General features: G+C 52.8%; 3 protein-coding genes across 3 annotated transcripts; 2 read left to right on the forward strand and 1 right to left on the reverse strand.

The window, feature by feature from the left end:
* Positions 1–54699: 54699 nt before the first annotated feature.
* On the forward strand, positions 54700–56253 carry ALDH1B1 (aldehyde dehydrogenase 1 family member B1). Its single transcript, XM_075558985.1, has one exon. The coding sequence runs from the start codon at positions 54700–54702 to the stop codon at positions 56251–56253; it is 1554 nt and encodes a 517-aa protein (XP_075415100.1).
* Positions 56254–68278: 12025 nt separating this feature from the next.
* IGFBPL1 (insulin like growth factor binding protein like 1) lies at positions 68279–78944 on the reverse strand. Its single transcript, XM_075559505.1, has 4 exons — positions 78503–78944; positions 70996–71105; positions 70003–70119; positions 68279–68389 (listed from the first exon to the last, which is right to left on the reverse strand). Exons 1-4 carry the CDS (start codon positions 78942–78944, stop codon positions 68279–68281), a joined length of 780 nt encoding a protein of 259 aa, XP_075415620.1.
* Positions 78945–85402: 6458 nt separating this feature from the next.
* LOC142458482 (stimulated by retinoic acid gene 6 protein-like) lies at positions 85403–117534 on the forward strand. The gene is made up of 18 exons (XM_075559506.1): positions 85403–85422; positions 94093–94168; positions 95470–95570; positions 96807–96937; positions 97953–98073; positions 99710–99755; positions 100140–100268; positions 101652–101722; positions 107083–107194; positions 108212–108365; positions 109359–109434; positions 110775–110856; positions 111279–111327; positions 111828–111945; positions 113578–113697; positions 115080–115243; positions 116578–116724; positions 117389–117534. Exons 1-18 carry the CDS (start codon positions 85403–85405, stop codon positions 117532–117534), a joined length of 1863 nt encoding a protein of 620 aa, XP_075415621.1.
* The last annotated feature ends 5663 nt before the right edge of the window (positions 117535–123197 follow it).

The raw sequence follows: 123197 nt of genomic DNA on the forward strand, positions 1-123197 counted from the left end.
AAGGGCACCTGATTCACGGAGGAAGGAGCTGCTGCCTGCCTGCCCCTTCACCAGCTCCATGATGGCACGTTAAATAGCAGATTGGTCTGTTGTGACCAATTTTCAAAAGTAGATATCCAGGCCTTTCTTACTCCTCCATCTTAGCTTGGAAATGCCATTGAAATCTGCCGAGCATTATGGGAACTTCCACAAATAGCTGCATGAGGCCCATCGGCTGGGAATTGAATCCAGGGTTCCCCCCAGGGAAGGCGTGCAATCCGCCACGGAACCCCCACTGCAGCAGCCCCACTCTATCGATGGGAAAACTGAGGTTCTGGGAGCTAAGTGCCGTGCCTAAGGTCACCCAGCTGGTGAGTGAGAAAGAGGGACCCACACGTCTCCGATTTCTGCATCGTTCTCCGTGTGGTTCTCAACATGGTCTTCCAATAAGCTCCTGGGTTCCTGCTGGGATATCCCATGGTCCCCCTCCAGGATAAAGTCTGGGCTGCTCTGCCTGGCACCCAAGGCCCCATCCCTCTCCCCTTGAACACCTGGAGTCATAGACCTCCTCAGGTCAAGCTGCCCAGGGAAACGGAGGTTGTTCTGTTGAGAGGCATCAGGTGCTTGACAACACCTCCCTGTGTGTTAGTCCCTCTCCATCCACCTGGGACTCCTGCTCCTCCAGTCTCAGGGCAGAAAGGTGCTTAGGGGAAGACGAACCCTGTCCTCGGGCCACCCTTTCCGGCTCCCTTCCCTGCAGCTCCCAATAGCTAGCTCCCTGCATCCTGTGTGGACCAGTGTGGCAATTTTGTTACACTGCCTACAAGCTCTGACCCTCCCCTCAAGGACTTCCTGGGTACCTCCATGCTCAGAGCCCAGGCCTGGTCTCAGACACCAGGCTAAGTGGGAGCTAGTCCAGAGTTGACTGGCCCAGCCTCCACATTCCTGTCTTCCAGGTTGGATGCCTGTCTGTCAGCCATATCCTTGGTAATGGAGTCTTAACTAGGGTCACTTTCCCTGCCCGCAGGTCCCCTAAAGATAAGGTGACCAGACCAGACGTCCCGCTTTTGGCGGGACAGTCCTGATTTTTTAACAATTTTTCCCGCGTCCCACAGCGTTTTTTAAAAAGTCCCGATTTTTGGAAAGAATGCACTAGGGTCTACGGTTTTGGGCTGCCATGTGGCTATTTCGCCAGGATATGAGTTTTACCAATGGTGTCCCGCTTTATCAATGTTAAAAATCTGGTCATTCTGCCTAAAGAGGAAGGGACATTTGGCTGACGGATGTGATTGAGTTGGTAGCTGTGATGGTTAAGCTGTGTCAACGTGGCTGCGCCAGGATTCTCAGTGGTTGGGCAGAGGCAACGGAGTCATCCCCACGCTGTGACCTAACGCAATGTAATCAATTCCGGAACTTCGTGACGAAGTCTCTGTGAGACGCTCGACCAGAGCAGCCAGTCAACTGAAAGGGAGTTTCCTGGCGGCTGCGAGCGGCTTCTGATCTCTGTGGATCCTGTGGAAACGCTTACTAGATTTTTCTTTCATTGTCTGGGTCTGGAGACTGCTTGTGGCTTGTTGATCTCTGTGGCCGTGGGTCAAGGGGCTGCTGTAGTGCCCCCCAATCCTGGGCAGAAGCGGCAGCCTGCCACCCCTGGGTCCATGTGCCCCTACAGCCTGCTCTCTGAACTGCCACTCCTGAGTTCTCAGTCCCTGCGGCTACTTGGGTCCAAGCGAGCCCCCCAGGGTCCATCCTCGGCTTACTCAATGCACCAGCTTACTCAATGTCATGCCGAAATACAGTGGGAGAAACCCGGAATCATGGGTCACGGTGGATTTGAAGTGCTGCTGTTTGCCAGGAACGCACAACGTGCTTTACTGGTCTTCTCCTCTAGTCTCCCCAAACCACCCAATTTCACTGAGGACAGAGAGTCCAGACGAAAACCACGTTCTGCCCAGCCCCTCACAGAGATCGTCCTATTCGCCATCCCCCACCCCAAGGACACAGCACGTCGGAGGGCCTGGGTGCTTAGCTACTCACAGGGAGGTCAGAAGTTCAAGTCCACCCTGCAGGACCTCAGGGGAAAGACCTGGAGATTTATCTCAACAACAACAACAACAATCACTGACTGAAAATCCCGGGAAGCACAGTTCTGCTTGGACACACGTCGGGCCGTCGTGAAACAGGATGGGCTCAGTGACCAGGGGTTTGGGTCTTGTGACACGGCCCTCAAAGCCGGGGGAGATGTTCTGTGCCACGCGGGGGTGGCCGTGAGTTGAAAGGGACTCGAAGGCACCAGGTTTGGTCGAGGGCTTTTACAGACCTCTTTCCCGTCTGTCATTCTTGCTCATCCCGACAACACTACCACGGGCCGAATGCTCCCTGCCCTTTTAGTCACAGGGGAACTCTGGGATTCCTGCCTGGCTCAAAGTCCAATACCAAGTCAGTGAGTGTATGCATCATTGATTGAATTTATAACACATGACCACAAGCTTGGTGGCTCCCACCAGCACACACGTACTGTCTCACAGTTTCTGGGGTTCCGGGGTCCAAGTGTCCTTAGCCAAGTCTTCTGCTTCGCCATCTCTCACGGGTGACCTTCGCTGCATCAGCCAGGGATCCATCTGGAGGCTCAACTGGGGAAGGTCCACTTGGCCTCTCACTCCCGTGGCTGTGAGCAGGACTCAGTCCTTTGTGGGTTCCGAGATTGAGGGCCTCAGCTCCTCACTGGAACTTGACCAGAGACCCTTGGGTCCTTGTCACATGGACCCTCCACCCGAGCATCCCCCTTTATCAAAGTGGACATGCTGAGAAGGCGATAGAGACAGACGGCTAGTAAGAGGAAATCACAGTCTTTGTAACCTGATTATAGCCCCTTGCTGTGTTCTGTCCATTGGAAGTATGTCGCTAGGTCTGGTTCCCACTCCAGGGAAGGAGACTACACAGGACACCAGTCCTCGGAGACGGGGATCATATGGGAGGCCTGCTTGTAAGTCTGCTGTCTGCAGTAGGAAGCTCTGGGCTGGTGCCTGGTGTGCACAGCTCAGCATCTGGGCCCTTCCTCCCGGGCCTGGCCTATGGTAGCCCACTGACATGGCCACCTTCCTCTCAGGGTCAGGCTGCACATGAACCACGCGGCTCCATGCCTGGAAGAGAGGCAACGGCACTCTAGTGACGGCGTTGCCCCAGGGAAGCCGTGCTCCTCTCTGGGCGGTATGCTTCTTCTTTTACTGCCTCTCCTGCCTTTAAATCAAAGCGCCTCTCGCTCGTGAGCTCCTGCCCGGGCAGGCCGGGGATTTACGAGTGGGTGATGTGGAAATGTAATCTAAGGAGTCAAGACCCAGACAGTAATATACACCAAGAGGAGCTGGCGAGGCGGGCGGCCAGGCCCCATGACCTCTCAGGCCCCACGACCTCGTGGCCTCTGCTTGATGAAACTCTCCATCATCCTCGCTGCCGCTGCTCCTGCTGCTGCTGCAGTCTCCACCGCAGAGAGGACTGGCCGCTGCTGCTGCCAGCGCCTGCCCTCCAGAACTGCTTCCACCAGTCCTCCCTGCGGCCTCCCTACTCCCTTCCCCATCCTCCCAGCCGCCCAAAGGACCCCTCTCCCCAGGCCCTTGCTCAGGCTGTTCCTTGTCACTAGTTGCCCTTCCCCTCCCCTGCAAAGGCCTGTGCCCGAACTCCCATATCTGGCCATTTCTCCAAAAGCTGGGTGCCCTGTCTCCCTCCTTCAGCACCCCCCAGCTCATCCTCTGGCCCTTTCTGCTGGCCATAGGGGCTTGAAGATCCAAGCGCGCGCTGTCCACGCCACTGCCGGCCACCCACTCTGTTAGACTGAAAGCACTTTCAGGGTACAGGCTGGATCCCAAATGTGGGAGGTGATCACAATATGAGGATGATGGGATGAATTGGCAGGGGCAGAAGTGCCCCTAGCAGAGGAGAGACTGGGCACTCTCCTTTCACTCGTTGTCCAGGCGGTCAAGGGCTGCCTTTGCCTGCTCTCGTTCCTTCTGCTGGGTCTGCCTGGGGACAGCAGACCTGCCACACACAGTGTGCTCCTCTCACATCCTCTGGGTGCCAAGCAGACAGTGGGCGAACGCAGAGCACGAGGGACCCCCAAGTCCTGCCCAGGGGAACCTCAACACAAAGGGACACACACAATCCGCACCCCTGTCTCTGCTCCAACTGCCACCTCCTGTCAGCCCATCAAGTCTCCTCTTTGCCTCACGACCCTCCGACCAGAGATGTCAGGTCACTACCCAGCTGGATCTTTCTCTGTGGCTCCTGACAGACAGACAGACAGACAGACAGGGCACAGAGCTCAGCCCCTCAGCCTGGCATTCAATGCCTGGTTCTGAGGGCTTCTCTGTGCTCAGCCCACTTATCTCCGCCCAACCCCCACCCTCCTTTCATGATCGGTTTATTGTGGTGGAAACATCCCTAACAAAGCACCTCCAGTCAGTGATGTCTGCAGGAACAACCTAACAACCACTCTCCCCAGCAGGACCGGAGGCACTTTACCTGAAGCAGGTAGAGACACCCCCCTTACAAAAGGCAGTTGGCTTGCGCTTCACAGGATGCAGCCTCTGTGCGAGGTGAGTGCGTCACTGGTCACACTGCTCAGAGCAGACAGGTAGGGTGTCTGCAGATGTTACCTGACGGGGCCAGATAATGCTGGGCGCCTTCTCTGATTTGCCAGTGAGCGATGAAAGCCCGGGCCCTGCTGTCAGTTAGTCAACAAAGACATCCGGAGACTGGCTCAGGACAGACGGCCCTTCGGCCCTTCGTGTGCTGTTTGCTTGCTCCTGGTCAGCAGTCGCTTCCCAGACTCCCGAACTTGTAACTCCCAAAGCCTACCGTACATATAAGATAGATACAGTCTGTGTGTTGGGGCGCATTCAAACAGGACGTCACCGAGTCTGCACGCACGGCCGGGAGTCGACCCGCCCAATAAAACTGCTCGCTCTTTCTCTGACTTGGAGCGAGCACGTTGGCTGTGAAGCTCTAAAATAAAACCCCTGCCTTTTTGATGACCCCAGTCTTCTCCAAAGAAACGACCCCCTCCTTTCACACTGAGCAGATCCAGCCACGCCCCTCCCTCCCAGCCCAGGAACCACCCCTGATACGCCTGGATTCCTACTAACTGCATTTGCTATTTCACATCGGTGAGATCATACAGCACTTGACCCTGAGCGACTGGCTTATGCTCAGGGCGCGGGTTCCAAGGTCTCAGGCCGCAGGCTGAGCTGATTTCAGGGGCTCCTCCTGGTACTTCTGTGATCCTTCCCCTGGGAAGGCTCTTCCTCCGCCTGGGCCCATCGAACCCGTGCCTACGAACAGGCTAGCTCAAAGGCCAGGAATCCTCTCCGGAGGAGGGAGTGAACTCTGACCTCTCAGGGCACCCCCTGGGGCTCAGCTTAATCCAGTCCCCAAAGGGTTTGCATAAAAGGTATGAAAGGTGTCCTCTTCAATCTCAAGTATCCCAATTGAGAGCTCCTGGGGTTCAGAGCCTGCCTTACTCCCCCTCTCTTCTAACACCCCCCACCCCCGCCCCCCATGCTGCCTTCTCCGGAGACAAAGACAAAGGCGGCCCTTGGGGGAGGGGAGCCTTCTTGAAATCTCGGAGGCGCCTGACAGCTCAAGTCCCACTGAGAAGAAAGGGGGCCCAGAAGGCTGTGCTTCCAGGGAGGGGTTCTCACCAGAAGGCTCTGGGCTGGGCCCGAGCCAGGGAGCGCTGCAGGAGCCCAGGGGGGCTGGGGGGTGTAGGGGTGTGGGGGTGTGGAGAAGACTTGGCAGTGCTGGGGGGTTGCAATTGGCTCTGACTATAGTCCCCTGATGTCTTTGTTCAGAAGGTCCTGGGGGCTCTGTTCCTCATCGGCACCGGAGGTGGAGCAGGAGGAGGGGAAGGCCATGCAGGCAGACAGGACACTAGTCTCAAAGGGCAGCCTGGGAGGATCCCTGGTGAACGGGCTTCCTCTGGTTGCTGAGGGTCCTGCAGTCCCTGGGATCGAGTCCTGCTGATACTGCTCCTCCTCTGTGGACTCTGAGTCTGCTCCTCGCCCTCTGAGCCCACTCCCTACCCTCACCCGCCTTCCAGCATCACCCTCACCTCAGATGCCAGGGCAAGGTTAGAAAGTCACACACACACACACACCCCTTCCTCAGCACCCTCATCCCATCCTGTTGTCCAAGCAGAGCCATGTCCTTCTGTCCTCACCTTCCCTAACTTCGCTGACTCAAAAGCGCCTGGTAGGCACCACCCTGCCATCCTCCCCAGCGGGAACAGGCGACCGCCCAGGGGGACTGAGGCTGCTCAGTGAAGAGGAGCCGGCTGCTTGTGAGGCACCACAATACTCGCCAGGGCCATGCCAGTCACCGGGCATGGCCTCCTCCCACAACTTCTAGGAGGTCTAGGCTACCATCATCCACTTGGCAGAAGGGGAAACTGAGGCCCAGGAGGGCTCGCCGGGTCCTTTGTCTGATCTCTTTGTTAGGTATCTGTGGTGGGACACCCCAGACCTTGCTTCACAACGCTTGAAGAATTCACATGGCAGACGCATGTTTGTTATCCAAGTGACGTTTATGAGAAAAAGGGAAGTTTCAGGTGTTCCCGTCACAAAAGGTACACGCTGGGACGTGAACAAGGCTTCCAGGGAGTTCGAGATGGAATACGAAAAGCCACATGGAATGAATGAATCAGGAACAGGCTCTCAAAACCCCTTTTGGAGAACCAGAAAATCCCAGAGGCCAAAAGAGGTGCAGGGCTGCAATCCAGGCCTTTGTCCCTGCCCATCAGCCTCACTGGCTGGGGAGGGGTAGTTGAGGGCATTGGTCAACCTTATTTGGTGCGTTTCAGAACACAGGTGTAATGCCATGTGCTTAGATGGGGCTAGTTTCAGTTTCACCTGCTCTTAGGTCAGTGGGTCTCAATCTTCCTAATGCTGTGACCCTTTAATACAATTCCTCATGTTGTGGTGACCCCCAACCATAAAATGATTTTCGTTGCTACTTGATAGCTGTAATTTTGCTACTGTTATAAATCTGAGATGCAGGATGTATTTTCATTATTACAAATTAAACATAATTAAAGCATAGTGATTAATCACAAAACAATAATTATATATTGTGAAATATTTATTTCTAATGACAAATAAATGAAATTTTGCCTTGAAGCATAGGTAAATCTTCACCGCTGGGGTACTCCTATGTGGGTGTATCTACATGTGGGCGGACCCGCTTGGAGACAGAGGAGCCATGTCTCAGTTCCTAAGTCTTAGGACCTAAGACCACTGGAAACATGTGTTTTCCGATGGTCTTAGGCAACCCCTGTGAAAGGGTCTTTCGATCCCCAAAGGGGTCGAGACACACCCGTTGAGAACCACTGTCTTAGGTGGTGCTAGGCTTCGTACACTTATTTTGGATTTTTCCATCGGTGTCTAATGGGTCCCTGATTTCCCTGCAGCCCCTTTATTGGGGCCCTATGTAGGCAATTGGGGAGACAAGGCCCCTTAGCCCCTATTCTGGCTAGCTGGCATCTTCTGAGTTGAAGGGGCTTTCCCCTGGAAGGCTTTCTGGGTCTCATACTGTTAGGCAGCCAGGACAGGGAAAGGGGTTGACCCTCCCATGCCTGCTCAGGCCGTAGAGTAGGTTAGAAGGGAATTAGGCATTGGGCACCCATGAAGACCCCGGAACTGGGTGTGCTCTAACTCAGGCCCCCAATCCAGGTGGGCAGTAGATACACCTGGGCAGCCCAAACTAGACCCTGGTGGGCTTAATTCAGCCAATGGGGTTGACCAATACCTTCAACCACACCTCCCCAGCCAAAGGTTTGAAATATTCTAGCAGCAGAAAGGCCGGCCTCTTTTTTTTTCTAATCATTTTATTGGGGGCTCATACAACTCTTATCACACTCCATCCATCCATCCATTGTGTCAAGCACATTTGTGTATTTGTTGCCATCATCATTCTCAAAACATTTGCTTTCTACTTAAGCCCTTGGTATCAACTCTTCATTTTTTTATCCTCCCTCCCTCCCTCACCCTTAATATTTTATACATTGTTATTATTATTTTCATGTCTTATACTGACTGATATCTCCCTTCACCCACTTTTCTGTTGTCTGTCCCCCAGGTAGGGGATTATATGTAGATCATTGTGATCCGTTCCCCTTCCCCCCTCCCCTCCCCTTTGCCTTATCCTCCTGGTATCCCTACTCTCATTGTTCTCCTGAGGGGTTTATCTGTCCTGGATTCCCTGTGTTTCCAGCTCTGATCTGTACCAGTGTACATCCTCTGGTCTAGCCAGATTTGTAAGGTAGAATTGGGATCATAATAGTGGGTGGGGGGGCAGAAAGCATTAAAGAACTAGAGGAAAGTTGTATGTTTCATCAGTGATATACTGCACCCTGACTGGCTCATCTTCTCCCTGTGACCCTTCTGTAAAGGGATGTCCAGTGTCCTACAGATGGGCTTTGAGTCTCCACTCTGCACTCCCCTCATTCACAATGATAGGATTTTTTATTCTTCGATGCCTGATACCTGATCCTATAGGCACCTCGTGATCACACAGGCTGGTGTGCTTCTTCCATATGGGCTTTGTTGCTTTTCAGCTAGATGTCTGCTTGTTTATCTTCAAGCCTTTAAGACCCCAGAGGCTATATATTTTGATAGCCGGGCACCATCAGTTTTCTTCATCACATTTGTTTATGTGCCTGCTTTGTCTTCAGTAATCGTGTCCGGAAGGTGAGCATCAGGGAATGCCAGTTTAATAGAACAGTGTTCTTGCATTGAGGGAGTATTGAGTAGAGGCCCACTGGCCATCTGCTACCTTAATTCTACACCTATAAATATATGCACATAGACCTATTTGCCTATCGGCATATATACATATATTTACATATGTACATGCCTGTATTCAGACCTCTATAAATGCCCTTTGCCTCCTAGTTCCTTCCTCTAGTTCCTTTTACTTTCCTCTTGTCCCACTATCATGTTCAGCGTTCATTTGAGTTTCAGTAATTCCTCTTGGTTACATTGCCCTTGATGAGGCCCTACCAGGTCTCTTACATCCTCCTGGCCATTGATTTTGAATCACTTGTTGTTCCCTTGCCCCTGGGATTGTTAATACCCACTTCCTTTCCCCTGCCTGCCCAATCTCCCATGTCCCCCCATTGTTTTCTCCTCCAGATTGTTTATCCCACCTATCTTATCTAGATAGACTTGCAGAGATAATAATATGCACAAAAGCAAGATAGAGCAAAACAAAGCAACAAAAGAAAACAAAACAACAAGAACAAAGCCAACAACAGAAAATAGAAAAGCCTGTAAATAAAGTCTGTTTGTTGAGAGTGTTCCTTTAGGAGTGTTTTCTGGTTGAGTCTGATGGGGTGCCACGCCCTGGCCCCAAAGTCTAATTTTGGTACTCCCTCGGGACTTTCTTGCTCTGCTCCCCTTGTTGTTCAGTTGCATGCCTTTAGTATTTCATCTCAGTGTGGTTGGGGTCAGATCGGGCACAATTCCCGCACCGTGTCTCCAGTGTTGTCCCCTGTAGGGCTATGGGTCAGTGAGGGATGTCGTGTCTCACAGTGGGGCCGGCTATATGATCTTCTCTGTGCATTGGCTGCTCTGAGCAGGGGTATTGTACTGAAGGCTTGGTGGGCCAGGATGTGCTTCACTCTCTCCTCTTCCCCCTTCATTTGCTCCCGTGTGCTCTGATCAGACATGTCCCTGTCCCTGAGCAGTAGCTTCAGTGCTGTCCTCTGAAGTGAATTCTTCTGTGGGGAGGGGAGGCTGACCACGTAGTTGGGATTGGGGTCAGCCCCTCAGACCTCTCCACTGGTTCCCTGCTTCATGCTGGTGTGTTGCCTTCACATCTTGGAGCATTCCTGTTCCCAGTCAGTGGCAGGTCAGAGAGGACTCTCTCTCTCTTCTCTCTTGGACCCTTCACCAGCACCCGCCCCTCCGCTCATGCGTGCTGCACTCTCTCTGGCCTCAGTTCCCCCGTGTGGGTGTGCTGTCCCACAGGTTGCTCATATCCAGTTGTGGGCCCCAGCATGGCTTCCACCGTTTGGCACACCTCCCTGAAATAACATGTACTCTTTGTAAAGCCTGGAACTTCTCTAGCCCTTAATAAAACTCACTTGGATCATAAACCAGATTTTGGTGAGTTCTTTCTCCCACGAAGCCAAGAACTGAGATACTATCCACTACCCTCTTCTCATTGCATTAAAATTACAGGCAACAGCTGAGTTGGAGATCAATGACATTGTGGGGTCCTGTGATGGACTCGACCCTGTGATGGGCTGTGGTCCTGTGATGGGCTGTGGGGTCCTGTGACGGACTCTTGACCCTGTGATGGACTACCACCCAGCAGTAAAGAGGTTTGAACAATCAGCATATGCAATAATCGGAATGAATCTCCAGGTTGGGGTGGCAGTAGAGGACCATTCCAAAATGTTCCATACGGCATGATTCTACTTATATAACATGTTTGGAAGGACCACCACTTGGAAATTAGTGGTTTCCAGGGGAGGTGGTTGTAGTATGGCAAGGCTGTAGTTCATATAGGGAGGCTCCTGACTCACTTGGCCTCCTGACTGTGGGGGTGCTGGTGCTCAAAGGTTTTGTCTCCAGCTGTCAACAGTTGGCATCAAGTCCATTCACACTCAAGGAATCCCGCCCGGGTCCCCCGTGTAGAACTGACTGTACACCCACGGTTTCCACGGCTGACTGCTTAGAAAGACATCGCCAGGGTTTCTTCTGAGCTACCTCTGCCTGGGTTCAGCCTTCTTTGGGTTCACAAATGAGTGTGTGTGTGTGTGTGTGTGTGTGTGTGTGTGTGTGTGTGTGTGTGTTAGTCTGAGTAGAAATAGAGAAATCCATTCATAGACATTCATGTCTGTCTTTCTAAGAAAGAGCTTGGTATACAAGAGCAGGTGCCTAGTGCCCTGTGTCTTGTCAGTAGAGGGTCTCCAAGGGAGTCAGCCGAAAAAGAGAGAGAGTGTCTCCCGCCTCCAAGGATGGAATACCGGAGTTCCCAGAATCCTCAGGAGAAGGTCTTGCCCACACAGAGGCCCCATTGGCTATGACCTGATTGACAGCCTAGACTCCACCCCTTCACTCTGAATCCTCTCAAGTCCCACAGTGACACCAGATTATGTAGCGACCACAGTGTGTTGATCATGTACACCTCCCCGGGCTTCACACAGGGGCACTGGTGGCGCTGGGGGTTGGGTGTGGCTGCTACTACAGGTCCGTTCAAACACGCCGGCCGCTCCCACAGACATTTACCATCTCGGGTCCCACGTGCGGGTTGACGCAGGTTGGGATCAACTCGATGGCAGTGGGATTGGTCGGTTTGGACTCAACCCGCCAGGGTGACAAAATGGCATGGACTGAGTAAGCACACCACACGGACAAGCCAAACCAAGGAGTTCCAAGGAAGACTGACGGACTGACGGATGGACGGATGGGTGGTACCCATGTGATTTCCCAGTTGTGAGATTATACAACCATGTTTCAACATGCCGGCATCGGGGAGAAGTGGGCCAGGCACAGGATTCTCTCTGTATTCATTTCTTCCAACAGCATGTAAACCCCTAATTACCTCGAGGAAAATTTCCATGGAAAAAAGCGCCTGCCCGAGGGAATGGCAGAAACGAGTGTGGGTGTCGTCTCGGCTCCTGAGACCCGGAGTTTCTCCATCCTGCCAATGAGGGTGGGGGCCCACCAGCCGCGTTCAACGAGGTTGCCCTACCCTCCTGGCTATGAGTGGTGGAACCGAAGGGGACATCCATTAAGCTGAGCCTGGCTGAGCCTACTCCTCAGTTCTCAGGAGGGGTGGGGGCGGGGTGGGATTGAGAGTGACCTGAGAGAGTGACCCTTGGGAGACAGAACCCACAAATTCAGGCACTTTGGGTCTCTGTGTTCCACCGCGTCGCTGGGAGAAGGGGACATACATTAGCATGTTGAGAAGTCAGACCTTCGTATCTACTCTGAGTGCCTCAGAAGAAAGGCCAGGCAATCTACTAAAAAAAAATCAGTGGCTGAAAACCCCACAGAGCACAATTACACACACACACACAAACACACACACACACACACACACACACACACACCATGCACAGAGTCGCCAAGACTAGGCATCGGCCGACAGCAGCTGTCTGTGCAACAATAGCTGGAGAGAGAGCCGTGTCCCGGCCGGTTTCCACATGCTGGGTCTGGGCCTTGCAGGAGTAGAACCCTTGGCTCTCGTGAGACTCCCACACCCTTGTACCTCGTTCCCTCCCTCCCTTCCCCAAATCTCCAGCTGCCTGATGCCCCAAACCAGTTGCCGACCCAAGGCGACCCCATGTGGGCAGAGTAGGGCCGCTTCTGGGCCTCATCCTGGGCACCTCAGGAGGCCGGTCGAGTGCTCTTGCCTCCACGGTGTCTCTGGGTAGATTTGAACCCCCGCCCTTTCAGTCAGCAGCCAAGTGCCACTCAGGGACTCTTCTGGAGCAAGAGGATTTCCTTGAGATATGAGACTGCCTGGCCGCCTCAAGAGTCCCCGTCTCAGAAGCACCAAGCCAGGCCTGCCTGAGTTGGAACTGGTGCGCTGACAGTGGGTTGGCGTGCTATTTCTTGTTCTAAATCACTGCAAAGAGGGCTCCAGGAGTCAGCCTCATGGCCCGCACCTCCTCTGTCTGGGGCTGTACACGATGGTGATGGGCACTCGAACCTCCCTGGGGTTCAGGGCAGGGAACACGGAGTCCCACTTAGTAGAATTATTTCACTCTCACCTTTACACTCCCTCCTATCTCTTACCCTCTCTGGGCAGACAAGGGCTGTACAAGGCAGGAGCAGCGGCCCAGAACTCTCTGCTCAGCGGTCCTTAGCTGGGTCCCACACCCCATGCCGCATGGGCACTGCGCTGGTGCAGCCACGTTCGGGAGAAGCCATCTGGAGGATCCTGAGTCCGGTGGCAGAGGATGGGCTGAGGGGTGGTGGGAGCCCTGGGGGCGTTGTCTCAGCTCAGAGAAAAGCAGAAGAGCCCAGTGCGCTGCCCCAGGCAACCAGCAAACAATTTGCAAGATGGAATTCAACAAGCAATGCCAACAAGATCATAATGGCCATCTTTACGGGAGAATGCAGAGGCCCCAGCCCAGGTTTTCATTACCGAGTGTACAAATGTGATCGGCTCCATGTAGCCAGCCTACTGCTCCGGGCGGCAGCTGTTGGCGAGTGCATGGTAATTTGATGTAAATTACCCCCGAATATGGTAATTTCCTTCTCTGCCAAGGGGAGTTGAAGTCACAAACCTGGAGAGGTTGGCAGCAGATGTGTTCCTGCTTCTCAAGACGCTGCTGTTATTGAGGAAGAAGGGAGCAGACCAGAGACAATGAATCCTCCTGACTGCTGCCTGCTGCCTGCTGCTTGGGCCTGGACAGCCACGGACCCTCAAGCCAGCCTGTTTCCTCATCTGTAAAATCAGCATGTCTTCGCAGGGCCATCTTGAGTATTAAAAACTCATATTCACTGCCATCGAGTCAATTCCAACTCATAGTGGCCCCACAGGGCAGAATAAAGCTGCCTATGTGGGTGTCTGAGAGTGTGACACTTGAAGGGATTAGATAGCCTCATCTCTTCCCCCAAGGAACAGCTGGGAGCTTTGAACTGCTGACCTTGCAGTTTGCAGCCCAACATATAACCCACTACACCAGGAGCCTGGAAAGTATTGGAGAAGATGAATCCAGGGAGCGCCCAGCCCCAGGCCTTTACTTGTATTATTTTCTCAGACCTGGGGCTGGGAAGTCAGTGCCCAGGACCACACCCTAGTCCTCACTAGCGATTCCTCCTAGAGAGAGATCCGGAACAAAGTGATTAAAGCAAAAAGAGAAAGAAACACCCAACGTCAGACAGGATGGATCCAGGGTTAACACGTTTACCATCCAGAGCTCACGGGGGTGGGGGGGGGCACGTCAATACCGTGATATGTAAATGAGCACCGAGGGCAAATAGACATTCAGGCCCAAGAAAACAAATCATAATCAAGCGCCAGGAAAGATGTGTCTTCCTGTGTCCCCCCCACTCCCACCCCCCACCCCCCCACCCCGTCTTTAATCTTTAGTGAAAGACGGCAAATTAAAGCAAGCCCAAGGTGGCTTTGTTCCAACAGGAGGCAGGGAGAGTTTCTAGTGAAAGTGAGACCCTCAGGCCCAGAGCTGGCAGCCGGAGCGGGCCTGGACATCCTGTAAGCCATCCATCGGTGTGCACCCAGAGTCACATAAAGATAAATGATCCAGCAATCCCTCCGATGGAGTTCCTCCTGCAGAAGTCTTGGAATAGAAGGCGAAGCCAAATGGACGCCGGTGCTGAGATGAAGAGACAGCGCGGGGAGTACAAGGGTGGGTGCCCGGCACAGGGGTGGGGTGGGGGCAATCCACATGAAACACTCGGGAACTCTCCTAAAAGGGTCCTGATGTTTGAAGAGGGGGTATCCCATCTGGAATGATGTTCACGGTATGTTTTAATAACAATAATAAAAGAACACAGTGCTGTTTGCAGAGTGATGGAAACTCCATGCACCCATAGACCGGCATCAGGCATCAGATAAGGGGAGTGCAGGGCGTATGGGACGGAGGGACACTCTCTCCCGGGACACGTTTTGCATCATCCAGAGCAAAAGCAGCAGCGTGGGGTTCTGACAGGTGCTGAAAAGGGGTGGGGGACGCTCATTCAGGGAGCAAGCCCACAGCAGCTCAGCTCAGAACCTTCTGTGCTTAGCACCTGCTGTGACCTGGGGGCTGGCTTCAGCGGTAGTGAGCTCCCTGGGGCTGGAGGAGGTCAAGCAAAGGCTGGAGTGGAGTCCAACACTTGCCGGGCAACTGGGTTGGACGTCACTTAGGATCTTCCATGATACTCATCACAGTCCATCTGACTAACTCTTTCCCAGAGAGAGCCAGGGTACACCGGTTTATTCATTTGAAGGGAAGCAGGAGAGAGCGCAGCGGGAGGGGTGGTCAGAAGGGAAAGAGAGGGGCTGGGGGACAAGGAAGGAGAGGGATGGAGGGAGGGAGAGAGGTGGGGAGGGAGGCAGTGGTAGGATTCAAATCATTTAGCACGCGGTTCGCTGCTCTAACGACTGTTTTAAGTATTTAAAAAGCCAATATACTAAAAGGTAGTTTATTATTTCATACTGTTCATACTTAACTAAGAACAAGAGAAGTACACTTTAAGAAACCGAGTAAGGAATGCAAATCTGTGATTTCCACATTAGAGAGCCCTGATGACAAACATCCTGTCAACAACCGAACTCAGCAGAAAAATAGGGATCGGTTCTACAGAACCTGCGAGGACCTGCTGAAGGCCGCCACTGGAGGGAGGGGCCAGGCCTGTCACATGCTCAACGGGGGACCTAATCCCTCTGTAAACACTGTCAGGAACTTGTCTTCCTCATTGAAAAGCCCATGGGGGCTGGTTAATCCAGTCCACGTCCATGAGATGGAAACCCAGGGGAGCGGGTGTTGATACTGGAACTCACAGAGCCGGCTGAGGCCACAGAGGGGGATGTATTGACTCCAGCCTCCACGGTCACACGGTCGTCATCTTTCTGCTGATCCACTGCACACGGCCAGAAGCAAGAGGCCGGCGGACACCACGGGCTGCAGGATCTGCTTGGCGAAAGGGCCGCTCCCATTACTGTGATCACTGTCTCCCGGGAAATGGAAGCGCTTGGTCTCGAAAACAAAGCCCAGATAAAAACATGCGTGCCGAGAGCACGCCCTCACGTGGGGCTTGCTGGCTGCTGTTTGCTCTCTTTTCTAGCCGCCTCCCCTGACCCCCACTCCTGCCCGCCCCTGTTTGATGACTGCACAAAGAAATCGTTACCCAGCCAAAGAGGGGCCTGTTGGGAGTCCCGGGGTGAGGCTGTGTGCTCGATCAATTCTGTCTCCTGCTTGTGACATTTAACCCTCCAGTAAAAGGTCAATGGCATTCTCTTTGTCTCTGCTCTTAGCAAAGAGTCCCCCATCACTGTGCGAAGTAATTATTGAGGCCAAAATGTGCTGCAGCTGCCGGCCTCGATTGTGGTCCCTCCGACTGGCCATCCCTCACCGGATCTCATGACACTGGTGCCTCCCATTTCCTTACCTCCAACTTTACCTTTTCCGATCCATTCGCCTGACTAGAATCTTCTTCCCAGTGTATAGCTCAGATCATGTCTCCCACTGACAGACTCCGTATGCCGCCAGCCCTGCTGCATCAAACTGCACATCATCCGTCTCCATCCATGAATGGTCCAGTGTTCCCTCCACCACCACCTGCTCATCACCACCATCCTGCATCCTTACCACTGTGCGAAGCCTTCCCTGAGGGGACCCAGTGAACCCCTTTCACAGAGCACAGGGAGCGAAGTAAGGAGGGAGGGGTGGGGAAGGAAAGGACAGTATAGACACACCTCACACCCCAGCCACTGACTTACTAAGAGAGAGTGACTTAACTGGGAGCTGAGTCCAAGAGCCGGACTCAAACCAGAACGCTTTGGTAAACACACGTTCATTTGCTGTGCAGTATAATCATCTGGCTTGAAAGGCTTTTTTTAAGTTGTAGAATACTAGATCCACTGCATTCGATAACACTGCATAATTTATAAAACTCTTCATGTAAGCAGTATTTTGTTTAATCCTCATCGCCACTCCGAAAAAAACTCACTCACTGGCACCGAGTTGATGCCGACTACTGCGACCCTGTAGGACAGGGCAGAACCGCCCCTGTGAATTTCCAAGACCGTACCGTAACTCTTCAGGAGTAGAAAGCCACGAAGCTGCTGGTGGTTTTGAACTACTGACCTTGCAGTTAGCAGCCCAGTGCAGAACCACGACACCACCAGGGCTCCTCCATATCATTAGCCCCATTCTCAGACGGGAGCGGATGCAGTCAAGGTGACTCAGAGACAGAAAGTAACTGAATTCAAGGATCCAAGGAAGCCTGAGTTACCTGAGCACTTCTCTAAGTCTGGGCGAGCAGCTTCTATCTTTCAGAAGAGGAAACTGAGGCACAGAGGGCTGAGGAACATACTCAGGTCACAAAGCAACACCGCACCATTTGGTCGGAACACTCTTGTTGCTAGGTGCCGTAACTCAGCTTCAACTCACAGCGACCCTCGACTCCACACAATGATGTCTTTCCGAGTCCTGTGCCACCCCCACAATTGTCATGTCTGAGCCTATTGTTGCAGCCACCGTGTCAGTCCATCGTGTGAGGGGCTCCCTCTCCTTCACCATGCTTCCTGTCCTTCTGCAGGCACTGGTCCCTCCTAATAACGTGCCCGAAGAGCGTGAGGTGACGTTTCACTGTCCTCTCTTCTAGAAGAAGCCCAGCTGCACCTCTTCCAAGACAGAGGAAGCCGTTCTTCTGGAAACCCATGGTGCATGAACTATTACTTACGAACACCACCATTCAAAGGCAGCGGCTCCTCTCCAGTCTTCCTGGTCATTGTCCAGCTCCTCCATAGAGAAGAGGCGGTGGAAAAGTCCAAGACTTGGGTCAGGGTCACCTTCGTTCTCAAAATGACATTTTTGCTCCTTAACACTTTAAAGCAGTCTTTTGTAGCAATCTACCCCGAACACTAAATATCGCTTGGTTTCTTGGCTGCTGCTGGCAGCGAAGCCAAGTAAAATGAACCCCTTGCCCACTCCAGCAGTGCTTCCTAGCCCAGGGGACTTCCAAAAGTCCGTGGGAAAACTCCCTTCTCTCTGGATCCGTGTTTCCCTTGGAGCCTCGCTCAGTCCAGGCAAACCCATCGGCTCGGTGTCCACAGCCTTTCCTCCGACATCCCCGCTGCCTTCCTGAAGCAGCCAGAAAGAAGCCTTTGACCTTGGTGGTCATGCTTCACCAGGTTCCTGGAGCAGGGGTCACACGTGCTTGTTCAGCCAGTGATGGAGAGCAGGCATTTAACCAGCCAACAGCTGTCTCGTGCACTGAGTGACCCAATTGTCCCTGAGAAATGTGTGTCCCTTGGGTGCAACTCCCAGTGTGTTTTGCTAGGTGACAGCAAATCGGAAGTCCCTGGCCACCTCCTGAGCCTGTTGGCGTGTCCTTAATGGCCATCAAGTGGGCTCTGACTCGTGGGGACAAGACGCACAGCCATGCAACACTGCCCTGTCCTGTGCCTTCACGCTCACGCTGCTATGTTTGCACCCCTTGCTGTAGCCACTGTGGAAGGCTGGGGTGCCTTCCAGCCGGGGTGGGGGGGCTCTCATCTTCCAGCGATTCAGCAGCTCATCTTCTGTTATGATCCAGAGGGCTTCCACGGCTGACTTTTGGGAGCGCGTCACCTGCCCTCAGCATGGCAGCTCTGTGGCAACCTGCCTGGCACAGGTGACCCTGCTGGGATGTGAACGATCAGTGGCAGAGCTTCCAGCATCCGAGCAACAGACGAGCCACCCCCACATGACTGACAGACGGGTGTTGGGACTCTGATGGCAGAGTCTTAAACCACAGAGCTGCCATGCCATTGGGGTTCTGGGGGAGCTTCGGGCTTGCCCAAAGCAGGCCGAGGAGCAGGGGGACGCACGGCCCTCAGTTGTGTTCCACACACAAGCTGCTTTGACGTCCTGGGCCACAGAGCAAGAAGGCGCCTTCAGCTTTGTCCGTAGCGCCGGGGTTCTCACGTGAGCGAGACTTGGCCCCATCCCCAGGGGCTCACCGTCTAGCGATAAACACGCTTGTCAAGGACATTCTTGTCCGATTCCAGCCGTGGTCACACCACGTGAAGGGACTGTGGCCCAGAGACAAGGGGGGCCTTAGCCGCCTTTCAAGAACGAGATTTACTAGTTTGTTCTCCAGCCAGAAACCTCACAATGGCATTTTATTTTTTTACAGGAGGCTGAGGGGTTGAGATTTCCGTTTTCCCCAAGGCAAGCTGTACAAACGCGCCCTTGACAAGATAGTAAAACATCTGTGTTTACAAGTGAGATAAGGAGGAATCTGGCAACCGGGGCCTCTGCGGCTGCCTCAGGAAGATGTTGCCTTAAAAGACACAGTCTGAGGCGGGCTGACTGGGCACCCCAGGGTGCTCCTCTCCTCTGCTCACCGAGTCCTCTCCTGTCCCCTCTGGTGGTGGATGCTGGCTGACGCTGGCTCGGGCCAGGCCTGGAGGGGGCTGTTTGGTGAATGTATTTAATCTCATCTCCCCCCGTTTCTGCCCAACACTCAGAACCTTCCTTCACGCTGCTGTTCCCGTTTCCCAGAAGGTCATGTTGTGAGGTGGCCGCCGAGCCCAGTCCAGCTCTCAGTGACCCGATGACTGTGCAGGCTCGGCATTAGGAAGGTGCTTTTAAGAGAAAACCCAAAAAGGGGACAAAGAAAAGCTGCTCATAAGGGCTCAAGTAGAAAAATGATGTTTTGAAAATGACGATGGCAGCATATGTACAATTTTGCTTGATATAAGTGATTTAGATACTATCTGTTATCATTGTTATCATATCTGTTAGAGCCCCCAATAATATGATTTAAATTTTCAAAACCAAACTCACTGCTTTTGAGTGGATTCTGACTCTCGGTGACCCTACTGGACATGGTAGAACTGCCCCTGTGGGTTTCTGAGGCTGTCACTCTGTAAGGGAGTAGGAAGCCTCATCTTGCTCCCAAGGAGCAGCGAGCGGTTTCGAACTGCAGCCCACCACATAACGCACTACGGCACCAGGGCTCCTAAGAAGGCCACGGTAACAAGCTCCTTGCCCCGACTTTCTCGCCCTTCAGTACAGCTCACCTGTTCAGCCTCCCACCTCCCCCACACTCACACATTCCCGCTGAACCCAGGTGAGAGCTGCAGGTGTTTCTCATGTGCCTTCTTCTCTACATCTTCCTCGTGCTGGTCTCTCTGCCTGGACTTATCTTCCCCTCCTGTTAGGCCCCTTCTCTTCGCTGCAAGTCCAATGCTTCCTTGGAGATGAGAACCCACCACGTGTCTACTACTCACCACCAAGTCGAAGCCGACTCTTAGCAACTATAGAGCAGAATGGACCCCATAGGTTTCCTCGCCTCTTATCTATGTAGCAGCAGATCGCCGGGCTTCCGTTCCCTCATAGCCATTAGTAGGTTTGAACTGCAGACCTTGGGGTTGGCAGTCCAGTGCTTAACCATGATGCCACCAGGGTTCCTGGCATTTATCATAACATATGAAGGGACTTCAAAATATTCACATAAAAATGTAATCAAAAGATAATGGAACTTTTCCATGAACTTTTTGAAGCCCCCTCATACTAGGCAGGCAGTTCCCCCATCTACTCAAAGCATCTGAGTTATGATGAATGACATCTTATCCCTAGATGTTATGGGAAAAAGAGGGGGTGGGGGTGGAATGCATTCAGAAGATTAAAAAAGGTTAAAAAAATAGCTGAGTTAGGTGAGCATGCGTCCAAGCATTTGATGAAGACAATGTGATGGAGAGGCCGGTGGGGAACAGCCACATGGCAGGAAGGCTGAGCACAGCATTGCTTATGGATCATACGGAGCCACGCATAGCGCTCGAAAAAGATCAAGACCTGCTGGATTTAAAGGGGAAAGAAATGTTGAAAAAGAAGGGGAAAAAAATGAGGAAGGGGAAGGGGGCACTTACAGGGAGAGGATTGGCTGAACTTTTCTTCTATCTTAAATTAGGGGCTTCAGTTACTTGAGAATATGGCCTAGCCAAAGTCAGCAGGCCAATCTGGGCAGCAGCGAGGTTTGACCGTGAAATATGTCAAGACCAAGAAAGCAGGACCATATCCCTCCATTGAGGTCAATACACTTCTGAAGATGGTCTTTCCATCTCGCTAACCCTTCCCCCAAAGGATCCTTAGCCTCGGGTTGAGGCAACCACAGGTTGCCTGTATGGATAGTTTGTGTATCTGTTTGCTCTATGGGGAAAGCTGTTAGGGCCCTGGGGCCAGAGGCGGCATTGGGCGCGTGGGCTCAGTAGGTGCTGCGGAGCAGCTTGGTCAGTGCCATTCCACTCTTTAAGCTGAGGGGCTACTTTAATTCTGCTGGAACCCAGATTTCTGGGCCCATGGGGTTGGAGTACCCACCCAGGTCATTTGCCCTTAGGTGTCCTTTCAGACCATGACCTTTGAAGGAACTAGTTTACCTGGAGTAAACTAGGGGTGGTGCAGTGGATGTACATCGGGTTATATCGGGTTATAACTGCAAGGTTTGCAGTTCAAAACCTCCAGCCGCTCCAAGGGAGAAAGATGAGGCTTTCTCCTCCTGTAAAGAGATACTGTCTCCGAAACCCACAGGGGCAGTTCTACCCTGTCCTGTGGGGTCTCCAGGAGTCGGGATGGACCTGCTGCCAGTGAGTCTGCTTTGGGTTTGGATTCCCTAGAGTGAGGTCACACAGTAGCCTAGTGAGCAGTGAGCATGGGCCCTTTACTTTGGACAGCCAATTTCAAGACTGGGTCGGATTGGAAGCTGAATTCCAGAGTACATTTGGTATGTCCTTAATGACCAGTGTCATTTTACAGCTGTATTGGAGCTTAGAGTCTAAAGTGCTTGGTTTAGGAAAAATGACTGCCTTTGGAGCCGGACACCAATGCCTACTCCATTTGAGTTCTTCCTGAGCGTTAACCTGCAGTGTGTCCATCCATAGTCCCCACCTGGGCAAGTCTGGGGACAAGCAGCAGCTGTGCCCTCAAGCTTACACCGAGGACCCGGGAGGGAACTTGCCCGCATGCGTCTTCAATGCTTTACTAAAAAGAGACACCTACTGAAAAGTTGGGATCCTGGTGGCTTGGACTCAGGGCATCATGGCCAGCAGTCATACCCCAGCCACCTCGCATCCAGTTAGTCGAAGCCCCAGAACCAGAACCACTCCTGTAAGCACTTCAATCTCCGTCACCTACACATCCCTGTTGTTCATGGTCCTTTCTCCGTTTCTACAGTCCTGTCTGGGACAGTGATGAATTGACCTGCCACCCACCTGGATCTCATGATGCGTTCCTGGGTCCTCATAATCTATAATTAGCCCCAAGGCCATGAAGTCATGAGGACCAACCTCATACCAATGGTTTCCCTCATCCGATGATTGACATTGTCCTGTTCTACTTGTAACGAAAGAGTCTCAACAGAATGTTAGGAGTGGGGGCCTTTTCCCCCTAAACCTTAACCAGCCTGCCCTGGAACCCTGTACATGCACCGAGAAATCAGCATGAAGGGCATGTACAACGACCTTCAGACGGTACCTCCAGCTGAGGAATCTGCCTTCGCTACCCCACCTCTTCGGAGCAGCTTCCTGTGGGTAGAGGCTGCCCGACTGGAATAGAATGTATTCACAATAAATTCGCCTCTGTTTCCCTGAGAATTTTGTTTCCCCCGAAGCTGGAAAGGCTAGAAAGCTCACGATGCCCTCCAGGTTCCCGTGCAGACAGGCTTCTGTCCGTGTGAGATGTGCTCCTGTGAGGCTTGGAGCCCAGCACTGGGCCCGGGTCCTGCGTCCTCCTTGGGCTGAGCCTGCTGGTGAGAAAGACCAAGAAATCAAGAAGCTTCTCCGTGGTGCCTTACCCTTGCCCACGCTCCCCACCTCTGGGCTTTGCAAGGCTGTCACAGTGGCAGATGGCCTGAGTGTGCTCTGTGCACGTGCCAGGCCAGAAGGTAATGAACAAGGAGAGAGTTGGAAGAGCGTATCCGGCAACACACTATCTGTTAAGTAACCCAGGAGGGGTGAGGTCTGTTTGTTTGCTCTTCCTGAGAAGAAACCCGCTGGATCAACTCTATGGCAGAAGCTCAAGCAACAACTTGTCTGTGTTCCAAATGATGTTCCTCCTCCCCAAGGTCAGCTGGCACCACACAAAGACAATGCTCGACATCGTGTTTTGGTGAGTCATGACCAGGGTCTTAAAAGGTCTTGAGTGGCCATCAAAGGTGCAACAAACCACTGGTCTCTCCCCATCGGAGGAATGAAGAGTGAGAAAAGTGAAGGCCCATGGAAGCGATTAGTCCAGTGGAAGAATGGGCCACAGAAACGGCAGTTTACATGATCCTGAAACCAGAAGAACTAGATGGTGCCCGACCACCAGGGCCGACTCTTCTTGACGGGATCACATCAGAAGATCCTAGAGAGAGTGGGAGGAAAAGGTGGAACAAACTCTAAGTACTAATCAACCACAACAAAAAACTAACCCCACAGCTATCTAGTGGATTCTGAGTCACAGCACCCTTACGGGACAGAGTAGAACTGCCCCTATGGGTTCGGAGACTGTAATTCTTTCCTGGAGCAGAAACCCCCATCTTTCTCCTGAAGAGGGGCTGGTGGTTTTGAACTGCTGACCTTGTGCCTAGCCGCCCAACACGTAACCACTGTGCCATATGCTTGCTGGTCAGAGGGAGCCTGGTTGAACCACCAAGACTAGGAAATAGTCCTTAGTCGCCTCCACGGTTCAATTTTCACCCCAACAACAGGTCTATACGGGGGACAAGCACACTAGGGTGGTATTCACACTTCAGAATAACCCCCCATTTGAGATGAAAGGGCAGCCATTCCAAGGAGCCAGTGCAGGAAGGTGAGGAAAGAAAGGGATGGAAACAGGAACCACAGTGTCACATGGTGGGATGTACGGTGCCACATGGCGGGATTGCAGTGAGCGACGCGAAGCAACGTGTGCATGAACTGCGGGACAGAACTCTGTTCTGCTCGTCACCCAATTCACCATCAAAAGTGAAAACAAAATCAAACCTGCCAAATGATGTTCGTCCTTCCAGGGAGACCTTCCTTGGAGTTAAATCCTAACATCACTTATCCGCCTCTAGGTGAGCACCTGCACTCCTGGGTCCTCAGTTTCCCCATCTGTCAAACAGGGCTGATGAGCCTGCCCACCCACTCCTTTGGAGGTCCTGGATCTGGGTGTGCTTGGTAGACTGGAAATCCCCCCGGAAGGTTCTCTCTCTCATCCTCACCAGCAGACAATCCGGGGTACACAGCAGCAGTTCCATCCCCCTGGACAAAGGATACACCCCAGCAGTGCTCAGGGAGCAAAACTCCTCACCCCACAAAGTCTGACTTGGGGCACCCAGGAGCAACCCCACCAAAAGAATTGGCGGTCGACCCCTCCCCAGGCGTGGAGGCCCAGGGGCTGGTGGAGGCAGATCAGGTCCCCACAGGAATGCACCCAGGAGCCAGAGAAGAAGAGGGCTGGTAGGCAGGGAGCAGAGTCAGGGCCAGGGCCAGGGGTTCTAGCCACAGAAGAGGAAGCCAGAGACCCCCTTACAGTCCTCTAGTGGCACTCTGTGACACAGTGAGATAAGATGAGAGGGGCCAGGAGCTTAAGACCTCTGGAATCTAGACCCCCTCTGACATGGGGTCACCTTGTCCTCCAGGACAGGCCTCCTTCCCTCTCGGGGCCTGCTCCCCCCACTTGTAAAACAGAAATTAGATGGTCTCCAAGTTCCCCCTCCATGGCGCCCTGGTGTCATAATAGGTCACATGTTGGACTGGGAATGACAGGGTTATCCATTCGAGCCCACTACTCGTGTCGCAGAAGAACGCTGCTGCTCCCTGCTCCCACAAAGATGTACAAGCTCAGAAACCCAACAAGGCAGTTCTGCCCTGTTCTGTGCAGCCTTCGTTACTTAGCCCTTTGCAGCCCCCCTCCAGCCCTGAAATCCCGTGGTTCCGGGGGGGGGGGGGAACTGCCCCTGTGTGGTCACCTGCTGCTGCAAAGTCCTCTTTCCTGGGAAGCCTGCTCAACAGACCTTCCGAAGGGACTCTCTAGATAGATCCAGTGTGTTCTCCCGCCAGGGCCAAGGGCTCCAGGCGGGCTCCCTCTTGGAGCCCTTTCTCATCAGGCCTGAGAAACCTCCCGCCAGGCTCTGGAGGAAGTTTCTCTGGCTTTCCACAGCCATCCCTCCATTTCCAAATCAGCTCCTCCAGGGGTGTCTCTCCCCACCCACCCCAAGGCTAGCACTTATGCTAGGGTCGCAGATGCCCAGCGGACACGTAGTAAATATGGGTGTCGCTGAATCAAATCGAATTGAATCGAGTCTTCACTGGAGCCCAGCTGACATGGTGAATGATGGACAGGTGATCTCCCGTGGCGTGGGCGCTCACGGGCTCCGCCATGGCTCCTGGGGAGGCCGGCAGACAGACAAAGTGCTTCCATCTCAGCGGGAGGCACCAGGTCAGACTCTTAGGAGGAATGAATAATATCCAAGGAATTCCGCCGGAACAGTGGGGGGGGATAAAGGTTCTTCCAAAAAGGCCTAATAGCGAATTTTCTGGATTTTCCAGCTAATTTGAAGGTATCTACTTGGAACATTTTCTTGTCAGGAAAGATTTTAAAATACATTCATTCCGTGTGACATGATAATTGGGCCAGGCTGGCTGATGAATGCCTTTTATCTGTTCCGAGTTATTGTTCTCGGGATCGCGCTGCGGGGCTGGAGCCGGCTCTTGGTGAACCGCACAAACACGGGTGCTAGTGAAGAATTCCTGGCCTGGGATGCAGCCTAAATGTCAGCGGAGGAAGGAACTTTGGAGATTAGATAAGGCAACTTCCTCGCTGTGTCCCTGGGGGACAGAGCCCAGCGGAGGGACAGGGACTGTCCTGCATCCCACAACACGGGGGTGGCCGAGACGGGACACTGCCTGGGTGTCCTGACTCTTGTTTCCTAAGACTGCCGTGGAGAAAGGTCTGGGACCTGATGGCCTTTGTCCCTCGAAGCCTCTCCTGCCCCCACTGGGTCCTCTCCTGGCTCAGACGGCACTCACCTACCTCACCCAAGGCCTGAGCTGCCAGCAATTGGGTTGGGGGGGGGGGGGCAGGAGGAGGGGAGGCATTTCTAACAATTGGCTTTTCTCAGCTAAACAATGTCATTCACCAATCAGCCATTTATTTTTACAAGCCCTTTCTTCTCTCTCTCCTGCTTTTAGGTTTCCTTTATTTTGCTGCCTTTGGCTTATCAAAGGCAAGTCCCCAGGCCTGGCCATCTGTAATTGGGGACCCAGGCACCCACCTTCCTGCTTCACGATCCTCTCTGAGCAAGAAGGACTGGCTTGGATTTATTTTTCACCTTGCTTGATCTTGATTTTTGGACAGAAATGTCTTCTTTTTTTTGCTTCCTGCTTTTAAGCTCAGCTCTCCTTTGGGGATCTCTGAGCTCTAAGTCCTCACTGCTCCCCTGCCCCACAAACAAAACAAAACCCACGCCCATCAAGCCTATTCTGACTGGCAGTCCCCGTCCGTCCGCAGGCTTCCCACAGCTGTCAATCCTGGCCGAGTTTAAACCGCTCACCTTGCTGTTGGCTGCCGAGCGCTTAATGCCTGTACCACCAGCACTCCTCGGGCTAGCTACACACACTGGCATTTTTCTCTGTGAAGACAGCACTTCCTTTCATTAACATTTAAGGAATCGTCCATTGGAATTACAAAGTTGACATTTTCATTGTTTTCTTTAGAAAACACCTCCATGTTAATCGTCTGTGGAGGGACTTCGTTTTCCACAAAAATGAGATAACCAAGGGCCAGGCGCAGTGGATCTGTGTGTGCACATATGTGGGTGTTTGCTTGCGCATGTACATCTGTGCTTGGGGGCTTGTGTTTGTGTGTCTAAATGTATATCTGACATGGTACCTGTAGCTGTGTTTGTCCAGGTGCCATTGGCTTTATGTATGTCTCGGTTGGTGTGTGTGTGTGTGTGTGTGGATAAATCTGTGCAGATCTAGAGGTGTGCATCTGTCTGTGGCTACAAGGAATGTGGATACGTTCATTGTGTGTCTGTGTTTCATAGCTATTTTAATGTTCCTGAGCCTATGTTTACATGCACATGCGCTGGTGTGGACATGCATGCAGCTATCTGTGTGTATCGTAATCTAGACGTTTGTGTGTATCCAGTGTCTGAATATAGGCACATGTGTGTGGGTATGTCTTTGTCCATGTTTCTCTACTTCAGAATTGGCCGGTGAGGATGCTCAGATTTCGGTCTAGTGCCTCCTATATACATGCACACAGCATCCTCTAGTGGACTTAAGGGGAAATTACTCCAAGACAAAAAGCTAAACAAAAAGGTCTGAATCACCTCCTATTCAACACCCGTTGGCCACCACTCAGAGGGTGGAGTTTCCAGGATGATCCCTGAGAGGGCAGGGTACGTGCTGTTATTATAAATGAGACCTAACAAAGTTGAACGATATGCCTAAAGCCACACAGTGGAGAAGTAGTGGAAGATAGAGTTGTTCAAGGTCAACACCAGGCTCATCCTCATTGAAGGACATTACATGGGCCAAACCCTCTTTGTGCACATGGGAACTGACACCCACAGGCAGGACATTCAGCAATAATTTGACCTAAATCAATGCAAGCTAGAGCTTGCTCACTCGCTGCGGTGGCCTCAATTCTGGTTCATGGGGGCCCTATAGGGCAGAGTAGAACTGCCCTGTGGGTTTCTGAGACTATAACTCTTTATGAGAGTAGAAAGCCACATTTTTCTCCCAAGGAGCTGGCTGGTGGTTTTGAACAGCTGACCTTGAGATTCCAAGATGTCTAGGAAGTAGCCCGACCACTGATTTATAGGCTACACAGAATCTTTATGGGGTCAAACTGCAAGGTCTTTTCTCCTGCGGGGACTGGCTGGTGACTTCAAACCTCTCAGGCCCCCTTTGAGTTAGTGACTCAACCATTGCTCCTTAACCAACAGCTTCATCAGAGCCCCTTCTACGGGATGGCAGTGGTCTTTATTGGTCTGCTTTTACCAACAGGGAGATGTCGGCCAGACACAATTAGTGGACAGCTTATCCACGGCTCTCCTTTCTTTCTGGCAGAGTTGGAATAGAATTGATATTAATTCTTCCCTAAACGCTGGGCAGGGAATTTCCCAGGAAAGCCAGCTCAGTCTGGAGTTTCCTGGGCTGGAAGGCTTTCAATTTGCTCCACAGATATAAGGCTAGTCTTTCAGGGATTTCTCTTGAGTGCAGCCTGTGCAGTTTTTATGTGTCCTCCAAGGAATAGTTCGTTCCATCCAAATCACTCGGTTTATTTTTATCGGGCTGAAGTGCAGCCAGCATTGAAACAACCAAGCAGAGTGGATGCCTCACCTCAAGAGAATGAGGGGCAGGATCCCAGGCTAGGAAATGACCTGAAATCCAGGAACAAACTTTATGCTTTTTAAAAATTAGCAGTCTAGACCAAAGGACCATTCGGCACAAAGACGTACCGTCTTAAAATATTTTTTAAAATAATGGAAACCGCATAAATGTCAAAGAAAGTTCATGAAATACGTTCACCTGGTAGAACGTGTATGTTACTGAAACCATGTAATGTATGCATTGCAAAGCCTGGAAAGGTATATACCCAAGTGTTGGTGGTTATGTTCTGAGGTCTTGAGCCTACATGGTCCTTCCCCCACCCCCTATCTTCCTGTCTCCTCCAGATCTGCTGTATGATGTACGTCCATGATAAGTGGTTCCGAGGAGCAGCATGCCCGCCCACCTCCAGTGGACTCTGGCGGACACAGGACCTGACACACAGTAGCCCATGGATAAATGCAGCAGTGAGCTAGTCTCTGAGCCAGAGGGCAGTAGCCTGACTGGTGGCCCTTCTATTCAGTCTGGGGTCTGGCTGGTGAGGCTTCACAAGGCTGGGCTTTTAGAGATGCCACCCTGGAGTCTGAAGGGCAGGACACACAGCCCGTTGCTTGGCTCTCCTGCATCTCTGGCGGAGGCCCACAGTCTTTACCTTCTCCTGTGAGCACATCCCCGAGGACTGGGTACTGTCCATTCAAGGTCCCCTGGGAGGCTGCCGATGCTCTCACAGTCCTTCTGACCAGGGCACTGCCCTCTCTGGACGCTCAGCTAGAAGCTGGGCCACTGGCTGTGCCCTCACCTCTGTGCCCTGCGGAGGTGTGTGTGTGTGTGTGTGTGTGTGTAGGGGACAACCCCGGAGTGAGGTGTGTGTGTGTGTGTGTGTGTGTGTAGGGGACAACCCCGGAGTGAAGACCCAGGCCTCAGGTCGGTTCTCCCGAAGGCTCCGCCAGCTACTAAGTGAAGAGGTGAACCCTGCGCCCTGGGGGTTGCAGAAGGACCCCTCAGAACTTGCTGGGTGTCTCCCTGCTCCCAGTGATCAGGAAACTGATGATAGTAAGTCTCCCTGTGGCCCTCGGAGCTCCTGGGCGTGGCTGCGTGAAGCCCTGGGCGTGGCCCTCCCAGCCCCTGGCCGTGGCTCCGCCTAGTGCCGCACTGAGAGTGCAGAGGTGGCTGCTGGCCTTGGGCAGCAGGCGGAGCTGGCAGGCAGGCAGTGGACCCCGCCGGGGCTTAAAACGGGCCCTGGGAGAGTGGGTGGTAGTTATGGTGGGGTGAATGGACTGGTGGAAACACTTCCATCCGCTGTCCACTCCACGATCAGTGGTAGCAGATTCTGGTCTCCTAACGGGCCTTTGACCAGCCGCCCCTCCTCTACCACAACCTGCACCCCGAGCCGGGGACCCTGGCATCCTTGCTCACCGTTCGGGTCTCAACATGTAGCCCCACCCACCCACTGCCATGATGCAGAGCAGACCCACCCCTGTGGGCAGGAGCTTCTTCCCTAGACCCTCAACATTCTCCCTTGGCGAGGCAGGTGGGCTGAAGGACCGCGGTGGGCTCCACCCAGCGGACTACCCCCAGCATCTAGCACACCATCTGGGAAATGAGAGGCACTCCCGTGTGGTGCAAGCCGTTCAACCCACTGCTGCTCGCAAACAGGCTGGCAGTGTCAGTCCAAGGCAGGTGCCTAGCAAGAAAGGCCTGGAGACCTACTTCGGAAAACTCAGCCACCGGAAACCCTGTGGGGCCCAGGCCTACTCTCTCACCGGGGCCACCATAGGTGAGGGCGGACTTGGGAGAGTTCTTTTGTTGATGCTTATCAGACATTGATGAATGAGGAAGTGAGTAGGTGAGTAAATGGGTGAGTGAGAGAGTGAGTAGGTGAGTGAGTGAGAGAGTAGGTAATTGAGTGAGTGAGTGAGTGAGTGAGTGAATGAATGAGTGATCGAGCAGCTGAGATCACAGGCAGAGAGCGAGGCTGTCACACACACAGCCAAGCCTTCTCTCAGCCCAGATGCATCTCCCCACATTTCTCACCAGCTGCCAGACCATAACGTCAGGCTCAGGTTGTCAAATAGAAGCACGGAGTTAAACGTTTGAAGCTAAACAAAGCAGTGAGCAGAGCCAAGCTTGCCTCCAGGCAAGCTGCTTCCCATTGCTGCCCCGGCTGCACCCAGAGCCCACAGCCAGGCCCATCCTGCAGGCAGCCTTCCACTTCCAGAATCCTAACCCAGCCGGAGGGTGGGGCTTGCAGCCTGTGGGAGGGAGTCCCCTCCTTGGAGGAAACTTCCCCCCAATCCTCCCATCCTGGACCAGGGCAGACGAGGCTGTGCTCAGCCAGCCTACAGCACTCATGCCCAGGTCCTGGGAACGCAGTGGGTAGGGCTTCCATTCACAGTGAAGGAAAAGCCACCCCTCTGAGCACCCCTGGGAGCCTGGGTGCTCCAAGTGTGCTATCTCGTTTGCAGTTCCCTCCAGGGTAACACTCAGAGTGTGGAGTCAGCCAGACTCAAGACTCTCAAGGGTGCTTTGGAAGAAAGGCCTGGCTACCTACTTCCCAAACAGCAGCCACTGGAAACCCCAGGGAGCCCAATTCTAGAATCCTGAGTCAGCCTTGACTCGACCATTACTAATACAAAAGGAGACTCCCAGGCCCCTTGCCAGCCTGCCCGGTTTGGGGAGAGGGAGAGGATTGGGGCTGGAAGGCAGGAACTTAGTTGTACAAGGAGAGGAGCGAGTGGGGGCTGGGCTGAAGCTCAGACAGAAAGGGTCCCTCTGAGAGATTCTGGGGTCTTGTGGGCACAGAAAGGAGTCTTGGGCAAGAGTAGGAAACCTGGCCTCAGACCCCGCTCTGCTCCGCTGGACGGGTGGCCTGGGTGGACTCCTTTCTCACTTCGGGCTTCCAATTCCTTATTTGTAAAGGGCAGGTCTGGCAATGCTGCTGGGCTCTTCTCTGGGCAGAGCGCAGGCGCCTCTGAAGTGCTCAACTGTGAAGCTGGTATCAGGCCAGGGGGCTGACTTAATGGTGTCACCTCTGGATGGGAGGCTCCTTTGTCTCACCACTAGGGAGTGTTTAGGGCCCCGCTTCTCCTCATGGGGCCATGCACAGACATTTAATATTAAAGTCCTCACTGTGCTCTGGGGAGGGGCATGGACAGGATGGCACCTGTTTTCCAAGCCTTGAGGGATGATGGGAACAGAGGTGCCAGAGCCAGCTCTCCAGCTGAATGGGATGTCGGAAACCTCCCACCGAACTCTCAGCAGCTCCGTTGCTTGAATTTTCTCCCCCTGAGAAATTTGTTCAGAGCCTCCGTGATGCCTTGGGCTGCTAACTGCAAGGTCAGCGGATCTGTGGGAGAAAGGGCTTTCCACACCCGTAGAGAATTGTCCTCTTGGAAATGCCCAGAGGCAGTTTTATCCTGCCTGATAGGTCACTATGAGTCGGCGCTGATGTCAGGGAGTTTGGGATCTATTTATTTGTTTATTCACTGAATTCATGTACAGAATCTGGTTGTGGGCAGCTGCAGGTCAGCACTGTGGTATTTGACCTTCGAGAGAGTGCTTAGAATTTTGTAGTTAATGTTTAAAACCAGGGGAAGCTGCAGCACCTGAGCGTTCAGATGCAGCTATGGGGATTCAGGTGGGTCCACTCCCAATAGAAAGCTAACTGAGATGATCTATTCAAGCAGATCACATGTATTCCCAATGACCCAGCAATGCCACTTCTGGGAACACGCCCAACGGAAACATGCACATCGTACGGGTCCCAGAAGATGTGTGCAGAAATGTTCACAGCAGCAAACCGGATACGACCCAAATGCCCATGCAAAGTACCACAGCATGTTCACACCAGGAAACGCTCCCTCACAGCACTGGGAAGGGATGCAGCCGGATGCCAGGAGCGACCACAGGAAGGAATTTCATGCCATGTTGGGGCAAAGCCACCCACGGGCCAGACTACGTAATTCCCATCTGGAGGCAAGTTCCAAACCAGGCCAACTTGTTTATGGGGTCAGAAGTCAAGATGTTACATTGAGGGAGGAATGGAGGCCTGGCAGTGCAATGGGAAAGCATGCAGCTACTAACGAAAAGGCTGGCAGTTCAAACTCACCAGTGGCCCCACTGGACGGCCAGCTACTTGGCGATCACAGCCCAGGAGATCCTACAGGGGAGGGCTGCTCTCTCACACGGGGTCTCCATGAGTTGACAGCAGTGACTGGAAGGGGATGTCAGGAGGGGTGGGGACTCTGGGGACATTAAGCCCTGTTTGCTGGTCTGTCTGGATGCTGGTTTCACTATTCTCTTCATTGCGTGCGAATTCTATACTTAGATGGGTGCACTTTTTGTATGTGCACCATACTTCACTGAACAAAATCCCTTAAGAGCAGTGCAAATTATTTTTAAAAAAGAAAAAAAGGAAGGACAATGTTGGTGACTGTGATTGTCAGGGTTTTGTTTTTTTTTCTATGCCAACCTGACTCCTGTAGGAACATGTGGGCATTGTTTAGTCTGTCAACGAGGTCCCATCTTGTGTGTGTGTGTGTGTGTGTGTGTTATTACTTGAAGTGAGCTTGTTTGTCGCAAGACTCCAAATCCATTTCAGTTCACTTTCCTCCATTTTCAGGTCCCATCTTGATTGGAGGGCGACCAAGTTAAGTGGCTCTCTGGAGGCCAGCCTCCCTCTCTCTCTGCTTCACCTTCTTGCTGACAAGCCACTTCGAGCCACGCCGATGGCAGCCAGCGCCCTGGTGATGCTTCCACGGCCATTGGATCCACAAGAGTCTGCACAGTGGAAGAAATGCTGAAGAAAAAAGAGCTAAACACTTCAAAGGGCACCTCAGGAAGGCAAAGCGAACCGCTAGCATGAACTGTGTGAAGACGCGGGGTTAGAGAAGCAACAGGGAAGACCACGCTCAGCGTTCCTCGACGAAAACGTGGAGCCCCAAGTGGTGATGTTGGAGCATTCTAGGAGCCCAATGTGGAACGGCGCAGGAAGTATCAAAAGCAGATCCAAGGAATGGGCAGAGTCGCTGTACCCAAAAGAACTGGTTGATGTTCTATCCTTTCCAAACGTAGCATCAGATCAAGAACGGCGTGGAAGGAGTCCAAGCTGCCCTGAGGGTACTGGGGAAAAAGAAGCGTCCGACTCGAGACAGGATACAGGGGCGGGAAACAACGGCGCGCTTCCTGCAAGGGTGTGCCAAGCGGGAAGTGTTGGCTCATCTCTCCCGAGAAATGTGGAAGACAGCTAGCTACCTGCCGACCATTCTAAATGCCCTCACAGAATATGGACATTGTTGAACCATGTCACCAGTACTGCACATACACTGAAGGTTATTCTAAAAGGGTAGCGGCACTACATTGACAGAGAACTGCCAGAGATTCGGGTGAGGAGATGGCATGAGGGGCAGCATTGCCGGCGTCGGATGGATCTTGGCTCAAAGCAGAGAAGACCAGAGAGACCCCGTGAGTGTTTTATGACTCTGCAAAAGCATTCGACTGTGTGATCTTAGCAACGTACGAAGGGGACTTACAGGACGCTGTGCTGTGCTCGTGTGGAAGCTGTACACAGACCAAGCTGCAGTCCTTGAAATGGGACACGGAGATACTGTGGTGTCTGAAATCAGGGAAGACACGTGTCGGTATCTTTCAGCATACTTACTCCATCAGTATGCTGAGCAAATCAGAGAAACTGGACCGTATGAAGGATGGCATGACATCAAGATCGGAGAAGACACACAGCCTATGATATGCAGACGGCACAACCTTGCTTGCCAAAAGGGAAGTGAACTTGAAGCACGTGCTGCTGAAGGTCAAGGGCTGCAGCCTTTAGTAGAGATTATCCCTCCACATAAAGAGAGCAACAGAACAACCAAAAAGTCCACACAGCTGGGCCGGTGGGCAACAGCACGAAGAACAAAGAAAAGATCAGTGCTGTCAACGGTTTCATTTTCCTGGGATCCAGAATCAATGCCCATGGAAGCAGCAGTCAGGAAATCAGACGATGTGTTTTACTGGGCAAATCTGCTGCCAAAAACCTCTTAAAAGTGTTAAAGAGCAAAGATGTCGCCTTGAAGATTGTATTAGTCCCAGTGGACTAGAGAAACAAATCCATAGAAACTCATATGCGTATAAGAGAGGTTTATATATATATAAAGCAGTTGATTATTGAGAAAACATCTCAGCCCAGTCCAGATCAAGTCCATAAGTCCCACATTAGCCCACATGTCCGATGCCAATCTATAAATTCCTCTCTAGACCCAGGAAAGACATACCAATGATGCTGAATGCAGGGAGATCACAGGCCAGTGGTGGGAAGTCTTGTGGATCCAGTGGTGTTGTAAGCATCTCAGCGCTGCCAGGGGTCTCCACATGGTTTCTCCTGGCTCCAGAGATCTGGCTCCATCAGCCTCGCTCCATGTGTCTTCTCCACAGGATGTCTCGCAGGGAGTGAGCCGTAGAGAGAGCATGTTTCCCACCTCCAAGGAGGAAGCACAGGGGTTCCCAGAATCCTCAGGAGAAGACCATGCTCACAGAGAGGCCTCATTGACTATATCCTGATTGACAGCCTAGACTCCACCCTACACTCTTAATCCTCAAATTGACACCAGATCATGAAACTACCACTAAGACTAAGGCATACCTGACCCAAACCATGGCATTTTCTATCGCCTCTTGTGCACACTAAACTGGACAATGAGTAAGGAGGACTGACGTAGAGTTGATACATTTGAGGTATGGTGTTGGTGAAGAATACTAACTATACCACAGACTGCCAGAAGAGCAAACAAGCCTGTCTGGAAGATGTGCAGCCAGAATGCTCCTTAGAAGGGAAGACTTCCTCTCCCAAACCTTGGACATGCCTTTAGGAGGAGCTGGTCCCTGGAAAAGGACAGCCTGTTTGGTACAGGAGAGGGTCATCGAAGTGGAGGAACAGATGAACACAGGGGTGTGGCCATGGGCACTGTGAGAAGGGCGCAGGACCAGTCAGACCTAACTGAAGGGGCCTTGCAACAACCAAGCCATCTTGTCCTCATCCCTACCCCGCTACCTGTGGGTGTGCCCTCAGAAGGAAGGGGCATCTATGAGGACCGGGCTAAGGGTCTTGCGATCACCCAGCATGATTCAGGTGAACCCTAACTGCAATCACATGTGTCCTCGTCAAAGGGAGTGAGAGGAAGTTTGGACACAGAACGAGGCCACGCAACCAACCCTGCTGCCATGCTCAAGGCTGTTGGCTTGGAAGATGGAGTGGATTCTGACTCAAGCCACCCTGGAGGACAGAAGAGACTTGTGCAACCTCATTTCCTGGCTGCAAATCTTGAGCAGAAGTCGACCGGCCAGGGGACCACGCCCCAGCCCCAGAGGTGCTCCAGTTTGCTGGAGGATGCAGGCTTCCCTGGCCTTCCTTGGTTGTTAAGGAGAGGAAGGATTGTGCAACTGAAGCCACGATGTCCTTGTAAGGGCAGTGACCTTTAATGACTCCCAGCGTGCTCAGAGAGGCCTCGCAGAGTTAGAGGTCTTGAGTTCGGGCTCCACCACTGGTTCTCAGCCTGGCTGCACAGCGGGACCTTCTGGGGCGCTTCCCACCAGACCACAGCCAGGCCCCATCCTGGGGATGCCCTCCCTCTGGGTTGGGCTCGGCCAGGGGCATCGGGGTTTCTGGAAAGCCATCCAGCAGGTTCCAGTGCACAGCTAGGGCTCAGCTGCCCACAGGTGTGATGTGCCTTAAACCAGGTCACCCAGAAAGTGCTGCATAGCACCCCCACAGCCACCCTCCCCAAAGCCCCGGACCAGTTGATGTTGAGCGGGTTCTGACTCCTGCCAACCGCCCATGCATCAGGGCAGAGCCCTGATCCATCAGGGTGTCCACGGCCGAGTTTCTGGAAGTACACCCCCAGGGCTGTCTTTGGAGGGGCCTCTGAAAGGGTCCAAACCAACAACCTTTCCTTTAGAGACAAGGCGCTGCTTTCACGCCCAGAGACTTCAAAAGCACCAAGTCAGTCCTCGATCAAGGCTCATCGTTTTGCTTCCTTATCCAGACAGATGGCTCCTGTTTCAGCATTCCCTACTGCTTCCCATCCTGAGCCTTTCAGCACCAAGAGGAAAGGTCAGGACGTGGAGAACATGGTGACACATTCAAGCCCACTTAACCAAGCATCTCCGACTCCAGGGCGGCCCCAGAGAGAGGCTCATCAGGAGTCTCCGCCCCTCTGGCAGTATCTGTGGGACTCGGATTCCACACTCGAAGTGCATGGCCGACATCTGGTTCAACGTCACATTGGTGAGTGCTCTGCTCCCAGTATACCTTAGGTTGTAAGAAGTTACCCACTTAGGCATGTTCGAGAAGGAAAGAGTCGGCTCTGACGTGCAGGCTGGAGTTGCAGAAATTCTTCCCCAGGCTTCTCCAGACCTTGGTTTCCTGTGGATTTGAGAGTTAGCTGGGGGAGTGGCCTTGAGTTTTCAAAAATAATTGCCTGTCCTCCTCTGTGCTCAGCAAAGCTCTGCAGTCGCAGGGGAAAGCCCCCTCCCAGCTCCAGAGAGCTCCGGGACTGGAACACAGGGGCCACAGACTCAGGGAGACAAGCAGGGGACAAGCAGGGCCCCAGCCTGTCCATCAGCCTGTCCATGGGGACTCTCCCACACACCCCCACTGAGTGCCGCTCAGGTGGCCGCCGTGGTTACAGGAAGATGACCACTGAGCAGCTGTCTGGTGATGCCACAGCTCTGTTGAGCACACCAGACCCTTCGTCCCCAGGCCTGCGGTGGGCTTTGGTTGGAGGGCTAAGGTCTAAGACCGGGGCTTCTGTGAGCAGGACGGTAGCACTGTCCCTTCACTGCCCCTCTACTTTGGTTTTTCTCTTGCTCCAAAGCAAGATTGAGTGAGCTCTCCACCCTCGCCACCGCCCTCAGCCACTGGTGTGGAGAGTTGGGAATAGACACGTCTGTAAAAGGCGCTGCTCTGTTCCCGGGAGACAGGGGGCGCAGTGGGTTTGGGCTGCAGAGGCAAGAGAGCCAGTTCCATTGGATTCTGCCCCACCCTACCCAAGTGGGTCTCTGTTCAGCCTGGGGAAGTTCTAGGCCCTCTCTGGGGCTCTTTGCCTCCCCCACCGCCCCCCAAAATAGTACTCTTTGTAGGAACCCTGGTAGTGTAGCGGTTCTGCATTGGGCTGCTAACCATAAAGTCAGCAGTTCAAAACCACCAGCCGCTCCTCAGGAGAAAGACGGGCTGTCCACCCCCGTACAGTGTGGCAGTCTTGGAAACTCCCAGGGCCAGTTCTACCCTGTCCTACAGGGTCGCCATGAGTCAGTGTGGCCTCGATGGGATCAGATTTGGTTTGGGGGCAAGACTGTTCATTTAGGTCAGCGGTTCTAAACCTGTGGGTCACGATGCCTTTGGGAGTCGAACGACCCTTTCACAGGGGTCACCTGATTCATCACAGTAGCAAAATGACAGTGATGAAGTAGCAGTGAAAATAAATTTATGGTTGGGGGCCACTACAACATGAGGAACTGAATGAAAGGGTCGCGGCTTTAGGGAGGTAGATAACCACTGCTCTAGGTCCTACCATCACAGTAATGAAACCTCTGGTGGACAAGGTGTAACAGAAAAGCTTTAAATACTCCTTTACCGGGTGGTAAATAGTCAGTGTCTGTGCCCCTCAAGAGTCTCCATCCCAGCACCAGAGGCCCCCCCCCCCGGCACTCCTGAAACCTCCCAAGACCAACATCCCCAGGAGTAAGGCTGGCCCAGCAGACACAGGGTCCAGCACAGAATACAGCCAGGCCTGTGTCAATGGGTCAGAGGCCAGCTGTCCTGTCGGGCAAAGTTCTGGATGCCATCTCAGGGCCTGGGCACTCCCCACTCTCCATAAGCCCCAGAGTGCCTCTCTGATCCCTCGCACACTGAACTTGGGCCCCAGCTGTGGAAGAACTAGGAGTTCAGCTGGGAATGGAGCCATTTCTGAGCCTGCAGGGCCCTGCACTGTCTGCCCGTGCCCTTTCTTAGTTCCAGTCCAGGAAGTTGGCCCCAGGAGGGAGCCGTGGCCACCAGGTCTCCAGACCTGAAGATTGCGCTCCTGAGTTTCCTGCCCAAGCCACGTCCTGCTGCCCGTTCCTCAGGGACGGCGTCAGGCACTTTCATCCTAAAGGTCAAGGCTGAGAAAGAGTACCAGGCCACAGAGCCCCCAGGGGTCGCAGGAAGCTGGGGGTCTCAAGATCCAGCTACAGCTCCTTTGGACTTGACAGGCTAGTGGGCATCTGGGTCTGTGGTCTAGTCCAGTCCCCTATGTGCAGAGGGTGCATGGTGAAGTAGCAGCCTAGGCACCAGGTCTCTGGACAACTAGCCAAACTGCCCCTCATGCCTGCTTCCCTCTGACAGTCCACCCTTCCCTTCACTCTGCTCTGGGGAAGGGACGGCCCCTGAGGCCCCTGTCGACCTGAGCAGGTGTGCCAGCCAGGGGAGTGCCATCCTTACCCCTATCTCAGGACTATTGCTCACACCAGGATACTGCCTATCTGAGCCGGTTGTTTGCCTGCCCCACCCAACACCAGCTGAGCCTGTGTTGTGCATGGCACCAGGCAGGGGTCTGGGCCAGGCCTCACTGTGGACTCCTTGCAGGATCTGGGGACCTCCTTTCTCTACTCAGTTCCCAGGCACAATGGCAGCCAGAAGCTGGGAAAGCCCTCCAGCTTTCTGATCCGATCTTGATCTTGTAAGGTGAGGGGTGGGGTCCGAGCCCTGGTGGGTGAGCTGGCAGGTCTACCCAAGATCGTCAAACTCAAAAACACAAACTCAGCCATTGAGTCGATTCTGACTCATAGAGACCCTACAGGACAGGGTCCAGCTGCTCCCGTGGCTTTGGGAGATTATGACACTTTACAGGAGAAAAGGCTTCATCTTTCTCCGTGGCGCCATCAGTGGTTCCTTACCATTGGCCTTGCAGTTGACAGCCCATTGTATCACCCAGGACGCCACCAGGGCCCCACATGGGGATCTCAGGAACCAGATTTGGAGATGGGAAGGGCATCGGCCGAGGCCAATTGCTTAGTGCTTAAGAGTAAGACATTGGCAGCTCCAGAACCATGACGGCCACTGTGGGATTCCCTTCTCTCTCTGCACCTCAGTGTCCACGAGCGTCCGTGTCTGAGACTCCGGCTCCCCCCGCCTGCCTCCCACAGTGCCTGTCTTCCCACTGAACCACAGAAAAGGAGGGTCTAGATGCTAGCCAGGCACGGGGTCACCCACATGAAGATGATGCCTGCCCAGCCTCCCTTGCAGCTAGTAGGACCGTGTGACTAACTCATAGGCAGCAAGGTCGCCTGGGAATGCTCGGGGCATCTTTGGGCTCCCTCCCTCTCGACAGCGGGCAGAGCACTTTGCCTGCCTGCCTTCTGCATCCCTTCCTCGAGTCTGCTGCCCGGAATGTGGACGTGGTGGCCACCACATTATACCGGGAAGAGAATGGTGACTGTTCACTAGGCCCGAAGGAGTCCTGGTGGCACAGTGGTTAAGCGCTCGGCTGCTTCCAGTGTCCTGCTGGGACCTACCCAGCAGCTCTGCTGGAGGGAGGCCCGGAGGCCCGCTTCCATCGGGATGGCCGCCAGGAAAACCCTTGTGGGGATGTTCTGCTTGGTCCCAGGGACTCGCTGGAACCTACTCAGGGGGGCAGCCACAGGGGTGTCTGAGGGTGAACTGGGAGAAGCCTGGATCCTTGAGGGTCCTTTAGGCACTCCCTGGACCTCTTGCCTCTGGGCAACATGGGGGGACACATGTGTTCTGCTTTGGTCTTGTTTTCAAAGAGAAATCAACCCCCACCCGTGTAAGGCACCGTCATTAGGTGCTGGATCCAATCCCCCCTCACTGCCACGGGGGCTGACTACAACCAAAGGCTGTCCTCTGGCCAAGTCCCTCTTTAGATCCCATGTCTTGTGTCCGCCGAGTAAACCTGCAAGCTTCCAAGCATGGCATCGGGGCCCCTTGATGATCTGTTCCCCGCTCACTGCTCCAGCCTCAGCATTCCCTCTGGCCCCTGCCCTCCTGGGAGCACCCACGAGACACAGACTATTCAGGGCTCTTCGCTCATGCCACTCTGTGTTCCAGCGTGCCGCTTCTCCCGCTCCCGCTTTGCATCGCCCAGGCATCACCTCCTCCAGCAGTCTCCTTGCCCTGCCCAGGGTTGGTTTGGCGTTTTAACTTTGCACGGTGAGCAGGTGACGGTGGACAGAGCAGATCAGCAGCTTTACTTCCAGCGATTCTTGCCCAGTTTATTTCGTCCGTTTGTCACAGTCGCTTCGGTCAGGTGCCATCAGTTAACCCACTTCCTCCCTGTGCTTCCTGCTTCCTTTCCTACCCTCCGTGGACTTTGCCCTCGGTGACTGCTGCCCGATGGCTCTCCTTTGGTTGATGATTATAAGGCATGCCCACCCCGCCGGTGCTATGTTCTGCTGAGAGACCTGTCTATTGCTGGCCAGACAATTGAGCCACGGGACTGGGTTTTGCTCCAGAGAGACCTGAAGGGGGACTAAAGGCCATCGTCTTGGGGGCTCCCAGTCTCTACCCAACCAGTAAACCCACTCTCTTTTGTGATTTTGAGTTTCACATTTTTGTCCTGCTCTATCTGGGACCTTCTGGCATGATCTCTTTGAGAGTCCTTGGCCGTGGTAGCTGACTGCCATCTAGTTCAGGGGTCCTCAAACTTTTTAAAACAGGGGGCCAGTTCACTGTCCCTCAGACCCGTTGGAGGGCCGGACTATAGTTTTTTAAAAAAAACAAAACTATGAATAAATTCCTATGCACACTGCACATATCTTATTTTGAAATTAAAAAAAAACAAACAGGGCAAAAACACCCAGCGGGCTGGATAAATGTCCTTGGTGGGCTGCATGTGGCCCACAGGTCATAGTTTGAGGGTGCCTGATCTAGTCCCTTGGGTCTCAGGATCATGGAGACTGCTAATCGCATGGTCCATCCATCCACGGCTTGTTTCTCTGTCTTTCCATTTCCATCACTTCTCTTCCCTCTGGATGTTAGAGACCAATAGCTGCGCCTTAGAGGGCTCCCCAGGACCTGCTAAGACCACAGTTACTGCTCGACGAAGCAGCACATCGTCCTGGGTGAGCCACAGAATGTCAGCCAACCTGGGGTCCCTCAGGACTGTGGTCTGGAGCGCCCAGGCCCAGTGACTCATTCCCTTCAGATGTTGGGTGAGGCCTAATCGTTTCCATAGCTTTGCCCTTAGATGCTCCACCACATTCATGCACATTCATGCAGCAAAGGTAAATATACATACACAAATACCTTCTGTCAAATGTTGACGGTTTATACCCACTCTCCACCCCACACCTGTTCAGCCCGGGTGTCTCTCCCTGTATCTAATCGTAGCTCACAGTTATTGCAGGAGCGTGTTACTTAATAGCACTGACCTTGGCCGCCTTTTAACTCTTGCAAAGTCCCGGTGTCTTCTCCTGACCCCACCATTTTTTGCCAGCCTTCCTCTTATTACACATCGCCTTCCCCGAGTTAACACTCCAACCAGGGGCTTCCCCTCCCTGCCCCTACCCCTACCCCTACCCCTGATACCCACCAAACAACGTGGACACCTTGTCTGGACCCAATAGTGGTCTCACACTGCTCTTTTGTGATGGATGTATTTCACTCCATTCAATGTCCCCCAGGTCCCACTGGGCCCATTGTGTGTGTGCACCGTCCACAGATGAGCACTTCGGCTGATTCTGTCTTTTTGCTGTTGCGAATCATGCCCCCAGGTGTGTTTTATCTTGTTGATCATTTCTCTTCGACCTCCAGGTCCCCGTGGGCTGCCTTCCACGTTGGGAGAGTCCCGAGCCAGTTTCCGAGACTGTCCGCTCCACCCTGCTGAGGATGGGGTGTGTGTGATTCATCTTCACACCGCCAGGTAGAGGCCAGTCCTCAGAAAGAGGAGCTGGGTGAGGGCAGAATAATGGGGGGCGATGCCTCCGAGTGTGGATCCAGGTGAGGGGCTGAGGTGAAGAAACAGAAGCAGAAAGCATTGGCGGGAGAGAGGTGAAAGACAAGGGCCCTTATTTCTGAAGTCCCAGAAGCCGGGAGACTGGGTCCCAGAGGCCCTTGGGCGCTCCTTGGCAAACCTGCACTGCAAGCCATTGGCTGCAGGGCTGCACTTGAGCCTCTTCACCCAGCAAACGTGTGATGATCCCCTGGGGCCCCGCCAAGCCTGCGCACTTCAGTCATTGCCCCATCATGGCCTCAAAGCAGCCACGATAACAGGATGGGAAAGTCAACTGGGGAGTTTCGAAAATAGAACACTCTCAGGGTCCAAGGTTTGTGGGCCAAGGCCTCTGCTAACAGCGAACATCGCTGAACAGATCCACAGCAGCTTCCTGGGCCCCTGATCCCTGACCCCGCAGAGCCCACCTCCCACCTTTCCCTTGCACGGTGGGGAGACTGAGGCTGAGAGGGAGGAAATCACCCCAGGCCACACAGAGAGGCTCCGACACCCAGCCCCGTGCCATCTGCCCCCACCTCCCAGGGCCGTCACTACCGTCCAATTATTAACCACGGCTTAGATAAAGACATGGGTCCCCTCCCACAGTCCTCAGGGTCACCAAGGGCCATGTCCATCCCATAGCCTCTGAAGCAGGAGCCACAGCCACTGCATGGCTTAGGGAACATGAGCCTTTTTAAAAACTTTCTGTTATGAGCGAGTTTCAACACACCCACACAGTATAATAGAGCCAATTGTGCCCACCAGCCAGCTTATCTAACTATGAGCTCCCGCTGCTGTTCTGGGTTTTGTTCACAATCCTGCCCCACACCCCCCTCCCCCCAGAAAGCAGGAAGACAGCGCTTGAGCCAGAACAACCTGCCCACACCGCAACTAAGCCCTGTCACCTTGGCTGCCTCCTTTTCCGCCTAGCCCGACAGACCCCACCTGACACGCGGACTCCAGACCCCTCTTAAACATGGGAGAAAAACACACTGTGTCTTGTCTAAGAGCAATTAACGTCTCTTCTGTCTGAGGGCCACCCCCAGGTGACAAAGTGGGGCTGTGCTCCCCCGGGGGTTTTCAACACCCCCCCTTTTTCGAAAGTGGATCACCAGGCCTTTCTTCCAGGCACCTCTGGGTGGGCACCAACCTCCAACCTTTGCCGGAGCCACAAAGTGTGCGAATCCTTTGTGCCGCCCAGCCTGCTCCTCAGTCCTATTCAGGCCACTTCGACTAAGACTGACATCTCCGCTGACATGCAGAGTTCTGGCCTCCTCACAGAGCCGTCCCCGAGGCGCTCCAATCACAAGCGAGACTGGTAACAACCCCCGCCCCCACCCGGCCAGCACCCAGGAAGGCTGATCCAGCTGATCCATCCAGGAAGGCTGATCCAGCACCCAGGAAGGCTGATCCAGCTGATCCACCCAGGAAGGCTGATCCAGCACCCAGGAAGGCTGATCCAGGGTCGCCTAGACACAGGTGGGTGTTTCGGTTTGTAGGTTTGATTATTAAGTCGATACTTGGCTACATTTCGCGTGACAGCTTGCCCAGCACCTTAGCCTCTCCTCCAACAATTTTTCTAGAGAAATTGCGCTGTGGGTCACATACGATCTGCCGGCACCCTCCCGTTTCCATTCTGCTTGTCTGTGTCCGCTGACCTCGCCTCCTGGCCCTCTGGGCCTCCTCATCTTTGCTGCGGCTTCATTGTGGACCGTTTGGTCCCGAGTAGTTGGATGTTTAAGGGAGCACCTCACTCATGGCACCGTTTATTTGATAAGTTATTCTATGATTTGGCTGACAGGAATAGCTTCAAATCCCAGGTCAGAGGGTCTCTTAGGGAGGTAAGCTCAAGGGTTCCTCTAGTCTCTTCCAGTGCAGTTTGTCTGGTCTTATGATTATATATTTTTTTAGGAACTTGGATTTTGTTCTATGTTTTTCTCTCATTCTATATTGAACCTTCTACTTGGTGCTTGGTTAGAATGGTCAGTACTGGTAGCTGAGCACTATCTGGTTCTAGTCTCAGGTCAGAGAAGGCTGTGGTTAGATGCCTGCTGCTTAACCCCTGCATGACCAAGGTTCCTCTCTGCACCTGGATAGGGCTGAGGAAGGAATCCTGTTGGGGTATGCATTGGGCCCAGGGTTCAAAAACATGCACTGCTCTGTGGGAGAAAAAGTGATCCAAGGATAAGAAATAATAAAATCCAAGACCAGAGGAGGAAATAGTGTGTTAGTCTGGGTACATAACAGAAACAAATCCACAGAAACTCATGTATAAGAGTTCTATATAAAGGGTAAGTGCACATGAAGAAAACATTCCAACCCAGTGCTGCCCAAGCCCACAAGTCCAACATTAGGCCATATGTCCACACTGATCTACAAAGTCCTCCACCATCTCACAAAATACACACAATGATGCCGACTGCAGGAGGAAAGCCGAGTCAGTGAGCATGTAAGCATCTCAGCGCTGGCAGGGGTCTCCAAACAGCTGCTCCAGCACCCAAGGCTGCATCGGGGTAGGTTCATTCAGCTTCTCCCCGGGGATGTCTTGCAGGAAGTGAGCCTTGCCAGCTGAAGCAGGGAACTGGCTAAGGCAGCTGCATCCTGGTCCGACCATTGCAAAGTAAGCGACATGAGACCTAGAAAGGCGAGGCTCACTGAGCCACTTATTCCCCGCCCCCATGCCCTTCAATTAACCCTACATGTGTTTATCGGCCAGGTTGGAACAATAAACTAACTATCTCAAATGGTATGAGAGCTTAAGTTCTGAGCACCTGATTTGCAGAAGGCTCTGTGTGACAGTGAAGCCCTAGATCCATCAGCAGAGTCCTCACTTGGATTAAGCCTCCAGTGAACTCCCTCTGACTCACCAGAGATGTGAGTAAATAGCTGTGGTAGTTACATAATCTGGTGTCAATTGGAACTTGAGAGGATTAAGAGTGAAGGAGTGGAGTCCAGTCTGTCTAGAGGCCAAGGAGGCCTCTGTGTGGGTATGGTCTTCTCAGAATTCTGGGAATTCCTGTTTTTCCTCCTTGGAGGCAGGAGACTCTTCTCTCTCTCTGCTGACTCCCTGTGAGACATCCCTGTGGAGAAGACACATGGAGCTAGGCTGATGGAGCCAGAGAAGCCACATGGAGACCCCTGCCAGTGCTGAGATGCTTACAATACCACTGGATCTGTAAGACTTCCCACACACTGACCTGTGATCTTCCTGCATTCGGCATCATTTGCATGAGTTGCGTGAGTCTGAAGAGGAATTTATAGATTGGTATTGGACATATGGGCTAATATCGATCGGACTTATGGACTTGATCTGGACAGGGCTGGGCCGTTTTTCTCAATGTTCAATTGTTCTTGTATACAAAGCTTTCCCTCTCTCTTTTTAGGTGTAACAAAATATTCTTATTTTTTTAAACATTTTATTAGGGACTCATACAACTCTTATCACAATCCATACATACATCAATTGTGTAAAGCACATCTGTACATTCTTTGCCCTCATCATTTTCAAAGCATTTGCTCTCCACTTAAGTCCTTTGCATCAGGTTCTCTTTTTTTCCCCTCCCTCACCACTCCCCCCTCCCTCATGAGCCCTTGATAATTTATAAATTATTATTTTGTCATCGCTTGTCCTGTCCGATGTCTCCCTTCACCCCCTTTTCTGTTGTCCATCCCCCAGGGAGGAGGTCACTTGTAGATCCTTATAATCAGTTCCCTCTTTCCAACCCACCCTCCCTCTACCCTCCCAGTATCGCCACTCACACCCCTGGTCCTGAAGGGATCATCTGCCTTGGATTCCCTGTGCCTCCAGCTCCTATCTACACCAGTGTACATCCTCTGCTCTATCCAAACTTTCAAGGTAGAATTCGGATCATGATAGTTGGGGGTGTGGGGGGAGGGAGCATTGAGGAACTGGAGGAAAGCTGTATTCTTCATCGGTGCTACATTACACCCTGACTGACTCATATCCTCCCCTAGACCCCTCTGCAAGGGGATCTCCAGTGGCAGACAAATGGGCTTTGGGTCTCCACCCTGCACTCCCCCCTTCATTCACTCTGGTAAGATTTTTTTTTGTTCTGATGATGCCTTATACCTGATCCCTTCGACACCTCATGATCACACCGGCTGGTGTGCTTCTTCCATGTGAGCTTTGTTGCTTCTGAGCTAGATGGCCTCTTGTTTACCTTCAAGCCTTTAAGACCCCAGATGCTATCTCTTTTGATAGCCGGGCACCATCAGCTTTCTTCGCCACATTTACTTATGCACCCGTTTGTCCTCAGCAATCGTATCCTGGACGTGTGCACCCAATGATATGATTTTTTGTTCTTTGATGCCTGATACCTGATCCCTTCAACACCTCGTGATCACACAGACTGGTGTGTTCTTCCATGTGGGATTTGTTGCTTCTGAGCTAGATGGCTGCTTGTTTATCTTCAAGCCTTTAAGACCCCAGACGCTGTATCAAAGCTCTCTCTTATACACATGAGTGTCTATGGATTTGTTTCTCTAGTCTACCCAGACTAACACAGTAGCCTGCTGTCAGGCAGAGGGCATCGGAAACGGACTAATGCCGATGCTGTGAGTCCTTGTTATGGGCCATCAAGCAGGTTCTGGCTCATAATGGCCCTGTGCCCGGTCCTGTTCTACACTCACAATTGTTCTTACGCTTGAGCCCATTGTGCAGCCATGGTATCAATTCATCTTGTCCCGGCCTTCCTCCTTTTCGATGGCCCTTTACCAAGCAGGATGTTCCTCTTTGGGGACTGACCTCTCCTGATAACGTGTCCAAAGTATGTGAGACAAAGTCTCGCAGGTGCAGTCAGGTTAAAATTTAACACCTTATCATTTGTTCTCCCTTTTGACCCATTCAAAATTTGTTCTAGTTTTGATGATTGTCTGTTATCTTGTCAACTAACATTTCTCTCTGCTTAATTTTGTTATTGTTGGTGGGTTTTTGTTCTGTTCTGATTTTGTTATTGTCGTTGTTTTTGTTTGGTTGTTTGCTTCTTGCTTCTGTATATTTTCCTTTACATGAAATCCAGGATCAGTAACTGTAGAGACAGTAACTAGGTTAATAGTTTCTTGGGGTTACGGCAGGAGAAGTTGGGGGAGATGGGGAGTTAATGATGACTACAAGAAATAAGAAAATATTCTAAAATTGATTACGGTGATGATTGCATAATTCTTTCTAATAAATTAAATCTACCTGCCAATAAAACGATTTAAAATATTTCAAATGAGGTTGTTGACTCCTGGAAAGATTGTCTTAGAACCAAGCAATACACGAGGAGCTGGAACCAGTTCAATGGCAGTGAGTTTGGTTTTGAGATGGGGCTAGGACTTGCGACATCTTTTGAAGGAGGGGACACAATTGAATGCACATTAGCATCTTCTGGTCTTATAGGAGGAGGCTTCATAACGCTTGTGGGGAAAATGGAATTAAGATCATGGTAGCTGGAAGACTTTCAGGAAGATGACGCCCATGTAGACTCACCCACTCTGTGCTCCTGGTATGAGATCAGAAGATCAAGAGAATGTGGCTGCTAGCCGGAGATCTGTGGCAGGCCAGGGATCCACGAGCAGGCCGGAGATCCACGAGCAGGCCAGGGATCCACGAGCAGGCCAGGGATCCACGAGCAGGCCAGCGATCCACGAGCAGGCCAGGGATCCACGAGCAGGCCAGGGATCCACGAGCAGGCCAGGGATCCACGAGCAGGCCAGGGATCCACGAGCAGGCCAGCGATCCACGAGCAGGCCAGCGATCCACGAGCAGGCCAGGGATCCACAAGCAGGCCAGCGATCCACGAGCAGGCCAGCGATCCACGAGCAGGCCAGCGATCCACGAGCAGGCCAGCGATCCACGAGCAGGCCAGGGAGCTGGAGCAGAGCTCTTGTCTGCTCTTGGCTGTGAAGACCGAGCTAAGTCAGTTTCCAAGGACATTCTCAGCTAATGGCAGCAAGGTGGTCAACCTGCTTCCCCTCACATCCCTTTCCAACTCCAAACATCAGAACCACAGCCCTGAGGATAGAGGAAGAGGGGCGGAGGGGAAGGGGGAAAGGGGGAGCAGATAGCATTGATGACCATATGACCCCACTCAAGGGGAGTGAGCAACAGAACTGTATGCAGATGGATAGAGTGGGTGCTGTAAGATACAGCAATTATTAATAAATAGATAAGGGCCTGGAGGGGAGGGAAGGGGAGGGGAGGGAAGGGAGAGGGCAAAGGGGAGCTGATACCAAGGAGTTCAAGAAGAAAGAATATATTTTGAAACTGAGTGTGACAGTAATTGTACAAAATAGTGCTTGATGTGATTGAACTCTGGGATGTTATGATACCTGGAAGAGCTCCCAATAAAATGATTTTTAATAGATAATTTATTTTTTTCCACAAATCTTTGGAAGCCCCCTCATACTCTTGTCTTTGTTACTCAAAGTGACCGGGCACCAGCAACTTTGGTACCACAGTGGAAACACACGCCATACGGTTCCCAGAATATGCACGATCCTAGGACGGGCAGTGCTCCCCCCCCCCACCCACCCCCCCCCGCTTTCAGGGGAAGGGAAGAGGCAGGCAGGCAGAGAGACAGAGAACCAAGACTGTGACAAATACTCAGGCCAATGCGGTTTGAAAATATTCAGACTTTGTTTAGAGAGCCCACATTTCACTTAGGGGGTCACTTAGTGCACTGGGATGAATAATGTATCTCCCCTCTTACACCCCCCCAAAATGTATGCCTCAGTCCCTGGAACTTCAGAATGTGGCCTTATTTGGAAACAGGGTTTTTGCAGATGTAATTAGCCAGAGGGAAGTGATACTAGATTGAAGTCTCTGGTGTTCATAGAAGAGGTGCGGGATGTGGGGAGTCACGTGACGGAGGGGGCAGTGCCTGGTGGGATGCAGCCAGGGGACACCAGGGTTTGCCAGTCCCCCACCAGGAATAAGTGTGATAAGGAAGAATCAGATTGCTAGGTACGCAGGGCTCAGATTAGCACATAAATACAAGTCAGCCTGCACTGACTTTGCTTATTGGGTAATTCACCCCTTGAAGGACTTTCTTGTAGAATCTACAGACACCCCACCCACACCTTGGTTTTGATCTTCTGACCTCAGAACTATGACCATGAACTTCTTCTGTTTTAAACCCCGTAGTTTGTTACAGCAGTCCTGGGACACAAACACTTACAGGAAGAAAGAGAAACAGAAAACACATCTGGGTTTACTTTTTACAAGCAACGCCAGTGCCCTGTCTCCATTCCCTGTCACTCCTGGTGTTTGGAACCAACCTCCCATCTCCGTTCAGACACAGAGAAGGGTGACCCCCACCCCCTAGTATGCTCCTGGAGAATAACTGCCCTGTTCAGTTCCTAGCTCTTTTTCCTGGGACTCTGTCCGGTCAACTCATTCTTCACAGCGCCTTGGATTTTCTTGAGTAACTTCCTAGACATATAAGGCTCCCAAACACTGGAAGGACCTTTTCTTCCTCCTCCAGCCCCGTGTAAACACGTCCGCGGTGACGGCTGACGGTCTCTGCTGACAGCGGCGCCTGGTATCTCTCTGTTTGCCCCTCAGTCCTCTCGTCCAAACACTCCCGGTGGCTCCAGGCCCAACAGCTATCACAGAGCCTGGAACTCTTTCGCTCGTTAAAAAGCTGAATCCAAAACACTTTTGAAAAATAGTCAACCCCCTGGGAAAACAATGTCTGCGTTTTATTTTGCCCCCAGCCCCTGCACACTCAGCCTTCCCCCCAAACCATAAATGTCAGGCAAAATGTCTGGCTTCCAGGCTCCCCAAACCATAAACGTCAGGCAAAGGTGTGTATATGGGTGGGGGTGGGGATGGGGGTTGATGATGCTTTTCAAATGTCTTGCAAGTAGAATGCTTTCGTGCGTTCTGGAGCCAACCAGAGCTCATGAAATGTCAAGAGTGAGGTGTTGGGTGGATGCTCGATACAGACAACACAATAGAAGATTAAGTCATTCCTTCGCTCTCTGAAAGCATCCCCCACGGAGACACAGGGTCCCCTTGGACCACTCAGTCAGTACTACAACCTCCTCATTGCCACCTGGCTGATTCCAACTCATAGTGACCCCAGAGGACTGAGTACAAGTGTCCCCTAGGCCGTAAAGGTAGGCTGTACATCTCCCCTGGCTGTCAACCTTTCTGTTGGCTTCTGCCACTCGGCCCGGAACTGCTCACATCTGGATCCACATCAGCAGCATATGGGAAACAAAAATAATTCCTGAGCCCCAGCTCCAAAACACAGTCCAAATCCACTGCCATCAAGTGGATCCCGACTCCTATGGACCCTGTAAGACAGAGCACAACTGCCCCTGTGGGTTTCCATATCCATCCCTTTCTGAGAGTAGAAAGTCCCATCTTTCACCTGTGGAGCGGCTGGTAGTTTCAAACTGCTGACTTTGTAGGTAACAGCCCAATGCGTAGGGCAACCGACACGTACTTATTCAGGGCCTGATTCCAAGCTGATTTGCCCCTCTCCAGGAAGTTTCCAAGTGCTGTCTCTCCCTACTTGTACTCCTCCGGTGACGGGGGGCTCACTGCCTTTCAAGGCGGCCCCTTCCATCCTAAGACAGCTCTGATTTGTCGGGAAGCCCTTCTCCACCCCCACCCTCCAGTGCTTCTCCACAGCTCTGGCTTCTAGGACCAGTCACAGTTCACACATGTTTTCACCCCCAGAAATTTGGAGGGGACAACCTTGTCCCCTGAGTTCTAAGGATGAACACCCTCCACTCCCTTTAGCAGCTCCTCACAAGGCCCAGCCTCCAACCTTTCTCCGCGGGGGGTTTTCAGTCTATCACAGGCCTCCTCAGACCTGCCACAGGCTCCCCGGGGGAAGGTGTGGGGGTGGGAGTGGGGGCCGGGGGAGATAGCGGACCACCGAGGCCTGGTGCTCACTTTGTGCCAAGCACGGAGCCTCTCTCAGGGAGCCCAATAACGATGAACCCATTCATCATGAAGCCAGTTCTGCCGGGAGCACGGTGCCCCATGCTCATGGGGCGCAAAGGGGACCATGCAAGGGGCATGCCCGCATGCTTGCTGGGGAAACAACATCAGCCCCAACGTGGCCAGAGCACAGTGCAGCCAGTGGGGTGAAGCGTCAATGTCCGGGGCTGTGATGTCCTAGGCCTGATAGAGCGGGGAGACACTCCCCAGAGACACAGCTTCGGGAAAGAACAGGCCACTCACGCAGGGAACGGGGGTACTCCTGGTCAACATGCAGACAGGTGGGGGTTCCGTGGGCATCCCTGTGGCGCACATGGTGAAGTGTTTGGCTACTGACGGGAAGGTTGTGGGTTGGAATCCATTCAGAGGCGCCACAGAAGAAAGGCCTGACCACCTGCTTCCAAAAACCAGCCCCTGAAACCCCCAAGGAGCACAGGGTTACCCGCACGGCACATGGAGGTGCCCCGAGTCGATTGCCCATGGTTAGGAATCAAACACAGGGGTTGGGTGCCAGCCTGGCAGAACCGCCAGGAGGGTGGAGGGCACAAGTAGATCCCAGCTAAACCTTTAGGACTGACTCTAACATGAACTTGGCCCCACCAGTAGCACTTGCTGTCTGAGCCACCTTTGGAACGATTTTGTTTAAGGCACACCTCAACAGCCCCAGGCCAAAGAGCAGTCAGCTCGCGTTAAGAAGTCACAGCCACAGCTGCCGCTCCACACCCAGGGAGCTGAAGAAAGGGCATAGTGGGGGCGACAGAACACCCTCCTTGATGAGAAACAGCCCACAGGCACCACAGGACCTTCCAACTCATTCCCAAACCCCATCCATCCGGCAGAACAACGGCATCTAGTTCCTATCCCAAACCCCAGCTGCAAGCCAAGCTGGGAGACACAGCTTCGCACAGCCCAGCGTGCACCGGGCAGCTCCACACGGAGTCTGTGCTCGGAGCTGTGTCCACGGCGCACAGCAGCAAGCAGGACACTGTCCAGGTGCCCACCTGTCCCCGTTACAGTGGAATCCTGTGTCACCAGGGGAGGATGTTACAGTCTGTACATAACGAAAGGAGATAAAGCCACACGCTAACACCCCCATCAGAGCTGCAAAAATAGAATCTCCCCGACAATTTCATTTGCATTCAAAGAAATGTTTAAAGGTACAGAGGTAAAAATTACCAACAAAATAAACACTAAGCCGCCGTAGTTAGATGCCAGGCTGCTAAACTGACCCGCGGGTGGCACGGCTCCACAGGAGAGAGGGGTGGCCCTGTAAAGATTACGTAAAGATTACTGGCCCTCAGCCCTCGAAGCCCTGCGGGAGCATTCTACTGAGTCACGTGGGGGTGCCCAGAGAGCACATCGACTCCCACACAACTGGATACCTTGAGCAAAGGGATTGCAGGTGTTTATCTTTGCTCCTCTCAGCCTTTTCTAGTTCTGAAAATTGTGCATATATTCTGTCTGTCCTTAGGATAAAAAGCATTTTTTTTTAATGTACAGCTATTTGCATGAAGGAATCAGGAGCAACAGACAGCAATTGGTGCGCCCCCGCTCCTGGGGAAGAGCAGCCGCGAGGGAGGGTACGGGGAGGCCGCAGCCCTTGGCGGGTGAGCAGTGCAAAAAGGAGCCGGGCCCAGCCTGTGAGAGCCTCCGGGTGACCTGGCCACACCACTGCCCGTCCGAGTCTCGATTTCCCCTCCCCGCTGGCAGCGGCATGGCCAGGCGTACTGGCACAAAAGCGGCGGTTAAGAGGCTGGGGCCAAGCAAGCTGGGGTGCAGCGCCCTGGTGGAAACCCGACCCCTCTGGCCTAGGCGGCGACAAGGGGCATCAGGCCGAGCCTCATTGGCCGCGGCTGCTCGGTCTGGGGGCGGGACCTGAGCCAACATTAAGGTAGGCAGCCGGACTAGACCCGCAGAAGGAACGGATCCCGCCCCAGCTCCTGCTACGGCCACAGGTAACCTGCCGCCATCTCCCACTAGCACCCCCACCCTCACTCCTCCGGGGGAGACCACAGCTCTGTCCCCATAAGAGAGGCTTTGCTCTCTGGGCCCCACCTCCCCGTCCAATGGCCGGCGGATCCTCTCTATGCACACCCTCTGGTCTGAGGGGTGACCCCCCAAACATTCCCCTGTTAGCTAGACCTCATGAGTGGACCAGCTGAGACCCTCTGATGGTGGCATGGGGACATTGGAGGGACTGAGATCCCAAGCAACATGAGAACCCGTGTGGGATACACAGTTAGACATTGCCCTTTCTGGAGCGAAAGCACCGAGCTAGGGCTGTGGAGATCCCGCCCACACACTTCTGCTTCTGAGCTGTGTGACCTGGGTGAGGCCCTGCACCTCTCTGATCCCCAGCCTGCTGCAGGTGGCCCTGGGCTGCAGAGGCTTGTGAGACAACAGTAGGCAAACTGTAAACTGCAGTGCTCCTTTGAACCAAGAGCCCCCCCCCCTTCTGCAAGTGGAGGCCCCCACCACTCCCCACAGACTCAGCATCTGCCGCAGGTGCCTTCAGCCCTCTTCCCTTTAGGCTTGCCCACTGGGCCCTAGGCAGCTTCTGTCCGGGCCAGGCAGAGTCCTCAGCAGATTGAAGCCGGGGCTCCACCCTGACTGACCTCCCCTGTTTCATGGGCTTCACACTTGGCTAGGGCCTTGCTGTCGGGGAATTTGTTCTTGGCCCCTGTCCACCCCCATCACCCCCAGGGGATAAATCAGGGTGTGCTGAGGTGGGTGGGGTAGGCAGGTGTAATGCAATTCAGTTTTGCTGCTAGACGGGGTTAATTAAGACTCAGATGAAACCACAAGCAGGGCTTTTGATCGGGGCTAGAGAATGACGTCAGTTCATCTAGGAACTTTTCTACCCCCCTAAATTTCCATGGATACGTGTTAGATGCCGCGTATGTTGCACAGCACCTGCCGTTTGGGGCGCCCACTAGTCCTGAGGGTCACAGCCAAGAGTGAGCAGACCTGCCCTGTTTACTATTTACCCGGTGGTGTCAATAGTTAGGGCTCTGAGCCCCTTAGGGAAAAGTTGGCCGCTGGAGTCTGCCCTTGGAAGAAAGGCCTGGTAATCTTCTTCCAGAAAAGCAGCCACTGGACACCCCGTAGAGCATAGTGGTACCGTGACACGTGTGAGGTCGCCGTGAGTTGGGATCCACTCAGCACCAGTGGTTTCCGCCTCTGTCTGTTCTGCCTCTCAGCCCCTGTGGTTTCCACTCTCCTTGGTCCAGTCCCAAGCAAGGTGGACATTTCTGCTCCCTTGGCCGCTCGCTCAGTAACTATTTGCTGAGCAGCAGTCCTCTCCAGGCACATTGTAGCCACCAAGGACATAGCAATGAGTGAAACAGGAAAAAAAAAACAAACAAAACCTTGCCCTCGCATGGTATTCTGGTGGAAGACAGAAATAAATACATAAAGCGGTAAATAGAGTATTTGCTATGTCATATGGGGGGCATTGGGGTTGGAGGGTGGGAACAGTTGTGGTTTCGTGCAGGGTGACCTGGAAAGGACCTCAGTGGCTGGGATTCCTTCAAGCAAAGAGGTGGAGGAGGGTGCCAGGGGAAAATAGAGGCGACATAATGGGTCTGGTTGAGCGAGTCCCCCGTTAGGCCCCTTACAATCTGCATTCTAGAGACCACACCACTTTTTGCTGATGTCCTGGACCAGATTAGCTGCTGGGCCTTTAGGTGACCACCTCACTGTCCCTCCCCTGCTCACCCTGGTTCCTCCCGTCTCTCCCTAGTTGTCGCTGGCATGCTGCGTTTCCTGGTGCCCCGGCTGCCCGGCCTGCTGGGCAGGACCGCCCCATACTCCTCGGCGGCAGCGCTCCCAAGGCCAATCCCCAACCCAGACGTCCGCTATAACCAGCTATTCATTAACAACGAGTGGCAGGACGCAGTCAGCAAGAAGACCTTCCCCACAGTCAACCCGAGCACTGGAGAGGTCATTGCACACGTGGCTGAAGGGGACTGGGCCGATGTGGACCGGGCGGTGAAGGCAGCGCGTGAAGCCTTCCGCCTGGGGTCCCCGTGGCGCCGGATGGATGCCTCTGAGCGAGGCCGGCTGCTGAACCGCCTGGCCGACCTCGTGGAGCGGGACCGTGTGTATTTGGCCTCGCTGGAGACCCTGGACAACGGGAAGCCCTTCCAAGAGTCTTACGTCTTAGACCTAGACGAGGTCATCAAGGTGTACCGGTACTTTGCCGGCTGGGCTGACAAGTGGCACGGCAAGACCATCCCCATGGACGGCGAGCACTTCTGCTTCACGCGGCACGAGCCCGTGGGCGTCTGTGGCCAGATCATCCCCTGGAACTTCCCCTTGGTCATGCAGGGCTGGAAGCTCGCCCCTGCACTCGCCACGGGCAACACCGTGGTCATGAAGGTCGCTGAGCAGACCCCGCTCTCTGCCCTGTACTTGGCCTCCCTCATCAAGGAGGCAGGCTTCCCCCCCGGGGTGGTGAACATCATCCCAGGCTACGGCCCAACGGCAGGAGCAGCCATCGCCCAGCACATGGACATCGACAAGGTGGCCTTCACGGGCTCCACGGAGGTGGGCCACCTGATCCAAAAGGCAGCCGGCGAGTCCAACCTGAAGCGAGTCACCCTGGAGCTGGGCGGGAAGAGTCCCAGCATCGTGCTGGCCGACGCCGACATGGCCCACGCCGTGGAGCAGTGTCACGAAGCCCTCTTCTTCAACATGGGCCAGTGCTGCTGCGCCGGCTCCCGGACCTTTGTGGAGGAGCCCATTTATGACGAGTTTCTCGAGCGAACCGTGGACAAGGCCAGACGGAGGAAAGTGGGGAACCCCTTCGAGCTGGACACCCAGCAGGGGCCCCAGGTGGACCAGGAGCAGTTTGAGCGGATCCTGGGCTACATCCAGCTTGGCCAGAAAGAAGGGGCGAAGCTTCTCTGTGGTGGAGAGCGTTTCGGGGAGCGCGGCTTCTTCATCAAGCCCACCGTCTTTGGTGACGTGCAGGACGACATGAGGATCGCCAAGGAGGAGATCTTTGGGCCTGTGCAGCCCCTGTTCAAGTTCAAGAAGATTGAGGAGGTGATTGAGAGGGCCAACAACACCAGGTACGGCTTGGCCGCTGCCGTGTTCACCCAGGACCTGGACAAAGCCATGTACTTCTCCCAGGCGCTGCAAGCCGGGACGGTGTGGGTAAACACCTACAACATCGTCACCTGCCACACCCCGTTTGGGGGCTTCAAGGAATCTGGCAACGGAAGGGAGCTGGGAGAGGATGGGCTTAAGGCCTACACGGAAGTGAAGACGGTCACTATCAAAGTTTCTCAGAAGAACTCCTAAGCACGGCCACCGTGGGACCCCGTCCAATGACCCCAAATCATCCAGACCAGCTGCTGCCTTTTTTTTTTTAATGTGATGGACCTCCTTTCTTCATTCTCAATGAACTCTTCGAGGGAACCCCCTACAAATAGCACCATCGATGTCAGGGCTACTGTAGTTCAAGCAGGTATGGGGAGGGGACCTGGATTCCTTTCTAACTGCTCCTTAAACCCAGGCCTTTGGATGACCCTCCTCCCAGTCCCAGTCAGGAGACCTGAAACGTCTCTGGGAAGACACATGGAAGCGATTGGAGGGATGTTGTTCGTCCTGCCCGAACCGAGGACTTTTCCGAGAGTGAACTTGATGGCTTCATGGATGTACTTGACTCAGGGGGAAGTTTGAACCACGTGGGCCCCGAATCTGGACCCTACTCTTCCTCGATCGACTTCTCTTCCAAGTCCCAGTCGTCACTGTTTGGCCCGTTTGCACTTCATTCTGCTATTGAGTTCCCTCGAGGTGAGAGAAGAGGGAGGCAAAGGATGCATTAGCAGGAGCACACCCCCCAAAGTCAACTCCACGCGTCCACATTTCCATCCGCTGCGGAAGCAGAGGGCGGCACAGGTAGACGAGGGGCTACTGTCTGGCCATGAAAAGGGACGGGGCCCCCATACGCGCGATAACATGGACGAAACTTGAAAACGTTTGGCTGAACCAACGAGGCTGTCAGCAAAGGCCCCATACTGTATCATTCCATGTCAGAAAAGTGCAAAACCGCCAAGAACATAGCACGTTCAGAGCAGTCCTCGACGCAGCACGTCGACTCCTAGCGGTTGCCGGGCTGGGAGGACAAGAGACTGGGAGGGAGTAGCTAGTTTCTTTTCTAGGGTGATGAGAATGTTCCAGAATGAAGCTGCGGTGATGGTTGCACCCCTTTGCGAATAGACTAAAAATCACAGGATCACTGTAAAAGGACACATGTTTATGGCACATGAGTTGTAAACTCCATTTGAAAATAAAATTAAGTCAGTAAACTCATGCATTCTACTTGTAAGTTCATTGTATCTCAATTTTCTGTGCTGCTGGACATTTTACAGAGTCTTATGAATGGAGGGAACACTGGTCACCTAGTCAAACACCCCACCCCTCCAAAGCCTCTACATTTCTTTTTGGATTCAATAATTTATTTTCTATATTGTGACAGCAATAGGAGTAAATATACAAGATCTTTTTAATTAAGAAAACAAAAAGATGAAAAACAGAAGCAACAAATGCAGACCACGCTGGCCGTGACCGACCCCTCAGCCACGGAGTCAGAAAACCCATTTAGAGAGAAGAGTTGCTGGTGTCATGGAGCTTGATTGCATTTGATGGGAAAGGTCACGTTTGGAATGAAAAAGATCCATCAGGCCTCTGATGGGAAGATGAGGGGGCTCCAACCCCTACCTGGGGACTCCTCTTTTTGTCTTCCTTTGTATGAAAAGTGAGGGATTCCACTTTGTAGCTTCTTGTGGGACAGATCAGTCCTGCCGAGAGAAAGCTGTCTTGCATCTTCCCAGGCCCACTGCCCCTCGTTATGTTAGATAAATACTGAAGTCTCACGGGGGGGGGGGGCACAACTGCCGTAGCCTCAAAACTCAAAGGCATTCGGGAGAGGAGGAGTGACAACCTATCTCATCTCTTCACGGTCCTCTAGCTTCTGAGAACGTCAAGCTTCCACTCAACTCTCTTTTGAGGAGTGATTAGGTACGGCTCCGACTCCTCTCGGGGGTGGAGTGAAGGTGATCAAGAGGGTCATCTGCCCCCTTGGGAGACACAGTCACAGTGCAAGACAGGAGAGCACACGCCTAACTGGGAAACGGATCTGTGAGGGCACACACCTCCAGGGCGCAGGGGACAGCCCCACACTGGAGGCCACTCACCAGCTTCTCGAAATGGCCAGGACTGGCCCAGGTGGGGAAATTCCCTTCGCCTGAGAATAAACCACAAGGATAGCTAAAAAGGGAGGAGAAAAACTTACTCTGGGAATGAAACTCATACCCCCACGCCTTCACCCCTCTCTCAAACTGGCCACAGGCCCACTGAAGGCTTCCAGAAGGGATGTGAGGCTGTGGGGACGAGCAGCGACTGTCAAACACCTTGCCCCAGACTTCCACACGTGAGCCATCCCTGGGCTCCTGCACCCAGGAGGGAGTACAGGTCGGGAGGGTGGAAGGGAGCTGCAGGAGGGAAGAAATGGCGGGTAGTCAATCCTGGGTGTGGATTCTCTCCAGATCCTGGCATAATCCTGAGAGTTGTTTTCGGTCCCCCACCTCCAGGGGCAGGCAGCACGCTGACCACGCCAGCCCACCTCTGTGCTCAAGACTGGCCGATTTCATGCCTGCACCCACATGTGTACCTTCAACGCTCTCCATCCCAGGGCCTTCTGGGATAGAAGCATGCCACAGTAAGCTCTACAAAGCTCAGTAAAAGTCATACACCTCGGTCATTCCACATAGCAAAGTGCATCCAGAGAAGTTGCTTGAACCAGGTCTATCCCTGCAATCAGATTCTGAAGATCGCAAACAACACCCCCACCCCACCCCCAGCTTGTTTTCTTTTATAGAAACAATAGGACTTTTTACAAAGATCAAGGCACTTGGGAGAGTCATCAATGACAGCCTAATGAAGCAAACAGACTGGTCCGGGGAGGGCAATCGGGAAGGAAAGGGCAATGTATTTCTGAGGGCCGGGAAGAGCCAGTGCAACGTCATGGGCTATTTGAATGGAAGGAACCTGCAGGCTGGATGGCGCACAGGGGGGAGCAAGGATGTGTTGGTCAAAATATGCCCATCCCTCCAAGTCTCTCGGAACCTCACCACCCTGAACAGCAAGTAGCAGTCACTGGCCTCCACAACATTTCTGTTTTGTTCTGTTTCCTCTTGGCTGGGTGGCCGAGTACAACCTTTAAGTCCCACTTGTAATAGCTCTGACACCTGCCTAGGGCAAGTCCTCTTCAGATTTCGGTCCACGGCTTCCACTGGCATTGGCCTCTTGACCCCTGCCAGCTCCACACCACCCCTCACGCCAAGTCCAGTTCTGGGGCCAACCTGACACTGCTGGAAGCTACCAGAGCGTCACACCCATAGCTCATCAGATCTATTATGGTCTTACTTTAATAACCGAATGGTTTCTGAGGAGCGATGGTGCGATCGATGGGAAAGAATAAAGGACAGCAGACAAAGCGTGCAAGGCCTCACCTCTTCCGTGAAGCCAAGACCGAGAGAGCAAACGCATTTGTCAATGGCTGTAGGTAGTCTTGGGACATGCAAGCCCCATCCGTCACATAACAAGGTAGGCAGCGTCTTACCCTAGATGTTCCTGAGCTCATTGGGGAAGTAAACTAAGACCAGTACTGGGGGCAGGCAGAGGGGAATCACCTGCCCCTGCAGCAGGAAGGACCACAGAACATGTCTACTCCCAGAGGTGGGCCGGAAGCCGCATCATGATCAGCCAAGGCTTGTAAGAGGTATCTTTAAAGTAGCACTAATATGGGGGATACTGTGGGGCATGATTTTCCATCTGGAGAATGAGACTGGGATTCCTCTCCAACTCACAAGTGGGAAGGCCTTCCTCCACCAGATTCTTGGCCTTCCAGACTCTTAATGATGAGTGTAGAGAATTTGGCCGCATACACTCTTCCCAGCCCTCAGTTTCCCACGGCCTTATTACTTCCATTCCCCAGGTGACGGGAGTAAAGGCCAGTGCAATCCTCCAGGCCAGACTCAGGTAGATGGTTGACGCCATCCCTTTCGTCTTCCGCACCCCTGGACACACTGCTCACAAGCCACCGCCAGGCCCTCGCAGGCGTGTGGGTGAGTCCCCCCAGTGGTTTCTTTCTTCCCAATTGCTCCACCCGGGCAGTGAGATGACCTGTTCCTGAGGAGTCGGGGTGGCCCCTCCCCCACTGCTTCCCTAGGATCTCATGTCAATGCCTCTGTCCCAAGCCTCAGAGCCCCTGACTTCCTGAACTGCCCCTCTTAAGGGAACTCCGGGAGGCTGTTGGCACCTGTGCACAGAAGTGCCTGTTTCTCTAGAACAAAGGGGCGGGGCAGGGGGGAGCGGGAAACAGGCGTGGGGAGCTTCTCTGGTGACCACCAACCAACATCGCAATGGTTCGCCAAAGCCATGCTGGATTTGTTTCTCAATAGAACTTTGATGGCGAGCATCTCCGTAAGGACTGCAATTGGGAAAAGACAACCCGCAAGGCCTGGTTTCCATGCCTGCCATGCGGAGGCCCACCCTCGCCTGCCACGTGTTGCACCTTGGAAACATGTCAGCTACCAGCTGGGTCCCGGGGAGGGCATGCTTCAGTGGAGTTTAGCAAGAGATTAAGAGACTAGCAAGGGCATGGTGATCTACTTCTAAAAATTGGCCAGGGAAGACCTTAGGAGCAGCGGTTCCCCCTCTTTCTATGTTTTAAATAAATGAATACACGTGCTTGCATTTAAGGCCCACTCTAATCCAGGATGATCCCCTTCCCCCGAGCACACCTGCAAAGAGCCTTGTCTTTATAAGGTAACCGTTACAGATTGTCCGCATTAGGGACTGAAGGCTTCAGGGGGGCATTATTCTGCTTAGCAGGTGGGTTTCATGAGCATCTCGCTAGTCTCTGCCCATCAGGGTGGGAGTTGAAGCAGGTGGCCCTTGTCTTGTCGGCCAGTCTCACACCAGAGAATGTGACTAACCTGCTGTCAGTTTCTCCTGTGCCCACACTGTGGGCCACGAAGGGATGCATACTAACCACGAAGTTTGAAGGTCCTTGACAATGCCCAACAACCCAAACACCCAGCTTTACACTGCACCCCACCCAGGGAGCTGCTCTTTCCATCCCATGTGAAACTGTTTAGGAATGGAACTGCCAGGGACTCCATTCCGGGTGTAAGGCTGCCCTCTGGTGGCCACTTTGTTGAGTTGCTCAGATGATTCACAGGCTAACATGGCAAGCAACCAGCTCAGTCTTGGTTCTGGGTGGGACTGAGGGACGTGAACAAAAAGTCCCTGTCATCCAGGAGTTCCTGGTGGTACAATTAAGTCACTCAGCTGCTACCTGAGAGATTGTAGGTGTGAGTCCAGGAAGAAAGATCTAATTTACTTCGGGGGGGGGGGGGGCGTTGTCTATGTCTAGCAATTAGCATAGTAGAGTTCTTCAAGTTCATCCTCTCCCTCCCTGTCTGGTAAGGAGTGTCTCAAAAGTAGGGTCTGAGCTCTGTTGGGCAGCAGCCATCTAAGACACAATGACTAGTCTCTATTTTTCTGTAGCAAAAGAGATAGAGGAAACTCCAGAATTGGAATAGGGACCTGGCTGTAGGACTGTCTCTATGAACCACAGCTGCTTCTCCCTGGAGACCAGAAGAAATGAACCGCTCCCAAACATTCTGACCAAGGACACAGCCGCAAGATCCTGATAGAAAGAGGAAAATGTGGAGCAGGACCTCTGATTCTCAGAGTCCAGACTTAATGGACCTCTTGAAGGTAGAGGAGGCTCTGAGACTACGGCCCAGAGATGCTCTCCAAACCTTGAAGCAAAATTTTCCCCTGATGTCACCTCTTAAATATAACAGGTTAGCGCAAAACAGAATCTCCACCCTTGAGTATTGTATACTTGTAATATAAACACACACACCGTATATACTTGAGTACAAGTCCACCGAAAAACAGTCGAGACATCTACTTTTACCACAAAAACTGCATTAAAATGTGCTGAAAAACTCAGCTTATACACGAGTGTGTGTGTGTGTGTGTGTGTGTGTGTGTGTGTATAACCAAATGGTTAACAGCTATTTTAAAGCATAACTAAGAAGGTTGGGGTGTTCTGTAATGGTAAGGAGTTTAAATTAATGGGCACGTGAGGCCATCACCGGGCTAGTAGGTTAATCATTCCAAATAGGCCAGGAGGAGCATGGGGGTGGGGTTTAATCAGGCTGCAGCTTGATTGGAGGGCAATGAGATACATTGCTCTGCAAGGCCCACCGGGGGCGTTTCTCTTGCTCCCTGGTGATTGGACCAGTGGGCTGCTGCTTTAGCTAGTTCTCTGCCTCAACCTGTGCGCTACACCACCTGTGGGCCAAGCCAAGCCGTGGATCATGTCTCTAGAGCAGCGGTTCTCAACCTTCGTAATGCCAAAGCCCTTTCGTACAGTTCCTCATGTTGTGCTGACCTCCCAACCATACATTTTCGTTGCTACTTCATAACAGTAATTTTACTACTGTTAGGAATCGGGCGACCCCTGTGAAAGGGGTGTTCGACCCCCAAAGGAGTCGGGGCACACAGGTTGAGAACCGCTGCTCTACAGGTTGAGGTTCCTTGGAGACCAGCTTCTCCATGCTGCTGGTGCCTGAGGCTGGTGGATCCTGTTACTGTGCTGCTGTGACAGCTGCCTCCCTAAGCCCCCCCAGCTACAGGCTGTTGCTGACCACCCCGCTGTCTGCTGCCTGCGGGCAGATCTGCCTGCCTTGCCTGAGCGAAGACACATGGTCGGCTTCCTTGACCTTGGACCTGGCAGCGAAGGGCTTCCAGCATATTAACAGTTCCACAAAAGTGAGTTGAACTGAGCCCTCTGCACTGCTGCGTGGGCTAATTAGCTATATTCCTTCTTGTATAAACCTCATATGTACATAATCTTAAGTATCCTGGTTTTGTTTCTCTAGAGAACTCTGCCCCAATCCTTCTGTTTATTAGTCTGACGCGGTGGGGTCACCATGAGCAGAGGTGACTGGATGGCTCCTGGCAGTGCGGCCCTGCAGGACCTCAGTCTGCGGGGAGACAGACACAGGCTGGGGTAGGAAATGCTAAGAGAAGTAGAGGTGCAGCCTGTGGGCTCTCGGAAGAACGGTGGGGGCGCTCGTGTTATGATGATGCGGTATTTCAAATACTAGCAGGGCCCCCGGGTGGCTAGATTCCAGCCAAGCTTCCTCAGCTGTGACAGACCAGAAAGACCTGGCAGTCTATGTCCCAAAAGGAGCACTTTGTGTGGATTATAACAGAGCTTCGCCTGACTCGCTTGCTCTGGATCCATCAGGAGGGGTCCCCTCGAGGGCCCCTGTTATGCCTGGTGAAGGGAAGTGTAGTTCCCGCAGAGATTGTGAGGCTGACTGGGCGAGTGCGAGGGGTAGGAAGGGAAGGTGGATGTAGCTGGCTCCGACGAGCAGAGGGCAAGACACCTGGAAGGTGAAGCCCCGGCGGGACCTGACGGCACCTGCAAGCACACGAGCCCAGAGAGGCCTACAACATTTACTCCAGGGCACGGGGTCAGCTGACCTCAAAGTAGGAGAGCAAGGCACGCACATCAGAAGGACCGGTCTGGGCTCTCACAGCTGAGACCTTGGCCCGGGACAATTCTGTGAATCCACCCACAGGTCCCAAGGTGTACATTCCAGGCCAGGTAACATTTTCCTGCTCAGCTCATCCACCCATGCCCCCTGGGGCTGCATCCTACTGACCAGGCACATTTGTGGGGACTCCACCGCTATTACCGATTCTCAGACTCTCAGCAGGGGCATGGGGCTGTTCTCCCCTATTCTCCAGAGCCACAGCGGCCACCCCCAGGTCGCAGTCCACCCACCCACACAAGGCCACCAAGAATCTTCTCAAGTCACCCCCAGCCACCCAAGCCTTGGGGGAAATTAGCTGACGACCCTCATCGGGACAGGACCGGATAACAGGTACCAGGTGGGAAGGGGAAGTGAGCAAAGGGGCCCTGGCCACCCCGACCACCCAAAGACCAGGCAGCTTGAAGGCAATCTATTTCAATCCTGCTTTTATTCAAAGGATGGGCTACAATGTTTCCAAGCTTGAAAAACAGCTCTCTAGCCTATCCCCTTCCTGTGTACGTGGGAAACCGACCCAGGAGGTGGAGGTGGGGGGGGCTGTTGAGAGTCACAGAGAAATCCACGCAGTGTATGTACAAGTTCCCAGGTGGGTCTCACTGCTCTGCAGTACGCCGCTGTTGTGTCGGACATGGAACAGACAGGCGTAAAGGCAGAGTCCAGCAATAACAAGGGGTCCAAATATACCACCCAGCACGAGGGGCATGGGACGGGGAGAGGGCAGTGAGAGCAGAGAGGGACCTTGGCAAGTATCCCTGAAATCTGTGACCCAGCAGCATCTGACACCCCTCCACCCCGCCTCCCAGCGACTAGCATATCCTGAGATGCAGCACCGTGTGGTGGTTAAGTGGGGGCAGGCCTGAACCCTGAGCTCCAGCCCCATGCCCTGGCCTGGGGCCTTGGGCAAGCGGCTTTACCATTGAGCTTGGTTTTGTTTGTGAACAGAGCCTGAAACCACCGGCCCTCCCTCCTGGGGCAGGACGCGACTGCCAACGGAAAAGCACCCCCTGAACCTGAAGGTCTCTCCAAAGAGGAGGGGTCCCGATGCTGCCTCCAAAACACCTTCATGGCTGGCGGGGGTGGGGTGGGGTGGGATGGTGGTAGGGGTAGGTGTCTATTATTTTAGCCCTTCTGCGAGGTCAACACACCTCTCAGTCTAGCACCTTCTAGCCCCGTGCCCTGCTCATAGCACCAGGAGGTAAGTTTGCAGTTTGATGTCCAGAGGCCAAGTCTTCCCTGCCCGTCCGGCTGGAGAATGCTGGGCTCCTGAGTGGACATCTCAGTCCCCAAACACCAAGTCCTGGGAGTCTGGAGCCTGGTAAACACCTGTCTAAAGCGAAGTCCCCTTAAAGACTGGAGGACAGGCAGGGAGTAAATAGCTGACTGAGGTCAGTTGTCCACGCCCCGCGAGGGAGCTATGGCGATGTTGGCTTTGCCGTGGTTTTTAATATCGTTCGTCTGTAAAGACTCAAAGCAAAAACTCACTGCCAACTGCCACGGAATTGATGCCAACTCAGAGCAACCCCATAGGACAGGGTAGAACCCCCCCTGTGGGTTTGAGACTGACTGTGAATGGGAATGCACAGCCCTGTCTTTCTCCCAAGGAGCAGCTGGTGGTCTCAAACTGCTAACCTTGCGCATCGAAGCCCAACACATAACCATTATGCCACCAGAGCTCCTATTAATAATGAATCTCAACACCGTAACTGCCACATTCCCTGTTAGAGCTGACTTATTCGTATCTTACTTTAGGGTCACAGGGCTGGAAGGGACACTGGCGACATCCAGCCCACATGCTATGCTCCTGGATGCAGAAGCTGGGGTCCAGAGGAGACGGGACCTGTCCTAGTCACACAGCAAGGTAAGGGTGGGCGGGGGAGAGCTCGGACGCTGTCTTTGCCCCGGTGGGCAGCACGTACCATGTCAGAGCACCGAGAGTCAGTCACGAACCAGGGTGGTGAGGAGTTGCCGAGGGGCACTGCCGGCTCAAGCCCTTTAGAGTTACAAACACCACTGCGGGAGTTTCCCTGGAGGGAGTCGTTAAAAGGGGATTCTCACACGTGATCCATTCCAAAAGTATAAAATAGCAACGCGCACGTTTCTGCTGCCGCAAGCCTGCCTGCCTACAAACTACGTATGAATCTGGTTTCATCTAAATTCTAAAAACATACAAAAGGGTCCTCTACAAGCAGAGTCTTCCCAGCTCTTCAGAAAGCAGAGCGTCCGGGGCTGGCTCTTCCATCATCCTGTGATCAGTGCTCCCAAGGCCCTAGGAGGCAAAGGAAGAAGGACGATTTTAAGTGGGGGAAAAAAAGAGCCTTATATGTCATAATCACTTGGTGCCGGGAGGGGTGGGTGTCTGAGAGGTAGAATTTAGATCCATGGGCAGAAGTTTCAGGGAGACAGATTGCAGCTTAATATGAGGAAGAACTTTCCAACTAATAGAAAACCCACACATAATTGTCCGGAGGCAGCCACCTCACTGGGGGTGTGCTAGGGCTCAGCTGGCCAACACCTCAGACCTGGCTTGGCGGGCGGCAGGAGGGGGGGGGGGTTCCATGGTCTATCTGAGGCTTCCTTTGGGAGACTCACCTACAACAGACTGTATCCACAACCCAGAGCCATCTGTGTTTTTAAACAATATGCAAGGGGACTTCAAGAAAGACATTCCCTTAGCTTTGGATTCCACTTATCCACGAACTTTTGAAGCCTCCTCTAATCAGTTCTTTGGAGACCCTGGGTGTTGCTGACTGAACAGTTAGGTTTGAGTCTAGCCTGAGGCACCTCTGAAGTAAGGCCTGGCAATCTACTTCCAAAACAACAAAAACAAGCTCACTGCCATCGAGTGGATTCTGACTCATAGTGACCCTATAAAGTGTGTTCAGAGGCTGTAAGGCTTTACAGGAGCAGGCAGCCTCTGCTTCCTCGTGAGGATCAGCTGGTGGGTTTGAACCACAGACCTTATGGTTAAGCAGCCCCAATGCTTACCTGACAACGCCTACAAGGCTCCTTTGAAAACCCTTAGAGCCCAGTTCAGCTGACACACATGGGGTTGCCACGAATCGGATTTGACTCATGGCAACTGGTTGATGCACTCTTCAAAGCAGTAAAAACAAAAAAAGGCAGTTATAGGTAGATTTATTGTGCCAACATGGCCAATGAACACTTGGGATTGATCCAAGGGCTGAGAGTTAATGGCTCGGTGAGCCTCACCTTTCTTGTCTCTTGCTCTTTGATGATCAGACCAGTGTGCAGGCTGCCTTAGCTTGTTCTCTGCCTCAATTTGCAAGCTACACTACCTGTGGGACACCTAACCCGTGGACTGTGTCACTGTAATTTGAGGTTCCTTCAAGACCTGCTTCCCCACACCACTGGAATTTACATCTCTTGAACTGGGGACTGTCGGGCCCTGTCATCTGGCTGACTGTTGGTGACCTGCCTTGCTGTTTGCTGCTGTGCCCAGATAGCCTGAATTGCTCTACAGAGGACTCAGCTGTCTGCACCCAGCAGCCCTCAAGACTCGAAGGGCTGCCAGTGTATGAGCTGTCTCACAGAAAGAAGTGAGTGGCACTGAGCCATTTGTACTGCTTTATAGATTAATTCACTGTTTATTTCTTATGTTATATCTATCTATGTAAATATATAAAATCATTAGTGTCCTGGTTTTGTTTCTCTAGAGAACCTGTCTAACACAGGCACACACTAGGAAGACGATTTGAAGACCCCCACCTCCTGACACTTTACTGGTTTTCTTACTAATTTCTAGAGGCTCTTAACACACACACACACACACACACACACACACACACACACAGTCAGCTGGAGGCTGCTTCTCTGCCTGGGCCCCACCCCTCCCACTGCACGCCTCACAGCAGGTTCTCCCCAGTCCCCGCCCCCTAAAGCCTTGGCACAGCCCATCATGCAGGGGGCATAGCAACAAGCCGTTAGAGCAGCGGTTCTCAACCTGTGGGTCGTTCGACCCCTCCTTTCATAGGGGTCGCCTAAGACCATCGGAAAACACATAAATATTTCACAATATATAATTACATATTGTTTTGTGATTAATCACTGTACTTTATGTTCAATTTGTAACAATGAAAATAGATCCCGCATATCAGATAATTGCATTACTATTCATAACAGTAGCAACATTACAGTTATGAAGTAGCAATGAAAATAATGTTATGGTTGGGATCACCACCACATGAGGAACTGTTAGAAAGGGTCTCGGCATTAGGAAGGTTGAGAACCACTGCTCTAGGCCCAGGGGCAGATTAACGCCAAGACACAGGAAGACCTTCAAGGAACCCACAGATGCTGAAAGGAGACAAGCGCCTTAATAGACGGAAAAGTCCTTCGACTACATCGAAGCACCCTGACTTTGAACTTGTAGCTTTCTGAAACTGAGAGTCTTGTGTGTTGGTGAGGGGCACCCCTTCTGGCATTTCTGTGTAGCAGCACTAGCAGGCTCCCACGGCAACTCTTGTCCATTCTGCCTGCTTATCTCAGTACACTCCCACCCCAGTCACTTTATTCCATTTATGTATTTTTCATTACGTATCTCATAAGCCACTGCAAACCTCCCGCGACATGCGTACATAAATATTAAAAATTGACTCAGAGTACAGACCTTACTCTGTCACGTGGCTCCTCTGGAGCTGGTAGATGGGGGGAAGGTGCAGTTACTCACTCAGTTCTGTGACGGTCACCGTGCCGTGGGCCTGAGCCTCCCCCAGGGTGTTGGCCGAGTGGCACTGGTACACCCCTTCATCTTCCTTTCTCAGTGAGTTGATCTAGAAATGAAACAGGCAAAAGAGAGCGCAGGCAGGTGTGTATGCCTCTGAATGGCACAAAGAATTATAGGCTCGTTTCGCTCCTAATGATACTTCAAGGCAGTGTCCTGTTGAATGTGGCTTTTCTGGCCACTGGGCCCTGGAGCTCCCACCCCTTGTGTTGCTAATGGGCCTGGGTAAGAAGGCGGAGGAAGGCACTGGCAGAGTTCAGTTCTGAGTGATGGCAAACTGGGCTAGTTGTGGTTGCCATCCTGCTGGGGATGAAATCATCCATTTCAGAAGCAGCAAGACGAAATGTCACGACAAGCAGGAAAGAAGATCCAGGTGGGGAGAGTGACTTTGAACCCCGAGAACCCTGTGCATTAAACCTCCTTGACCCAGGAGACAGCTTGACACCAGGAGTGATGGAGACGCAGCAGTATCAGCACCAGCATCAACGGCCTGCGCACAAGACAGAGCAGTGGACTTTCCCACCCACTGAGCAGGTCAAACAGAATGCTTTCAGGCAGGAGGCTGGTTTGTAAAGTAGGGTGCCTCTGGATGCTTACTTGAGGGAGCTGGGCTTTGTGGACCCCCAGAACTGGAGCTGAATGCCTTTGGGTTGAAACTTAGAGCGGAGTAGCCTGCCCTTTGGGCAAATGTTGGCAACCCTAAAATTGCTTTGTAACATTGCAGAGCAGAGGCCAGACCCAGAGGCTGAGGGCCGGCGAGGGGGCTGCCTGCGGGCATGGCAGAGAAGACACTGTCCTGACTGAACAACTGTATCCTGAATGGTAACCTGTTAACTTCCCCCGACAAGCCCCATCATCGTGAGCATTGCCTGCAAGTTGTGTGGCCACTGCAATGAGTGATCAAACCCAGCTGTGAAGCAGTGATGTGGAGGAAGGAACAGCTGGTGTCAGAAGAGGGGAAAGGGATGGCTGTCTGACCACTCACAGGTCTGGAGGCGCCCGGTCTCCCGGGCTAACGTCAGGGCAGCTTTCCTTCTGGAGGTTCCAGGGAGAATTGGTTTCTGGTCTTTCCCAGCTTCCAGAGGCGCCACTTGTGCTCCTTGGCCTGTGGCCTTTTCTCTTCTCTGCGAGGCCAGCGATGCCCATTGAGTCTCACATCCGTCCCTCTGCCTCCCTCTCAACTTAAGACTTGTGAGTACATTGGACCCAACTGGGAAATCCAGGAGCGTCTTTGTAGCAACCTTCATGTCCCCTTGTCAGGTAACAGCATATGCACAGGCTCCGGGGACTAGAACATGGACATCTTTTGGGGGCGGTTATTTGGCCGCTTACCCTCCCGGCTGGGAAAGTACACCACCTGTCCTCCCCACCTCACACCTCTGAGGGGGTCCAATGAGAAATGACTAAAAACAGCACTGAAAACTGTGACGAGCTGTGGCAATGTAAAAGCTGGCTAAGGCACTTGGCTGCTAACGATGAGCTGGATGGGGTGAGCCCACCTGGAAGAAAGGGCTGGCAACCAGTTACCAGAAATCCAGTGCAGAACATTTCGACACTGACACACACACCTGGGGCTGCCGTGAGCCAGAATGAACGTGGCGGCAGTGGTGACAGGTGGGCAGTCAATATTGTCCAATGCGCCTAACCAAGCAAGACACTCACCAAAATCCAGGTGGTAGCCTCATGATCGGAAGGGCTTCCCCGCACCTGCACAGCGATATTGATATGATCCCCAGGCAGCTCCTCCAGCACCTGGGTGCCCACCGGAGACTGCGTGATCTGTAGGGAACAGAAGAGCCCAGACGTGTTTGGAAAAAGCATCTCTTGGAAAGAACCGACCCGTGGGCAGCCTTACCACCTTCAACTCCTCCGTGTCTCCCAGGGGGAAACCCTGCTGTCAAGTTCGTTCTGACTCCCGATTACCCGACTGATAGAGAAGAACAGGGGCTTCCCAGGGCGTGACCTTGACAAAGCCAACTGCTTCTCGGGAGAACGCCGAGGCTGTCTGCGCCCACCACCACGTGCAGACTCAAAAACTTTACTCAGGGTTCCAACCCATGGCAGTGGGTGTGTTTGGGTTAGGGGCCTTTGAAGGGCTGTGGAGGTCACATATGTTGAAATCCCCTTCAGTCACACCAAACTGGATCTGCAGGAAGATTGATTTTTGCCATAGTATTGGGTCACCTGTCACCAGCCAGGTCTTTTTTATTAAACCCAGCTCCTGGTTTTTTTTTTAAAGTGGTTTCTAGCTTCCCAGTGGCTGATTTGGCCAGATGAACAGTAGAACTTTCCAGATACCTGGGTGGCCAAGGGCGCAAAAGGCACAAGAAAGAAGGCCATGTCCCTGTTTGCAGGGAGAGGTGTGAGGCAGAAGCCCAGAAGTGGGGGAGTTATAGATAAGGGCTCTTTCTTTTAATCCTGATACACAAAGGAAGATACACACACTACACACTTCAAGGAAAATACAAAAATGTTCCCCATGTCTGTTTCTTTCCCGCGCACTCCCTCCTTCCCTCCCACGCCCCTTTGCCCACCCCCCAACACACACACACACACACACGCATTCTCACACACAGTCACATTCACACACACTCAGGCATACACACACACACACACTCACACACTGATAAAGCACGAGTTCTTGGGTAGCAATACCTTCCTCCATGCGATGACAGGAGCGGGCACAGCCCTCACCTCACAGGACAGGTACACCTGTGCCCCCGTGACATTGTGAGTGCTGCGGGGTGGAACGATGACCACAGGAGCTGGGAGAAGACAAGGGACACGGCCTTTACCTGCCAGGGTCCAAGCACCCCACCTCCGCCTGTGGCTGCCCAGCCTGCAGAAAGCATCAGTGGAGTTTGCAATATGACACCCCTGTGCCCCGCCTCTGTCCACACCCTGCAGGGGCCAGGGCAGCAGCAGCAGCTGAAACCCCGACACGCAGAAGCCACTCACGGCCGAGGAGGCAGAGGGAGCACGCTCCCAGGACCTGGGAGCAGGCCTGCAGGTTTTCTAGCCCACCCCTTTGTTTCTCACAACAGGAAAATGGGGGCCCAGAGAGGGAGGGAGGCAATTCCCAGAAGCCCCAGGTGTGTCTGGCAGCTCTGAAGGCCCCCTTCACACACCCTCCAGGGCTCCTCCCCCGACTTGGCTGCCATCTGGCGACAGGCTCCACGCAGCAGCTCCAAGGGGGTGGGGGTGTCATCTCCAGGGGATGGGCTTCTCCCGGCCCCCACCCACCATGGATGGGGTTCACCCTGGGCAGGGACTCCTGGGGTCCATTCAAGAAACCAGAGATGCAGTCCCTCTCACAGCTCCCCCGACATCCCCCCCCACCCCACAACACACACACAAGAGCTGATTAATAGACATAGAAACCACTGGTAAAGGGAGGGTCTGGGGGTGAAGAACCAGGCTGACCTGGTGAAGCAGGCAGGCCTGGCTCTGGGCTGACAGGAGGGAGCGGGCTCTCTGGACATAATGACGGGTTAACCACGGTCAACACCTTCATCCTCCCTACCCGTGCTCTCAGCCACGCTCAGACCTACTGCATCCAGGTCAGCTGCCTATCCCGGCATTCAGAAACGCCCCAAACCAAACGCACTGCCACGGAGTCGATGCCAACTCCGAGCAGCCCTACAGGACAGGATAGAGCTGCCCCTGTGGGCATCTGCGACTGATTCCTTGTGGGAGTAGAAAGCCCTGTCTTCCTCCCGCTCCTGGTATTCAAGGCCCCGCTCTACATGTCCACACTGCCCTGCCTTCTCTCTGCCTGCATACTCACCTCGCTGTCCCCTACCCTGGTCTCCTCCCCCCGCAGCTCTGCCCTCCAGGAACAGGCCTGCCTTGCAGCCCAGCTGTGGACACCCATCTCACTCTGCACCAGGTCCTGGGGAAGGTGTGATGGGAGGCCTGGTGGAGGAGGTGCTATGAATTCAGGTTTCCTCATCTGTGAAATGGGCACAGGCCCACCCCTGAGCTGCGGACTGTGCCCTGAGAGTGAAGGTGACGAGTCAGGGTGGCATGAGCAGAAGCGGGGTCAGGGACAGGCCTGGTACCAGAGGGTGGATGAAGTAGCGCGTGGTAAATAGAAACCGCAGGAGCCGTTGCCTACAGAGCGGACCCTGCTGCTTTGAGGGGCATGTCCTGGAGGGGGAGAGGACCCTGATACCACTGCTGGGCCACCGTGGCACAGGAGACAGGGAGGAAGGGGGCAGTGTCAAAGGCCCAGGAGCTGAGGGCCCCTGCAGGGAGACAGGGCAGCAGCTGACCCTACCACGTGACCCCCAAAAAACTCCAGGAAATTGTCTGAGAGCGGCAGAGTCTCAAACTGGACAGCCCCTCTGGCATCCCGGGTCCCCAAGCTCCTAGGCCTGACTGGGACTGGGAACCCCTACCCTGGGGTCAGGCCCTTCCTCCCTTGGAAATCTGTTAGTGAGAAACCTTATTCTGATGAACTGAACCCCTGGCCCCAGCCCCAGCCCTATCCTACCCATAACTCTCACCTGTTGAGCACAAGGCTGCCTCGGGAGCCCCACGGCCTCTCGGGTGCCCCGGCAGCCCTCCAGGTAGTTGAGTACAGAGCTGTCTTCACCCTTCAGACCCAGGCTGCTCTCTTCTGTTCCCATCTGGTCAACTTTAGTCTGATTGGGCCCAGCTGGCTGTCCTTCAGGGGACCCTGGCTCTATCCTCCAGTACAGCCCACACCTCTGCAAATGCACCCAGAGACTAGCTGTCTGACACGTGCCCCAGTGTCTGCTGACTGCCACAGGGCCATTCATCTCATGTCCTCCTGCAGGAGCGCGACAAAGGCGGTCTAATTTATTCACCGCCTCCCTCTGGCAACACAGGGCTCGGCTGCTCTGGGCACCGTCAGAACGACATTCCCCACCACAGTCCTCTCTGGCTCCAAAGGGACACTCGGTCAGTGGGCTTCGCTTCCATTCCTGCAGAGCCATACATTATAGATGAGATTCCACCGTCCCTTTCGGGCCTAAACAAATCAACCCCGTAAATCACATTTCCTTGTTCTACCCCCCCCCCCCCCCCCCCCCCGCCTTTCCCGCCCTCCTCTCTTGCAATAACTACAATTAAGAAAATCTGTCCCAGACACGCTGTCTTTGTCACATACTTCCGGGAGGAGAGCGGCATTTCTTCAACAAAAGAGACCACCTGCTCGTCAATGTTCACAACGACACGTAAGTTAAAACCATCTGCACACAGTGAAATGGATGCTTTGGGGTGAGCGGCTGAGCGAGCTTGGGCAAATGGGTCGTGGTGGACACGCCATCCTCACCAATTCAGAGAGTGCTTCTGGTCACTTGGAGAATTCCCTCCTCGCCCTGCTCATCTTTTCTTGCTTTATTTCCCCTAGGGGCTCCCTGGACTCAATAACCGGGCCAGTCTTGGGAATAACCGCAATAATCCCAGAGCAAGCAAGTGCTGCCGGTCCAGCTCACACACACCCACCGCCCCACTTACAGGGATCAAGCAGCCTTGCCAGATGGGAACTCAATGGGCCCTTCAAGGCTGGAAGGAACCATCTTCCCCAATGCCTCAGAGCATGGTGTTGGGCGGGGAAGGACCAGCGAAGCCAGCCCCCAGACCCCCATCTGCTTGTGCCAAACACCGCAGTCAAGGAGTCTGTCTCATAGTGATCGCACCGCACAGCCCCGGTAATTTATGCTAATAGCTGCTTTCAGTGGAACCAGAAACAGCTTAATCCTGCTCCCCGCAGCCAGAGCCTCCAGCCCCCTCCCCCAGCATGAAAGGCTGTGAGCACCCAGCCCCCTTCTTTGTCCCTCTCTGCAGGGCTCACAGGCTCCAGGTTACCTGGTAACCTGAGCCTTGCACCGTCCCCCCCCCCCCATGTGAATTCTCTAAGAACTCCGGATCTCTGAGCACATGGAAGCTGCAGGGGCTCAGTTCCCTGGTGGGCACTGTCCCTGCCCCCAGCTCATTGGCATCCATCATGACACCCCATGCTGATCTGCAGGAGCCCCGGCTCCCACCAGCTTCCAAGTGTGAACTACAGTCTCTGTGTGTGTATGGTGGGGAAGGGGGGTTTGGGGGTATCAGGGGATGTCCACACAGAGCGGCCCTTATGAAGCAATGGCTTTAACACTGACAGCAGTACTACTGAAATAAAGACTAGGGGGAGCTATGCCGTCTGCTGGGCGGGACACTGAACCAAGAGTTGAGCCCAAAATGAAGTCTCACCCCTCAGCCTGGCACTGAGGGTCTGCGGTGAGCCTGCCCTGAACTTCTCTGAGGCCCCAGTTCCTCCAACCGCTGCACACACTGCCCCCCACCACACACAAAAGACCCTCACAGTTTGTTCTGGCCGGGCCTCCCCCAGCCTCTCAGCCTAGTGTTGCCCCATCTTTCAAAGTCTCTCTCAGTGGTTCCCTTTCTGGGACGCTCCCTGTCCCTGGTCCTCTCAGGAGCCATCCTGCTGTGCTCCTCAGTCTCCATCCAGCCAGGCCCCGCCTCAACAGGCGGAGGGACACCAGCCCTACAGCTTTCACTGGCTGGTGTCAGGCACACTGCCAGGCCTGGCTTCCTAGTCTGTCCTAGTGTAGAGGCTCCGAGGTCATCACCACGTGTTCCACATTTCAGCCGCATGTAGACCATCACCGACAACTGTGCAGTGGCTGAATATGAGGTGCACTGGCCAGGAATGGAACCTGAGTTTCCTGCATGGAAGGCCAGGGATCCGACTACTAGACTGCTGGGAGTCGCCTCTGACTGCTAAGAAGTAGAAGGACAAGCAACAAGCACTGGGAAGGTTGATCAAGACTGAGAAACCTTCAAGACTTCAGTTGTCGCATAAAGTCTATGTGTGGCCCCACCCCCACCCCCACCCTGTAACCAGTATGTTAGCAGGCTACAGATGCACGGTGCCAATCAGAAAAGAGCCAGGCAAATCCAGGCTGCACACAGCCCACGCCAGCCAGGAGCTAGCCCTGTGCTCCTGGAGAATTCCCTTCTCTGGGCCTCAGTTTTCTCTTCTGCAAGCCATGTCAGATATTATAGGGGGTCCCCAACTTATGGTGTTTTCATGATGAACCACACTAAGGACTGTTCATTTTTTAAATGATTTGTGAGGTGTTTGGTTTTTTTTAATATATATATATATATATAGTAAAATACATCTGTAAGTTTATATGTAGTGTTTCTTTTTTTTTTACATTTTATTAGGGGCTCATACAACTCTTATCGCAATCCATACATATACATACATCAATTGTATAAAGCACATCCGTACATTCTTTGCCCTCATCATTTTCAAAGCATTTGCTCTCCACTTAAGCCCTTTGCATCAGGTCCTCTTTTTTTTCCCCTCCCTCCCTGCTCCCCCCTCCCTCACGAGCCCTTGATAATTTATAGATTGTTATTTTGTTATATCTTGTAGTGTTTCTAAAGGTAAGATTTATAAAGAAACTGATCATAAAAGGTAATAACAAGAACTCAAAACCAAATTCATTCGAGTTGATTCTGACTCATAGCAACCTAGGGGACAGGACAGAACTGCCCCTGGGGGTTTCCAAGACTGCAACTGTTTGCAGGAGCAGGTGGCCTCCTCTTTCTCCCACGGAGCAGCTGGTGGCTTCAAACTCCTGACCTTGACCTAAGCGGCCCAATGCAAAAGCACTATGGCACCAGAGATCCTATAAAAACTAAAAGCAAGGCGGGGGGAGGGGGGGAGCGGAAAGGATGTATTTGACTCACGTCAGAACCTAGGTGTGACAGAGTTGTTGGGCGTTTTGGGGTGTGGGAGAAAGGCCATCAGTGCAGGCTGAACACTCTTTCCAAAGGCCCCTCCCCAGAGCAAAGTACAAAAACACTTCCTGACCCTGCGATGAGCCCTGTAGGTATTTAATAAGCCCTTGCTGAAGGCTCCTGGAGGAACCCAGGAGGACGGTTTTATGAGCAATAGTGAAGCCGAACAGCTGCTGCTGCAGTTGGCTTTCCTTCCACCAGGGCCCCAGAGGGCATTGTTAAAAAGTGCCCCTGCTGGGTTGTCTGAATGAAGGATGGCAGTGGTGCAGGGGCAGCGCCAAGGAATGAGGGGTGGCTGGGCTGTACCTTCCAGTTTTGCCAGGACCCAACACATAAAATGCAGCTCAGAACCAGGAGCTTCGGAAAAGCCAGGCCAGTCTGTGGCTGAGGGAAGACAGGGATTCTGAAGGAAGCTGAACTCCGTGAGGCCTGGTGCGTGCCACTAACTGGGATCATTAAAGGCAGCTTCTAGATCACCTCCCTTTGGCCTGTGTGCATCTTTATTCCCAGGGCCTGGGGGGGGGGGAGGACTTTGAGCCCACAGATGAGAGTGGAGGAGCTGTCACATTTACTTGTCATTTGGTAATTTTCAGTGAATTAGGGGTATGGGGTTTCTATCTGCCATCTGGCCTCACTCTGGTAACCATGGCAACCACCATCTGCCAGGCTTAGGATGATCAAGTGCTGTCCGGAAAGAGCCCTGGGGGTGGGGGGGGTGGTCAGGGGTTTTGGGAGTTGGCCAGGCTTTGCAGTCACCCTGGGCAAGTCCCCTGCCCACTGGGTCTCAGTCTCCTTCTCTGCATACAAATAAATTTGGTTTAAATGTCTTTAAGGTATCTTTGTCCCAGAAAAAGGAACCCTCCACGGGGACGGGATCTGACTCAGAGATGTGGCCGGCTGGCGTTTCTTAGGTATCCTGCATGCAGGGCTGAGAGTGTTACCTGTCTGAAGACAAAGAGAACTGCCTGCGAACTAACTGCTGAGGAAAGCAGATTGTGAAACACATCCAGACAGGAACAAAGGGAAGATAGTGGGGGGTGGGGGTGGGGTTATGAACTGCTTAAATGCCAGGGGGCAGAAACAAAGGTTCAAGGTGGAAGGGAAATCCACAAGCTGACAGGGCCCCGAGAGAAGACTGGCCCAAGGACATGGGCATGGAATGGGCAGGGGCACTGGAAGCACCAGCCAGAGAGCACCAATCTGGAACAGCCAACAGGACCCATCCCGGGTCCCTGGGTTCTCCCAGGGTCCTAAATGGAACATGCATTGTCTTGGTTTCCTGCCCCATCTGTCAAAACCCTTCTAGTCTCTGGACTCTGCATCTACCTGGAATGCTTCAGGGGACAATGACACGACGCACTCCTTAAGAGAAGAGGTTCAGTGAGCCAGGTCTGTGTGCCAAAGTCAACCGCTCAGTGTCTTAGGAGTATGTCTGGAGTGGGTCTCCAGGCTCAGGGCAGAATTCTTCCCTCCATATCTGAACCTCAGACCCCAGAGCCAGACTCACGTACTCTGAACTCTCTAAAGACAGCAGCCAGGGGGTACCTACTACTATCAAGTCGACCCCAACTCATTTAGACCCGTTATAGGTCCTCAGGCTGTAAATCTTTACGTGAGCTCCTTGCTCCCGAGAAGCTAGTAGGTTTGAACCACCGACCAGTCCTACCAGGCCATTCTACAAAATCTTGTCCACAGTCCACACTCATGCTTAGAGAGCCAGCAAAACAGGTGGCTTGGCTGGACAGCCTTAGACTTAAGGTCTTTGGGGTAATTTATAGAGAGTGGGAGAGCTTCGTAGTGAGAAACAGTACTCAGAAACAGCTTCGTAGTGAGACTAAGAAACAGTCTAAAACTTGGCCCCTAGAAATCCATTGTAAACTATTCTTGAAATTTTATTCATTACGGAAAGTGGACCCTTTCAAACTACCTAAGCCCAAAGCTCACAAAACCTGGGTCTAGCTCAGATGGCGCTGTAGTCTGGCCTGAACTTGGATCTCCCAAGGACATTCGTGTTCTGGATGGGCGCTTCCTTAGGTCAACAAGCCTGACGGCCCAGGCACTCCGCTCCTGTGACTTCTGGTCCCAGTCCCTTTGGGACATCCTCCTCCTCCCTCCTTCTCCGTTCAAACAACCCACCCATAGCACAGTGCTGGAGCCCACCTGGGGACACAGAATGGAAACCCCCGAAACTGTTTCCCAGTCTGTTTGGGACAAACAGCAGGTATTTAGGAGATACCAAGCTTCTGCGTCGCACAGCGGCAGGTGTCTCCAAGAACTCAGTGAGGGTAAGTCTGGGCTGTATATTCCCATCCCCACCCCCTCGGGTTTTCTGGGGCAGTGGGGTCCCACTTTCTCCATCCATCCCAGCCACACTCACCGAACTCGCAGGGCCCTTCGTGAGCCTTGTGCAGGTGGACCAGGTGCGCGCGGGGCGCATGCCGGGCGCGCAGACGCAGCGCGCAGACGCTAGGGTAGGAGCGGCCGTCGGAGCCGCAGACCGAGCCGCGCTGCGCGCACACGCAGAGCCCAGTGCCCTCGGGCGCCGCCCCCGCGGCTCGGCTGGCGCACACCAGGCCGGGGCCACAGCGCGCGCCTGCCCGCCCGCCGCAGCTCGCGCCCTCGGCGCCCAGGCAGAGCGCGCAGCAGCCGCACACGTCGCGCGCCGAGATGCCGGGCGCGGGGCAGCGCGCGGGGACTGGGCAGCGCTCCGGCCGGCACGGCCCGCACTCGGGACGCCGGCTGCCCGCGCCGCGGAGCCCCAGACCGGTGGCCAGCAGCGGCAGGAGCAGCAGTGGGACGAGCAGTGGGGCGCGCGGCATGGTCGGCTCCGGGCCGGCTGCGGCGCCTGTGCTCCGCGCTCCGCTCCGTTTGCGCGCGGCAGAGCCATTCCGCCCGCCCCGCGGCCGCTGATTGGCCGGGTCTGCTTAGCTGGGCGCCCTCCGACTGCGCCCGGGCCGGGTGGGAGCAGGGCGGGGTAGTCTCCGGGCCCGCAGGGGCTGTCCTAAACCATCGGATCTTGGGGAAACGGAGACTTAGTTGGTGGAAACTTAGTGGACGTCGCTCCGATAGAACTGAGATTGAATGGCCCAAGATCCAAGGCCGGCTTAAAAGATGCCCCCTAATTCTCCCAGAAGAATGCATTATTTTTTGTTGCACGTAGTCGTTTTAAGGGGTTTCTTTTAAAAAGAGGATCTCGTTGCGGCAGCGCTTACTCTGACTCATGGCGACCCTGTTGGACACAGAACTGCCCCGTAGGGTTTTCTGGGCTGCCCTCTTTACGGAATCCGCTCCCTGGATTCAGACCGCCAACCTTTCGATTAGCAGCCTAACGTTTAACTATTGGGCAGCCCATTTGGACCCCGGGAAGACCAGTTATAGCACTTCTAGTGGGGTGTTCTTACCCCACAACAGGAGTGCTTAGGACAGGGACCGCTGCGGGGCGCCTTCAGGAGCAGCTGCAAGGAGCAGGGGTGGAAAGGACAGCCGCACTGGGGCTGGGGAAGATTACTGTAAGAATGCAGGTACAATGGTCAGCATAGCTCTAGGTGTTTATTGTTGATTGCTTCCCGCCAGCAGGCTGCTGCCTTTACTTGAGTGGCCTTGCGCTGTGCACACACTCCCTTCACCCCCTGTGCATCTCTCCCAAGAAAATAATCACTAGGTATAAAGGTTGGTCACTGCATGGAACTCTTGGCAAACAACCTTGCTCCATGCCTGCTGATGGGCAGTGGTTAGATAGATGAGTTATGGTAAAATTATGTGGGCATTGCAAACAGGGAAGGAGGTGTAGGTTACCTGAGATGAAAAGATGTTGATCTTGTGAAAATGGCAATTACAAAGCGAGTGTCTAGTGAGACGGCCTGGCCCGTTTGTAAATACCTGGGTATGTATAGGTACAGGAACGGAAGATTGTCCAATGGTGTGAAGGAAACTTAAAATTGTTAGATCAGCGATTCTCAACCTGTGGGCTGCGACCCCTTTGGGGGGCTTGAACAACCCTTTCACAGGGGTCGTCTGATTCATAACTAGCAACATTATAGTTATGAAGTATCAATGAAAATAATTTTATGGTTAGGGGCGGTGTCACCACAACATGAACTGTGTGAAAGGGTTGTGGTATTACGAAGGTTGTGAACCACTGTGTTAGATGACAGAGATGTCCATCCCACTAAGTCCAAGCTTTCTCATGGTCACAGTTTTCAGAGGGAAATGGGCCGCTCCAGACACTGTAAGCACCCCAGCAGAGAAGGGGTTCAAGGACAAATGAGTCTTGTCAGGAGCATGGGAGGTGGGGTTCAAAGCATTGGATAGAGATTGGGTGATCCGACCTTAAATGCCGCAATTGAGGCCCAGTTTGGGTCGTACAGTATCCACCCTGAGACTCCAACTGGACAAAGCCCCACTGTGGTTGCAGGATGAATGTGCACAGGAATTGGCCTGCTTTTCATGCAAAGGGGGGGGGGGGACAGTACCTGAGGCGCTGTCATTATTATGGAATTAATGTGTGCTTAAGGCAGGTGGGGGGGCACAGCTGACAGAGGCACATTTACATATGATCTGTGCGCCTTTGAAATGTGAGTGCACCCTGAATGCATGCCTACCCTGGGAATGAAAGCCTGAGCAGAGACATCAAAGGCGCCTATCGGGAGGAGAAAACATTTCAGAGCCTTGAAGGGCATCCTTGTCCAGCTCATCTTTCTTATTTTTAAAAACTGTGGGAGATAGGGAGATATTACATAATATATATGTAAATATATTTGAAATAAATAGAAATTTTATTTCTATCAAATATATTTCTATTAAATATATTTACATTTACACACATATGTAATATATAATATTATATAATATATATACATATATATATATATAAAACAAAATGATTGCCATCCCAGCGTGTTTTCTGTGTACAACTCAGTGGCACTAAGGACAAGCTAGGTTGTATAACCATCACCACAATCCATCTCCTTAACAAAATCTCTGGGCGTCAATTTCCATTGATAAATGGCCACAAAGCCCATAGCGATGCGATGCGTTAGTTCCTTTACTTCTTTTTGGTCCCCAGAGGGCCCATAGGATGGGAACCAAATCCTCCTGTCCTGCAGGTGGCGAGCTCCCCGCCCTCCAGCAGGGTAATTAGGGAGCAGCAGTGATGGGTGTGGTTTTCCACCTGCGCAGCTCCCTCCCCTAAGGCCCCCTTCAGAGTGTGCACACACCTCCGCAGCTGCTGGAGGGAGTGTGAGTCCCTCCACCTCCTTTACCCCATGCAGAGAGAGGAGTGGCCAGCTGTCGGGGAGGGTAAGCCTCACTGGGACTGAGGCGGGTGAGTGTAAGAATGTAGGCACCAAGGTCAGCATAGCTCTCAGGGTTTGTTATTGGTTACTTCCCACCATGAGGCTGTTACCTTTACCTGAAGAGGCCTTTCACCTTGCTCACACTCCTTTCACCCCCAAGTACCCACCTCTGGATCTGTCCTAAGAAAACCAGCACTCACTAGGTGTAAAGATTTCATCCCGAGTTGGCCACTACCTGGAAACTGCACACAATCCAGATGCCTACTGATGGGTAATGTTTAGACACATTAGGATACATTCAACAATAGAGCATTACGTGGGCATTGAAAGCAAGGAAGGAGGCATAGGTTAATTGAACTGAAAAGATATTGCGTGGGGGCCCCTGATGGGATTCCCAAGCTTTATAGGCAGGGATGCATACACCAGGGCTTCTCAACCATCCTAGTGCCACGACCCTTTAATACAGTTCATGTTATGGTGACCCCCCACAACCATAACATTATTTTTGTTGCTACTTCATAACTGTAATTTGGCTACTGTTACGAATCCGGCAACCCCTGTGAAAGGGTCGTTGGACCCCCAAAGGGGTCATGACCCACAGGTTGAGAACCACTGGATAGACGTTCCTCATCCAGACTGCAGGAGCCTGAAACCCAGTCTCCAGACCTCTGACGGGCTCCCCTCCAGCAGATTCTAAGGGGAAGTGTTTCTCAGGGGAAGCACAAGGAAAACCCGCCCAACCATACCACCTGTGTAAGAGGGAAGGAAACAAGGCACACAGCTCTGCAAAGCTGGTAACTCAGGTACGGGGCAGCCAGACAGAATGACTGCGAATTTGCCTTGGACAAACATGTAAAAAGCACTCTTTGTAGGCACCAGGTATGGACCAAGCTCACAGCTGTGGCGTGGGCAGGGCAGGGCCCCAGTGGGATCCCCCACATCTTCCCAGGCTTCCCCAGGGGCACTTTCCAGGCTGCCCAACAGAGAGGAAGTGGAGAGCGGGTTGGAGCTCAAGGCGGGCTTGGGGTGCAGCAGGCAAGGCACAGAGAGGGTTTCTGGGTGGAGGTTCCCTTAACTGTCAGCTGAGCCTGGTCTGCACATGGACAGGGCAGGTCGGGAGGCCCGTCTGAGAGTGCTGATTAGAGTTGTGTGGACCTCCTGAGGCTCCAGCAGTGTCCGGAGCCATGAGGCCTGGCCATTGTCTTGATCTTTATTACCTGAGCTCTGTAACTTTCCACACACAGGAACTGTTTGTTCTGCGGTCATTGTTCTCAGGGAAACACCTGCGGCTTGCTCCCCCATTTATTCTCAGGGAAACACCTGCGGCTTGCTTCCCTGGCCTATATAAGCTGTAGCCTTTTACTCAATAAACGACACTTGATCAGGCTGCTGTCTTGTCTCCATTTCTCGTGTCTCTTGTCCCCCCAATTCCCACTCCCTCCTCAGGGTCCGCGTTGAAGTTCCCGCGGGTCGGGACACAACAGTGTTGGCAGGAGTTTTGTGTCCCAGCCCCTAGCTCTGGGGATCCCAGCCAAGCAACACCCTGCAGAGGTCTGGGGTTCATTTCTACCCACTTCCACCTCCCAGTAATGCCAGCCTTTCCCTTGGTTCTCCGAGTCCTAACGGTGGCAGCTGCTCCCTTCAGTTACTACCCTCATGTCACCTGGTTAACAGCTCTTGAGAGGAAGCTTTCTGTGTCACCTGACTGGCCCTGCGCGAGCTCGCTACATTGATGTGTGTTGGCGGTCCCAGAGGGTCCGACCTAGGCTGCCATCTTTGCAGCAGCAGACCACCTGGTCTCTCCTGTGAGCCAAGGATGAGTTCGAACCGCCAAGAAAACCCTCTGGAGCGATGGGTCAGAATCCATGTGGTAGCACATCTCAGCAGACTGGGTCACAGGGCTGGGAGACGAAGCTCTTGGGAGAGACCAGATAATCCCTGGAGGCCCAGGGGTGTGGGTTTGCCTGAAGTAACGGGGGCTGAGGCGGGAGGCCGGGCTTTGTAGACATGGCGTCGAAGTTAGGTCAGGTCGGGAGCGGAGGTCTTCAGACCATCTCAGACTTTATAGTTTTTCAGAGGAGGGGACTGCAGCCCACTATAGGACAGGACTTGCTCAAGGTCATGCAGCAATTCAAAGGCAAAGCTAAGATGAGAGCCTGGGTTTCTGATAAAAGCAGGTTTATCATTCATGATAGAAATTTACTTCTAATAGGATAGAAGCTTCTTTATTTTTCATGTGCAGACTCAAACAGGCATTCCTGGTCTGTGGCTGGCTGGGCCCCAGTGTTGATGCAGAGGCCCAGGCTCCTTCCATGTTGTGACTCCATCATTTCCAACACTTAGCTTCAGGGCGGAAGAAGGGAAAGAAGACAGTGATGAGGACACACCCACTTTCTGCCTCCCTGACACAAAGATGAAGGGATGGATAAGGGGCAGAATGAATGAAGTGAGAGCAAAGGAGGAGCCACAGTGAATCCTGGGTAATGAGTGTGCGGGTGCTGTTTACAGGCCCAGGAATTGATGGGATTGACAGATGAGGCCACCTGAGCTCCAGTTCCCATCAGGCCCCAGAAACAGGGAGCTCAGTTAGGACCCACGGCCCGTTCTGGCCACTGGCATCTCATCAAATCCTCAGCAGCAGGAGACACCAGATAAACCACACATCTCAGATGTCCACGCCTCTCTCAGGGCCGTCCGTGGCTCCTGCTCTGTGTCTCAAGGTCAGAGTCCTGGGATAGCGGATGTGACGGTCCCAGTGAATCAGGCCAGCTTGTTGGTGTTCTACTCCGGCAGAACAGTGCTGAGATGCTTGGCTGCTGCCAGCCAGAGGCCAGTGGTTTCCCCCTTGCCCCTCTTGTTGGGCAGTCTTCAGAACACATGGTAGATAAGTGCTACTTGTGATTGATTGGCCTTTCTTGGGTCATTGGCCTGTGCCCGGCTTTTTCACAGGCAGCAGTGGCCTCTTCTGTGAAGGAGCCCTGGACACGGCTACGTGGGCTCAGCAGGCTTTCCAGGGCTTGGCTGGTGTGACTAGTAAATGTTTCTTCTTTACACCTCAGTGTTCTGACCCTTAAAACAAAGGGCTCGGGTCGCCCGGTGCTTCTACGTCCCCACATTCGATGTGTGAGCTAGGATCACACGAGCCGTGGAACAGATAAGCCCCACCCCCAATACTTCACTGGCTTATTATTCTAGAACGTAGCTTTTTGCCCATCAGCCAGCCGTGAAGGGCAAACCATGTTGAGGACAGCCAGGTCTTGAGGTCCTACTTCCTTAGGGCCTTGGCACCAACCAGCAGGTGGAGAAAGAGCCGTTGGAAAAGATCCCACTGCTTCTCAACTCTCTCGTCCCAGAGGTGACTTACATCCCTCCTGCTCATCATGCATCCCCGAGACTGTGCCCCATGTTCACGCTGAGATGCCAGGGGCCTGGGGGCCCAGCCGGGGCCCCGCACACGCCTTCATGTAGAAGAGAAGGCAGAGGCCTGCAGGACAGCTAGCCAGTGGGTAACTGGCCTTTCTTGGGACAAGCGTCAGCGGTCCTGTTCCCAAATTTGCCTCCAGTTGCTTCTTGGGACCAGCGGACTGCCTCATTCCTGGGGAATCGTGGGTGCAGTCTTAATTTATGGCTGCAAGAATGATTTGATACCTTTTCACCCCCGGCCTAAGGGGGCTCAGTCCTGGGCAAGGCGCCCTCTCAGGGGCCGGGGCGCGCAGGCAGATGGCAAGTGCAGTCTGGAACGGAGTGAGCCCTAAGAACAACTGCCGCTGTTCTTCAACGAGGAAGAGGCCTGCCGCTTCCATTTTGCCCATTAATGATTGACCGGATGTTTGCCTTTTCTCTAGGGTGTTTTTTTTTTTTTTTTGAGTGCGATAAAGAGAAGAAACAGAACATCCGAACTTGAAAAGAAGGGATGACCGAGGGCCGGGAGGATCCCTGAAAAGGGGCCCGAGGAGAGGAGCTCTGTTTGCCGGCCCGCCACCATGCTCTCCTCAAGCCTCAGGTGAGTTTAGAACCACGACATACCCCGGTGGTGGCGGTGACGGTGACGACAGCTTTCTTCTCGGGTGCTGTTGACTGGTGGAACTGGCTCCAGGCAGCACGGGTTCATGGATCTCTAGGCAGGCTAAGCCAGGAACCACGAGGCAGGGTGGAGGGGTGAACCTGAACTCTGGGTCCCTGGGCCTGAGACTAGATGTCGCTCCTCTCCAGCTTGCATCCGTGGTCTGTGTCGTCTGAGGCCCCGGGTGGGGACACTCAGCAGTGGGAAGAACCTCGGATGTGATCATGCTAGAGCCAGCTCGTCGGGCCCCTGGTTTCCACGCACACTGGCTGTGTCAGCTTGGACAAGGAGCTTGATCTTTTGGAGCCTCAGTTTTCCCACCTGCAAAAGCTAAACTCACCTCCACCACCGAGTCGATGCTGACTCCTCGCGGCCCTATCACACAGGGTACCGCGGTCCTGGGAGTTTCCAAGACTGAATCTTCACGGGAGTTGAAAGCCCCCTCTGGCTTTTTCCTGCAGAGCGCTGGTGGTTCCGAACTGCTGACCTTGTGGTTAGTAGGCCGACCCCAGGACTCCTTCCTCACCTATGAAGCAGCTTGCTGATAATGCTCTCTCAGAGGACAGGGCACGAACAGGCACCCCGGCGTGGCGCACAGTCAGCCCTTGAGGCCCCTTAGCTTCCCTTTCATCCATCCATCCATCCATCCATCCATCCATCCATCCATCCATCCATCCTTCCATCCACCCATCCATCCATTCAGGTGATATGCATGAGTACCAGCTACCACCAGATGTTGAGCCAGGTACTGGCCACACAGAGATGAATAAGGACCCTCATGCATAACAAGCTCCCATCTCGGGGGGCACAGATTCATGATAAGACAGTTGCCAACAGTGGGCTGGCCGCTCAGGTGATTATAGTATGTTCCCGGCTCCCAGCAGTCCGGCCTCTTACTTCAGAAATAACCACATTCAAACCTGTGGGTCTCTCAGCCTCAGGAGCCCCACTACTCAACTGCAGGTCTGAACTTGAACTTGGGTCTCCTGGCCAGGCCTCTTCACATGAGGGCTGCAAAAAGAGGCCAGCCAGCCACTCTGGGAAGAGATGGGTCATTGGGGCCCCCTGTCCGGCAGAATGGGAATGGAGACTGGTCACGGGCCAGGCCTGATAACTACTGGTTACTGGTTAACTAGATAAGGGACTGAAGTTCACAGTGTGGCTGGTGGCCCCGATGGAAGGGGAGAGCCTGCCACCCTCTAGCAGGAAGCCTTGGGATGGCAGCCTGGCTAAGTGCCCTGTGCCCTGGGTGAAGCTGGGGAGGGACCGGAAGGAACACGATTCCGTGAGGAGCACTGAGAGGTCACTGTCCAGCCTGGGGAAGACTGGCCTCAGACACTCTGGCAGAAGAGGAGCCAGGGGCTGGTGCTGAGGGGGAGACACCCTACCAGGGAGGGTCCCCTTTCAGCTCCGTGGGAGGAAAAGGCCTGCTCTTTGGTGAGAGCTGACCAAGGCAAGGAAGGGATGGGATGGCGAAGCGACACGCATTCATCTCCCATGCCTGGCACTTGACTCTCATCGTGTGCGATTCCTGTGTTCCCCCGTGCCGCAGGCACTAGATCTGTTTGGAGGATGGGAGAGTGAGTCCCAGCTCACCCGGGTGACAGGACTGGGAGCGGGGAGCTGGGATTTGCTTTCATGACTGCGTGGCTGAAGACCAGACTTTTCCTCTGGGCCTCGCTGACTCAGTAAGATGGAACTTTCCCCCTTGGGGCAGAAATGATCTGCCTTGGGCACATCATTGCCAAAAGTGCCCAAGCAGGGCTCCGTGGCTCCCTGGTACTAGGTGTGGTGTTGTCCAAAACGCCAAACTCCAACCTCACTGCTATCGAGTCAATGCTGACTCATTGCGACAGGAGTCCAAGCCACCAGCAGCTTTGAGGGAGACAGACTGGGCTTTCTACTCCCGTAAACAGCCAGTCTCAGAAACCCACCGGGGGTCTCTGTGCGTCAACACCTACTGAGTGGCGTTGTAGAGGAAGGAAGACACCAGTTGGGGCTGTGTCTGAGAGCCTTTGAGTGACCAGTCCCCAGTCTCGATGATCCCGTGACCTGAGGCCGTTTGGGCAGCCCCCATTCTGTAGGAACAGGGCTGCGTCATGCCGCCCCATGCACGACAGACCCACAGCGCTGCTCTCTCCTCCTTCATCCCGCTCTCTTCTGCCCCCCTCCTACTCTGTCATCGTGAGCAACGTTCCTGGTCTGTTAGTGCCCCCGTTTGCTCGTAGTCTCCTCTCAGACCGTCGTCCTGAGAGCGCAGTGAGCCAGCAAACACAGGTCATAAATGGGCACCCCAGCTTGGTGTGCAGTCACCCTTGCGACATGTTAGCTTCCCATCCATCCATTCACCTATCCATCCATCCATCCATCCATCCATCCACTCAGCACACGTTGGTGAGCACCAGCTACTGTCAGATGTTGAGCAGGCGTGGGGCACACAGGAGGCTGGCAGTTCACTGCATGGTCAGTGGCCTCAAGTCACCAGTGAGGTCAAATCCACATGACAGCTGTGACCCAGTTGCACAATAGGCCTCCTTCCCTCTTTCCCTCCCTCCCTCCTTTCTTTTCTCCTTCTCCTCACTCACTCATTCACAGCAAACACTCACTTGGATTCTTGATGTACTTTACCCCAAGCCAGAAGCCAGGGGTGAATGGTTGGAATTCAAAGTTGAGCAAGTCCACGGTCTAAAAGTGAGAGGTTAGAAGCAAAAAATTCATCCGTAGCATGAAGTAGAAGCGCTCAGTGCTAGAGCGTCCTGCAGGCCAGGTGCTGGGGCCCTGGAGCAGGAGGTGGGACACAGAGACATCGGTCACAACTGTGCAGGAGGGAGGCGTTAAGGGCTTGAGCTAAAGATCCCAAATGGCTTCCCCCACTCTTTGCACATCTGACTGAGGAATGGTGTAGAGGAACCCTAGGGGAAAAAGCCAATACTTTCCAATTATGTCATCCAGCCAAAGGCCAGGAGGGTTGCGTGGGCCTCTAGCAATCATCCGAGAGCCGAGTCGTGGACTTTACCATGCATTTAGGTCTTATGACCATCATTTTACAAAACAAAATGGAACTAAACGTGAGAGAAGGGAATCCAATGGAAACCACCAGCGAGCACAATGTGTATTAAGTTTTTGCTTTGTGAAAATCACACACACACACATTAACTGGATAATGTATATTGGAAAACAACTTTGACTTGTCAAAAAAGAAAAACCAACGTAAAACCACTGGTGTGGCCCACTCTCCTGATCTTACAGAGACGGGGCACGATTGCAATGTGGAGTGTGGGAGGGTCAGGTGGGCTGCTGTGTCTTTGCTGTGTTCTGTCCTCGAAACGTGGGGTTTTCCTTCTAAAGCCTAGTTCATGTTTACCTCCAAACTCAGACGTCATCGGAATCCTGGCTACACCCATAGTGCATGGCATCCTGGGGAGGGTATAATCACCGGCTCCCTGAACTAAGTGCATATATTGTACACGAGTTCATTATAACCTGCACTGATAAAATGGACGCATCACACACAATTCACAAACAGTAACGTGCGCCCAAGGCTCCCTATTGCAAATTCCATATAGCTAATTAATTCTCACAGAAGGCTCTCATTGACTTTTGCTGGACTTCTTCATTTGAAGCCAGCTTTGGTTGCCATTGACCAATGAGTATATATTTCTGACATGAATGCTGGTTAATATTTTTATTTACATTAACAGATAAGGAAAATGGGTAGCAATAAAGATGTACATCAGAACGTCACTTTTGTTTGTCAGTGGTTGGGAACTACTTTTTGAATCGGATACGTTTTAATTTCGAAAGACTATTTTCTCAATTTCTAATGGTTCCAAACATAGCATATATTTAAATTTCAATCTGCATTATAGTCGTTTTCTCAATCACTTGATAGATAGCCTTGGAAATTCACAGGGGCAGTTCTACCCTGTCCTACAGGGTCCCTGTGAGTCGGCATTGACTCAATGGCAGTGAGTTTTTTGTTTCTGGTTAGCACGTCAAAGACAAGTGCATTGCTGAGAGAACTTGCCTACAGCCAGCCACTGATCACAGAGGGAACATAGGAGAGGGTAACCCCCCAAAATGGAATTTTACCCCCAAAGCTATGTATTTAATTTTTTTTAACAAAGCAACCTGATCACCTTCAAAGTACTCTCCAGTACACTTAATACATTTGTCAAATCTGAGAATCCATTCTTGGAATCATTCTTCAAACCCGTCTGTTTGGATGGCTGACAGCGCCGCCCTCATTTCCCCTCACCTCTTCTGAGTCACCAAAGAAGAAGTTGCACGGAGCGGGGTCGGGTGAGTCAGGTGCCTGGGGCAAGAGCGGCATGCTGGTTCTTGCCAAAACTGGTGCACTGAGATGGCTGCGTGAGCAGGTGCATTGTTGTGGTGGCAAAACCAGTCCCCCGTCTGCCACAAATCAGGCCTCTTTTGTCACACGCAGTTGCACAATCTTTTCAGAACCTCTAAAGAGAAAGTTTGATTAACAGTCAGACCTGCTGGAATGAACTCCAAATGTACTATCCCCCTGGCAACTAAAAAACAAATGGATAGTGTCTTAATCTTTGATTTCACTTGACAAGCTTTTTGGGGGCGAGGTGGTGACTTCCACTGGCTTGATTGATGTTTGCTTTCAGGGTTATAAAAACAGCACTATGTCTCGTTATCAGTAATGACCTTGGGGGGGAAAATCTGTTTGGGAGCTGTTATTTCCAAGAACAGCATGTTTCTTCTCGATATATTTTCCCCTCATCAGTCAAAACCCAAGGCACAGATTTTGCCCCGACCCTTCTCATTCCCAAATCTTCTGCTGCAATTGGCTGAAGTGAACTCCACAACAGTCCAGAAAACTTCCCGCCTCTTCACTGGTCCCTCATCAGTCCTCAAGCACAGGTGCACCCATTCTGTCAATGTTTTCATCCATTTGGGAAGTGGACAGATGTCCAGAGCGAGGTTTGTCATCCATCGACATTTCACCTTTTCTGAAACAAGAAAACTACTCATACACTTGAGTTTGTCCCACAGCATGTCCTTGTAAGCTGTGTTCAACATCACAACAGTTTCTGAGGCACTTTCCCCAAGCAGGAAACAAAATTTCACAGCCCCACGCTGTTCTCTTGGCCATCACAAGAAACAAGGTTTGAGCGAAACTGCTTTTATTAAAAAATTCACTGTGATCAGAGAGAACCTCCCCAGGTGATGCCACTGGGTGCACTAACTCAGAGTGAGTTGCTGGATGCTCACCTGGGGGGGGGGGGGAATGCATACTATGAAAGCTCCAGCCAGCGGAGCTTTTATTCCTTTTTTTTTTTTCTTTTTCTGTACCCTCTCATGGTATGAAGCATATTTTCCCCTTGGATTGCATAAAAGTGTTAAGAGCTTTTTTCCCATTGGTAGATTGGTTCTCTCCATTTTTCTACCAACAGAAATGCACCTACCTTCTCCAAGACATGCAAGCTCCCCTCCCCTCCTCCCCCACAGGCTCACTTCTCACTCTGACAGTCCTCCCCTCCCCTCCTCCCCCAGGCTCACTTCTCACTCTGATAGGAATGTTGGTTGGTTTGTGGTGGCCTGAGCACAATGGTTTATGGCTGCACCTAAATGGTCATCTCTCTGTCCCTCAGTCTTGAAAACTGACCCAGCTGAAGTGAGGTCGCCTTTGTCAAAGTGGTTTTTAAGAGACCCGTGGACAGAGGGTGCTGTACACTCCGTGGGCACTCGCCAGGCGCTCTGCCATACTGTTTGGCAGACTCAGTCAGCAGATTGGGTGACTTGGAAGCAGGAGTGTGCCTTCATCTTGGTGTCTGTCCTTATAGTGGTGGACTCATACAGAATTTGTCCTTTTGTGATTAACTAACTTCACTCAGCATGATGGTTTAGGGATCCCTCCACATGATGAGATATTTCACTGTTTTTGTTTTAGGGATGAATAGTATTTCACTGTGTGTATGTACCAAGGTGGGTTTTTAAAAATCCATTCTTTTGCTGATGGGGATTTTGGGACTATTTGCAGCTTCTTGCTATTGGGAACTCTGCTGTAGTGGACAAGGGCGAGCATACATTTATTCACAATCTGTCTCTTATTTCTTTGGGGTCTGTGTCTAGCAACGGTATCACTGGATCTTATAATATTTCTATTGCCAGTTGTCTTAGGTAGCACCATATCAATTACCACAGTGCTTGTTTGAATCCACGAGGCCACCAGCAGTGTACAGAGTCCAGTCCTCGCTCCATCCCACTCCAGCATTTGTGATTCTGTTTTTGTTTTGTTTTGCGTTTCCTAGATGGCTGGTGAACGAGAATATTTCCTCATGCATCTATTAGCTATTTGATTGTTGTCCTTTGTGAATTGCCTATTCAGGTCCTTTGTCTACTTTTTAAGTGGGTTGTTTGTGGTTTGTTTTGTTTTTTCTTATTGAGGTGTTGCAGGATTCTGTAGATTTTAATAATTCATTATTTGTCCATTAAGTCATTGATAAATATTTTTCCTTATCCATGGGCTCTTGTTTTACTCTTTGAATGAAACCTCTTGATGAACATGAGTGTTTTATTTCAAATAGGTCCCAGTCATCTATTTTGTCTTCCATTGTGTGTGCTGCCTTGGTTACATCTCGTAGTCCATACACACCCTGCACTAGGGCTCTTAGGTTAGCCCCAGTTTTCTTGTTGATGATCCTAACAGCTTTGGGGTTTTCATTGAAGCCTCTGATCCATCTTGTTAATTTTTGTGCTTGAGGTGACGTATGGGCCCTGTTCCATGCTTTCACAGATGGAGATCCAGGTTTTCCATCATCATTTGTTGAAGAGGGCACCTCTTTCCCATGTGATGTTTTCTGGTCCTTTGTTGAAAATCAGTTGTCTGTAGGCAGATGCTTTTATTTCTGGGTTTTCTATCCTGCAGTTCCATTGGTTTGTTTATCTATCATTCCATCAGAACTAGACTGTTTTGACTACTGTGGCTGTGTCATAGGTTTTGAGGTCAGGTAGTGCATGACGTCCTGCTTTGTTCTTCTTTTTGAGAAATTCTTCCCTCTCCTTGTGAAGTTGGTAATTAGTTTTTCCATGTCTTTCAAGAATGATGTTGGGATTTGGATCAAGATTGCATTGTTTTTGTAGGTTGCTTTAGGTCAGTGATTCTCAACCTTCCTAGTGCCGCAACCCTTTAATACAGTTCCTCATTATGGTGAACACCCAACCATAAGATTATTTCCATTGCTACTTCATCACTGTAAATTTGCTACTGTTATGAATTGGGCAATCCCTGTGAAAGGGTCATTTGACCCCCAAGTTGAGAACCGCTGCTTTAGGTAGTATTGACATTTTCACAATATTAAGTCTTCCTATCCATGAGCATGGGATATCCTTTCATTGGTGTGGGTCTCTTTTGGTTTCTTGTAATAACACTCTGTATTTTCTCTAGAAGATTGTTTGTTTCTTTGGTTAGGTGTTTCATCTTCTGCATGGCTACTGTGAATGGCATTGTGCCCTTGATGTCTTCTTCAGAGCTCTTTTCACTGGTAGATGGGAGTCCAATGGATGTCTGCTTGTTAATCTTGTATCCTGCTCCATTACTAAATCTCTTAATTGCTTCCAACAGTTTTGTTGGTTGTTTCTTTGTGTGGAGATTTTGGGGTTCTGTCTATATAAAATCATATCATCTACCAAGAGTAAGAGCTTCACTTCCTGTTTGCCCACGTGGCTTCTCTTGATTCCTTTTTGTTGTCTAATGGTCCTGGCTAAGATTCCCAGCACAATATCGAATAAGGTTGGTGATAAGGGGCATCCTTGAAGGCACATTTCTTTGCCTTCCTCCTGAGCACTGTGAGAACTTAATAGCTATGTAACTTCCTCTGCCCTCCACGCCTCTCCCCACCCACCTCTCTCTCTTCTTATGTGGGGTTTCCTCTGGCAATTCAGTTTACAATTGGAATTCCAAGCATCTTTTAAAAAACAATAACTGCTTATTTAGAGATCTAACAATACATTTGGCTATATGCTCTGGTCAGAATAGCTTTTAAATCCTTCTTTATCCTCATAGTCTCTCTCTCTCTCTCTCTCTCTCTCTCTCTCTCTCTCTCTCTTTTTGTTGTTGTTATTACCTGTGAATATCCTCCAACTATGCTTTCAGGTGGGGTCTGTAGTGGACTGATTTCCTTTAAAGTTAAAAAAGTTTCAGCTTCATAGTCTCTTCCTGGGCTCTGCGGAGGCAAGAGAGGCCCTAGTTATGTGTTTACATGATCAGCTGTCTTGGTAAAATTGGAAAAAGTAAGGGATTTCTTATAGTTTCATTTTAAAAGTCTTCCCCCCGCCTGATTCTATAAACTTTGGGCCCCACAGAAATGGAATCTATCCCACTGTGACATCCGGTGAGGAAGATGCTAGATCCAGTCAGCAGGGCTGTTGGCTGGAGAGAGAAATATAAAAGTTGATTGGTTCACTTAGAGAAGGTGCATCACAGGTGAACAGCACTGGCTCTGGGAAACCAAATGGTAATCGACCCACTGGTCTTGGTGGGCTGTAAGTCAGATGCCTGACTGGGGAGCCCAGGACTGAGCAACTGCAGCAGTGACTATGGAGGTGAATTTTGCTTTTTGGCCTCTTTTTCAGAACCAGGCAACTGAACATCACCTGCGTCAGCCCAATGGACATGGAATTCTTCCTCCATTACTCCCTCATCCCATCAGTAAGTAAGGGCAGAGGAGGGCTGAGAAGGGAAGGAAAGGAGATGGGGTTGCCCCTGTGCACAGGCTCTCAAAGAGGACTGGACAGTCAAGAGAGAGTCATCAATTGAGTTTCCTTCTGAAAGCTTGCCTTGCTCCCCAGGTTCATCTATAAAACACATAGCCAAGGGTTAGTTCCAGTCAGCCTGAGAAGGTGCCTTTTAAGGCCAGGCATCAGGCATATTTGATTGTAGGTAAGCCTGCAAAGGCTTTTGGAGGAAATCAACATGGTGGCTGAGGTCTGGTGGGAGATCTGGAGTTAGCTAGGGGAGGGAAGAGTAAAGAACACCTCCAGGCAGGGAGGGAGCTGGAGGGCTGTGAGGAACTGGAAGAAGGGAAGTGGCTGGCTGGAGTGGGGGACTGAAATGGGCTAGGCTAGGCCCATTAGAGCCCCGTAGCCTCTCTGCTAAGGGGTTTTGGCTTGGATAGAGGAGGTTGTGAGAAGGAGAAGTTGAGGATGTGAATTGTACAAGTGGAAGGATGGTGGGACCTGCCTCTGTTAGTCTGGGGAGACTAGAGAAGCAAATCCAGGAAGACTCACATGGGTATAAGAAAGAGCTTTATATCAAGGACAGTAGAATATTGAGAAAACATCCCAGCCCAGTCCAGATCAAGTCCATAAGTCCGATATACCCCATATGTCAATACTAGTCCATAAATTCCTCTTTAGACTCACACAGCCATGCAATGATGCTGAGTGCAGGAAGATCACAGGCCAGTGGGTGGAAAGTCTTATGGATTCGGTGGTGGTGGAAGCATCTCAGCACTGGCATGGGTCTCCACGTGGCTTCTCCAGTTCCAGGGCTCTGGCTCTATCAGCCTATCTCTATGTGACTTGTCAACAGGAATGTCAAGCAGAGAGTGTGCTTCCCGCCTCCCGGGAGGAAGATAGGAGTTCTCAGAATCCTCAGGAGAAGGCCATGCCCACACGGAGGTCTCATTGACTAGGACCTGATTGCAGGCTAGACGCCTCCCCTTCACAAGTTGACAGGAAATTATGTAACTGCCACAGTACCATTCTGCAGCCCATGAGCCACATGTGGGCTGGGGTTCAGGTGTGTGGGTCTTCTGGGTAGATGTGGTCATTAACATGTGGGCAGAGACTCAAGTACGAAGAGAAGTGGTCTGGCCTTGGACTGGGCTCTGAGGAGCATGGAGGAGTCCGAGGCGTTGGGGCCCTCTGCTCAGCACCCCATCCTCTGTCAGTGAGGGCTGTGCTGACGATGAACAATCCCACCAAGCCTCTCATCTTCTCTTCTCGCAGATTTTCATCATTTTGGTCTTGTCCTTCCTCCAAAGACGAAAGCACTGCAGACAGAGGGATGACGCTTCGCACCTCCTGGGGAAGCACTTTGGCATCATCCTGTGAGTTGCGCGGGTCCGCCAGAAACACGGTCTTGCTGAGAATGCACCTCCGCTCTCCAAAAGGCACTTCCTCAAGCATGTTCTGAGCACCGCCTCTCTGCACAACCCCAGGCCAGGGTCCCGTCCCAGAGGAGGCTGTAGCTTCTGCAACAAGCCATAGCACAAAAGGAGGGGGTGTGGAAACAGGGACATGAACTTGGTGTTGAGGGGACACACAGATGCACGAACAGCTAAGTACTCTTGGTTGGGAAAAGGCCATCAGGGAGGCTCCTTAAAGAAGTGCTCCTTAAGCTCACCCTTAAGGGTGGAAAAGAGCAAGCCAAAGGGGAGAGGAGCTGAAATCCGGGCCCCTAATGCCCAAGTGGCCACCTGCTATGTGCTGCTCTCCCTGTCCACTGCCGTCTTGGATCCTTTGCGCAAGGATGCCGCTCCCTTGGAAAAGCCCGTTCTCATTTCCCAAACACTTCTGTTTACCCCGCCCTAGTCAACGCTCTCTTCATTACAAGGAACATACCCACTCAAGATGGTTTTCACAAAAGGAAAACATCTTTACTAAGTGATTTAGACGTCATGGACATGAGCCAGGCAGGCCCCATGAGAAGTGGAACCCGTGAGACGGGAGTTAGTGGGAGACTGAAGCGCGTTCTAGATCATGCGAGCCCCCTCAGCACCATTTCCCGTTGTCCTCTCTGACTTCATCAATGACCTGGGATCTCTTTCCCTAAACTCCAGCTGGCCACTAGCTCCAACTAGACCCCCACTTATCATGACTCTGCAGACCAGAACTTCGCCGCCAACTGACTCAGGTCCGCAGGGCTATGAATTCAAAATACCAGATGGACACCCGATTGGCCCATCCAAGATCAGGTGGTCACCCATATATCCCAATCCACTGTGGCCAAGAAAGCACAGCCACAGGGTACTACCCCAGCCACTGGTACCCAGAACTCCATGGGAGACATCGCAAGGAGTGGGTGCAGGAGGATCCCCCCAAACTGTTTAGCACACACTCCTTGTTCTGGGCTGCCCGTGCCTCCCACAGACGGAGCTCCTCCTGTGTGTTTGATGTCGCTGCTGGAGTCCAGTGGACGTGTATCTCCTCGGGGCAAGCATTCTACCCTCTTTACTTTAGTGCCCCGCCCCCACCCCCCAAGGTGGGATTGCTCCTTTGAAGCCGACCAGTGAGAAGCTCTCAGAGCCACTTACCGTCTCACAGGTGTCTTTTTGTGTTCACAGGCCTCTGGACTTCGTGGGCATGTTTAGTAACCGGTGGTCCTACGGAATGGCCTTTGGGGCCACGGCCAACAAAGTCATGTTCTTGTTCTCAGAAGGCTACCAGCCCCTACAGGCCCCAAAGTGGGCCCAAGGTACACAGGCTGCTGCTGGGAATTTCATCATGGGAAGGCACTCTCAGAGACGCCAGGCCGGGGTTTCTCTGGTATGGAGAAGCGGGGGAGGGCACATGTCAATGTCCTTCTCAGCGTGTTGCCTACCCAACGCCAGTGCTTAACCCATAGAACCTCAAAGCTTCCTTGTGGAGCTCTCAAAGGCACTTTGGACACCATGTAACATGGGAGCAGAAAGTACATTCTCCGTCACCCATCCAGAAAGCTCGTCTGAATCAGAGTCGTAGCCACCTCCTTCCTCTCAGCGAGGCCTAGAATCCTTCTCATAGAAGGCTGCCTTCATTGGCAGGGGTCTGAAGTCTCTTCCCTCTCCCTGCCTGTGTGCTTCCTGAAAGAGCAGCTCTAAAGCATAAGTTCAAGTCTCCCTTCCGCAATGACATCCAAGCCTCCCAGTCTGGCCCAGATCTTTCGGAGAGCTCTATTAACTGCCTACAAATACCTTACTAGAATTGGGAAACGCAAAACCACGATGACATACCACTGTACACCTCCTTCAAAGCACGCAGTTTGGAAAGTTTGGGCACGTGTTTACATCCACGAAACGGTCACCCCATCATGATCATGAAATATCCATCTCTCTGGAGACCATTATCTGATCCCCCCCCCCCCGCCCACCCCTTACAGCTTTCTGTTCACATGATCAATTCTACAAATGGGTTTTCCTTCTATTGAGCTTCTGTGGTATTTCTAGAATAAATGACTTGGGTAAGGTTTTATTTCCCAATAGGCTCTTGGACCCTGTTTGCTAATATTTCAAGATTTCTAAATCAATATTTGTAAGTGAGATTGATCTGTAATTTTTTTCATTGGTCTAGTCTTCACAAGATTTTATCACAGTCTTAGCTTCTTATAATCAAACCAAGTTGGAGGTTGTCCTTCTCGGAGATTTTGAAAGAACATGAAATCCCCAGCCTCCCAGAACTCCGCTGAAGCCAGAAGAGACATCAGCTCATCACCTTGGGCCCTGTCTCCCTAGCCATGGTGCTTCTGATCGGAGGCCTTGAGGTTGGCCTGTCCTACTTCCCCTTCTTCGCCTGCCTCTCATCTGAGTCCCGGCTGGTCAGTGCTGTCCTCGGCTTCAGCTACTCTCTGATATGGTAAGACAAGATGGGTGCTGGGTGCCTGCCCCGAGGCTCCTTTGTGCAGGACTGAATGCTGGTCAAGGGCTACAAGTGACCAGAGAGTCCTCTGAGGCGGCCGATTTTGCTCAGAGGGGAGATTGAGACTCAGGGTGGGTGGGGGTGACTTGCCAAGGGCCACAGCAGCCCCTTCTTGTACCTGACCTTGAGGTTTCACAAGGTTAGGCCAGTGTTTATCTGCCTCACACGGGGCATTTCCAGCAGGTGGCAATTTTGGGAATAGGTCTCAAATTTAGGAAAACAATATTCTGTAAACTGCTGTGGGTCCCATTGGAGGAAGTAGGGTCCAAGCTGGGCTCCTCTGCTCTACATCACCATAACTGTCTTCAAAACCAAAAGAAAGACACGGGCCTTAGCTTGGCATCCACAGGGGGACCCCTTCCTGTTACTCCACCCACAACCAGTGTTGAGTACACACTTCCATTCATACAAGTCCTACACGTTTTTGTTCATTTCAGCCACGTATCCATTCAGCACACATCACAGTGTCCCCACCAAGAGCCATGGGAAGCAAGACAGTGCCTCGGGGACCAGGTGTTCTAGTGTCTGTGTGTTTGGGCCGCTAGTCCCTTACGGATCATCTTCCGCCCTAGTCTAGTGACAAGTGGATACTCACCCTGGTGGATCAAGGCCCCCACCAGGCTGAAGGGGGCTTGCCCTTCCGGGTGAGCTCTGTGTGCTCACACCTAGCATAGAGCCGGCGTGCACAGAGCTGGTCCCAAGGACTGTGTTGAGTAAATAATCACGTGGACAATTGTACTCGTCAATCCCCAGGCTCATTACCTGCTACCAGCCCCTGAGCCGAGTCTGCTTTCCCATCCAACGTTGTCCATGGAGCATGGGACATTTTTGGCTCAGGGTCCTTGTTGCCAGCCACTGCATTAGGTCAGGGGTGGCTGGCAAGCCATGCATATAACAATGTCTACAATCCCAAAGATAGGTGGGTTTCTTTCTAGTTTTAAAAAATGTGATACCTTTACCATGTTGAAGCATACAATTGGCACCATTTGGGGATATAATTCCATGGTGTTAATTGCCACCACATTTTGTGCTCTCGGTACTGCTGTGTATTTCCCAGCATGTCACCACGGCCAAGAAGAAGAGAGAAGTGTATCCAGAGATAGAACCGGAGCGAGCGCCTTTCCTCAGGCTCTGACGGGGCTTTGGGGGAACGCTGTTGGGAACCACTCAGAGCCTGGGTGCAATGGGAGCCGGGCCCCAGAATGACCGTGACCAGAGGGGAGCACATCACTTTGGTCAGCGCTTACAGAGCAGGCTGGGAGGAAACAGAGCCGGGAGACCTGACTCTTCACCGGGGCTCTGCCTGCAAGGAGGGGACATGAGATGCCAAGGGCCTTCCTGCCTGGTCTGCCACCTGTGGATTCTGAGACTGTTCTGAATGAGGGCGTGTGGAATGAATGGAGGCAGCGCAAGCAGATGTCTGCTCTGTGTGGGAACCAGACTCCCAAGGGGCAGGGACAAGGGGAGCGAGGCAGTATGGTGGGACTTAAGCTATTTTCATAGGGTGTGTTCCTGGTCCTGCGCCAGGAGGGGCACCCAAGTGCTCCAGGTCCTGTTTCTGTTTTTTTCCCAGGTTTTCTGTCACCATCCTTCATATCACACATTGTCCCCATGGGCAGGTGAGTCCAGGTGAGCTGTGTTTAGGGTATTCACGTCCCATCACACCTTGGGCCCTGGGGCAAGCCCCTCTCAAAACGTCAGATTCCTCCTGGGTAAGAAAAGGTGTGCTGGAGCATGAGCATCGCTCCCTCTGTTTATCAAAGTGCTTATCACAGACACTGGATGCTCACCCAGGTCTGCACGGTGGGAGGTGTCATGAAACCTACTTTACAAGTGAGGAAACTGAGGCCCAAGTATAGCAAGTCATTCCTAAGTAGACTTGGGATTCGAGGTGAGGCCTGGCTGAGGCCTGAGCAAGTGGGTCTTGGTGGGGGCAGGCTGGACTGGGAGAACGTCCACAGGTCCCGTCCCTGACACTGCTCTGGGGCCTGCTTCTGTTGCAGTTTATGGGGCAGTATGAGAGCATCGTGTTCTACTGGCCTTCCCTGCTGTGCCTCACCTTCCTGCTGGGCCGCTTCCTGTACATGTTCATCAAGTCTCTGAGGGTCCACCTGGGTTGGGAGCTCCAGGATGTAAGTATAAGCCCCGGGTGCTGGGCATACGTATCATGACGGGTGTAATCCTCACCACAGCCCTGGGTGGTTCTCCTCTCGTCACTTCACACACTCTGGATTTGGAAACTCGGGCCCAGAGAGGTGAGCTCAGTTACTCAAAGTCACCCAGCCAATCGATTGCAGAGCCTGAATTTGAACCCAGACTGGTTGGCTCGGCCATCTTAACCACCAAGCTACACACGTTCCTATTGTCAGCTGTGGTTTCCAAACTTCTCAGATTTGAATACAGGAATGAGCTCTTCTGTCGAGGAGTTTCTCTGAAAACATAAAAGTCTATCAGGGCACCATTCCTAGCCGTGGATCAAACGATGAACCGGGCCAGTGGCTGTTTCACGGCAGCCCCGTGTGTTACAGGGACCGGTGCTCCATCAGGTGGTCAATGGCTGAGCTAGCTTTTGGGAAGCAGATCGACAAGCCGTTCTTCCAGGGTGCTTCTGGGTAGACCTGAGCTACCAACTCAATGGTCAGCCGAGCACCCATCAATCATTTGCATCCCCCAGGGACTCCAGGTGAAGCAAAGGAAAGGAGGGTCTTCCTTTCTTGCATGACACGGGCCCTCTCCTAGCGAAACCCGCCCTGGCAGGCACAGTACTGCACAAGGGCTTTATAGATTTCATTTCCTTTCATCTTCATGATAAAACTTCACAAGTCGGAACTATTATTTGTTCCAAATGCCGATGAGGGCCTGAAGGCTGGAGGTGTGACCTAGCTTGGGCACACAGCTGGCTGATAAGTGAAGCCAGATTATTTGAGCTCTACCCAGCATCCAGGATCTGTAAGGTTGTACTTGATAACACAGAAAATGCACACATTCAAATACATGAAGCAAGCTGGAAAGCTCATGGCACTTGAAAGAAACCTTTCATAACAAACCAGTACTGTTTCTTCTTCTTCTTTTTTAATGCTGAAAAAAATAATAAATGAGCAAAAGAAACCCCTATTTATAAAAAGCGAAAACACTGAGATTTCAAGGGTTCCATTTTTCAACTAGTGGCTTGAAATATAGTAGGAAACCACCAAACCTCTAAGAGAGAGAGAGAGAGAGAGAGAGAGAGAGAGAGAGAGAGAGAGAGAACTCCACAGAGTAATAACTGATCCAATCAATAAAGGGAAGGCTGAAGCCAGACTGACGAGTGAAGTGGGGCCTCTAGTACTTCGTGGAGACAAGCACTAGACAGGCAGGAAACTGGCCCCGCTCCTCTTTCCAGAAAGTGACTGGAGAAGATGACAAGATGAACTCTTGCCAGATTCCTACCATCTGTGGCGAGAGCCCCTCCCAGAGAACAACCCCCTAACCAGACATCGTGAGCCAACGCGTGCCCCTCTCTCCCTTTCTCACAGGAAGAAAAGCCGTTCCTGGAAGCTCACCAGGCAGAGCATGTCAAGCAGCTCCTGACGAAGCCCCCGCTCCAGTAAGCCACCGCGACTGACCCCCCTTCTCCCCTCAGTCTTTGCACCACGGATGCCGACCCCCACATGGGGCAGACCCGAGATGACAGGAGGGCCCGGTATTAGTCAGAACTGTGTTCACTGATGACGGAAGCTTGACCCAACTTGGCTAAGAGAGGTGGTCCTTCTGGAAAACTCTAGAAGACGTTGTGTTTCGGGTCCAGCTGGGTCCAGGCATCAGATGAGGTCTTCCTCGACATTTCACAGCTCCGCCTTTCTCTGTGGTGGCCTCAGCGTTAGAGGAGCTTCCTCCTCCTTTGGCCCCAGAATCTCCAAGCTTATACCTCCATTGGAGAGGAAACAAATTTTCCTTCCCAGTTAGGCAAATTAAAGTCCTAGGAATGTATTTCATTGGCTCAAATTAGATCACATGACACTCGGGGACCAATCGCCATGGCTAGGGAAGTAGGGTAAGCTATTGGTTACATCTGGGCCATACATTCCCCACCGGAGCCAGGAAGTGGGGTCAGCCTCACTCAGTTTTAACCACATGGACTGAGGGGACATTCCCAAAGAAAACGGCAAATGCTGTTACCAAACAATCCTCTGCCTCGGCTACTCTGTTGACAATGAAATATCCTGAGAAGGAATATGTCATATCCAAAGCCACACCGTGGAAATCTTCCATAGAAAAATCAGTACTTTGGTTAGTGTTAGATTTGTCTATATATAGCAGAAAATCCAAATTAATAGTGACACCAACAAGAAAAAAATATTCCTCATAGAAAGAAACCATCTCTGGAGGTAGGCAGGTCATCCTGATAAAAAGGTCTGTCGGTTTATCAGACTTCTGTGAGGCTGTGATGCTGCGATGTCACTGGATCACCCAAAGTGAGCAGGTGTCGGCAAAGCTTCCAGACTAAGGACAGACTACGAAGAAGGAATAAGCTGTCCTCCTCGGAGGAATTAGCCACTGAAAACCTTACGGAGAGCATCGAAATATTGTCAGATACTAAAATCCTCACGAGTGGAAGGGGACCATTGTCAGAGAATCTGTGCCAAAAGATGAGCCCCTGAGGTCAGAAGGCACTCAGCATACGACTAAGGAAGAGCTGCCTCCTCAAACCAGAGTCGACCGTAATGGCGTGGAGCGAGCAGAGCTGGCAGGACTAACACCTTCCGGGCCTTCATTTGCTGATGGGGCATAGCTCAGGACGAGAAGAAACAGCTGCCAGCGTCTATTAAACACCAGAATTTAGAATGCACCAAGTATGAATTTAGGAGACTTGGAAGTCATCAGAAATGAGATGGAAGGCATCAAGATCAATATTCTAGGTGTTGGTGAACTGAAATGGACCAGTGTTGGCCATTTTGAATCAGAAAATCATGTGGTTGATTTGCTACACCAGCAATGAAAGAATCAAGAGGGATGGTGTCACATTCCACATTAAAAAGGGCATGCCAAGATCTATCTTGAAGTACAATATTGTCTGTGATGAGACAATGTCTGTCCACTTGAAGGGAAATCGAATCAAGGTGACTATTATTCAAATCTGGGCAACAGCCACTAAAGCTAGTGGTGCAGAAATCGAATAAGTCGGCCACCACCTTCCGTTTTAACTTGATCAAAGATGCAATCGAGATGCATTGATGATTATTGGCAATCGGAAGGCAAAATTTGGCAACAAAAGGGAGGAACAGTCATTGGAAAATAGGGTCTTAGTGATGGACAAGAAGCTGGAGATAGCATGATAGATTTGCAAGACCAACAGCTTCTTCACTGCAAATGCCTTTTCCCAACCGCACAAATGGTGACTGTGCATGCGGACTTCTCCAGATGGAATACACAGAAATCAAACTGACTGCATCTGTGGGAAGAGACACTGGATAAGCTCAGTATCAGCAGCTAAACCAGCCCAGGGGCAGACTGTGGAACAGACCATCAATTGCTCATGTGTAAGTTCAAGTTGAAGCTGAAGAAAATTGAAACAGGTCCATGAAAGCCAAAATTCAGCGTTGGGCTATCCCACCTGAATGTCAAGAACATCGCAAGAATAGATTTGACACATTGAACACTAATGACAGAAGACCTAATGAAATGTGGGATGATATCAAAAACATCCTACGTGAAGAAAGCAAAAGTTCACAACAAAAACAAGAAAGAAAGAAAAGATAAAAGTGGATGTCAAAGAGACTCTAAACCTTGCTCTCAATTGTAAAGTGTCTATGGCAAATGGAAGAAAATATGAAGTTCAAAGCTGGACAGAAAATGCCAAGACCAGCTCAAGAAGACACAGTAAACACAATGAAAAGTGCAGAGCTAGAGTTAGAAAACCAAAAGGGAAGAACATGTTCACCATATCTTAAACTCAAGGAAAAAATCAGTTACCGAGTTGAAATTTTAAAAGATTCTATGGGCAAACTAGTGAGCCCTGGTGGTGTAAGTGGTTAAGCATTGGGCTGCGATCCACATGGTCAGCAGTTCAAAACTACCAGCAGCTCTGTGGCAGAAACACTAGGTTTTCTACTCCTGTAAACAGTTACCGCCTCAGAAACCCATGGGGGGCTCCATGAGTTAGCACTCCCTTGATGGCAGTACAAGATGGGGAAAATATGGAACGGTGCAGGAAGTATCCAACGAGGATGGAAAAGAATACACAAAGCCACTGTACCAGTCGACAGCCCACCATTTCAAGAGGTGGCATGTGAGCAAGAACCACGCAATGGGACCAAAGGAAGAAGTGGAAGCTGTACTGAAACCATTAGCCAAAACCTAGGCTCCAGGAATTGATGGAATACCAACTGAACTGTTTCAACAAGCTGATGAAGTACTAAAAGCACTCATTTGGCTATGCCAGGAAATTTGAAAGATAGCTACTTGGCCACCTGACTGGAAAACCAAGTACCAAACTCACTTCCATGGATTCAGTGCTGACTCATAGTGCCTCCCTGTGGGTTTCGGAGACTGTAACTGTGTACAGGAGTAGAAAGCCCAGTCTTTCTCCCGAGGAGCTGCTGGTGGTTTCTAACTGCCAACCAACGTGAGATATTGCTCTATAACTTATACATTCTGTTAGGTCACCTTTCTTTTGAATGGGTACAAATATGGAACTCTTCTAGTCAACAGATCCATATTTGTACCCATTCCAAAGAAAGGTGACCTAATGGAAGATACAAATTATAGAACCATATCACTGATAATACATGCGAATAAAATTTTGCTGAAGATCATCCAACCATGGTTGCAGCAGTACATTGACAGGGAGCTGCTAGAAATTCAGGCTGGATTGAGAAGAGGAGGTGAGACAAGGGATATCATTACTGATGTCAGACGGATCTCGGTTGAAAGAGAATATCAGAAAGATGTTTACTAGTGGATAATAGCAAAGTATGGATAGCCTTGAGAAGAAAGAATTCCAGAACATGTCATTGTGCTCACCTGGACATGGATTAAGAGGCATGCACAGAGCAAGGGAATGCCGCATGCTTTAAAATCAGGAAAGGAGAGCATCAGGCTTGTAGCCTCCCACCATACTTAGTCTGTATGCTGACCAAATCATCAGAGAAATTGGATTATATGAAGAAGAACGCGGGGTCAGGATTGGAGGGAAGCTTATTAACTGCCTTTGATATGCAGATGACACAACCTTGCTTGCTGAAAGTGAGGAGGACTTCAAGCACTTGCTGACGAAGATCAAGAATTTCAGCCTTCAGGATGGATTATAGCTTGTGTTAGACTCAAGAAACAAATTCATAGACACTCATATGTGTATAGGAAAGAGCTGTATGTATAACAGCAATTGAGAATTGAGAAAACATCCCAGTCCAGTCCAGATCAAGTCCGTAAGTCTGATATTAGGTCATGTCCAATATCAATCTATAAAATTCCCTTCAGACTCACAAAACACATGCAATGATGCCAAATGCAGGAAGATCACAGGCCAGTGGGTGGGAAGCCTTGTGGATCCAGGGGCCTTGTAAGCATCTCAGCGCTGATAGAGGTCTCCACGTGGCTCCTCCAGCTCCCAGAGTTCTGGCTGCATCAGGGTAGCTTTACGTGGCTTCTTGTCAGAAAAGTTTCACAGGGAGTGTGTGAGTGTCTCGCCTCCAGAGAGCTATTTATCTCCTAAGCACCTCCAAATGAGGTCATCAACCTGCAACCTGATTGACAGGTAGACTCCACCCCTTCACTCCTAAGTCTCAAATTGACAACAGATTTTGTAACAGCCACACAGCTCAATGTGAAAAACAAAACGCCCCCTTCCCAGGTCCTCACAATTGGACCAATAGGTAAGATCATGATAAATGGAGAAAAGATGGAAGTTGTCAAGGAGTGCATCTTCTTGGATCCACAAACAATGCTCGTGGGAGCAGCAGTCAGGGGACCAAATGGCACATTGCATTGACTAAAGCTGCTGCCATGACCTCTTCGGTGTTGGAGACCAGGGATGTGTCTTTGAGGACTAAGGCACAGCTGACTCACAGCATGGTCTTTTCCACCGTCTCGTCTGGGTGTGGAAGTCGGGCATTGCATAAAGAAGAACACAGAGGAATCGATGCGGGAGAATGACGGTGTTGGCGGAGAATCCGGAAAGTGCAGCCAGAAGAAGGAACAAATCTGTACCGGGGCTGGTCCAGCCAGAATGGCCTTGGAGGCCGGGATGGTGAGACTCCAGTCCGCATGCTTTGGGCCTCTCGTCAGGAGAGACCAGTCCCAGGAGAAGAGCACAGAGGGGAAGCGGAACAGAGGCGAGCCTTTGACAACAAGCTGGATCGACCCAGCAGCTGGAGCAACGCTGGCACGTGAGAACACGGCGAGGAAGACACAGGCCCGACGGTGTATTGTTCTGTTGGACATAAGGTTGCTGTGGGTCACGACTAACTGGACGGCACCTAATGCCACCACCACCACCATGGTCGTGTGGGGACTGTCTTCCTGCTCCGACATCTTAGTGCGTGGTTCCCATCCTCAGGGTTACCGCATAGTCCCAGTGGCTACTGGACCTCCAGCCTGGACAGGCCGCCACCCCGGCATTTGCAGACACAGGGAAGAAGAAAGAAGGCAGAGGAACGGCCCTCCCGGATCCACGGAAGCAGCTTCCCAAAGCCCCCACGACACTCCTGCTCAGTCAATGGGCCGGCACTCTGCTGTCCGGTCACTGAGCTGCAAGGGGCTTGAGGAAGCGTGCTCTTTGGCTTGGTGAATTACTTTCCCTAATGAAACTGAAGGAAAGCAACGGAGGGAAGGAAAGCCAATGAGGCGATGGCCTGTACTCTCTCCCTACTCCGAACTCCAAGACGGAGAGGGGGCGGGGGGTGTGATTTTGAGGTGAACTGAACATTTGGCTCAGAGCCTCTCTGCTTGCGGTTTCTGCATTCACAGAGAGAGAAAGAAGTCTTGGTTCCAAACCAGGGTTTATGAATGGGACCCCTGCTTTCAGTTCCCGAGCAGAATGATCGGGACCACTGTGCTGGCTTTCATCTGCCTCTACCTGGTAAGTCGCCCGGAGACAATCCTCGTCTAGTTCATGACTAAGGTGGGGCAGGGGCTTGCGGGAGCTTCCATGCAAGAAGCCTGATATATATATATATATATTCTCCATGGAGTTGAATCTGAATCATGCGACCCTATAGGACAGAGTGGAACTGCCCCTGTGAGTTTCTGAGACTAATTAATTATGGGAGCAGCCAGCCCCATCTTTCTCCCAGAGTGGCTGGTGGTTTCAGACTGTAGCCCAACAGGTACCCACGATACAACCAGGGTTCCTGCGGGTTCCTAAGAGCTGGGTCAAACTTGCATTTCTGTCCAGCAAAGAAGAATCCTGTTTGAGCACCCGCCGCCCGCCCCCCCCCACCCCAATGTGGTCACCAAGATAACCCTTACTGGTGAAAGCAAAGCTCCGCAGAGAGCTTAGCAGGGGCCTGGCTTGGGCAAAGCGCAGAGCCTGAGAGAGGGAAACTTGGTTTGAAGGCTCAGGCAGTCTGAGAAAGCAAAACAGGTGGCAGTGCATCGAAATTCCAGTGACGTAGTCTAGACTTCCAAGCTGCCCGAAGATGACAGCGCTGGAGCCCCTCCCTCAGAGAGAAGTGAGGGAGGGTCGGTGGAGACAGCTGCCAGCAGTAACTGGAGACGCGGGGCCGGGTGCCAGGAGGCACAGTGGCAGGGCGGCAGGAGGCGAGGTGGCAGGGTGGTAAGATGTATGGAAAGATGGGCAAGCATCCGCTGGGTACAGGTATGCCCAAGATGTGGAGCAGTAAGTAGCAGATTAAAACCAGAATCCTCCTTAAACCATCTCTTGCTCCAAGTAAGCCCTGCATTTCACTCTGGTTCATTGGTGTTCTGAGAGTCCCTTGAGAATTTGCCGGGTCGGCTCCCGTGCGTGGGGCGACGATCTCCTACAGCGCACAGTGCCGACCGCCGTGGAGAGGCCGGCTGCTGAACCGCTGGGGGGTGCTCACAAACCAAGCGGGGCTCGGGGGGACCCTTTGAACCCTGTGCTTCGTGTCCCCAGTTCATCGTCATTGAGTTCTGCGTATTTGTGCATGTGAGAGATGAGTTGGATCTATTTGAAGGCAAACTGGACAGCCACATCCGCCCCCCGAACGACACAGGGACTCTGACCCCCGTCATCCTGCAGGTGAAAGAGCTCATCAGTGTGGCCAAAGGTAAAAACCGATTCAAAAGCCTTATTCGTCTTTTGATCGCGGGGTTATAAGAGTTCTTTATGTACTCGTCCCTTCGCAGATATGTGATAGGCAAATATTTTCTCCCGTTCTGTGGGCTGTCTTTCCATTTCTTTCCACATTTTGCCGTTTCCCGTGTATAAGGATTGCACTTCCTTCTTACATTTATTCCTAAGTATTGTATTGCTTTTAGGTTTTTCTCATGTTAAATGTACATTGGAGGACATTGGCCAGTTCAACCCCTTTTAAGTATACCATTCAATGGCATCGATCACCGCCCAGTGCGGATAACCATCACCACACTCCGTTTCTAAGTGCTGGCCGGCAGCCCACCCAGAAACCCAGCACCCAATGAGCAACAATTCCCCCTTGTAACCACGGACACACGTGTCTGTGCCTGCACTTGCCCTTCCTGCATATTGTACCTCGGCTAGATTGTGCAGTGTCTGTCACTGGGGCCGGGGGGAATGACTTGTTTCTCTCCACGCCTGCTCACGTTTCCTCCACGTACGCATCTGAGCTTCATTTCTCCGTGTGCTCCACTGGGCACACACGGCATCTGATTTATCCATTCATCTGTCCGTGGACACCTGGGCGTTTTCTCCCTTATGCTATTGGGCAGAGTGCTGCGGTGAATATCGGGGGCTCCACCATTTGCCTGAATTCCTGCTGTGGGTCTTCAGGGGCTCTTCCTCGGAGTGGAATTGCGGGGCACGTGGAAACTCTCTGTGGACCCTTCTGCGGAACCACCACGCTGCCTTCCTTAGGAGCGGCTGTTTCGCTTCAGTGCTGGTGACCGTTAGCGCCAGTGATTCTATTTGGCTCCCTTTCCCATCACTTATGTAACTCTTTATTGATTTCCTCACGTTGGTCACGCGGACATTCTGCCCAGACCTTTCTGACGGGGGAAGTGTTTCCAAAACAGTATTTCTGCTTTGCTTGCTGAGGCCTCTCGTTTTGCCTCTTCTATTTCAGGAGTCTGGGTGGTGACTATTTTGCCTGCCTCCCTCACGTGTGTGAACTACCTGTTCCACATTTTGGCCTGTTACAGGTAAGCGGGCTCTTAGGGTCTTTGGTGGGTCTGCAGCATCAGCCAGGTGCTGTGAGTGGTGCCGGCAGAGCGCAGGCCAGGGAAGATGCACGTGGTCTGTTGCTAGGCTGCTATTGGGTGCTGTCCAGTTGGTTCCGACCCACAGTGACCCAGTGTACCACAGGAGGAAGCACTACGCCATCTTGTGTCTTTTGCTCTTGTGTCTGAGCCCATTGGTGCAGGCACTGCGTCAATCCATCTTGTGGATCGTCTTCCTTGACACGGTCTCGGGCCAACAAAATCTATCTTCTAGGGACCACAAAACGTATTGATAAGAACAAAAAAATAATAACCTACTGGGTGGCGTTTTTCTATGACCTAGACACTATTATTAGCATCTTCATTTGATTTTCACCATAACCCTGAGGGATACGTGTGATTATTTCCATGTTGACACCTGAGGAAGAAGAGACTCAACCCAGTAATACGGCTTGTCCAAGCAGTTAGCAGAAGGGCAAGTCTCCCTGGCCCCAGAGACCTTGCTATTTTCTGTGCACACCAAGCCTCTCTCTGGGGTGTCAAGATCTGCCACTACAAGCTCTAGTCATGGACATTGAAAACAAATTGGAAAAATACTGGAGATATAAACGCTGAAGACATAAAAGCAGGTGCAAATGGGAAGACAGTCTCCAGAAACATCAGACTTGCGTGGGGCCGAGGATGGGACTCCAGCCTGGGGATGGGAGGCAGTTGGTTTGTTAGGGGGTGGGATTGTAAGGAATGTGTTCCCTCTTTCCCTTTGCATTGGCATAAAGGGGCCACAGTAGCATTATCTTTAGGTGCTTGGCTGCCAGCCAAAAGGCTGGCAGTTTGAAAACACCCCCATCCCCCCACCCCAGCTGCTCTGCAGATGAAAGGCCTGGCTATTTATTCCCATGCAGATGACAGCCAGAAAACCCCATGGGAGAGTTCCACGTGCTACATGGATTCGCTGTCAATCAAAAGCCCCCAGATGGTCCATGGTAGAAACGTAGAAGGTGTGCTGGCAATCACGTTGGCTTTCTGCTCCGACACCTCGTTGCCCAGTAACGTACTTATTGCAGGAAATTAGAAAGCATAAACAAGAGAACGAAGAATATCATTCCTGCCTACCTGGTCAGATTCAATCCCATCACTTTCATGAGAAGATAATCTAACAAAGTGGCATTGAAGTCACCGGATTAAGGTTTCTGAAGGCAATCAGAAGTCTGAGCGTCCATGAGCGGCAGTCCACCCTAGGCCTCGCTGTAGATGTGGCTTGAACTCTGATTCTGCACAAGGAGCCGGGGGACTAACATGACTCACACCCCTCTTCTCCCCAGAAAGCACATCAAGAGGCTGTGGTCTGGAAACAAACACTTCCTTCCCGTGAAGCTACACAGCCCGTCCTCCTCCGAGAGCGTGGTAAGTCTGCAGAGGCCTCTGGAGACAGCAGTGGGCCAGGGTCAGGCAGTGCTGGGGGGCAGAGCCTCCAGCTGGGAATCCAGAGTCCTCCATTCCAGCCCAGGGGCTGCGCTGTGAGTCAGGCCAAGCCCTTCCCCCTCTGGCTCTGGTTCCCTGTCTGCCTTCCCCGCTTCTCTGGGGTCGGTGGGTGAAATGCAGAACGTGGGTTAGAAATCGCGAGGGTCTGGGCCCTTCTGAGATTCCCTTTCCTTCTTCTCTGCTGCTTCCGTTTCATTTTCACTGCCGTGAAAGCAGACGTGGCCCCACACATGCTCTCCCAGCCGTTCCTACAGAAACAGTGAAGGTGACCATTCCCACACTCCTCTCCCAAGTCTCATTCCACCGCCCGTAACCCGAACTCTCTTCTCTTTCTTAAATCTCAGGTGGCCATAGCAAGGTATTCTGGGTGGCAAATAGCCTATATCCTGTGGGGTAAGTGCCACTACCGGACCCAGTCCGTCCTCACACAGCCCTGGGCTCCTGGCAGGGAGGACAGGAGTGTCCCACGCAGCCCTGGCCGCTGCCTTCTTGGAGACCTCAGAATGGAGGGAGGTGGGCGCTTCAGAAGGGTTATGGAAAAACAGGATTCAAGAATAGTGGAGTTTTCCCACCAACCTCTTTTTGAAAGCCTCATCTGTCCTGACCCCCCAGGGGCCCTCTAAACTCCGGTGGTGGTGACACAGAGGAGGAAATGCTGGCCCACACCCAGGGCAGGGCCCGGTGCTCGCCCGAGGCATTGATCTTAGCGGTGACTGAGTAAAGTTCAGAGGAAGATAGGGGGCATGTGCCAGGTAGAAGCAGTGCCCTCACCAAGCATGCCAGGCCATGGGGGGGGGGAGTGTGTGTGTGGGGGGGGGGAGGCCATCGGGGTGTGTGTGTGTGTGTGTGTGTGTGTGCAGGGCCTCAATCGACCAGCACTCTCTCCTCCTCAGGCTACCTCATCATCCACGTGATGCAGAGCCTGTTTGGCATGGTGTTCATGTACAGCCTGGTGCTGCCCATCACCCACAGCCGGGGCCTGGAGGTGCTGCAAGGCCTGGGCATCGGGATGTGAGTGCAGGAGGCTCGAGAGGAGGGGACCTGGGGGCCCCTGAGGTCACGCTCCAGAAAGCGCCCTTTCCCAGCTGGGCTCTTCGCAATCCCTGGGCCCCAGTCTTGGCTCTGACCAGGAACAGTTTATCAGAACTCTCCCCGGAAAGGGAAGCTCACAGTTCACGAGACACTTCTTCACCCAGTGTCCTCCCCACCCAAAGGTCCGTTTTACAGCTGGGCCGGAGAAGGGGGGAGAGGGGGCGTGAAATACAAGGCAGGGCTCTGGTCTGGGATCAGACACTGACTTGCTGTGTGACATTAGGGTATAAGTGAGGCTCACTTCACCATGAAGCACATGCCAGTCACCTATTCTCTTAACTACCCGGTGGGGCTGGCCCTGGGAGCCTCCGCTCACAGGCGAGAGGGAGAAGAGACACGGAGCTGCTCAGCACTTTGTCCCAGGAAGGGAAAGAGCCAGGATTTGGAGGCAGGCGGCCTCACACCTCTCTCTAACCATTACTCCACACTGCCACTCAGGAGAGGCCAGCATGGGGCGCAGTGATTTCCGGGGCTGCTGGGGAAAGGAGGGGTCCCCAATACATCATCACAGGTCTGGTAGGCACAACTGTGCGGCGATAATAAGTGAAGATCATAGTGAAGCCATCGAGAGCATGAGAGCTAGAAGTCATGGAGTCAGACACAATTCATGGTAGCATGCTCACCTCAGCCCCGCTCGGTGGTCCTCGTGGGGAGCACCCGAGAGCGAGAGCAGGAGAGCAACTTTATTGCTAACCAAGGGTTATAACTACTTAGGGGGGCGTGATTACAGGTAACCACACGTCACAGGAAGGGGCAGGACAACAGACATACACACCATAGGAAGGGATGTTCCATAGGTATAAGCGTGACTGGAAGGGGATGAGCTAGGGGTGTGCCCATAGGAAGGGTGGGGGGACTAGAGGGATACATGCGACAAGTTGGACAGACCCTAGATTCATGATGGTGGCCTAACCTTGGATGGGCTTGACCTCTCAGGGGTCTCCTACAAGGAAACAGTCAACTACTATCCTTACCAGAAGGGAGTGGGCCCTACTTATTGTGGGATGAACAGTGGTAACTGCTTGCTCTGGATGGCTGATAACCCTTAGGGAGAATAACCCCTGACCTACTTCTGTTGACCTCCAAGTGTATAGTCATCTGCCACGTGTAGCAAGCAGCTAGTTTGCCATATATTTGGGGGAGACAACTTGGGAGAAATCTTTCTGTTTCCCACCTGTCCCCCCTTGCTTTGAGCTCCTCTACCACCACCCCCAACCCCCCACAACCTCCAGTGCTCACCTTGTCTTAAGCCAGCTAGCTGCTCTGCCCATCTCTTCTGGCTGTCTTGGGCACTTCTGAAAACCTCGTCCCCTCCTGCCACCCTAGGCCCCAGGGGTGGTTATCTGGAGCCAGAGGGCCTGACCGCGTGGCCATGGGAAAATCACCTGCCTCAGGGGCCTCTGCTCCTCTCCTGGATCGCAGTGTGCTGTGCGGGGAGCAGTAATGGCCAGAGCCTAGGTTCCTGCTGGTATGCTGGGTGGGTGGCATCTCTCTCCTCAGGGCCACCCCCAGGCGACAGGGCCCTCAGGATAGCCCTGCCCTGTTTTTCAGCCTCACCATCGCCATCATCGTGGGTATCATGGTCCTGCAAGTGTGGATCGCTGCCAGCTTCTTCCTGCAGCCGAAGATGGCCCCAACGGACAAGCAGAAGCCCCTGGCGCTCAACAACAGGTGGGAGGGCTGAGGGACGGGGTACTGCAGGCTCTCTGGGACGGGGTGTGTCTCAAAGTGCCTGGGTTCAACTTCTGACTCCACCACTTACCTGTGTGACCTTGGATGACCTCACCAAACATCTATGGACCTATTTCCCCAATTTACAAAGAAAAGCACATACATCAAAGGTGTGTTAGGAGGAGAATTACACATGAAAGGGACTTCAAGCCTGTGTAGGCTGGGCAGTGGGGGGGTGGGAGGGAGAGGGGAGGGGAGGGCAGCATCCCTGTGGTGCCTGCCTTTCAGAAGCTGTCAGCCCTGGAGTAGAGCCCAGAGGAGAATTCCCAGAGAGGAAGTGTGGACAGTGGACAGGGAGGGACATGAAAGGTGGCAGGGAAGAGGCCGAAGGAACCAAACAAATTCAAACCAGATTCAGATCTGGGGCCGCATCGGGGGGACCCCCATGGGACTGAACGCACTTGCCCCGTGGGGCTTCCTTGGCTGTCGTTTTCCCGTCCCACCACACAGGGCCAGGATTTCCTCCCCTCCATGCCCCTGGTGTATTCGACTGTCCACCGGTCGGAGTTGCGTGGAAACTTCTGTGGTGTCCGTGGGCAGCTGGGGGGGGGGTGACCGATTCTGTTGCAGGTGGAGCAGGGGCAGCTGCTCAAGGAGAATGTCAGTGGGGTTTTTTCGGGGAGGGGTCTTGCTGGGAAGGGGGCAACCACGGGGTAGAAGCTGGAAAGAGACAAGGAAAAGATGTCTCCGAGAAGAGTGCGTAAACCAACGTGGTGCCGGACAGTGGGTCAGCAGCAGGGAGAGGGGCACAAGTGGCAGGGCCAGACACAGGGCCTGTAATATCAGGATGGGCCCTTGAGACTTTCTTCTGAAGCCAGCAGGGAACCACTGTGGGGAGGTTCACACCGCCGTCTGGGCTGGAGGCGGGTCACTATGGGACCAGACGCAGCCACAAAGCCAGTGGCAGCCACGGGAGGTTTCTTGTACTGTTGTTAAGTTCTGACCCCTATATACAACCCCTATATGCACAACAGAAGGACACACTGCCGGGCCCTGCGCTGCCCTCCCAGTGGTTCCTCTGCCTGAGCCCGTTTTGGCAACCACTGTGTCACTCCATCTCCTGGAGGGCCCGTCACCCTCTTTTCTTCTATAGGAAACCTCAACATCCCCAAACCATGTGGAATAGTTCCAGCCCCAACTCCCCCTTGGGCTGCACCCTGCACTGCAGCCGAGCACACCCCTCCCCCATCTCCCCCAGTGCCCTGGAGTAGGTGCCAGCTTACAACCCAAGGTCACCAAGCTAGGTGGCTCCGGGGGCCTTCCTGCCTAACCGCCTTGCCTCTCTGAAAGGGCACTGCCCTGGGGCTGGCTTCTGTCTGCAGGAAAGCATTCCACAACTTCAACTACTTCCTGTTCTTCTACAACGTACTGCTGGGGCTGGGCGCGTGCCTCTCCCGGCTGCTCACCAGCTGCATCCTGGGCACGTGGCTGATTGCCCGCATCGACAGGACCATCATGCAGAAAGGCTACGAGAGAGCAGACATGGGTAGGTGCCCGACCCTAGTGGCCCCTCCTCTGGGCAGGGCTGCTGTCGTCAACCGGGCGCCGTAAGTTGGGCCCTGCTCCATGGCGTACATCTTTCCAGGGTGCAGGAAAAAACACGCTCAGCCCAAGGCTGGGATCCAAACCACCCTGCCAAGCACTTTTGACGGCCCTCTGGGCTCCAGCGGCGGGCAGTGAGAGGCTGTCCAAATCCTTGAGCGGACGCCTGAAAGAAAACAAAAGCGATTCTGGGTCTGGGTGGGGGGAACCACATACAGCTGCTCCAAAGTTCCCAGGGCTGATGCTTCAGAAGTTCACCCCCAGGTCGTCCTCCTAGGTCCCTTTGGGTGGGTTCAAACTGCCAACCTTTCAGCAGGAAAACAGCCTCTAACAAGCGAAGGGCCAGTAGGCGCAATTGTATGAGGATCATATATAAAAATTATGGTAAAGTCGTCGAGGATATTAAAGATAGGAGAGAGAGTAAAATAAAGGAGTCAGACACATTTTATGACAGCGTGCTCACCTCCACCCCTCTTGATGGTGCACGTGGAGCTGGGAGAAGGGACAGCCCCTTTGCTGTCTTGGGACATTTATAGGTAGCCATCAGACACGCATATTCAGTAGTTACATGTGTCACAAGGTGAGTGGTAGGTAACTGCATTAAGGTTCCTGAGCTCACAGGTGCGGAACCTAATACCGGGGGAAGGAATGGGGGGGGGGGGAGTGGTTGACAGCAAAAGGATGTCTGCTTCCATAGGGAGATAAAGCCAGCCAGGTGCTCACATTAAGGCAGCACAGCTGTTAGGGGAGAATCTGTGGGAACGATATTTAAAGCAGGACAATGTGCTTGGACTTTATCTCTAACTTACCAAAGTGGAGTCTTTCCCACCGTGGAATGCTAGCTTTCCAGATTTCCTCTAAGTTAGAGACTATAGTCCTCGTCGTACTTCAGTACTTCAGAGTTAGTTTCCCACAGCCAGCAGCTGAGCGCTTAACCATGTGTGCCACTCAGAGACTCCAAACGAGGAACTGGCTGCTTGGCAGCATGGACACACCGAGAATGAACGCCTCAGAATCGCCGGGGTCCCGGGTCGGAAGTGTGTTCAGTGAAGGATATGGTCCCCCAGGCACCTCGAGGGAGCAGCATCCTGTTGGTGCCCCTTTGTGGCCCACACCCATCCCTTCCCTCATCCGCCCTGGGTGCAGAGCCCGAGCTCCAGGTGTTACGGAGAAGGGTGGGATCGGAACGCTGCCTGCTCTTCTTTGCACCTTGTTTTGACCCAAAGAAAGACCAGGAAGACCTGCCCTGCGGGCCCTGAGGTCCTCTCTGCCTTCCAGGTTTCAGCACGTGGATCGGCATGCTCTACGTGGATCATTACCACACCAACCCTGTGCTGGTCAGCTTCTGTCACATCCTGATAACCGGCCACCGGGAGAGGACGCTGCAGCGGGCCATCAAATGCTGTTACCTCAACCAGTCGGCAGGTAACTTCTACTGTTGGCATCTGCACTGGGGTCAGACAGCGGGAACTCACTACCCGAGGCCAGAGTGGTGGGGCAGCAGGGGTGGGGAGCCAAGGTATGCCCTCCATCCCACCTTCCCTACCCTACCCCCAACCCCTTGGGAGCACAGGAGGCGTGGCTCCTGGGGCCGGCCTGGTTGTGAGACCCACTCAGGCCCTGTGTCCTTGTCCTGCTCACTGGGCTCTTCTCTTGTTGCTGGAATGGAACCGTGGTTCTGCTAGCGGAGACCGCCCACACCGCTGGCCCAGGTCCCCTACCCATAACCCAAGCCACGTACCAGATGCCCTTCCAGCTGGGGCTCAAGTGTGTTTGTGTGGCCCTGATGCTCTCTTCATGGGTGGCTGCCACCGCCCCACCCCCCGCCTCCTCAGGTCTCTGCCCCTCCCAGTGCCACGACTATGTTCTGCCTGCTGTGGGGACACCAACCTGCCAGCTGGGCCTCGGTCTGTGGACACTCACCCGGACTGTCTTTTGTCTGCCAACACTGCAGGCGCACAGCTCTGCCGGGCGGGGCCCCCTCATGACCCACGGGGAGGTTGGGGGACAAGGGACCTGGCCCATATCTCTAGGAGTTCTCGCCAGCCCAGCGCATTCTGCCAGCTCTACCTTCACCCATCTGCTCTAGGTCCCCGGGTGTCGGCTCGGTCCAGGACCAGGTGGCTCCTGCTGCAGACTCTCATCAACAACCCCAGTCTCGTCCAGCTCAGAAAAGCCCAAGGGTGCAGTGGCCGAGCGTGTGCCCAGATGCTGTGGCCATCCTCTGAGAGCTGACCCTGGCCCTGGCACCTGCTCCTGGGCCAGGCCAGCTCCTCTGGAAGACAGTCAGGGTGATGGGCAGCTGTCCCTGCAGAGGTGGGATGGCACTCACACTGAGTGTGCAGGTGACCGAAGTGCCAGCCAACTGTGGGGGGTGGGCCACCTGAATTCTCCATGGACCAGATCACCCTCTTGGTTTAAAACAAAGAGAAAGACAAAAAAAAAGGACCGAAAACCAAAGAAAAGTTCTGTTGAACAAGTTTTACCCAATAGCGCTTCCACTGTCTATGGTGCAGACTTGGTCTTGGGACTTGGACAAAGACCCTGTGTTAGTTCCAGTTGACCAGAGAAACAAATCCAGAGACATTCAGACAGGTGTCAGAGAGAACTTTATATCAAGAAGTAATTATGCATCAATAAAACACCCGAGTCCAGATCAAGTCCATAAAGTTTGATCTTAGCCCTTATGTCCAATATTAGCCCATGAATTCTTCAGACTCACGCAGCACATGCAATGATGACAAATGCATGAAGATCACAGGCTAGTGGGTGGGAAGTTCTGTGGGTCCAGTGGCGGTGGAAGCATCTCCAGGGCCCTGGCTGCCATCAGCGGTGTGGCTCCATGTGGCTCGTCAACAGGAGGTGAAGCACCAGGGAGGAAGAGAGGAAGTCCCAGAATCCTCATGAGAAGGCCACGCCCACAGAGGCCTCACCAGGCTGTGACCTGATGGACAGGCTAGACTTCACCTCTTCGTTCTGATTATCAAGTGGACATGAAATTGTGTCCCAACCACAGAGCCCTCGAGTGTGACTCCCCCACAGAAGGTTGTGTTACGGGAGAGGGAAGTCTATGTTCTCCATCAGGAGTCAGACTGCAGCTTTCTCTGACCCTCCTGGGGCCTTCATCTGAGCAAGGTCCTGCTGGCGTCCTCTCTGGGCACTGGCGCTGGGGAGAAGAGGATGCCTATGACAGCTGTGCCAGCCGCAGTCTGATAGGAAGGGTGAGCAGACTCAACCCAAGCCCACACATTGATCCCTGAGTGGGGGGTGGGGGGGGGAGGGTGCGGGACAGGGGCAGACCCGGATTCCAGGGCAAACTGTGCGGGGTCTCTAGCCTTGGTGAGGTGGCCAGGAAAGCTGCCTGGCTGAGAGGGGCAGAGAGAGAAGTCCCTGCAGGTGGCAGGAGGGTAAGCCTTTGCAAGTGTGAGGGGACAGGGTGTGGGGGGCTGGGTAGGATCAAATGCCATGCTGTGGAAGTCTGGTCTTTTCTCTTTGCCAGGGAAAATACCCTGTAGGGCAGAGTTTGCAAAGCTGTCAACCTGACAAGAGCAACATCGGTGGCACGGAGGTTAAGCATTCGGTGGTTCAAACCCACCAGCCACCCCACAGGGGAGAGATGAGGCCATCAGCCCCGGTAGGGCCATCGCCTTGGAAACCAATGGGCCATTTCAGGCTTCGCTTGCCATGGGCATGCTCGGCCTGGACCACCATCACAGGCTTCTATGCCGACCTACGGCCTCGCCGTGAGTGGGAATCCGCTCAGCAGCAATAGGTTTGTTCTGGTTTGTCATCTTTATGGAAGCAGGCTGCCTCCTGCCCTCTTTCCTCCAAGGAACGGTTGGTGGGCTCAAACCAGTGACCTTCTGCTTAGCAGCCCAGGGCCCAGCCACTGCACCACCAGGGCCTCCTCTTTGCAGAGGGGAACCAATCCTTGGGTTCAAGCACACGGATTCTGATGGCAAATCATCCTGGAGTCTGTCCAAAGGCAGGAGCCATCCAACAGGGCCCAGAGAAATCTGTCCCAGAGCCACTGAAGCAGGTGCAGTCCCTACTGCTGAACACTTAGCACAACACGCCCATCCTGTTGCTGGGTAGGTTCGCCTCTTTAAGCATCATTGCTGCAGCGGACCTTAGTCCCCCTGCTTTAATAAGGAGCTACTGCCGCTGGGCTGGGGTCAGGGGTCCATCCTCTCTCTGTCTGTTTCCTCCACTGGGAGGTTGTCCTCCTTTGCTGGTTTCCTACAAGTTGGAATGCCCCAGGACTGACTGCATCTCACTGCCCGAGGTTTTCTAGTTACCTCCCTTACTTTTCTATACCACGTGGATGCTGTTGACCTCCAAATTACCTACCTCCTGTGCAACTCTCTCCTGAGGTTAACGACTCAGACATCCAAGTCCCTACATGACATCCCCATTCTGATGTCTAATTGGGTCTCCAAACTTATTTGCCTGGACAATATCTTGGTATTTTCGCTCTTTCTACACACACACACACACACACACACACACACACACACACAATCTACCACTTGCTCAAACCAGTCACCTTAAATTCTCCTCTGCCCCTCACCCCTGATGCTCAAGCCAGCGGTTTTGTTGGCTTTGCCACGAAAACTGATCTCAAACCCATCCTTTCATCCTTTCCCTCCATCCCCATTGTCAATTCTAATCCAAGCCAATCATCTCTTCTGTCGACCAATGGAGCCTCACAGTGTCTGCACTGTGGTCTCTTAAGGATACTCTGAACAGCTGCCTTTCTCTGGTCTCCGAACTGCTGCATTCTGAACCTTCTAGAATCCATTCCCCCACAGCAGCCTTTCTGAGCGTAAAAAATGATCAACTTAAGTTACACTCCTACTTAACACTCTCCACTGGAGGCCTGTTTCTCCCTGAATAAAACCCCCAAAGCTAGCTTTTCATCCCTACCTACCGTTCACCAGTGGTAGGCCTTAGTCTTCCTTAAAAATTCACATGTCTCCGTGTCTGGGTCTCTGTGTGTAGAAGGCACTTCTAAACAGCTAGAAACCAAGTTAGAAATGTTTGTAAAATGTTGACTTGGGAAAAAAAATCATTTATCAGACCTGGGTGGGGGGGAACGAAGAGCTTTGAAGACGTGCTTTGGAAGCTCACAATGACAGATTCATCCCACGAGCTAATATCCCACGGTGAAATATGCTCTTGAGCCAACGTTTATGATCAGCAACATTGGATGGAAAACCAATTTTCCTCACCCCTTCGCTTCCGAATGAGGAAGGAGGGCAGAATTATGGCAGGGCACTGAACCATGACTTTGGGGGCCCAGTCCTTGCTGGAGCCTGTGGATGTAGGGCAGGCTACGGTGAGGATGCCTCCTGGATGAGCTGGACACCCCAGGGCAAGGGGAGGTGGCGAAGGGAGAAGGAAGGCCCTCGATAGCTCTCATATCACCAGAACCTACCTCTAGGCCCCCTCTTTTCTGCCCTCAGAGACTCAGAGAACTGCTGTGTTGATGACACAAAGGTGGTTTTCCTGCAGGCTGCAGTGCTGGCTCTGGTCACCAGGGGGAGACAGCCACTCCCACACTGCAAGAGCTGCACCCTGAGCCAGAGTCATCCCAAGGCGGTTCTGGGGTCCCTGGACTCAGACCCTGTTATTGGCACCCATCTTCACTGCCTGCGCTGGTCAGAGGACCCGGAGGTATCTCCAAGAGCACACCACTCATTTGGCAAACATACCCTGAGCACTTACCCTGGGAGAAGTGCTAAAGCCACCAAGGTGGCCCCCTCCACACTGGGAAGCCAACATCTCCATGCCTGTGCAGGAGCCAAAAGGATGTGAAAAGAAAGGGCAGAGGTAGAGAGAAAATGAGGGCGGCAGGGTGCCAAGAAGGGCTGGACTGGCTGGAGCAAGGCTGAGAGGTCAGAGGGGGAAAGCAGGTGCCTTTCTGACACGGGGCCTGTATCAGTCATGGACTGGATGCCCCGACACCACCCCCACGTGGAGCTTTCTTTCTGTGCACAGCCTAGCCGGGCGCCTTGGCTTCCTGGTCTGCTTGCCAGTTCACGGGCAACTGGCAGGAATGTTTGGGAGCAGTTGGGCCGAGTGCTTCAGTGCCTGTTGGCCAGGCCTGGCTCTCCACAGGGCAGCTCACACCACGCTTCCCCACCCCAAGGATGGGAGGGTCTGAGAAGGGGAGGGGTGCAGGGGAAGACGAGATGCCAGAGAACAGAGGGGGCAGGATGGAGGAGACAGACTTTATAGCCAGACATCGGCAGTAATGTCCCATCATGGTCATACTCTTACTGGTTCTAAGCGAGCCTCCCACCACCAAGTGCAGCCCACACTCTGCGGGGGCAGGGGGTGGAGGGAAGGTTCCCAGAAGAATGTGAACACCAGAGGTTAGGGAGCCTTGGGAGCTGTGGTGTGGGCCACCCAGCCCGTGAGCCCAGATGGGGCTTTTTCATCTGACTCTCCGCTGAGGGGTTTCTATCAGCCTCCTCGTGGCACAGCCCAGGGCAGGAGGCCAGCAGGGGAGGTGGGGCACTAAGAACACACCCCTAGAACACTGCCCTGCTTCCAGGTGAGCTCCATGCTGCTTGCCACCCCTTCTGGTAGACTCCCATCTCTAGGTTTGTGCACTAGCTCTGTGGGGCTTACAGATCGCATCTTACCCACCCGGATGGTGCCCCGAGGAAGGAGGCACTACCATCACCCCCATTGTGAGGGAGATCTGGGACATCCTGAGCAGCAGTCGTTGAAGGTGCAGGAACTGGCAAGTGGGGGCAAGCGACCTGATGCCGGCCTCCCCTGGGGACTGCAGGGACAGCTGCATCAGCTCCACTGCACACAAGGTAATGAGAGGGCCTGAGGGATGAGGGTGAGCAGGCAGGACGTGTGTGAGAGAGCGTCTCATTCAAGACACAGGTAGAAGCAGGACTTTGGAAAAAGGCACCCCAGGAAAAGTGGCCTTACGTCCTTGGCAGTAAATCCCAACCGCCCTGTTAGACGCAGTCCCCCGACTCAGGTCACTCGACGGGAGATTCTCAGGAAAGGAACTTCCCACTGTGGCCCTAATTCCTGAGCTTCCAGCCTTGGGAAGTCCGATCTTGAGACCCGTGACGGAAGGCTAAAACAGAGACCCGGCTGTCACCGTTGATGGTTTCTGACCCGTTTGCCAGGAAAGATTGCAAAGGTATTATAGGTTCATCCTGTGGCCCAGGCCAGTCCATCCAGACCAGACCACCACGACCCTCCTGCCTGGGAAACCCCCAAACCCAAAGTCTCTACCTTTACTGTTCCTCCAAGGCCAGGCACCAAGAACCTGCCCGGGTCCTAGTTGCTAAGTACACCTGGGGCTCTAGTAGGCCCTGGCAATACAGAAGCGTAGAGGAGAAGATGGTTAGGGACTAGATGCTCCTGTTTTGAGGGACCCTGGCTGTGTGCCTTACAGGGAATTCCTAGAAAAGCTAAGCCTCTTGAGTAATCGCTGCAGGGTGGGGGATGTGGAAATCGGACACCCACCCAGGCAGGATGCACCCCGACTCTCTGCCCCTTCCTTACAAGATGGGCCAAGTTGGGTGCACAGGCAAAGGAGAGGTGTGGGGAGAGAGATGGGTTAAAAAAAAAGCCCTGGAGGGGCTGTTTGAACCCAGCTCTGTGGACAGACAGGGGCCTGGATAAGGATGGAGGTGAAGAGGGTCCTCATCAGAGCGAAGGCCTAGGGTGTGGGATCCTGCCCCACCCAGCAATCCCTCACCCAAGCTTATCCCTTGGCCCCAAGAACGAAACATGTCACAATTCAGGCTGCTGTGGGGCCAGTTCCTGCCGCCAGAGCAGCTCAGTGAGACAGAGAGAAGCCTGGGCAGCAGTGGGCACTACAGCCTGTGGCTGTGGGCCTAAGCTGGCCTGGGCGCTTGGAC

The sequence above is a fragment of the Tenrec ecaudatus genome, chromosome 10 (assembly GCF_050624435.1).
Source record: "Tenrec ecaudatus isolate mTenEca1 chromosome 10, mTenEca1.hap1, whole genome shotgun sequence".
In the NCBI taxonomy this organism is placed as follows: domain Eukaryota; kingdom Metazoa; phylum Chordata; class Mammalia; order Afrosoricida; family Tenrecidae; genus Tenrec; species Tenrec ecaudatus.

Bases quoted from the DNA above. Each gene is read 5' to 3' on its own strand.
- LOC142458482 (XM_075559506.1), top strand. From the start codon at position 85,403: ATGCTCTCCTCAAGCCTCAG. The intron at 101,723-107,082 runs GTAAGCCACCGC...CTGCATTCACAG, and splicing joins CTGACGAAGCCCCCGCTCCA to AGAGAGAAAGAAGTCTTGGT. The intron at 108,366-109,358 runs GTAAAAACCGAT...CTTCTATTTCAG, and splicing joins GCTCATCAGTGTGGCCAAAG to GAGTCTGGGTGGTGACTATT.
- ALDH1B1 (XM_075558985.1), top strand. From the start codon at position 54,700: ATGCTGCGTTTCCTGGTGCCCCGGCTGCCCGGCCTGCTGGGCAGGACC.
- IGFBPL1 (XM_075559505.1), bottom strand. From the start codon at position 78,944: ATGCCGCGCGCCCCACTGCTCGTCCCACTGCTGCTCCTGCCGCTGCTG. The intron at 71,106-78,502 runs GTGAGTGTGGCT...GTCTTCTCCCAG, and splicing joins CGAAGGGCCCTGCGAGTTCG to CTCCTGTGGTCATCGTTCCA. The intron at 68,390-70,002 runs GTGAGTGTCTTG...TTTCATTTCTAG, and splicing joins AGGCTACCACCTGGATTTTG to ATCAACTCACTGAGAAAGGA.